Source organism: Xenopus tropicalis, chromosome 9 (assembly GCF_000004195.4).
Source record: "Xenopus tropicalis strain Nigerian chromosome 9, UCB_Xtro_10.0, whole genome shotgun sequence".
NCBI classification, from domain to species: Eukaryota; Metazoa; Chordata; class Amphibia; order Anura; family Pipidae; genus Xenopus; species Xenopus tropicalis.
In genome coordinates, this window is record NC_030685.2 from 54,642,849 (window position 1) to 54,764,744 (window position 121,896).

General features: G+C 38.6%; 1 protein-coding gene across 1 annotated transcript; it reads left to right on the top strand.

The window, feature by feature from the left end:
- Positions 1–43,714: 43,714 nt before the first annotated feature.
- c3orf70 (chromosome 3 open reading frame 70) lies at positions 43,715–120,622 on the top strand. Its single transcript, XM_002936534.5, has 3 exons — positions 43,715–45,134; positions 61,199–61,454; positions 118,626–120,622. The coding sequence occupies exons 2-3, from the start codon at positions 61,271–61,273 to the stop codon at positions 119,189–119,191; spliced, it is 750 nt and encodes a 249-aa protein (XP_002936580.1). The 5' UTR covers positions 43,715–45,134; positions 61,199–61,270; the 3' UTR covers positions 119,192–120,622.
- The last annotated feature ends 1,274 nt before the right edge of the window (positions 120,623–121,896 follow it).

Here is a 121,896-nt window from a genome sequence, read left to right on the forward strand (position 1 = left end):
ACCAGGTGCAGAACAAACTGTTACATGGCCCCAGAGATCATTGATGAGATGGCATACAGCAGGGCCGTTGACTGGTGGGCCCTTGGGGTTGTATTATATGTCATGCTCATATATGAAGTAAGTATAATGCCTAAAAATCAGCTGTCACTGCCATTATAATGGTAAATGGTATTTAAAAATACTTTAATGATATGTAACTAGAACACTGGTTTAATAAAGAAATAATATTTTCAGTTTTAGTTCCCATTCAATGCAGAAGATGATGTAGGGACCCATAGGATTAATATGCCCCTATGGCATATTATGGTATAATATGGCCCTATGGTTTAATATACCCTACCACTTCTTTATTTCTACTGTTACTAGGCAAAGACCCATGTATCTAGTTTATCCTTTGCACTTATGCCTATTGGTTTATTTGGTTGATCACACCCCTTGCAAACTCATATAGTGTTTAGCAGGAGGGTGTGGCTTCCTCTTTGGCTGCCTCTGTGTTTCAGGAACAGGTCACTGAGCCTGGGATCAGAATAGGCCCCAGTAAAGCCTTATTGCCCCAGAGATTAATACCTACTCTGGTAAAGTCGGGACAGGGACCCCGTGAACGAGGACCAGTTAGATAGTTACTCTTGTAAGAGCACTCTCTAGGAGAGTGAGATAGAGAGGGTAGGAAGCAAGAGCAGCTCATCTCCACCAAGGAAAGTAGAAAAGGAAGTACCCTTCCATACAGGCAATGTTGCCTCAGCATAGGGCCACGGTTTAAGACATAGGAAGCAGGCAGTATATTTACCCTTTTCCACAGTCGGCTGTAGGACTCTCAAGCTAGGGGTTATATACCTGAGGACTGAGGTATCTATCCTGACTGCTTCCAAAGGGTTGCCAAGCTGACCAGGTGCATTTACCCTGCCCAGACTCCCAATAGGGCAGATATATGACTGGGAAGGGTTTGTGGAGGGCAGGTCTATAAACGAATCAGAAGCCCCATTGACTTAAAGTTAATATGCCCCAAGTCTCAATTTCTGAAGGAACAATCTAATGGTGGCTCCAGAGTATCTGTATGTCAGCCCTGTAGAGCAGAGTCGAGTGTGCTGTAGACCATTGGAAGGGGCAAATATATGACTGAAACAGTGGGTTGAGTCACTCTTTACAAACAGCCCCCTGTGGTGTTTCTCCTACTCCCATGTAACTGGAGGAGTCGCAAGTCAGACTAGGATTTCTTACTATTGAGTGCTATTCTGATATCTACTGGGAGCTGCTATCTTTCTACATTCCCATTGTTCTGCTGATCGGCTGCTGGGAGGGGTTATATCAATCCAACTTGCAGCTCAGCTGTAAAGTGTGACTGAAGTTTATCAGAGCACAGGTCACATGACTGTTACTCTCTGGGAAATAAAGAATATGGCCCCATATGAAATTAAATATAAAAAATTGGATTGTAAACGGATTACAATACAGGATTCTGCTGGGGAAACTCTATTAACTGATGCATTTTAAAAAAAAAACATGTTTTCCCATGTCAGTATTCCATTAATGACCATTTAAATGTAATTCTTGTTGTTTGCTTCCAGGTATGAGATGGAGGGGGAAAGGACATCTCATTTAAATCCCTAGTGAGCACTTTTAGGAACCATTTCTGCCGAGCTCCACCAAGCATCTCATCTGTAAACCAATCCAGAAATGGAGAGAAATGAATGGATGTGCTGAAGAGCTAGGCCACCATGAGGGGTCTGCTATATCTGGGAGATGCTGCATTCAAAAGTTACTTCTGAAAATATGTAAACCCCCCCCCCCATCCTGATGGACCTGGGCAAATGGCCCTTTTGCCTCTTTAACTTTATGTATCATACAATAAGAACAATGTAAATGTGTGAAAATAAAAAATGTTATTTCTGAAGACTATGCGCTTTGTATTTACTTAAAATCTCAGGTGGCATAATAACGTGCCAACTTACCCTGCAGATAAACACAAAGAGATATCAATACATTTTTAGGGATGCACCGAATCCAGGATTCGATTCGGGATTTTCTCAGCAGGATCCGGATTCAGCTGAATCCATTGTCCTGACTGAACTGAATCCGAATCCTTAAAATCATGTGACTTCTTCACATAAACATGGTCCATTGGGGATTCCCCTGTTTTGAATCTTATTAAATATACCCCTAAATATTGTACCTCCATTAATAAAAGAATGGCATCCTCTAGTTCATCATCATTATCATCGTTACTCATGACACGGAAGAAGGATTTTGACAGTTTTGGCAGGAGACTGTTTTGTTACAAGGGCTTTGTTTGAGAAAACTAGAGATGGGAATACTGAAGGTTGGTGTGCCAGAGGAAAATATAACAAAATGTACCAAAGGATCAACAAAACAAATGAAATTAATGGTAAACTGGTTACATACAGAGCAGAAATGGTTGTCATTTAAAATGATATTAAATCATTACTGTTCTCAATTCATTCCATTAATAAGAAAAAGTAGAAGTGTTAAGAATCACCCCATGTGGCTTAACTCTGAGGTAAAGAAGTTAATAGGGAAAAAAAGGAAAGCTTTTAAGAAATATAAGTCAGAGGGGACAGTAGCTGCGTTTAATGAATATAAACACTATAACAAGTGTTGTAAAACAGCAATCCGGAAGGCAAAGATAGAAAATGAGGAGCGCATCGCGGCCGAGGCCAAGACTAACCCCAAAAAGTTTTTTAAGTATATTAATAGTAAAAAGATGCAGGTTGAGGGTGTGGCCCCATTGAGTTATAATAACAATATGGTTACAGCGGATACAGAAAAGGCAGATGTGCTTAACCAGTTCTTTTCTTCTGTGTATACAGTAGAGGAGCCAGTGGGCCAAGTCTCACCCAATAGCTGCACTGTTGCCTCAGCTCCAACTACACAGTGGTTGGCACAGGATATGGTGCTTAAAGGGTTACACACGATAAATGTAAACAAGGCACCTGGGCCAGATGGAATACACCCTCGGGTACTGAGAGAGCTAGGGGCAGAATTGCAGTGGCCCTTGTTTCTGATATTCTCAGACTCTCTTTCATCAGGTATGGTACCTAGGGATTGGAAGAAGGCGAATGTCACTCCCATATTTAAAAAGGGAATAAGATCTCAGCCTGGCAATTATAGGCCTGTAAGTTTGACATCCGTGGTGGGCAAGTTATTTGAAGGCTTGTTAAGGGATCACATTCAAAATTATGTAGTGGAGAATGGCATTATGAGCAGTAATCAGCATGGCTTTATGAAGGACAGGTCATGTCAGACCAATTTAATTGCTTTTTATGATGAGGTAAGTAAGAAGCTGGACAGTGGGGATGCAGTAGATATAATCTATTTGGATTTTGCCAAAGCATTTGATACCGTTCCCCACAAACGACTGCTTTCTAAGCTAAGGTATATTGGTCTTAGTGAAGTCGTTTGCACATGGATAGAAAACTGGCTACAGGATCGGGTACAGAGGGTGGTTGTTAATGGCACATTCTCTACTTGGAGTAAGGTTCTCAGTGGGGTCCCTCAGGGTTCTGTACTGGGTCCACTTTTGTTTAATTTGTTCATAAATGACTTAGGGGAGGGTATTATGAGTAATGTATCAGTGTTTGCAGATGACACAAAACTCTGCAGACCAGTCAATTCTATCCAGGATGTGACATCCCTGCAGCAGGATCTTGACCAACTGGCAATCTGGGCAGCTAAGTGGCAGATGAGATTTAATGTGGATAAATGTAAGGTCATGCACCTGGGATGTAAAAATATGCAAGCCCCGTATAACCTTAATGGGACTGCACTAGGCAAATCCATAATGGAGAAGGATCTTGGAGTCCTTGTAGATAATAAACTTGGCTGTAGCAAGCAATGCCAGGCAGCAGCTGCAAGGGCAAACAAGGTTCTGAGCTGTATTAAAAGGGGTATAGATTCACGGGAGGAGGGGGTTATTCTTCCCCTTTACAGAGCACTGGTAAGGCCCCATCTAGAATATGCTGTTCAGTTTTGGTCTCCAGTGCTCAAACGGGACATTATTGAGCTAGAGAGGGTCCAGAGAAGGGCAACTAAGCTGGTAAAGGGTATGGAAAGTCTCGGTTATGAAGAAAGACTGGCCAAGTTGGGTCTGTTTACACTGGAGAAGAGGCGCTTAAGAGGTGACATGATAACTATGTATAAATATATAAGGGGATCATATAATAACCTCTCTAATGTTTTATTTACCAGTAGGTCCTTCCAACGGACACGAGGGCACCCACTCCGTTTAGAAGAAGGGAGGTTCCATTTAAATATTCGGAAAGGATTTTTTACAGTGAGAGCTGTGAAGTTGTGGAATTCCCTCCCCGAATCAGTCGTACTGGCTGATACATTATATAGCTTTAAGAAGGGGCTGGATGGATTCTTAGCAAGTGAGGGAATACACGGTTATGGGAGATAGCTCTTAGTACAAGTTGATCCAGGGACTGGTCCGATTGCCATCTTGGAGTCAGGAAGGAATTTTTTCCCCTCTGAGGCAAATTAGAGAGGCTTCAGATGGGGTTTTTTGCCTTCCTCTGGATCAACTTGTAGTTAGGCAGGTTAGGTATAGGCATTATGGTTGAACTTGATGGACGTATGTCTTTTTTCAACCCAACTTACTATGTTACTATGTTACTATGTTACTATGTTACATGTGGAATTAAATAGTTTGTTATTGGGGTTACAAATGCATGGGCCTGATATTGCAAGGTAATGTGGCTGATGTTACTGCACCTCAGTGCTGCTTCATATTACTAAAGAAATCACAAAGGGCAATATTTACGGTACTATATTCCACTTTGGTAAGATTCTCTAATGGACCACTTAATATGTAATACACTATCTGTTGGGCAAGTATTAATAGGGAAATTTTATTGCCACAATCACCTATTCTGGCTGCAACCCCTTAGTAAAATAAAAATGCTTTCTGCTATTGTGTTGTCTGTTTCTGTTACTCTTTCTACCCATGGCAACTATAGAGAATGGAGATTTTATTAAAAGAAGGATTTTTCTAGTGTGCTCTCCTTCATGTTCATTTCTTCTCAATTAGCATTTATATTTCCTAATTTGTAGTCCTTATATCTTCATGAATTTAATAGTACTAAAACTTTACCAGGTCAGTGAACTGAAAAATAATTGAAAACTGATTTGAGAACAAAATTATATGACAAAATATTCTAGATATGTATCTCCGTTCCTTTTGAGTTTACAGAATGTGCCGTATGTTAGAGATAAAGTAGTCACTCCTGGGATTTTATGCACTAAATCAATTTGAGCCATTCTCATTAGGTTCTTCTTTGCTTAACTTTGGTCGAACCAAACGCCTTTAATTCAGTATACAAACATTAGTGAAAAGGGGAGGTGAATATAGCTTTCATGCTTACAGTTCTCTTAGTAGGGAAGAATGAGACTTGTTGTACAAATTGTTAATGATGTGAATTGCTCATTCTACACAAACTCATCGATCTTGACATTAAAGATCATCAAGCACTAGTTATATAACAATCCTGATTCCCATATGCTGTGACCAATTGCTAAACCTTATGCTGACTGATGGCTCATTTAACTTGGAGGAACTGTAGTCGTTTGCCAAGAGAAGCTACAGGACACAATTGATTGATGACCATTCAAATATTGCCGACAGGGTCTGACATCCTTTCCCTGCAGGAACACACCTACAACAGTGTAGTCTTTTCAATTTAATTCACACTACAGAAAAGGGAACAGATGGTGAGTGAGGATTGATAGGTCTGTGTTGCTGATTCCATTTTACTTGTGGCATGAGGGCCAGGGACCTTTTCTCTCTGGAGATACAAACAGTTGTGGTGCCACTGATTTCCAGCTGTGAAGTTCATAGCATCTTGTTGATATATCACTTACACTTACCCACCATGCATTTCATTTGTGTGAGAATCACAGACTTGATCATGAGTGTGCTGGAAACAAATCCCAAACCTTCCAGCTTCCCATTCCTTGCTCAGTTTTAAAGGCCTGTGGTTCGAGAATCACAGACTGTGATCTTGAGTGTGCTGGAAACAAATCCCAAACCTCCCCAGCTCCCCATCCCTTGCTCAGTTTTGATTTAATATGCTTACCTGTGAACTGCAGTGACTTAAATCCTAATCTCTATACATGAACAACATGACATATTTTCTCCTGTGCTCTTATTACAATGTGCTGGCAAACCAAAGCATCAATCCCTATGGCAAATTCATTTTTTCAATTGATTTAATTACTGATAAAAGGTAAGCCCAGCTCTTCTCCTCTAAAATGAGCGCTATTTATAGCATGCGTTAAAATTTTTATTGCTTCTTATTTTTTGCGACTTAACGCTCAATTCACTAAAAGGACATGCATCATAACGCGATGTTCTTTGCGTTATTTAACTTGCGATGAGCGTTTTTCTTGCGTTATTTTCTGACGCGTGCGTTATTTCCCGCTGCGTGCGATATATTAATGATATTATGCACGTAACCATTACTTTTGGAAAACTACTGTTCTGAAAATGACCATTTCCCTGCAAACTGGAGGCTGCATCACTCTAGGGCCAACACATACTTGAAAAAATCCCACTGCAAAGTCCATATTGTGTTGCCAAAAGCTCAGGAACCACAATATTCTTTAAGTACCACCTGCCCCAAGTAGGTGCTAATATTCACATCAACTAATGCGATATTTAGCGTGTTTAACGCTTCATATATGTTTGTGAATTATGCGTTAGTATTATTTCTATGCAAGAATTACCGCAATGAGAGGTAAATAACGCATTGCGATAGTGCGTTTTTTTGTGCATGCGATGACTTTGATGAATCGGGAATTAATTATCGCATGCTTTTTAACGCAAAAAAGCATGCGATAAGTGTTATCAACCTTTAGTGAATCAGCCCCTATATATTACATTTGGGATTAGAAAATCCCATAGCATACTGTAGCTTCCTAATGAAAGAGCAGCTTCCTGTAGTTGCGGTACTGGAGGCAGGACATGGGATAAGCAATGATGAGCACCTTAACAAGTAATACTAAGATTAGACTGCTTGTTTTTGATTCATGTCTGCGCAATTTTTTTGAAAATGCCTGTGGGGTCTGTAGTCTGTTCTCCAAAATGACTGTAATTGTATTCTAATGGCTGTGCTAAATCTCATGTTCAGACTGCTCTCAATGGTATGCAGATTTTTATAGAGCACACATTCTGCTTTATGGGTCAGGATACTGAAGCATAGTCTATATCCATAACAGCATATAAATATTAATGTTATACACAAATGATCTCCTCTCTGAAGTTGTGCTGCAAAATTTTTCCTGCGGAAATAAATGATTGAGATTATTACCTTCTTCACATTAATTACGCTCTCTCAATCAGTTCCCACACATTTTTACTCCTACAATCTTGTTGCATTCCTGAGAATTTTAAAAAGCATAACATGTAGCAGGATTAGGGATAATTAGATTCAGTGAAAAATAAAATAAAATGTACATTTTGTTGTCTTCGATTTATGTTTTGGTTTTGTGTTTTGAGAAAAAGAGACATTTAATTAGCATTATTTAGCAACAAGCCAGATATAAGAGTTAAATTGACAGGACTAAGGAAAACTTTATCCTCTGAAAAATTGTTTTGTCACTGGTCTTATACATGGCTATAATGAAAATGTGCCTTTCCTCTTACCTTATGTGCAGTCCCTATAAAATATGGGTATTGTAATACAAGGGGGTAGATTTACTAAAAAGGAAAAGTCGCTGCAAGAAAAGTCGTAAAAAACTTGACTTTTTCACAAATTTTGCAATAAGTTTATTAAGTTAAATGTTTACTTTTTCCCTGTTTCCCCTCCCACTACTTCACTACCCTCCCACTTTCTATATCTCTTTTACCTGGATCCCAACAGGTGGATTCCGAGGCGTTCCTTTTCCCTCTCTTCTTCCCTAAGAAAAAAAAAATACAAACAAGGTTTAAAGGAAAATTTAAAAGAAAAAATGTATAACAACAATGCAATGGTGAATTGTAACAATACATTAACAATGTTTATTTTTTCTGATATACCTGCATAATAAAAGAAATTGAAAAAAAAAAAAAAAAAAAACTTGACTTTTTCAAAGTGTCGTAACTAAAAAGTCTGGAATTTCGGACAAAACCAGTGAAATCTGTAAAGTTTTGATACAAAAGATAGAACTTCAAGGAAAGGGAAGGGACCTTTGCCATTGACTTCTACATGAACTTGGCAAGTTTAATTTGGCGAATTGTTGAATTTGGATTTTTAGCCATTTATACACATAATAAATATCGGAAAAGTCACAAGCGTTTTTTCTCTGTGACATTTTTGAGAAAAGTTTGAATTGAGTTTAAGATTTAAATCAGTGGTTAGTAAATGAGCCCCAAGGTGTTCCGGAAACATACATAACAGAGATAATTTTCAATAGTCAAGTGCGGAGGAGCTTATTTTTTAAAGATATTGTCAGGCGCAGCCACAGGTGGGTGGCTGGCAGGTAGGAGCTTATATGCCGTGTAATATGGGTACAGGGGGTACTGCGCTTGTGGATAGCCAGGAAACAAGTTATGTTGCTGAAACATGATTTATTAAAGAAAATGGAGTAATAAGAAATATGGAAGTCCTTACAACAGGCCAGTGGTCAGAGGCAGGCAGAAGACAAAACAAATCTGTAAAACAGGCAGAGGGTCAGGACTGGCAGCAAACAAGGAGGGTCCGGAATAACAGGCAGTGGTCAAAGGCAGGCTGAAGGCAGGGAGAGTCCAAATAATCAGGCCGAGGTCAAAACCGGGAGATCAAACAGAGGTCAGGAACAGGAGTCGTAGAACAGGGTAAGGTAACGGAATCAGGCAGGTATGCGGGCAGGAGTCGGGCAGGAACAGGGACTGGAACAAGCAGGTAAGGTCACTGGAACGTAAAGGGCTTAATGATCAAGCAACCAGGGGCTGCTTGTGACAGGCTTATAAAGCCCGTTAATTGACCGATTGGAACCACCTGGGCTAATTAAGGGAGGAGAAGGAGAACATAAACACAGAAGCAAAGAAGAGGGGTTAACAGAATGTTCAGGCTGGATGCCCAAAGTCTCCAGTGGCTCAGTGAGGTAATGCAGAACCTGCCTAACATAGAGTCCAGAGTTCTGGTACAGGCAGGTCCTGACAGATATTCAAAGACAGAATAGACCAGTGTTGGCAACAGGCAGCCCTTGGCCCCACCTTGTGTGGCCCCCTATCTGTCTGGCTGCTGTGACTACTTACCTTTGTGTAAGCTTTAAATTGTATGTATTAGTACTGAAATTAACTGGCCCCTGCATGGTTCACACCTCAGATTCAAGCTTTAAGCCCCTGCATTGTTCACACCTGAAAGCCCCTGTATTGTTCACATCTGAAACCCCTGTATTGTACACACCACTAAGGCCCTGCATTGTTCACACTTGTAAGACATTAGATTCAGGCTGTAGGTCAGACAGATTGTAGGAGCAGTGCTGGCATTGCACTGTATGCACTGTAGTACAAACTATTCATCTTGGAATGGTCATGATCAGTCACTTGCATAGTCATGATAGGTTTCCCTGTCTCCTTCCCTACTCTGCCTTACCTTTTCTACCCTGCATATGTGTGCCATACTCTGCCTGCCCTATGCTGCCGGTGTGTGCCATACTCTGCCTGCCCTATCCTGCCTGTGTGTGCCATATTCTGCCTGCCCTATGCTACCTGAGTGTGCCATACTCTTTGTGCCCTATGCTGCCTGTGTGTGCCATACTCTGCCTGCCCTATACTGACTGTGTGTGCCATACTCTGCTTGCCCTATGTTGCCTTTGTGTGCCATACTCTGCCTGCCCTATGCTGCCTGTGTGTGCCATACTCTGCTTGCCCTATGCTGCCTGTGGGAGGTGAACCTCTGAACTCTGCCTACCTTTGTGTGCCATACTCTGCCTGCCCTATGCTGCCTGTGTGTACCATACTCTGCCTGCCATATGCTGCCTGTGTGTGCCATGCTCTGCCTGCCCTATGCTGCCTGTGTGAGGTGAACCTGGCAGGAGGTTGTTAGCATTTGGAAATGGTTGTTAGGGTGACTCTGGGGTGTGCTGGGGGTTGATGTGCTATCCACAGGGGAGGAGGGGCCATATAGATTTAAGGGTATACGTATGACATAATATGACATAATACACTTTCACATATGAGTGAAGGGCGATATCTCTGCAGTAAGACATTAGACTCAGGCTGCAGAAAAAATCTAGCCCTCATACCACAGAAGTTGGACTTCACTGGTATAGACCGTTTGCCAGTAATAATAACATCAAAGTACCTCCTAGCAACTGGTTGTTATTGAGGCAAACATTTTATTAACCACATGCCTCATTGTAATTATGTTAGGATATGTGCAACTACAAGGTACAAATCCATATACTAAGCAGTTGTCCTGTCCTTTACAGTCACAGACAAATTTCCTTTGCTGATGCAGTTGCAGTAAGTGATGTGACATACCCATTATACCCCAGACATATAACAGGGATGTACCTAGCTGATGAAGGGACCGATTAGCTGGGAGAGAATATTGAGGAGCTCCTTTGAGGGATGATAACGCTCGATAACAAGCTCTGAACTGGCTAAAAAAGATAAAGAAAGATAAACTTTTTAAACAAATGCAAGGTATATGTGAAATCAAAATAGTTGCACTAAAGAACATGGAATACAGTGGACATTATTGTATACTCATTTTGGAAGGCTGCTTAGTTTGGGAGGACTAGGTTAAATAAATGTGGTCTCCTTTTATGTGGCACTATAAAGTTTTGGATCAAGATATGGTAGGCTTAGACATAAGAAGGGAATCCATTCCAATAAGAAGAAAGGAAGTTCCATCTTAATATTTGAAAATGAAAATTAGAGAGACTTCAGAAGGGTGTTTTTGCCTTCCTCTGAATCAACTAGCAGGTTTAATATATACATGAAAGGTGAACTTGATGGACATTTGTATTTTTTTCAACCTAAGTTACTATGTTATTATGTAGAATAGCTTAGTATATAGAGCTTAAATGTGGATGGAAATGTGTGAAGCATAATAATGGGACTATGTTATGAGTTACCTACATTTTTAAAAACCACAGAAAGCCGATTACCATGACAAACAGAACAGAAATGTTTCTGCTCTAAACAAGGTTATTATGGTAAATGATATTTAAAACACGCATTAAACAACAAAATCACATCATGTCCTAGTATTAGTGGAAGCAATTAGGTATGAAACCTGCTGGACCAAATTATTTCTAATGCAACTAAATAAACATTCAAGTGAGGGAGAGCATCTAGGCAACACCATGACCATTAGCAACCTATCATTTGACGTTGGCTTTCCGCAACAATGTTTACACCTTGATTTTCTGGAAGACAAAATTTTAGTTTATAATAAAAGCTTTTCTACCTGTTGGGCTTCAAACCAAAAAAGAAATTTCTTAAGGATGCAAGATCCAAACAATCTTTTTTGAAAGCACTTGTAACCCTTCCTTGGCACACTCACTTATTTTGGGCTGTATGTATGCTTAAAACAGGAAATCGGTCCCCTTTTTGCAGATAAAAGGTACTGGGAACTGGGGTTTTAGCGCAGTGCCTCCACCTAGTGGACACTGAGGAGCACACCTCAAGGGGTTTTTCATTAGGAAATAATCACACACAGTTTGCAGCAAATATCAACTTTATATAACTGGATGTAAATAAACTGCATTAATATGCAAACAGTAATAACCCTGCTTTGGAAACCTATGGCTCAGTCTCTCTGATGATACAGTCCCACACTCCACTTCTGGAGGAAATACCCTTTCCCAGTTCAGTCCTGGCAAAGTCCCTTCCCCAGAGCTCTTTAGTTTCCCCAGGTAGCGCTACCTGCCCCAAAGTACCTCTCCCTTTGGAATAGGCAGTTGCTCCCACGTAGCAGGCCACGAAAAACACCTGTCCTCACACAGGGGACACACACAGGAGACTTTCAATACCTTACCTCAGATGGATCACTTCTTGGAATCCGCAGGGTTAAGGCATCTGACCACAGTGTAGCAGATTTCTCTTTACAGGCTGGCACTCAGCAGAGCTTCCCATCAGCGTCACAGTTACTGCTTACTGGATCTCTCTGTCTCTGGCAAAACAACAGGGGCTCCCTTTAAAAACTGCTGGGCTGGTATTAAAGGTAGGTAGTGTTTTTCTGCAAGTTTCTCTACTATCTGCATTGTATTGTAATGTAACTCATTTACTAATTTCTGGAGGTATGGCCAGCCTGGAAAGGAATAATAGCAAATTTTAAAAATGATAATCTGAAGGGCAGAGCAATCAGTAAATGATTAAAAAATTAATAGGCAAATATGGCATGAATGTAAGTATATTTTGGGAGTTGAGTCAATGGACTACAATAAGATGAAGGATGCATTCTCCATTTCGTTTCTCCTATTTAGCTGGAAACATTTCATTTAATATGTAGAACCTTTAAATCATTTTTTGCCAGTATATTGATGATATCACAGACCAAGTCAAATTCCACTAATTTCTGTGAGGTCTGTGAGGGGATGAGAGAAAACTGTGTTTGACTGTGTGTTGATAATTTTGTTGAGGGGGTTGTTGCTACTGCTATTGAAGTGCAGTAGTGTTTTACTACTTTGTTGAAATTTGTATTTTCAGCTATTTAACCATTCCTTACCATACCATTACATTTTTGAAACTTTAGAAATAGTCCAATACTACAGGCATCAAATCCGTTATCAGGAAACCCATTATTCAGAAAGCTCCGAATTACAGAAAGCCTGTCTCCCATAGACTCCATTTTAATCAAATAATTCAGATTTTTTAAATCGATTTCCTTTTTTTCTGTCATAACAAAACAGTACCTTGTATTTGATTCCAGCTAAGATATAATTAATCCTTATTGGATGCAAAACAATCCTATTGGGTTTTTTAATGTTTTGCTGATTTTTTTCTGATTTTTTAAAGGGGTACACGTACCCCTTTTACTTTTTGCCTGCTAATAAAGGTTACATTTTGTTCTCCTGTACACAATAAAGGTTTAACTGGATTTGAAAGATTTCAGAAAATTGCAACCAAGCTTAACATAGGGTCAATATACACCTGTATTCAACCTGTGCATTCAGTGAAATTTTTTCCTACTTTTCATTTTGCCTTTTTGAACAGAGTTAGGAACACTTGATGTGGTTACTGTCTGACAGGATTTTCAAAATTGAACAATATTGATCATTCTAACAAAAACCTGGTGATTTTTGACAATTTATCATAATGCATAGAGAAGGAACTGTATGTTTAAATATAACCCTGCACTTCTTTAGGGTGAGGAGCAGGATTATGACCACTGGTCCGGTCACTGATCTTCACAGCTCATGGTTTCTCAGTCCCTCAGCTCCATTTCATCTTTATGTGACTTGTATTGTTTAAACAAGATCGGGAAGGGAAACGATTGTACAACCACATGTAATTAAGGTCTCCTCACAGTAATTTTTCTTGTATTTAATAATCAAACCACATGGGAGTGAAGTACAAGAAAAGGTCTTGCAAAAGCAGAGACATTCCTTCCCATAAGATTTCTGAGCATCGCTCTGAGCATCTGTTAATTAAAATACTGGTGCAGTGTGAATAAACATAGCTGCAAGGTATACGTTCTTAATGTTAAAACAAAAGTGTCAAATTTAATTCATTCTACTCTTTGTTTATTTAGTCCCAATAGACAGTCGTGTTATTAGTTCCAAAAACAAAAGAAGTTATGGGTAATTAAAAGACATCAGTTGTGGCTCTCAGTATGTAACTTACCAGACAGCAATTGTGGATGTTCCCCTCAGCAGGACAATGATTGATGGTTGTGCATTATTTCATTACGGAAGGCAAATTGTTATACTTATTAAAGTGTGTAGCCAGCATCTGGGTGACCACTCTACTAACTCCTAGTAATAAAGGCACCTTAGAGAATTAAAATGCTGCCTATAAAGTATATTAAGAGTATTAAGAGTAATTAATTTTGTTCTTATATAGAAATACGTAAACCTATGGGTAGGTCTTATTCTTTTATCTCCTAGTAACGATCATCCTGTCATGTTTTATAAATAAAATTCTTTATAACTCAGCATTTTGATCCCAGCAGACCTTTGTCCATTGTTGACTGGGAAAGGAAAACATGGCCAGATCAAATAAAAACCACAACAGCTTTACAAAAATGCTGTATTAAATCTGGATATATTTAGTAACAGAAAGCTGTCCCGCATTACTTATAATAAAATACAAACATTTAAAAAGAATGAAAATTCAGAGTATCCTCAAGAGAAAGGAGTCTCCCCTCAAAGGAAAGATGCATTCTTCTGCTATACCATATGCCTTGGCCAGTGTGTGTCCTCTGTACACCTATTTGGCAGTCTATCCCTTTAGAGCAGGGTTGTTCAACTGAAGGCCAGCTGACATAGTCTTTACTGACATCATAAAATTAATTTAATCCAACATGCTGTATGGCATATAATTGGCCCATTGCATGTAATAAATTGGACAGCACTGCTTTAGAAAGGGAAATGATTTACTGCATGCAGGGGTATATTTAGGTCTGGTGCCTACCTAGCACCGGACCTAAATATGCCCCTACATTGTGCGCCCTATGTCACACACACCAACGTAGCGGAAGTGACATCACACGCAGCACGAGCATGACATCACTCCCAAAGAACATCCTGACCCCCGAACCCCCCAAGCACTGTCACCAGATTGCCTATAGAAAAAAATAAAGAAATGATATACACCCAAGAGCCCCCCCAAGGCTGCCTCCCTAGGCACAGGCCTTCAGGGCCCCATTATGAATAGGGCCATGACTGCATGGCTGTAATATTGTAAGATTTAGTAATGTCAGGGTATGAAGGTTATAGTTATATTGCACATGCACAAAGTTTGGGGATGAAAACTAACCCAGTCCCAACAATTACTTGGACCTTGGTTGTGCAGGTAATGTGACCTACCAAAGCCATAGTTCAGTAGGAGAAAACAAACCTCAACCAATGCTAACAGCAAAGGTATAACCTTCCAGAGAAATACTGCTCATGAATTAAATATCCTGCAGGCCAGTAATAATCACCATTCCTGTATTTTATGTGTCCTGATTTAAAATGGGCATTTGGTTTTCCCTGTAAGGGTCATCATATTCCTTTGGTTTCATTTAATCTGCTATTTAGATTAGTAAAACGATAAACAAGGAATCTTAGCATCTGATTCTTTACTTATTTGGATTATGTGCTGTTAGATCTATTTTATGTTTTGGCTCCTCCTGATATTTTCTAGCTGTCATAAGCAAAAAGAGATCACTAAATGCCAAACAGACAAATTTGATTTAAGAAATTTCCACTGGGACGAACAAACATATTTGCTGATGCCCTACTTTGAGACATAAATAATCTTTGTTTTCTCAAGAGTGGAGCGTCTCTGGAATATTTCCATAGGTGAGACACTGTACAATTTACTGCTGACTATTAATGTGGCACAGAAGATTCTGTTTTGTGTTTAGTTATCCTTTAATGTCAGAATATACCAGGATTACTGATAAGCCCAGAACTTGTACAGCTTTTTGGCTAAAAAATGACCCATGAATGCAGCTTTTTCTTTTTCTGTTTCCATTATAGTTTGCTTAAAGTTGCTAGTTCTTCTTCAAAATAAATAAAGGCTTTTAAAGCATTTAAAATGGTTTTTATATGCATCATATTAATTTTGAAACTAATTTGCATTATTGTTCTGATATGAATGATGTCTGAAAATCAACACCTTTATCTGAGAGTTTCTATGGCAACAAGTCAGAAAGATGGTTGAAAAATACAGGTGTTTCTGTCACAGAAGCAGTAAAATGATTTTATATGTCAAGAAGACCAGTAGGAAAATCAGGAGCAAACACCATTACAGTAGCTTGTGTTAAGCAGCAATCTGCTAAGCCTGATGGTCAATCTTTTACAATATGTGAGGCACACTCCACTTCTACCTAGCCTGTGTCTGGTGAGATCTTTTTCTAAGGCTAATAAAGAGTTAATCTCTAGCTGCAGGCATACCTTCAGTTCTCTCAAAAGTGCCCTTAAGTCTCCCCATATTTCTCCCGTTCAGATGATCAGAAAATAACGCTGAGCTGTGTAAAGAAAGTTCCCATAATGCCTCACTCCTGCACCGAGACCAAGACTGGTGTACATGCTCAGTTTGTAAGACTATGGGGCACATTCATGAAAACACGAGTTTGAATCTTGAATAGGATAAATTCGGATTGGATACGATAATTTCTTAAGATCACAAATATCACGAGTATGCTTATGAAAAAATTGTATTAGTCACGATAATATCGTATTGGCGATCCGAAAGTCACAAAATTTTTGTACCGATCGTAAAATGCAGGAAAACCTTTCCAACTTTGATCCTTCTGTGCATGATTTTGGAAGCCTCCCACAGGAATCAATGGCACTCTGCAGCTCCAACCTGGCCCAAGGAAAGTCTCCCATAGGGCTCAATGGCACTCTGTAGCTCCAACCTGGCCCAAGGAAAGTCTCCCATAGGGCTCAATGGCACTCTGCAGCTCCAACCTGGCCCAAGGAACGTCTCCCATAGGGCTCAATGGCACTCTGCAGCTCCAACCCGGCCCAAGGAAAGTCTCCCACAGGAATCAATGGCACTCTGCAGCTCCAACCTGGCCCAAGGAAAGTCTCCCATGGGGCTCAATGGCACTCTGCAGCTCCAACCTGGCCCAAGGAAAGTCTCCCATAGGGCTCAATGGCACTCTGCAGCTCCAACCTGGCCCAAGGAAAGTCTCCCATAGGGCTCAATGGCACTCTGCAGCTCCAACCTGGCCCAAGGAAAGTCTCCCATAGGGCTCAATGGCACTCTGCAGCTCCAACCTGGCCCAAGGAAAGTCTCCCATAGGGCTCAATGGCACTCTGCAGCTCCAACCTGGCCCAAGGAAAGTCTCCCACAGGAATCAATGGCACTCTGCAGCTCCAACCTGGCCCAAGGAAAGTCTCCCACAGGAATCAATGGCACTCTGCAGCTCCAACCTGGCCCAAGGAAAGTCTCCCATAGGGCTCAATGGCACTCTGCAGCTCCAACCTGGCCCAAGGAAAGTCTCCCACAGGAATCAATGGCACTCTACAGCTCCAACCTGGCCCAAGGAAAGTCACGATAACGAAGCCTGAATGAATCTGAAACTTTCGTACTCGGGGCGACAATACGATTTTGTCGCACAAATTTTGTCGCAAAGTACGAAAAAGTTGCGAAAGCGATGAAAAAGTTACTTTTTACTTTGTTTTTGTGCTCACACATTATTGCTGCACTTTATTGTAGTGATATACTTTACTAGGTTTTGGGTGCACACACTTAGCCCTTTTTACTACAGATATTAGACCCATTATCCAGAATGCTCGGGACCTGGGGTTTTCCAGACAAGGGGTCTTTCCGTAATTCGAGTCTCCTACCATAAGTCTACTTAAAAAATTATTTAAACAGTAATTGAACCGAAAAGGATTATTTTGGCTCCAATACGGATTATTTATATGTTTGTTGGGATCAAGTACAAGGTACTGCTATAGTATTACAGGGAAAAAAGAAACCATTTTTAAAAATGTGAATTATGGGAGATGGCCATTCCGTAATTTGGAACTTTCTGGATAATGGGTTTCCGGATAAGGAGTCCAATACCTGTACCTTATAAACTTCCCCCTTTTGTCTTTCCTTTATTTATCCTTGAATATTTTCATATGGAGTTTTCTTTTCCGGTGCTTAATAAATCTGTGTGATAGCAGGGAGCAGTAAGTCCATTAAGAGGGATTATAAGCTTTATACAAAGGAAGGAAACCAACACATCCCACTTATGAAATACAAACCTATATTACAGTAATTATGGTCGTAATAAACCACAAAGATTATATTATATTTTATTATAGTTGAATTGTGTTTGAATTTCTTGTTTTCTCTTATTATCCTGTTAGTAGCAGCCAGACTTTAAAATGCAAACAAACAAACAAATGGGGAAAAAACTAGCCTTTGCTATCTAAAAGGATGTTTCCAATTTTAATTGGCTGGATTAAGGTACAGATGTGAAATCTGATGTCTGCAGTCATTTGATGAGAAAGCGCTCATTTTGTAGAGAATAAAAATATTAAATGCAGCAGTAATGAGAAAAATCCAAATGACTCTTTATTTCTTAATGTATTTTCAGAAGGGATTCGTGTTTGCAGGGCGCTTTTTATTTATTTATTTAGCTTGCCTTTTCCAGAATTTACAGAAAAGTACATTATTGCAAATGTTCCTGAGGATTTGAGTCCCTGGAGCTTTAATCAGTCTCCATTCAACCACTCTATTAATTGTGTTGCTTTGAAAATCTTTCCACGTTCGCAGCTGCAGAATAATTAGAAAGGAAACATTTCAGCAAGGCTGTGAATTAGAGCATCTCTCTATTTACACAACATTGTGAAGCTTTCTCTTTAGTCTGCGTGCATCAGGATTGTGGGGGACAGGGTGAGAGCAATCAGATCATTTTACAGGGTCTGAGGCTGAGCACATACCCTGCAATGAAAGGCAACACTTTCACTTTCCAAAGAAAAATGTATCACCCTTCAGTGCATGGTGCTCCAGTCCAAGAATTCTTTATTTAATCATTATTGGTGCTATACTGCGTGATGAACCTAACTTAGCAAATGTATTTTTTCTTTTGATTTTAATTTCTGCATCTCTCTCCACAATTACTAACACTTACCTGCCTACCTTATCAGCTTCATAAACAGCAAATTCCACATACATTCACCTCTTTCTCATAAACATCCTTATGGGTACAATTGCTATTAGCTCTTATCAACTGGCCATATCCAGTTTCATATCATCTCACATTTGATATCATATTTTCATTTCATATTTTATATCTAATTTCTATAATGGCTGCTTCTAGCCATTTGCATCTACTGATATCCTGTGGTCACACAATTGAACATATGCATCCTCTCTTTGAATATACAAACATCTAAACACAATGTTTCCTTAGGCCTTAAGGGGGACCTGTCACTGTAAGAAATAATTCCTAATTCTTTTCTATTTTGTTTGTCAAGCAAAATAGACTTCACTTACACTATATAATTAATATACAGTAAATTATGTCTCTTTCTGTTTTGGAATTACACAATCACAGCAAGTAGTCAGTTGCCATTTTGTGGGCACTGTTAATAAGGAAAGCTTTGTATCACCCCAGAATCTTGTTTATGTGCCAGAATAAGGAACCTGATACACATGCTCATGCACTGGCTACACAATTAGATTGTGAGGAGAGAGGGGAAAAGTGATGGCTAAATGTATAATGATAGTAATTGTCTGCCCTATCTCTATGCCATAGACAGGTTTTCTTTAAACTGGTGAAATTCAAATTCATATCCATGACCCATCGTTTACCAACGATAGATCACCCTAGGACTGGGTACCATTAAATCATGTGTAAAGCTGAGTATCCCCCCAAATGTAAGTAATTTTTCATTTATTTGCAGGCTAATGTAGATAGGTAACAGTTACTTAACAAGAAATAACATTGTGGACCTTTCCCTTATAGATTTAATTTTATACCAAGTATAACGTATAACACAGCAGCTTATAACAACAGGAACATCATACATAAACCCTGGAGGGTCCTGTCAGCTGACCCCATTCTTGGGGGTTATAAGAGATTGAAACCCCAAATACATTTTAGAAAATCTAAAACTTTGGGGAACTTTATAGCACCATCAAACGTTTGTAATAAAAGGAATTTACCAATTAATACTTTAGGGGTTCGAGGTACATATAAATGTGGTAAAAAGAGATGTAGTATGTGTGTTTTTGTATCTCCAGTAGAAGGAGTTTGTACAAAAAAACCTCTTCATTAATTGTTGATCTATATATGGTATATCTACTAATTTGTCCATGTGGGAAATTTTATGTGGGTAGGACCATTAGGGCAGAGGGCACAAGAATCAGTGAACATGTACAAAACATTAAAGTGGGCAAGAATAATCATGGGGTTTCACAACATTTTAAAGAGGTACATCTATGTGATCCCACTGGATTAGTATTTTTAGGTCTGGAACAAATTTCCCCAGGTATAAGGAGGGGGGATCGATTTACCAAGTTAAAGGAACAGTAACATCAAAAAATTAAAGTGTTTTAAAGTAATTAAAATATAATGTGCTGTTGCTCTGCAAAAAACTGGTGTTTTTGCTACAGAAAAGCTAATATATAAATAAGCTGCTATGTAGCCATGGGGGCAGCCATTCAAGCTGGAAAAAAGGAGAAAAGGCACAGGTTACATAGCAGATAACCAGTAGATAAGCCCCGTATAATGGGGGTTTATCTGTTATCTGCTAAGTAACCTGTGCCTTTTCTCCTTTGAATGGCTGCCCCCATGGCTACACAGCAGCTTACTTATATAAATGATAGTAGTCTTTCTGAGGCAAACACACCAGTTGTACCAGTGCAGGGCAACAGTACATTATATTGTAATTATTTTTATACACTTTGATTTTTTTGTGTTACTGTTCCTTTAAGACAGCGAGAGACTTTTTGGATCTTTAAGTTGAGCACTTTACAACCTAATGGTCTTAATGTAGATATTGTTTTGGCTGCTTTATAGTTTGTACAATAACACTTATATATCTCACCTACATTGGTTTCTTGTTAGCGTTTTTTATTATTTAATTGTTACTTAATTTATCTCTAATCTATATATTTAATTGTCATATGTATAGGTTAAATGTATTTCAATTAATTGTGTATGTTGGAACAACAACAAAGTTTTAGATCTTATATATTAATGTTTGTATGGTTTCCTTATACCATTTTTAGAAACACTATTTTAATCCTAAATTTTAAAGGACATGTTAACCCCACACACAAAAATGTAATCAGTGAACAGCCTCTTTGAAATCTTTCAATACCTGCCACTCTGGTTGTCCAGAGGTTAATAGTAAGGCTGCAACATCTCCTTAATCACTTACATTTCCTTCTCCTCCTGTAACCCACTCGGCCCCGCCTCGGTAATTTGCTTTGATTCTTGGCTTGTGGGTATGCTCAGTTGTTCTAAGCTCAAATTACACGCCCCCAATCTAGCAGCCAGTAAAGAGATGGCATTGCTGGTTCCCATAGAAACTCAGCTCTAGCTGTCTGCTTCCATTTTTTTTTTCCTGAGCTCAGCTTTACCTACAGTGCTCAAACAAAGCAGAACTTTATCAGAGACAGTTGTGCCTGTGTGAGCCTGTATTCTTGATGAAATGTATGCTGAATAAGGGTCTGTGTGTGTGTGTGCTGTTTGCAGATTTAAATGTAACTGATTATGTACCAGAGGAAAAATGGCCACCGGGTGAAAGCTGCTATTTGCTTTAGGCAAATGTGATGGTGCTGGCAAACGGAGGGGATATATGCAGTACAACTAATGCCATTTGGGTGGGGGAGACCTGCCAAACTGATATACATTGTAGGCAAATGTGTAATCTTGCATTCTTTGATATGTTATTGTATTACACTATATACATTTTCTTGCCTCTTTATCGTATAGTATAGAAGTATATTCACCCTTCACAGTTGGATCTTCTGTTGAGTTATCTTTTTGGAATAAGAATGATTAAGGTCTGGTGAGTGCGCATACTTACCTAACCATCCTGGTGGAGGTTTTACAGTTGCACCAAGCATTTTAAACTATTAAATTTATTACCTTATTAAAGTACGACAGGTATGAAATACAAAAAAATCATATTTGATCGTACTGTGCGTATTTTCTGTGACTTTTTTGTATAGTTGCGCAACTTTTTTGTACTTTGTGGCAAAATATATGCGACAAAATTGTATTGTCACGCCGAGTATGAAAGTTTTGGATTCATTCATGTTTTGGTATCGTTGCAGAGTGCCATTGAGTCCTATGGGAGGCTTTCAAAAACATGCACTAAAGGATCAAAGTCAGAAAGGTTTTCCTGCCGTTTACGATCGTTCGGATACGAAAATTTCGTGACTTTCGGATAACCAATACAATATTATCGTGACTAATATGATTTTTTTGCAAGCATTTTCGTGATATCATAAGAAATTATTGTATTTAATCCGAATTTTTCCCATTTAGGGATTCAAACTTTAATGAATAGACCCCTTAGGGTGTCATATTTTGCATTTAACATATTGCACTATTAGTTTATTTATTATTTTGTTTTATCTTTCATGCGCTTCCTATATATTTATGTTGGATTAGCCTGTATATAAACTGGCAAAGAGAAGAGTGAAAAAAGTTTCATAGTGGCAGTGACACTTTACATTCTGTAAATAGAAAAATTTCAGGATGAAATTACTTTATATAAATTGCACTGCATCCTTAACACCAGTTCTTTATGTCAAAATGAGTGTATTGTATTGTTCCAGCCCTTGATTCTAGGCAAGTGGTTAAGGCACACTAACAACTCACCACAACCTGTGGAGAGACATCATCTGATCAAAAGCAGTCAGTATAAGAAAGAAAACCCCTTCATACAAAGTACTCTTACAGTTCCTGGCTAGAGAGAACAAGAGGGAATGCTTGGATCAATATTTTACAGCTCTAGCATGCTTTGATTTGTTATTGACGTGATAGCAGAAGCTTTGTAATGTTTATGGACATTGTACTTGCGTTGTAGCTCTCAATCATGTCACCTCCTGCCCTAGAAGAATATCAGTCTATCACACGCCAAACCTGCTATTCTACTTACATTTTGCTCTTTTATTTTATAGTACTGTAGGCTTCCAGAACTGGGGAAATAGCAAGGCTGTTATTCCCCTTTGTTCTCCATTATTTATTTTATTTGTATCCATACAGAAATACTGCTCCACACAAAATCAAGGTTTTAATTTGCCTTTACTTATATACTGTATCATAGAGACATTTATGTAGCACTTTACAGAGTTTGTTCATAATTCACTTCCCGGAGTGGAGCTTACAATTTGATGCCCCTATCACATGCAACACCTTTATACCTTACACATAAGCTTTGTAGTATGGGGCCTTTTAGTGAGGAAACCGGAGTACCTGGCAGAAACAATGTGGACATGGCAAAATCATATCAACTTTAAGCAGATGTTCCCAGGCTGGAAATCAACTCGGGAATCCAGTACTACAAGGCAAGAGTGCTGACAACTTAGCTACTGGATTCAGTCAGGGTCTGGTTAAAGCTGCTTATCCAGTGGGGGCAACATTTCATCATTTGAGTTGAAAGGAAGATGCATAAATCAATTAAAAGGACTTCAGCTTGTCCATATCTTACCTGTAACTGAGTAAGAGACTTTCATACATTTCTGCAATAGTAATTGCTGATTTGTAGGCATTTTTAGACTTTAAATTGTATTTCATTTGTCACTTGTACTATGGGGGTGGGTCCTTTTGAAGTACATTTCCTCCATGGAGGAAATAAGTGATGTGTGTTGTATTTCCAGGAAGGCTTGGGAAAGGGCAAGATAGAGCCAAAGTTGCCTGTTCTTTTGACCTAATAAAACCCTTTTTTCACAATAAAAAAGTGCTGCAGCGTTTTGTTTGTTTGTTTGTTTGCAGACACTGGCACCTTAGCTTTTGGGGGCAAATTGAAAAATAAAACAGCCCTCAAGAGCTGGGTTAAATATCAGGTGGTAGGTCTTAGTTAAGTTCCTTGGTGCACAAAATTATCTGATATTCAGGTTTATTGACTCTTGCTCTGTTTCTGACTTTTCCAATTGCCGCCTCTCCTGCCCTGTGTCTGAACTTAAAGGAGAAGGAAAGGCAAAGTCACTTGGGGGTGCCAAAATGTTAGGCACCCCCAAGTGACTTAAATGGCCTACCTTGTACCCCAGGCTGGTGCCCCTGTTCAGAGAGAACAGCACCAGCCCGGGGTAGCTGCAGCGCTTCCTCCTTCCTGTCTTGCCGGGCGCGCGCATGCGCAGTAGAGTGAAAAGCCGAACTTTAACAGAGAAGTCGGCTTTTCATTCTACTGCACATGCACTGACCACTGGCATTTGCCGGAAAACAAAGCAGGAAGGAGGAAGCGCTCCCTCGCAGGTGCCGCGGGCTGGTGCTGTTCTCTCCATACAGGGGCACCAGCCCGGGGTACAAGGTAAGCGATTAAAGTCACTTGGGGGTGCCTAACATTTTGGCACCCCCAAGTGACTTAGCCTTTCCTTGTCCTTTAAAACTAAAACCTGCACCCCTCAGATCTGTAACATACTCCACAGAAATATACTAAAGGCTGTTTGTAGTTAAAGGAGAAGGAAAGGCTAATAAAGTGTTAATCTCAAGCTGCAGGCCAAAATCCATATACATGAGTAGTTTGTAAGACTATGAGAAAACTTCCTGCTGTAGGACTCACACATTCCTAAGTGGGGAGGGAGTTCTTAGCTTTCTTATGGGAGGGGGGAGCAGGAGAGGGGAGAGAGAAGAGAGCTGCCCAGACTCTGGCACAGGAAAAAAGGAAACAAGAAATCCTGTGTTTCTTTTGATAGAGGGCTCAGTGCAGCGTTTCTGTAACTGCTTGTGGCTGTACTTAGATAGACCTTTCTGATAAAGCTTACTTAGTTTTTACCTTCCCTTCTCCTTTAAATACACACTGTTTAAACACCCGAAAATGCTTTCACGACCTTCTGGTAGTATGCCTTTGACATAGTTACCATATTTACCATACAAGGGGACTCACAGTACTCTTTGTAGTGTTAAACACTTAAGCATTCCATTGTGACAATCTGGGTTTTTTTTTTCACAGGATGACGGTTGCTTAGCTGTGACAATGCAGGAATATGACAGCTGGGTGTTATACTTTGCGATAATGATGGAATGTGACAGTGTTATTAAACTGATAATCTTCAGCTTTTTTAGCCCGAACAGAATTATATTAAATCTTTTTGTTGACATCAAGGACATGATGTTCAGCCCTGGTTGTTCACCCCCTCTGTCAAATCCTTAGAGATATAATAAATCATTATAAAAAAAACATTTGAGTTTTATGTTTGGCAAAATATCCTGTATTTTCATGGTAATTAATTTTAAACCATGTTTATCATTTAGTTTTTTTTAACAAGGATGTTTAAACACAGATGAATACCTGCAGGAAGTTTCTCTGGGTGTTGCTGTCTCTTACTTTGGAAAAGCAATTACCAATTCTGCAATCTGAATCTAAATAATATAAGTATACATAAACCAAAACTGAAATTGCACTCCCATTCAGTGAAGTCAAAATTCTCAGTGCAGCTTGATCACATCCAATGCTTAAGCTCCCTTTAAGACCCTTAAGGCACTCAATGGGGATCAGACATTGGTTGCAATGAATTTTCACATTTAAAAAACAAAATTGCTGAATGCATGTAAATATCAAAACTGTTAGAAAGTACTCAGACCTGCTACCCAACCTAACCTGCAGCAGCTTTCTCTGCAACTTAATCTGCTACTTGCTGCCTGGAATAAAATCAATGATGACATCTGACGGTGGGGTACGTGGAAGGCCTCATGGCTGGTGACCAACAGATCTGCTGATATTTACCCCTACCTGCTTCTGTACCTACTACCAATGCAATCACTAGTGTAAGTATAAAGGAAGCAGACACCCTGGGACAACCTGGGAGAAAGAGGGGCCCGGACCATGGGGTCTTCTTCCTCTGTAGCTGCAGAAACATACTCCCTCCCCAGCTACTCTCCTACCTGAGAGCAAACGGGCAGGGAGAGGGGACACAAACAGGTGGGGGACCAGGTGTCCGTGGGGGTTGCAGTGTGTGCCTGGCCCTTCCGAAGTTTTTTTTTAGATATATAAAATATAGATACATCACTGCATGCAATACCAGAATTTGTTGTGTGTACTTATACTGCAGCCTCCATGCCATGATAATTGCTTTCTTTATTCCTTACATAATTTGTTAATATTAAAATATTAATTAAAGTTTTTTGAATTGAAGGTTTTTATGTAATGTGGAACACTACACACCTACAATTTACTAAATAACAGTAAACATTACATTAGTAAAATCCAATAGGTTTGTCTGGACAAAAACATTGATCTATGACAGATTAAAGTTCAATTTACTTTTTTTTTTTTACTGATATATTTTACAAAAAAGAGCAATTGTGTGTTTTAATGGGCAATGTTAGTGAAAGCATCACCATCTTTCATGCTTTCTGGATAACAGCTTCTCATATTATAGATCCCATACCATTATAGCAAGACTGGTTTACTTTGAGTGCTACCGAAAAACTGACAGCAAGTGACCTAAGGTGCCAAGTAGTCTCTTGCATTGATTTTTCTACTTTCTACTTATCGGAAATGTGATTGGAGAGGAGCTATACAGTATATTTACAGTAAAAAACATTTACCCTTTATCTAAGGTAATAGTTTCTGCAGTCTGCCGTTCCACTTTCCACACCAGCTTCCAGATCTCAAATACATTCAATTTATTATATAATATTGTTGTCTGCTATGTAGCCAAATACCTACTGTATATAGATTTGCTCTTTTGTGCCATTCTATCCATGTATCTGCTCTTGCCAGTAGTTCTTATGAGCCAGACAGACAGATGATGCTTGGACAACATCACAAAAGCATTATTAGGCTCTGCACTGATTTCCAAAACAGCTTGTTGCTCTGCGGCATATGCTAATAATAATAATAATAATAAGCTCTCTCTTCCCTGAATCCCTTGTGTTGCCACATAAAAAGGCAGTGTTATTTTCTATGAGCGAGCTCAGAAATAAGCTTCAAAGACTAGTTTGCTCAGTGAATTGGATTTCTATCATTTTCTCATTAGAGTTTAGAAACGGCCTCATTTACACTCCTGATGACCCTTCCTAAGTGCATTTCTAAGTCATGTTGCCTTGTTCTCTGTCTTCTTGGTTCACTTCTCTGTGGCATCAATTTCATTGTCAATTACCATCCACTAGTGACAGGCACATCATGAGATAAGGGAGGTTGATTGTAGCTGGCATATGTAATAAGGAAGTGCCAGGGGCCAATGCTTTCTTGGCTAACCCTTTGTCTGCTGTTACCATGGGAAAGATTCTGTTTTTCTGTGTACTACATTGGCATTCCTGTAAGAATCACATTTTACATTTTAGATTGGATAATTCAGATTAATAAATTAACTGTTTCATTGATAAAAATTAATTTAACAAAAACTTCCCCTTCAAACACTGTCCTGGAACAGCCTACAAAGAACTGGCATAATAGGAAGCATTTAATAATGCAAATACAAAATTAGGTCCAAAATGACATCCTTTTAAGTAAAGATATTTATTTATGGATGAAGCACACGAACTGCGCATGTTGGAAGCAGTTCGCCATATTGTTTCCCACAATGCAGAATTCTCCTCACAACGCCAAGGTAATGTTTGCACAGTTAACCAACAAACATGCAGTCTTGGAAATTTCAACTTTGTGAGTGACAATAAGAGGCAATATTGCACATAGATGCTAAATTCAAAATGTATTGTTTGGTTATGCAATATAGTACATGGGCCTTACAAGCCCTCTGCCCACGCCAAAACATACTTATTAGCAAAGCTGAGATGCCACAATAAGCTCTGGATGCCAGTTGAGAAAGATTACCTAAAAAAACAGGTGCTACTTGGTACATGAACCCTACAAACCTCCTGCCCCTCCTAATTACCAAATGGACAATAACATTCATGGACAAAATGTACAGGTTTAAGTAGCCTATTGCAGGACCAGGTAGCTATGTTTCTTCCATTCCACTACAGACTCATTGAAGACTTGCCAATATAGCATTTTATTGACCCACATGGTAGATATTATCTAGGCTTGTATGTAGAGAACATACAGTATCTCCTGGAAATTGTTGTACTCTGTGCACATATCCTCCTAAATATGCCCCTCAGTCACTAGAGCATATTCAGTGGCAATCAACTTCAGTAAGCAAGTGACCCATGAGTGCAAAGTAGTCAGTTACATTGATTATTTTACATAGAGCAGAACATAACTGGGTAGGAGTTATATATTGTATATTTACAGTATGTCTTACAGAAACCACCTGCTAATTAGCATTTATTAGTCTACTGTACATATATTTCCCAAAGTTTGCCTCCCCGTTTTTTTACGCCAGATTCCTGATCACAAATAAATAGTTACATTTATGATACCTTGCCTTTTAGCCAGATACCTATTCTATACAATTTTGTTCTTTTGTGCTATTTTTTCTTCGTTTTATCCATTTATCTCCTCTGGCCTGGAGTACTGATGAGCTAAACGTAAACATGTTGAATTAACTATACTGCCCTGATGCATATTATTTAATCTTTTCTCATAAAGAGCTTCATTCTGTTTTAACTGATGCCCACTCTAAGGGGCAGATTCATAAAAGTACGAGTTCGAATCCCGAAATGGGTAAAATTCGGATTAGATATGATAATTTCTGATGATCGTAAATGTCACGAAAATGCTTTAGAAAAAAATCGAAATAGTCACGATAATATCGTATTGGCGATCTGAAAGTCACAAAATTTTTGTATCCAAACGATCGTAAACGGCGGGACTTTGAACCTTCTGTGCATGTTTTTGGAAGCCTCCCATAGGACTCAATGGCACTCTGCAGCTCCAACCAGGCCCAAGGAAAGTCTCCCATAGGAATCAATGGCACTCTGCAGCTCCAACCTGGCCCAAGGAAAGTCTCCCATAGGGCTCAATGGCACTCTGCAGCTCCATCCCGGCCCAAGGAAAGTCATGATACCAAAGCTTGAATGAATCCGAAACTTTTGTTGAAATAAATACGAAAAGTTGCGCAAATTAACAAAAAAAAGGCAGAAAATATGCACAGTATAAACTAGAAAAAATAAAAAAATTTTGTATTTAGACTCAATCGTCTTTTAATAAATGTGCCCCTAAGTAAGTTATTTACTGATTATGATAAAAATCTATATAGATTCTCTGAGAATATCATGCAGAGATTATCAGCAGTTATCATGCATGTCCTTCTCCTTCCTTGTGCATTTGCATTGTATGAATACACATGTTTCCTAATTTACATATACATATTATATATATAAGGGTATTGCACGTTGGTGGGCATTAGCCATTTAATGTTAACTGAAGAAGTGAACAATATGGAAGCTCCCACATATAATAAAGAAATAAATCAGCAGACAAACATGCCTTAGTAGTCAGAATAAATGATGAAATAAGCAGAAGATTATAAATAGGGTAACTGTTCCTTTCCAAAAGAGTATTCCCTGTGCAGCACTTAGGAGACCTCTGATGTAATATAAGTGAACTAAGGCAGATCCATTTGTAAGGTAAGTGGGATAAGCGACAAGAGACAGGACTTGCAGGAAATGTAAAATAGATCAGCATTGCTTAAGTGCCAATCAGTAACACACAGAAACCTCTGTAATGATGAAAGCCTGTAATGTAATAGTACGTTAAGCAAAGATATGAGGGGTCATACCAAAATACCCCATGCAGAGTGCAAAGTGCAAAAAAAGGCTTAAATTGGCCATTTTTTTTACACTTTGGCCACTATGTGGGGCATTGTGCAAATATCTGCAGGCCTTTGCACTCCGAAACAGACTGCAGAATGCACTATGAATGAAACGCTACCTGCGTTGGGCACAGCTCCATTCAGTAGGGGTGGATGGGGTAGATGTGCTGCACGTCCTGACACTGCTCTCTGTACTGAGCTCCTTGCACTCCCTGGGCCCCTATGGTTTACTATCAGTTAAGCTAATGCTATCTTAATAAATTATTATGCACCCATTATCACTATAAAAGGGCAATGGCACATTGGAGATTGGATTAACTGTTTTCTTGTAGTACCCTAAAGACACACCTCCATATTTTCAAGTGAGAACTCTTACTTGTACTTTTAGTTTAATTCTCAACGACTACTACTCAGAAACCCCAAACTCTCCCTGGTTGTCAGATGTGGAAGCCTTTGGGACAGTGGTTGCCATAAAGGCAATCTGTGCAGTCACCCAGCACCTATGATTTCCAGGGGCCCCAGCAGCATAAAGAGAGGGGGCAGGTGAACCTGGGGTGGGCTGGGGCAGATTGGGGTGACAGCTGAGGAGGATTCCACGCCTGTCCTAGAAAGTGAAGGATGGTTGAAGCTAAGGTTAGTGTACACTAGAAATTGTGCAGCAGACAGTTCCATATAGTTGTACATAGGCATTGATGCAAGCACTGGTTTATGAAGCATAACCACTGGCAACTACATTTGTATAATTTAGTACCTGTGTTTGTAGGTTGGCCCCAGATGCCAAATGCGAAGGCTTCCAACTAATTCAAGAGAACTCGCACCTGATATCTGCTTATTTATGGGCAACTTTATAGCAAGTGGAATTTTGAGTGTAACTTCACTAAGGCCCTTTCATTAAATCGTTAAGTAAGTGTTAAGTAATAAACCACCAGAGATACAAAGGAAAATGTCCACTGGTATTTTTGGTGCTAACTGATTTATGTAATTACTATGAAAGAACATGTGTACGTGTGAATAAATATATAACCTTTACAAAAGTACAGTTTTTGTGATGGTTTTACAATCAAGTCCTGCCCATTTCTCCACAGTACAAATAACTGACTTTAATTGTGACATGTCACCTTTACCAGTTCTGTAGGCAAAATGACCTATTAAATGATGGGAATATGCAGTGTAAAAAGCATCTGCACCAAATTTTATTGCACAGATAAAGATATATATCAACATGTCAAATGGGTTTCAACTAATTATTTCTCCATTATTCAATACTTTTTCCCTTACAGTGAACATTGATCAGACTTTGGGTCCTGGCAGAAAATTATGTATAACAAAATGCATTCATTGTAACAAGACAAGGCTGATATTGCTGTAGTTAGAATTTTGCTTTCAAAGCAGCGGGCTGTTAACCCTATTTAGGATGGTCTCATAATTCTAGGTGTTTGCTTCCAATTACTCACACATTCATTTTCCCGGAGGGCATATTTCCCTATTCCTGTGTTTCTGCACTGCTGTGCACAGTTGCGTTTTTTAATAACCTTTACTGAAAATGGCATTGAGTCATTTATAGCTGGCCAGCGGTGCAATCTGCCATCACACTGTTCTGCTATTGCATGAATTTCTGGAATAGATATTGATCAGCAACAATGAAAAGCTCACTCTGGCATCAGGGGATGAGTGGGGGAATAAGTGCAAAGCACATATTTAAGCAATGTTTGCAGCAGCAGGAAAATGGCTTCTCTGCAGGGTGCATCTGAAAAAAGACCTGTTTTCTAATATTCTCTCTGCATGATTCTCCCCCTTTCTATCTCTTGCTCTCCCTCTCTCCCCATCCCCATCTCTTTTGTATTTTAAGAAAGAACAATGAGACAGTACAGTTGATTTAAAATAATGTTTAATGAACAACAGTTCGCAAATGACCATACTTTAATATACTGACAACAATTTACTGGAATGTGACTACACCAAAGAAACAAAGAAAATTATGTTCACTGCACAAAATCACAGTAAGAAATGAGACAATATTGAAACAAAAATGTTATAGTTGCTATAGGTAAATGCATTGTTGCAGTTTATCACTTATGTTTGTAAATCCACCCCAGCGAGCACTCTTCCAGCAGCATGCTTAGATTAAAATTTGGTAGGTTGGGAAAACAGTTACTTTAAATAACCCAAAGAGGCATATACATCATATTACCGGTATATAACGGAAACATCTCTTCAAGAAGCTTAGTTAAGGGGAACTTTACCTTTAAAATAACCTTTAAGTTATAGATGGATGGATCTGTTCTAAGCATTTTATTAACTAGCCTTCAATATTTGTTGTAAGGCTTACCATTCTGCAATTTTTACAGTTTGCAAATGAAAATGCTCTTTCTTTCTGGGGTTGCTGACCCCATGAACCAAAAACACCTTTTTAGTGTTAACATTCTATTCAGACCCTCTTCTATTCATCTTCCCATTCTGACTTCCAAAGTGCTGCCTGGTTTCTAAGGTAGTTCAACCCTGTTGATAGCATTCTAAATTCCAACCATAACTGTTGCACAACTTGAATTGGGGGAGCATCAGGGAATGGAAGCTGTGGGAGAGGGTTGGAACAAGTGAAAAGGCAGTGTTTAGCAACAAATTACAGAGTGGAGGAGAGGGTCGACAATTACAAATTTAAACTGTGGATCAATTTGTAATACCGCTTTGGCTCTAGCTGGTCTGATTTATCAGCAAGGCTGGACAAATGCTGGCTGGGTAGCAACCATATGCACAAAACAAACATAGTAAGAATTTAAAACAGAAGAAATTAAGACGAAGCAAATTTTCTCAAGATCTAGTTTTTATAAATGTACAGTGTTTAAAAACATATTTGCAGATTTGGAATAGCTCCTGTGAATTTTTAAGTATTTCATATGAATGATGTGCCATCCGTCACCAGGACAAACCAAGAGTTAAGGGTGTTTCAGTCAATATAAAATATCAATATTAGTTTGGAGAAGAATTTTGTTACTCGTTAACAAAGAAAAGTAATCAGTTAAATAAACAATTCTGACTATATGAAGAATTCAGTGGTGCAACTATAGAGGAAGCAGATACCACCACATCATGGAGGGCCTGGACCACAGGGTCCTTTCCACTATAATTGTCCCCTCTCCAGTCACTCTCTTACCTACCCAGGAACGAACGAGCAGAGAGCAGGAGATTCAAGGCTGCTGTTTGTGCTGGGCCCCTCATTTTTTTTTGTGGGGGGGCCTGGTGCCTTGTTGTTACGCCAACAGAAAGATTTACAGATGACTATATGTCATACTGGACCCTCACCCCAATATGCCTGATTCAGAGGACACTGGTCTTAAGCGGTGAATGGTTTTCCGCTAAAGAGAAGGTAGTGCTTGGAACATACAATTATATTTGTGCCTCAGAGAACCTTGTTTGCTGTTTTTGGGTAAGTTTTCCCTTAAAAGAACAGTAACGCCAAAAATGAAAGTGTATTAAAGTATTTAAAATATAATGTACTGTTACCCTGCACAGGTAAAGTTGTGTATTTGCTAAAGTAACGGTACTATAATTTATATAAATAAGCTGCTGTGTAGCCATGGGGGCAGCCATTCAACCTGGAAAAAAGGAGAAAAGGCACAGGTTACATAGCAGATAACAGATAAGCTCTGTAGAATATAATGGGGCTTTATCTGTTATCTGCTATGTGCCTGTGCCTTTTCTCCTTTGAATGGCTGTTTCACCTCAGTCCAACAAAAACCACAATATCACCGACCCTTGGGCCCAGAGTCCCTGGTCCCGCTCTATTGTCCACACTAATAGTTCTACCTTTGAATTAAGAAGATGTGGGTTTAAAATACTCTAAAAAACAAATAATGGATAAACAGGTATAGGATCTATTATTCAAAATATTTGGGACTTGGGGTTTTAGGTTTGAATCACCATACTATATGTCTACTAAAAATGTATTTAATCATTAAAAACACACAGTATGATTGCTTTGACTCCAATAAGGATTAATTATAACTTAGCTGGGATCGTATACAGCGTACTGTTTTATTTTTACAGAGAAAAAAATACATCATTTTTAAAAATTTTACTTATTTGCTTAAAATGGAGATGGGGAGATGGGAGATGACCTTCCTGCAATTTGGAGCTTTCTGGATAACAGGTTCATGGATAACAAATCCTATACTTGTATAGCGAATTAATACATTTACTGTAAATACTCGAGTATAAGCCTAGTTTTTCAGCACCCAAAATGTGCTGAAAAAGTCACCCTCGGCTTATACTCGAGTCGGGTGCCATGGGTACCTCTAGACTAGCACCCTCTCTCCTTTGTGTGCAAATTAGGCCACCCGCAACCAGACCCTCCAGTGCCCTGGCCTAGGCTCCCACTAGCAATACTTATTTCCCCTTACATCTCTTCCGGGACTGGGTCTGCTGCCAGTTTGCCAATGTGCAATGAGCGTGAGCTAGTTTACTGTTTTTCTTTGAAATAAATATTGAAAAACATATACCAAACTGATGCCTCAATTAATGTAATTTTATTGGTATTTATTTTGATTGATAAAACTTAGCAGCAGCTGCTGCATTTCCCACCCTAGGCTTATACTCGAGTCAATAAGTTTTTCCAGTTTTCTTAGGTAAAATTAGGTATCTCGGCTTATATTCGGATCGGCTTATACTCGAGTATATCAATACATTTATCCTTAAAAGCCCTATAATTAAAACCAGCTTCAATGGCTATTCACCAGATTCATTCAACATTTTGTGACTTACTGGGTTTTATTTTTGGTCCTACTATACCCAAAGAAAATCATGCCATCAGCTAACATCAGCAACAGCTAATTGCACTGGATATAGGTGTTGACATTATCCTGGAGTCTCTTCACAGGAGAAAGAAACCAAGAGAGAAAACACCACAAACTGTATCTAAATAAAAAATGATTATGACACATACATTTTTACCCTAACAACCAGGAACACAAATGTTTTGGTGTGACAATCATCTACATATCACAAAGAGGGTCAATATTATATACTTTTCTAACAACCTATTTCCTAGAATTTTATTATGGCTTTTTTTTGCCTTGGCAAAAGTCACAGCCAAAACACCATAAATATTCCATGTGCCATATGCTCCAGTTCAGCAGCCAAGGTCATAGCTGCCAACATGCGAAACTGGATTATGATGCATATTCAGACTTGCTGAATGCAAGGTGAGAAAGATATGGTAGGTACTTACACTGTGGAAAAAATATACCTAGTAAAGATAAACATCTGCTTTGAAAGCCTGCGTTAAATGGGGCGTTCAATCAAATTAAGACAGAGGCATGACGTTGCTTGCTGATGATAGAGGAATGCTTCCAATGAATGTAAAAATAATGAAAATAGAGTTGCTCAGGTGGATTCTGCGGATTCTGAAATTTGCTTCCAGCTTTTTCCAACTTTTTTCCAAGCAGAATTGTTTAAATATATTTTGATGGTATTTTTATTTTTACTTTACAATGACAATTGCTTTAATTTACTGACCAATGCAGTGAACTTAGTGTTTCTATAATGCAGCTTGCTCTCAACCTAACTTACTGAAGCAGGGCTGGAACTGGGGGTAGGTAGAAGAGGCAAGTGCCTAGGATGCAGTGGGTGGGGGGCACTAGGGCATGTACCTCTTCTATCTGTCTACCCCTAGTTCAGGGTTCTGGAAGATCTCTGATGCTGGCAGTTTTCGATTCTCTGCATTCTTGGTGGCCCGGCCCCATACCCATCTGCCTTTCCCAATACAAAATCATCCACTGCATTTTATCCAAATATTTACTAGTAACAACCGCAGCAGACATTACAATTGGCAATTTATTAAAGAAGAACAACACTAATGCAAACTAACATATTAAGAAATCTGAAACACAGGAAGATCCAGTCGTATAGTAAGGTCCCCGCACAAGGGGATCTTTGCTCATTTAGGCCAAGTAATTTCTCATCTGTCAGGATTTTTGGCAGCGGAGGGCATTCATTTTAGACTTCAGCACTGAGCTGTAATGGCCATATGAATTTTTAATCGCTGATGCAAATTGCATGGTTGGTCTACAGATTTGTAAAATTCATGCTGGAATGATTTGTTTTAACAATTTTTGTTTATGCGTTTTAAGCAACTAAAAAGTCAAAAAATGTCACATATTCTAGTACAGCAAACTAGAAAAATAATACAGGAGTTAAGTTATTGTTTTAATATTATCTTGTTATATAAAGATAAAATATAGATCATTGCTACAGGCTAGGAAAAATAACAAATAAATCACAGAACCTAGCGCAATATTATTAACAACAAACACCAGGGCGTTACAACACAATTTGGCAAAACGTGTCAAGTGTGACGTCACTTCCAGTCGCAACAATAGGTGGATGCACAGGTCTAACGCACAAGAGAGGGAGACGTCAGCAAAATCCATCTCCTTGTATTGGAAAGGTTGCCCTCTACAATCTGCATCATAACACTTGAGAAAGAAACTGATATGCGTTTAGAAGTCTGACATGTAAGCGCAATGAATTTTAAAACCTTTTAAAAACAAAGACGAATTACACTGTGGGCGATGTCCCTGCTGTTTAATGTCTTCACAGAAAAAAGAACCGCTCTGGAGTTAGTACTGATATGCTGTTTGATATCAGGAATCTGTTGCTAATCCCAACAGAACGTGGAAAATCCACATGCTGAGTTTTATTTTTTGAAGAAAGCTTCGTAGTACTTTGTTTTATATCATTTGATTTTTGGAGAAAGCACTACAGCACTTTGTAAAAATCACAGCAGCAATATAGAACACACGAAAAATCTGTGCATAGTTGTTATGAAATATTTCTACCTATAGGTATGCTCCGCACCCCCTAACAACTCACTAGCACAGAAAGAGAAAAAAAAGCAAAACTATATGTGAGAGACATGGACATGCTGACAACTCCAATAAGCAATACAAAAAAACAAGACCAAAGAAGAACTCACAGAGGAGTTAAAGTGTCACACAGTCCATACATATATACCTTGCTTACGCAATAATAGTGAAAATAATGAATACATCTGACTGAAAGAAAAACTGAATTGAAAACACTTCAGATGTCTGGAGATCCAAATATACTGCTAAGACTGCTTTAGGGGGCTATTCTGTTTACCAATACACACTTATATACAGGGAATTTGATTCAATCCCGTAATACAAAGCATTTACTCCAATTGGAATCATACATCAAACCTCTTACCCTCTTCAATAGTATACTACAGCATACACACAGGGAAAGCTGAAAATATGGAAAGGCGGTTCTGAGATTTTGAGCACTTAATATGTTATAAGGGTTAATGAGAGGATATATAGGCCTCTTTACTTACTTACTTTAACTTTGCAAAAGTTATTAGGCATGAAAAGGTAAGAGAAAAATGCGATGTATAACAACGTGAGAAAGCTTCTTACAATGTACTGTTTGCCCCAAAACAACCAAGGGTCTGTGTCTGTTGCTGATATCTCAGCCTATTGCTATCTCCTCTCAGAGGGACCTAAGGAATCAGTTAATGCCTATTGCTTTTCCTGCAATTAAGCACACATGAACACTTCTCACATTGGTTATTTTCAATTACTTATTTTCATAATCTGACAGCCTCTATTTATATAAAACTATAGCGCCTATGCCCCCAAATTCACCACCCTACCATCTCTATTTTTGCCTGTTTTTGCAAACTGCTCAGTCAAAATTAGAATAAGTTAACCACCTGAGCTTATTTTTTCCTAGCCTGTGGTGCTAATCTATATTTTATCTTTATTTGGTTAACCAGTGGAAGAACTTGGAGTGGAAACACTATTCTAAGGGTTAACTTTCCCTTTAAAGGGGTGGTTCACCTTTAAGATAACTTTTAATCTGTTATATCACGTAAATTCCTAGCAGCTTTGCATAGGTCTTTTTGTATTTATTTATTATAGTTTTTGTCTCTTCTACATCTTTTCAGCTTTAAATGAGAGTCACTGACCACGGCAGCCAAAAACTATTGATATGTAAGCTTACAATTTTGTTAATACTGTTACTTTTTATTACTTATCTTTCTTTTTTCCTATTCATAGTCCAGTCTCCAAACTACTGCCTGGTTGCTAAGGTAAACAAGAACCTAACAACTAAAGCTACTGAACAAAAAGCTGAACAACTGAAAAACCACAAATATAAAGAATGAAAGCCAACTACAAATTGTCTCAGAATATCATTGTCTAGGTCAGGGACCCCCAACCTATTATACCCGTGAGCCACATTTAAATGGAAAAAGTGTTGGGAAGCAACACAAGCATGAAAATGGTTCATGGAGGTAGCAATTAGAGCTATAACTGGATACTTAATAGCCCCTATGTAGACTGGCAGCCTACAGAAGTTTCTGTTTGGCATTATATGGAGAGCAACATCCAAGGGGTTGGTGAGCAACATGTTGCCCCTGAGCCACTGGTTGGGGAACACTGGTCTAAATAATAGTAAAACCTTATTTAGTTGTGAACAACCAATTTAATATGGCAATATTTTTTTTTTGCAGTTTTTTTTGTTCATCTTGTTATACACAAGGGAGGGGTTGCCCAGTTAGCAGCCAGCCATTCATCCTTGACTTCAAACTTCACAATTCAGCAACAGCTGTTAAACTGTGTGTACTATTGCCCCCACACAGGCCCTTTCCAAAGGCTAGTATTCTAAATACTAAAAATGGGCAGTAATCTGCAACGTCTCAAGGTACATTTGTGGCATATGATTGCAGTTTTCATCACACTTTGTACCTACAATTGCTGATTTTCTGGGGGAAGCCCTAAACAGCTCTATTTGATTTCCCAGAGCTCACGACTGCAAATCTGAAGATGGTGCCAATTAAGGTTCATTGCCTTAAACATATTCTTTTGAGCTTCAAAAGGATCATTATTGTTATTATTGCAGCTTTAAGAGAAAGAAGAAAATGAGCCAACACAGGTAATTCAATTCATAGCTATTACATATTTATATTCATGCATTCCAATACACACTGAGTATCTGGGCATATTAGTTGTGTTGCATATAAAGAGGATTTAAAGATGGAATAGTCAATAAAGAATAACCTTGAAAACATTGCTTTGCTGGGGAAAAGGACATAAACAAGTCCTTAATCAGGTGGCAATAGATGGAAAGCAGTAAAAGTCTTAAAAGGCAAAAGGGAGTTTAGGAGGTTTAAAGCCAGATTTACTGAAGATTTACTGAAGGTCTTGCTTTCTTAAATTTGAACAAAATTGCTGTTTTTTTTTTACTATATCATGGCTACAAAAGCAAATAAAAGAACTTGCATTAAAAAATTAAAATATAATTTTGCCTCTTTATAGTTGCCTATAGGTCAAATTTTTTGCTGATAGGTTTGCTTTTGTAAGTAATTGTTACCTGAATTTCCTATACCTGACTTTTGCCAACCTGTCCCTTCTCAGCCTGTAAGTTATAGCTTCCAATGCTAACGGACTCCTGCTGCACAAATATGGCTGCCCCCTCATAGAGGAACATGGGGGGATCAGAAAAGTAATGTAAATGCATTGGGCAAATACTTTTATGGCAAAATTATAAATGGCATGCAAAGACAATGTTATGATAGATGTAAAAAAAAAATTTAATTTCTGGTGACAGTATCCAGTTAAGAAGGATATTAGTGAGATGGAGAGAACGCAGAGGTGTGCAACTAAACTGGTAAATGGGATGAAAGATTTATAAGACTATCAAGTTAGGGTTGTTTTCTCTGGAGAATAAGCACTTGCGAGGGGACATAATTACTCTTTACAAGAACGTTAGAGGGCATAGCGGAACATAGAGGGACAGATAGCGGGGGAAGTTTTTGCCCATAGAAACGATCGACAAACCAGAGGCCCCTCCTTCAGACTTCTGGAACTGAATGTTTACTTGAAGCAGCACACTGTAGGTGGTTCTTGATGGCAGATTCTAATACATGCACTGGGGTTCATTTGGAAGGGCTGAACTTGATGGAATTTTGTTTTTTCGACCCAAATTAACTATGTAACTTTTGTAACAAAACTTTAGATCTATCTAACAATCTAACCAATGTAGCCACTATCAGTATTAAAGGAACAGTAACACCAAAAAATGAAAGTGTATAAAAGTAACTAAAATATAATGTGCTGCTGCCCTGCACTGGTAAAAGTTGTGTGTTTACTTCAGAAAGTCTACTATAATTTATATAAATAAGCTGCTATGTAGCCATGGAGGCAGCCATTCAAAGGAGAAAAGGCACAGGCACATAGCAGATAACAGATAAAACACTTTTGTATTCTACAGAACTTATCTGTTATCTGCTATGTAACCTGTGCCTTTTCTCCTTTTTTCCAGCTTGAATGGCTGCCCCCGTGGCTACACAGCAGCTTATTATATAAATTATAGTAGTGTTACTTTAGCAAACACACCAGTTTTACCAGTGCAGGGCAACAGTGCATTATATTTTTATTACTTTAAAGCTCTTTCATTTTTTGGTGTTACTGTTCCTTTAAGAACAGTTCTTTCGATCTATTTTTGAAATTAATCAGCAGGATGATTGCAAAATCAATTCTGAAGTAGCCTTGACATTAAAACTGGACTGAATCTTCTGTCACAACATTGTGACCATTAATACATTTGCTGTTCCTAAGAAGAGAATGATTTGTACCTCAACAGAACAAAAAAGGTTGGAGGAGAGGAAAGAGGGTACATGAGGAGTTGAACTCCTGGAAAATATTATTACTGATAAATGCACTTCCCAACCTTACTCAATTCAATAGTTTAATATCCACCAGCTGTCACCACACACAAAGGGCAGATTTCAGCCCAAAAAGGCATACTTCAGCATTTTCAAACCAAAATTTGAAAAAAAATTTCCACAGTGACAGGCAGTTTCCATTAAAGTCAATAGCAGCATGCACAGGCAGTATGTGGACATATTGAGCATTTTCCCTGCCATAGTATTCTCACCACTAATTATGCTGTCATGTGACTTATTTTGTTGATTTGCACAATTTTTGTGGTTTTATTGCATTTTTATCCCTATATTAGTGTTCCTGATCTAATTTTAGCATAGCTTTGCCATGTGTAACTTTGGTGTAGAAAAATAACTTTACTTATTTTGAATTCATCAGAATGTTTACTTTCCAAAAATATATGGTTTTCTGGGGGTCTCTGTATAGTTAGGGGGGTTACGGCACATAATACGCTGTTGGGGCTCTGTGTGCAAAAGCTGAGTTGGCAGGCGAGAAATCCATATGCGCTATTTTCATTTTGGGTTCAGTACACACCACAGACTTTGGTATATCTATGCATATTGGGCATCAAACTGTTTAGTAGACCTCTGGTGTTCCTATATGGGGTGATTTGCCCTTGTATGCAAGAAATTGTGAAATAAATGCGGCAAATTGCAACATTTTTATGCGATTTTCTGAAATGTCATAAAAACCACTAACTTTAGGAAAACTTTGCAGATTGGTACTTTGGTGTAGAAAGGACTCATGTTGGATTTGTCAGAATGCGTACTTTCCAAAAATATATGGTTTTCAGGGGTCACCCTACATTTCTGCAGCTTCTACCCCTCATAAAACTGGCGTGTGTTTATGAATTAGGTAAAGATAAGCCATGAAATTAGTGTGTACAAGGGATATTTTGGGGTCTCTATGTGCCATGTGCTTTGATAAACCTATGTACAGTGGGCATCAAACTGTTCAGTAGACCCCTGGGGTTCATATTTAGGGTGTTTTATCTTGGTACCTAATGACCTGTAGAAAATAAGATGCTGCATAGTGGAAGTTTTGAGGTGATTTTTGGAAATGCCATAAAAATTGTCAAACTTAGGAAAGCTTTGCGGCTTGGTACTTTGGAGTAGAAAGACATGGGTACCCATTTTAGATTCGGGGGAATGTGTACTTTCCAAAAATATATGACTTTCTGGGGTGAGTGTACTTTTTACTAGCTTTATCCCACATATAATGATGTAAATGTTGATTTTGCAGAAGCTGAAATGACAGAAATGATAGATCATATGGGGGTATGTTCCCATTGGGGCCCCTACATGCCACATACTTAGGTAAACCTATACATATTGGGCATCAAACTGTTCAATGGACCCCTGGTGTTCATATTTATGGTGTTTTATCTGGTTACTTTATGACCTTTAGGAGATAAGATACTATAGACTGGAAGATTTGAAGCGATTTTTAAAAAATTTCACAAATTTTAAAAAAAACCAAAGGAAAGCATTGCGACTTGGTAGTTTGGAGTAGACAGACAGTTGTGCCTATTCTGGATTCCCCAGAATCTGTTCTTTCTAAAAATGTATAATTTTCTGGAATAAGCCTTCTGTTAGTGGAATTTTTGGCCTTAAAATCTAAAGTATGCAGCTTTCTGGAGCAGAGCTTTGGAAATTTGGTAGTGTATTGCTGGGAGTTTTTGGCCTATACAAGTGAGAAATCTCCATAAAACTATATATATTTGGTATTGGCACGTTCAGGAGACATGGGAATTTCCAAATCAGTTGTATTTTCATGCATAAAATAATTTTTGTTTCTGGTGTATGTGTTTATATTATGGAAAATATTTTTTTTTACATTTTTTAGACATTTAGAAATTACATTTAGAATTACAGAAAAATTCTATCATATTTTAAAAGGTTGTCCTGAAAAAAACGATATATTGTTTTCCTGGGTAAACTAAAAGTCCCCCCGAGGAAAGGCCCCTAAAGTGAAACAGTGCAAAATGTTCAAAAACTGTCTGGCAGTAGAAATTCCGCTTTGTCCAAAACAGCTGGCAGTGAAAGGGTTAAAACCCCTGTATTATTGTTTCATTACTAAACAATAAACAGAAATGGATTTTCCTTTTTTGGAATTTGCGATGGCAGGCAGTATCAAGGGTAGCAAACCTATTCCACACAACTACCAAAATAAACATTGCAGTACACTGAGGCCTGTGTCTTTGCAATCAGACAATTTAAATATTTATATTTATAATTTATAAAATATTTATAATATTTTAGACTCTTAAAATAGACCCTGGAAAGAAGCAGCAGCTATGCCAATGAACATCACTGCACGCAGTTTCTCATTTCAAGGTCCAATCCCTGGTGTTGGCTCCTTGTCCCTGAAATATTTTATCCTTGGAAATATGCTTGGTTTATAACAATGGCCCCATGCAATGATCTTACAGCATGGGAAGCAATTGTTTCTGATTTTCTGCTCTCACTGTGTTTATAATGCAGTACAACTGTCACAAATCTTTCCATTATGGTTTAATAGTGGATGGTGCATGTGATTTTCACTTGTAAGGCAATTCTCTTAAAGGGGACCTGTCACCCTAAGAAATAATTACAAATTGTTTTCTATTGTGTTTGTCAAGCAAAATAAACTTCAATTACACTATATAAATTATTTTCAACTTATTTCATTCAGCCTTGGAATTCACAATTGCAGATAACAGGCAGGCTCCATTTTGTGGACACTGTTATTAAGGCAAGCTGTGCATCCTGCTAAAATCTTGTTTCTGTGCCAGTATGGGGGGACCTAATGCCCATGCCCATGCACTGGTTACACAATTAGATGGTGAAGAGGGAGGTGGAGTGTGAGGAGTGCAGTGACATCTAAGGAGTTCTGAGTTGAAAGTAAAAGTAACTGTCTGCCCCACCCCTATGCCTACGGCATAAAGTCGGGTCAGGCAATATATGATTGACAGCTGGGACTTTTAAATGCTTATATAATGGGTATGGATGTGTTAATAAAAATGACTTTGGGTTACATGTTTAATTTGAAAAGGGCTTTTATTATACAGCCTTTTATGTCTGGGTGACAGGTCCACTTTAAACAGTAGTACACAGGGCAGCTGATGTGTCTCTGCTGGAAAGCATGCATGTACCTGAAGCAAGAAGCAGGTCAGGCCGCAATATATTTGCAAGGGAGTTTTGCACCTGGGGTCCACACTCACAACATGTAAATGTAGATTATACTAAATGTCTGTCCTGGGTTAAGAAACACTGCTGCCTGGGAACACAGGGAGATCCTGCCATGAAGGTGTTGTGCTGAGGAGCCTGTAGGTAGACCTCAGTGGAAGTGCTTGGAAAGATTTGGATTAAGAGGTAGTTTACTTTATATGGTAGTTTATATAGCAGTCTGAGGTTCCAACAAGGAGCCTGAAGGGAAAGTATCCAAGGTGTCACCCATCATTACAGATATAGAAGATCCCTGGATTAATACACCACTGAGCATTGCCTAGCTCAGGGGTCTGTTTCACCTATCAGAGGTGTTGTGAATATTATGCCTGTAATTGTATGAATCCCACCTAGGAGATGTAAGTGTCTGAAGCATTTATCATTTTCTTTTAAGAACCACTGGCATCCAGGTTAGGGTTGCCACCTTTGCCAGGCTTTAAACAGGGACAAAGGGGTGTGCGTGATGACGCCATGCGATGACGTTCCGTGATGGCATTGCGTGTCCTTCTGACACAAATTGCATTGTATAAAAAGCATATTGTAGTTTTATAAATCGCTATACAGGTGTTCATTTAAAATCCTGGTTGAATCTCAATCTGCCGCCGCTCCTGAATGTATCCGACGCACACAAAATGCTGTTTTGGCGCAAAGGTTTGCGCTTTACAGACTATGAGGAGCAGTCACACCAGCGTTTTGATGGCTGTCTGTGGTCTCTGATGGAGGAGCGTCTGGGCTGTAGCTGTCGGATCCATTATCAGCGAAAAGCTCTATTTTGGAGGTTTCCTTACTTCTCATATGGCAACATTTACTTCTTAACACATTGCCTCATTTAGTGACTTTTCCGAAGCAGAAACAGACAGACTTTGTATTTGACGGATGGAGTGAATGTGTGACTCTGCCACTTGGTGTCCCTAGGTATCCGCGCTGTTAGCCAGCTTGTCACATTGTATGACTTGGTGCCCAGCTGCCTGTCACCCTGTGCCACTCCGAGCCCCTTCAGCCCACCCGAGCCCCTTCAGCCCACCCGAGCCCCTCAGCCCACCCGAGCCCCTCAGCCCACCCGAGCCCCTCTCACCCGATACAAAGGGATCTCTCGCATGCGCACTGCCGCCCCCCAACTTGTACACAGCGCCGGGTACAGAGAGAGGAGCGGCCGGAACTTCAGGAAACAGCGCCGGGCTGCAGTGAGAGAGCCGCTAGTGCCGAATGCTCGGAGCGGCCCCTTGTCGTTCCGCGGAACTCTGTGCTACATTCCTGCAGTAGGCGGGGGCCCGGGCTCTGAGCTCTCCGCTAACTGCTCCATCTATTGTATTGCTGCCCTACACAAAGGAGCGCTCCGGGGCAGTCTGTCAGTCGCTGTCACTTTGTGCCGCCAGACGCAGCAGCGCACAGAGTTTTATTGTCAGTATTTATTCTATAATAGTGTCCCTAGGCACAGAGCGGATTTGCACTTCTGGAAGCTGAACCTACAGAGCTAGCAACGTATTCTCCGAGCTGCTGCTTTGGTGCTTCCACTGGCCCCAAACCTACTGGGGAAGAGGGCTTGGGGCTCTCAGCCGGTTTGGCCTCTCTCTATTGCTCCAGCAATTCTGTGAAACCGTTAAAATACACTTTGTTAAAGGTAGTGACCTTCTGCTGATGCCTATTAAGTTGGGAAATTAAGCTTGGCTGACTTGCCAGATCCACTGGATTCAGGCTTTTTCTCTTGGATATGGATCTCCTGCCCTGTCCTGAGCCCGCAAACCCTTCCGGGTAGATGAGGTAATGTTCGGGTGCACAGAGAACTGTGGGGGGATTGCTATTCTGAATGGAGGGCTGGGGTGGGGAAAGAAGTGTTAGTGGCCTAAGGTCCCTGTGCTGGGCAGGGTTGTGTGTGACAGTACATGCCATTTGGTGATACAGGATAGTCAAGTGCCAGAGATGCCAGGATACTGTGTGCCACAGAGCTGGAACTGTAAGTATGGCACATGGAGTAGGGGCATTGTGCCTATGTACCAGGGAAAAATGCAGGATTTCCATAAAGCAATGTTATTTTTATTCTCTAAAACTGCCATGATGCTACCTTCATATCATAAGTTCTTACACTAACTTGAACAATGAACTGGCCTGCTGAGTGTACCAGGAGAAACAGACCCTCCTATTGGTAGAAAGTGGTTTGCCAGCTGATATATGCGACTCATTTTTTAACAGCTTTGGCATGGGTCTAGCACGGGTTCCTGTAATCTAAAGCTGGCCATACATGCACCGATATAATCGTATGAAACATAGTTTTGTACGATTTTCAGACCACATGTGGGTTCCGAATTTTCGTCCAGAGAATGTTTGTACCATGGCAATAGGTCATTTAGTCGATTAGACAGGTTAGAAAATTTTGGTCGGATAACAATAAAATTGTTGCATGTATTGTGTATCTGACAATATCCTTAGGACCTACAATGCATTTCCGGGACGTCACTTTCTTATGATTGTTGTCTGCCAGTTATTTTATGTTCAGAACTTCATTCAATTTGTTATTTTTAGGACTTTATCCAACAATTTCAATCTGAATGTTAGTTTTAGATTGTTGCATTTAAATGTATGATTGATTTCTAAACGTTCTTTGGAAGACTAAAATCTTAACGTGTATGGCCACCTTATCCCTGGACTTATCAAAGTACATTACATTGGTAAAAGCATTGCTATGGGACTAGTGGGAGAATTAAATTCTATAATTTTATTGAACCAGAATCTTGTTCTACAATATTTGCTTACTGCTGGCATGAAGTAAATTCAGAGTACTAGTACTGTTATGACTGAATAGGTTTGATATTATTTATTGGTTTAAATCATATAATATTTGTGTATAGGGTTGCCGTCTGGCCAGAAAGAAATATACTTAATGCCAAAAGGGGAAAAAGCTAAAAAGATAGGAAAGGTGAATTTTTTTCCAGAAGATGTGGCACCCTCTGTGTACATGTGTGTGTCTGTGTTTAGGCAGTATTAGTGCAGTGTTTCAAAGCTGAAAGTATTATAGATGAAGATTTTTAATTGCACCCTGATAGATGAAACAAGAACAGTTCTGGATTAGTACTGGAACAGTGCCACCACAGAACACAGTGCTTGGCCATAGACTGGACTAATGCTCAAGAACAGTGCCAGAATGTACTTTAAAACAGCCCTGTCTGCTTGATTAGGTACCACTGAATAGACTGGAATAATGGATCTAAAAAGAACAAGAACTATTCTGTCTTTGTTCTGGTATACCAATTGTGAAATCCCTTGTACTGGAAACCAAGAGCCTTCTAATTCTGTGCTCTGTTTTGAAGCTGGAATTCTATCATATGTTCATACCTGTATTATAGGGAATTTGATTTTCAGGGATTATTTTGAGTAAATCATTTTTTGTTGCCATAAATATAACCATAAAAGAAGTAAGCCCTGCGACTGCTTGGAGAAAGTATGGGTGATCAGCCCATTAGGCATTTATCTGTACAATCTGTCCAAACATGTGCAGGGTCAGTTTGTACAGTCCAGGCCCATGCAGATCAGGTTTGGATGATGATCCTTTACAACTGGCAAATCTGTCCACACATGCATGGATTTTAGATTCCAGTTAGTCAGATTTCCAGTAGAACACAATGACTGGCAGTGTGAGCTATTGCATCACAGTTTGGCTGACCAATGATTTTCTGTTTTCAAAAATCATCACTGATGCAGTCACTTGCACCGCCAGTCATAGATGGAAATGGAAATTGACTTAACTAAAAAAAATCCATACGTGGGTGAGTAGCTTAAGACCTGACAGGGCCACTGTAAGTTATTGTCAAGGTTGTTTCTCTTCTTGATGTCATCTTTACAATGTTTCCTTATCATTGAACTAAGTTATTTAGGCACAAATGCCTGGATAGAGAGTCTTGATTGCTTTATATAATAATATTTTTATTATTGACTCTGCAAAATCTACCATAGCTTAAATGTGATTAAGCTCCAAAGTGAATGATGTAAAATCTTTGTAAAGTGCTGAAGACTAGGTCAACACTTATAAATAAGGCAGAATAATAATAATAGTGTGTCTTATGGTTGTATTTGTTCTACATTTGTCCATTTAAAAAAAACTCTTGGTATATGAATGTATATGTATGCCATGTATTTCAACCAGTACTCTGATTTTAGGCATAGAAAAGGTGTGGAATCTGTTATACTGTTTAGGACTTTTTTTTTGTTTTGTCTAGGGATCTTGCTGTCATTTGGAACACCATTGGTGTAATTAAGAAAGACTCCGGACAGAAATGTAAGGATGTAAGGGATATACACTCTTAGTGCCCAGCCCATTGGTGTCTGTTGCCATTTGAATGACTTGCAAATTAGGGATGGGTACCTTCCCCTTTCCTGCCCTTCCTGAATTCAGCACTGCAAAATTCATGCAGTTCTGTATTTATTGGGAAGGCTGCAGTACTATGTGCTCTGAAATGGACCTGCTCCATTTCATATAGGGTGGAATGCAGGGTGCAGAATGCAAAAATACTTTGACCCCTACTGCCTTAACACTGCTGAACCGATTTTGTTTTGCCTCTAAAATGTATTTATGCATGTGTAAAAGCACAGGCAACACATTATTATAGGCAGTTAATAGGGAGGGAGAATGTTAATAGTGGAAGGAAAGTGTAAAATGGGAAATGAGTGCTGTGCCGGTGGCATGGAAGGCAATACATTATTGACAGATGAAACATATAACAAAAACTTTATAACAGGTACAGATGTTAAAAAATTAACAATTTGGTTTTCATGTTTAATTTGAAAAGGGCTTTTATTATACTGCTTTAAATGTCTGGGTAACAGGTCCCCCTTTAAGTATGTGTGGCAGGCTATACATTGATGAATTGTGTATGCTAGCTGTTCCTTTGCATGGCCAGTGGCACTCGGTATGGGTGTTCTTGCTATACCAGTTGTGCCTACAAGACCTGACCTGTAATTGTGTGATTATGCAGCCTGTGTGAGCTACACTTTCAGTTTTGGTGTGTTTACAGAGCTCATCTTTGAGTGACATTTGTTAATTGAGTCAGTTTGTGTTGTATGAGAGCTTGGATTAAAGTGTTTAATTCTCTTCATGTTTTCATTAGTACTGAGGCAGTGGATTTGGAATGGACTGCAGGCTGTCTCTGAGAAATACTTAGTAAACCTGTGCATATTAAAGGCACAGCTGCCTAGAAATATTGGTGTGCTTTAGACTTACCATCACATTATATGATATTTTTTATGGCACATTTTCATTGCCACATGTAGTTTTTCTTGATACTGCCACAGATCAAATTATGGTGCCATAAAGAAAATAAGTGGCACAAACTATATCCTTACTGACACTCTGATCTTGGTCCTTAACCACTTGGTGGAGCAGGGGTGGGCATACACATGTGCAGTTCCTTGTGTGTAGAACCATTTTAATTTAAATACCGATACAGGTACAGGTAGGTGTGTTGGACTGCATGTTTAGATGTTCACTGCAATTCTGAAAATGTACACTTGATAAAGGGCATTGGAGAGGCCCAAAACAAATTGTGTATGGTACTTAAAGTAAAGGAAAGTTAAAAACTAAGTAAGCTTTATCAGAAAGCTCTATGTAAATACAGCCATAAGCACTCACAGAAACGCTCTTTTTTCCTGTGCCAGAGACGCCCAGCTTTCTCCTCTCTCCTGCTTCCCCCTCCATCAAGGATGCTAAGAACTCACTCCCCCCCTTAGGAATGTGGATCTGAGCCATTCAGCAGGAAGCTTCCTCATAGTCTTACAAACTGAGCATGTACACCGGTCTTGGTGCAGGAGCAAGGCATTATGGGAACTTTCTTTACAGAGCTCAGTGTTTTTTCTTCCTATGAGGCTTATGATTATCTGAACGGGAGAAATATGGGGAGACTTAAGGGCACTATTGAGAGAACTGAAGGTATGCCTGCAGCTTGAGATTGGCTCATTATTAGCCTTTCCTTCTCCTTTAAATAAACCGTTTTTTTGTAATTAAAATTAAAAATTAAAATTGCTTCTTTTGTGCTTTATGAATCTATGTTTAGTATGCAGCTCTACTATTTGGGGGTTGATGCATAGAGCCTCTCAGGCTGTGCAATGAGAACCTATTCAATGAAGCTCTGGATCGTTGCTTGCCCCATATAAGGACAAATAATTATCAGTCGGTCTCTTTTTTTCATCTGATTGGCTAAAATGACTTTACACATCACATCACACACACCAGTAGTCATGCAGTTGAGTAGGAAATGGCCAAACTGAATTTCAGCCCTTGTGTGAGCATCTTAATATTGATTTCTCAGGGGCTACATTGGCCCCACAGTCTCATGTGGAAATCTGTCAGGTAGCAATTGTACTGAATTGTTGCTACCTCCATACCCACAAACTCCCTGCCTCTCTGCACATTGTTGCATTTACCATAGTTTTTAGTGTGGAAGCAAAGTCATCCAGAAAATGGAATATATAGGTGAATAGAGCTTGCAGAATTAGAATTGCCTGAAAGTCTGTGTTCTGTGCTAAGGACAATTTCCATTTTGCTAGAAGAGGGTCTCTATGCTGGATAGAGGGTCTTTGTTTAGTCAAAGAAGATTGATATGTGTGCTGGTTGAAATACACTGTGTTAGGGTGCTGCATAGAGAGCTGTACCTATCTGTTGCCTGAAGGGACTGTATTTTGTTGGATGGAGAGTTTGTTCTGCTGTTGGATGGAGAGCCTGTTTCTGTTTGTTTAATGGACTCTATTGGTCACTATGTGGAGGGTCTGTACCTGTTTGGTGCACAGACAGCCTGTACCTTAGTGAAGAAAATGTGTCATTTCCGGATATGACTAAAAATTGTTGTTGCCCTTTGTTGCATGAAGTCTGTCAGTGCTCAGTCATGTGTGTAAGGCTGAATATGTTGTTCTATTATAGACTGCTTCTCTGCATGTGAAGAGCTAATTCAAAACCACATGTGCAAAAATGTGCATTGATGAAGTTAAGTTTGAAATGCATTGATTATTACCACTTTGTAAAATGCTAATTTTTATTTATGTGAATTTTGATTCTGCTTCTTTTACGACTTACCACCCTTTTTTAATTTATCTAGTCGATATAAGAGGAATTCAAGGGGTTTTCATTCCAGAGGAAAAAAAACAGAATGTGGGTACTGTATATCTGTAGTTTAGAATGGGCTTGGAAGATACTAGGGAGCGCCTCAGTAGCAGGTACACACATTTCCCCACAGTCATGTCAGACATGTCAACCCAGAATCCCAAAAAATAATTTTTTGCCTAATAAAACTGTTTAGTGCTTAAAAAGCTATGCGTAAATGTAACTGTGATTGAAACAGCATTTGCTTAATTCCTGGTTATGACTTTTTAAACAATGTTGCAAAAGCCAGTCTCCTCCAGCAAGGCAGGTCTGTCGATATGCTGGCTTGTGAAACATTGTTTCAAAAGTCAGAACCACCAGGGCATAGAATAAAAAAAGACAGACAAACACTACTTTTAATGGCAATAATATGTACATATATCTTAAAAACCATTACAAATTCGTTATGAATGTATATTGCTTATAAATAGGTTTTCCTTTATTAGACAAAAAAATATTTTTTTCAATTGACGCGTCCTTTAAAAGTGCTTGCAACACTTGCTCCTTTCATTTTCCTAAAGTTGTGCTCGGCACTGATGCCTTTCTCTTGCCATTCTGTATTCTGTAAACCTTCAAATGAAATGAAGTTTTTGCCTTTCTTATGGCCCATGTGGTTAACAGCTAGTAACAATGTTACAATGTTTTTATAAACACATATGGAAGCTCATTTGATGCTATGTCACACAGACTCCTGGTAGCTGAACTACACCGTATCTCTCCTAGGCTATAAATAGTCATTTTATTATTGTTTCTTAAGGAATAAATGTCAACAAACCGTTTGGCATTTTACACCATAGGAAACCATGAAATGTATTAATAGCTGTAAGGAAGGCATTTACAAGGGCTCTAAGCAGTGATCAGTGCTGATGTTATGTACCAGTGTATTTGCCAATGGTTTGTATCACTGGGCTACCTATTTTTTACAGTAACTCCCATTTGTGTGTCTAGCAGTAGAGTAGACTGAACAGATACTATTAAAGGCAAGTATTTGCTTTTATTTTATAAACGGTCACACTGTAATAAAAGAGAAAAGTACTGAAATTCTTCTTAAATTCTAGGCTGAGTTAATACCAAGCAGGATTATTTTACAATGGAAATAACATGATTATACTGTCGCTTCTTAGCCTCTCTCTTTCTCATGTCTTTAGGATAGATGCCATGATAAATAGTAGAGAATAACTGGAGCAGTTCTGGGTAGGATGCCAAGGATTCTCCTTATAAAAGTAGGATTATCCCTTCAGAATAGAAACAGTTGGACAGCTTGTGTCAGAAGCCTTGTGACTGTCATTGTGCATGTGTCTGGGAAATGTCAGCTGCCTGTTTGCATCTGACAGGGGAATCTAGGTTTTGCTGAAATAGGAAGTGTCTTGCCTTTTCTGCCCTTTTTATACTCGCTTCCTTGCTTTAATTTATCAAGCTATCAAGCACTGGCCAATTCTAGTGTTGCTTTATACCAAAAGCATAGAAAACTGAATTAAATAGGATTTATGTATGTTAGAATGTGAAAGATAGTGCAAGCTTATAATTCTTATTATTCTTTTATATAGTGCTTTATCAGCTTTGTGACATTTTATAGAGCACCATGAAGCAGCATATTATTCATCTGATCTGTAGGGTTGGCAGGAGCACAACCCTCATGGCATTGTAAGATCCTGGATTGAATCTAAGGCTTACGGCAGGGGTCCCCAACCGTTCTTACTTGTTAGCCACAGTCAAATATAAAAAGACTTGGAGAGCAACACAAGCATCATAAAAGTTCATGGAGGGGCCAAATAAGGGCTAAGATTGGCTATTAGGTAGCCTCTATGCACACTATCAGCTTACAGCGGGCTTTATTTGGTAGTAAATCTTGTTTTTATTGAACTACAACTTGCCACCAAGTCAGGAATTCAAAAATATCCACCTGGTTTAGGATCACTGAGAGCAACATCCAAGGGGTTGGTGAGCAACATGTTGCCCCTAAACCACTGGTTGGGGATCACTGGCCTACAGGGTACATACGTGCCTCATTTTTCAAGGCTGCCCTTAAACCAGTGATCCCCAACCAGTGACTCATCAGCAACTTGTTGTTCACCAGCCCTTTAGATGTTGCTCTCAGTGACCCCAAACCAGGTACTTTTATTTGAATTCCTGACTTTGTGGCAAGATTTGGTTGAATAAAAACAAGATTTACTACCAAATAAAGCTGACAGTGTGCATAGAGGCTGCCTAATAGCCAACCTTAGCCCTTATTTGGCACCTCCATGAACGTTTATGATGCCTGTGTTGCTCTCCAAGTCTTTTTACATTTGACTGTGGCTCACGAAGAAAGGTCGGGTATCCCTGCCTTAAACAATTGCTCTCTCTTGCTTTTTGCTTCCATAATAAATGACTACCGTTGTTAGTGTCGAAAAGTGACACTCAGAGTTTGTTTTAGCAGTTTGTTTTAACTACTTAAAGTTTTGCTTGTGCAAAAGCAGCCTCATAGCTATGATAGTTACTGATGGCTGAACTCTTCACTGCACATGACATTCCATTAAACAATTTATTTCTTAAAATTAAACTTGCACCCAGGCATAAAAAGCTGTAAAATAAAAGTCCTTTTCAAATTAAACATGAGACCAAACTAATTTTTTTTATTAGCACATCCACATACCCATTATAAAAGCATTTAAAAATCCCAGCTGTCAATCATATATTGCCTGCTTTTATGAAACAAAACAATTTTTCAGTGTGAATGAAATGTATAACCCACTCCAGTTAAGTATTTTTTTAATCATATATTGCCTGCCCCACCTCTATGCCTAAGGCATGGGGGGGGGGCAGACAGTTACTTTCAATTCAGAACTTCTTAGATGTTGTTGCTCTCCTGACATTCAATCTCCCTCCCCACCTTCTAATTTTGTAACCAGTGCATAGGCATGAGCATCAGGTCCTCCCATACTGGCACAGAAAAAAAGTTTTTTTTATAAATAGGGCACTATAACTGTTATTCTTGTTCTCCAGTTACCTTTTAGGTTTCCTATTTCAGAGATATCTCACTAGGCACATCCTTGCATCTTCATTTGTTCATTTATGCATAGCCTACTACTGTCTTGACCCACTCAAGCACTTATTGTACAGTATTTCCGCTCTCTGGACTGCTGTATGATTGAAATTTATCAGATTTCAGCGATAGAGTAGCCCACAGAGCCAAAATGCACTTAGGTCACAACAGCTTTCTAGAAGTGTTTAACACAAAGCCTGACAGAGCTTACAGGCAGGTTTAATATTGATCAGACTGACGAGGAAAAGTCAGGACAAGATCAATGTGCCAAGCTAGGATTTGAGGAAATCTTGCTGTAATGTCTCACTAGAGTAATTTATTTGACCTGTCTTTACAGGAAGAACCACAGTAATCTAACTCTAACAATGGGCACCTGTTAGGATGTATGGAAATTTCACTGCTTTTTGCAAACAGAAGAGATATTTACGAAAATGCATTTAAAAAAAAAAAAAAAATTGCATCTGATTCATTAACACAAATAAATGTATTAATTTTTGTTTTATTACTGGTTTGACTGCATTGAGTAATACAAACCATTTGAATCTTTTGGGGGTGTTAATTTCCTGAGCTGTTACTGCTGGATATAAATAATTCTCATTAGTAAATCTCCTACTAGTTTTTGTTTCTGTCTCATTAACTGACTTATATACTTAGAACTGAGTCTGGCATGCAGGGCTGACATTTGTGGGGAAAATATACCCCCTTTTTTGACATGTAGTGGCATTTAGTTATGTAGAATAGGTGCATAAAAATTGAGCTTCCAGAAATAATAATAATGTTTACACAGACATACCTGTATTCCACCTGTATTCTTTTTTAAACTGTTTCTTAACCCCATTAAGGCTCAAACTGTCTTGCTCGCAACCCCTTTTTCACCTTGTGAGCGATGTTGCATAAAAGTGAAGTTTCTTTGCTTTTCAAAGAATCTCTGCACCAATGACTGTGGAAAGCAGATTTGATTCCATCATTTCACAATGATAAAAGGTGAATGAGGGGTTGCATCATACCTCCCAACATTCGAAAAATGCAAAGAGGGACAAAAAGAAATGGCACAGTTAAAATGTTTTGACCACACCTATTTTTTGCAACCACACTCCCTAAATACCACTCCCATTTTACAAAATTTGGCAGGTTATTTAAAGTGTGAACACATTTCTGGGGGTTTTGGGGTCTTGCTTTATGTGTTATTACAGTTTTGCTAAAAAAAGGTCTTAGTTCCCCCAATTGTATCTAAGTGCTGGTGTAGCTTGTTAACTTTTCTGGGCTCTCTGCCAAAAGCCACTTATTTAATGAAGTTTGAGAAACATTGTATTTTTTTTAGTGCAGGAGATCAATGAGGGACTTTTCAGAAAGAATCTGGGACTGTGAGCTGAGCTGTCAAAATTGGCACAGTTGGGAGTTATGGTTGCATGACAGTGTGAGTCCAGGGGGGCTTGGGAAATGGTTCATAGGGGTACCATGGTTTCCTTTCAATCTGTGATATCAGGTATATATACATTTATATTATTTTTTGGAAGTTCAGATAGTACATGTGCACCTTTTCTACATAAGCCCAACTAAATGAGCTCATGTCAAAATGTGTATAAGGCAAATTTTTGAACATTTGAAAAATTCTTCTATATTTTCCTCTCCGCATTTTATTTTGTGAAACATTTCTCAAGTTTCAGATGTTATTATTTCTTGACTAAATTTGTCTCTTTAGAATTTGAGTGAATTTTGGAGTGATAGAAAGACTTCCATTCAGACAAATAAATTCAGCATTGCACTGACAAATTTTCAAAAAACAATGGTGTCAGGATGCCAATTTAAAAGAAAAAAAAATCTAAAATCTTGTTCTGTGGGAAAAAGTGCTTTTTTTTGGTTGAGATTTAAAGGGGTAGTTCACCTTTAAGTTAACTTTTAATATGTTATAGAATGGTCAATTCTAGTCAACTTTTCATTTTGGGGCACATTTATCAAAGTATGATTGAGTGTGAATACAAAAAAATAGTTTTTTTTCTAATTTATAGAACTGTGCGTATTTTCTGCAATTTTTTTCCTTAATTTGTGCGACTTTTTCGTACTTTGCGACAAAATTTACGTGACAAAATTGTATTTGTCAAAACGAGTACGAAAGTTTTGGATTAATTCAAGCTTCCGTATCATGACTTTCCTTGGGCCAGGTTGGAGCTGCAGAGTGCCATTGAGCCCTATGGGAGACTTTCCTTGGACCAGGTTGGAGCTGCAGAGTGCCATTGAGCCCCATGGGAGACTTTCCTTGGGCCAGGTTGGAGCTGCAGAGTGCCATTGAGCCCTATGGGAGACTTTCCTTGGGCCAGGTTGGAGCTGCAGAGTGCCATTGAGCCCCATGGGAGACTTTCCTTGGGCCAGGTTGGAGCTGCAGAGTGCCATTGAGCCCTATGGGAGACTTTCCTTGGGCCAGGTTGGAGCTGCAGAGTGCCATTGAGCCCTATGGGAGACTTTCCTTGGGCCAGGTTGGAGCTGCAGAGTGCCATTGAGCCCTATGGGAGACTTTCCTTGGGCCAGGTTGGAGCTGCAGAGTGCCATTGAGCCCTATGGGAGACTTTCCTTGGGCCAGTTTGGAGCTGCAGAGTGCCACTGAGCCCTAGGGGAGACTTTCCTTGGGCCAGGTTGGAGCTGCAGAGTGCCATTGAGCCCTATGGGAGACTTTCCTTGGGCCAGGTTGGAGCTGCAGAGTGCCATTGAGCCATATGGGAGGCTTCCAAAATCATGCACTGAAGGTTTAAAGTCAGAAAGCTTTTCCCGCCGTTTACGATCGTTCGGATACTAAAATTTTGTGACTTTCGGATCACCAATACGATATTATCAGGACTATTACGATTTTTTCGTAAGCATTTTCGTGACATTTCCGATCATCAGAAATTATTGTAGCTAATCCAAATTTTACACATTTCGGGATTTAAACTCATAGGGGCCGATTCATGAAAGTGCGATAACGCTTATCGCATGCTTTTTTTGCAAAGCACGCGATAAATAAGTACCGATTCAGTACCGAAGTCATTTCGCATGCGTTAAAACGCATATCGCATATCGTATGCGTTATTTACCTCGCATTGCGTTATTTACCACGCATTGCGTTAATTCTTGCATAGATATGATACTAATGCATGATTCACAAACACATATGAAGCGTTAAATGCACTAAATATCGCATTAGTCTGTGCGAAAATTAACACCTACTTGGGGCAGGTGGTACTTAAAGAAAATTGTAGTTTGTGAGCTTTTGGCAACACAACATGGACTTTGCAGTGGGACTTTTTCAAGTATGTGTTGGCCCTAGAGCATATGTGTCAAATTAAGGCCCGCGGGCCACATCCGGCCCGACGTGTAATTATATTTGGCTCGCGAGATGATTTTGTACATTATTGGTTATGATTAACATGCCAAGAAGAAGTGGTCTGAATAGGGATCCGTACAAGCAGGAAGCACTGCAGTAGTGACGCCGCCGAACAAACGGCGTGAGCTAGCGGCACGGAACCCGTGTTTCTTTCCACTTCTATTTCAAGTAAATTCCCGGCCGGGGCTTTAGTTTTATATTGTGTAGCTCCCCTGAGGGCTCTATTTGCACGAGCAAAGTAGCGACAGAGAGTGTTTTGCACTATTGCACTTGGAGGATCATACCTTCTTTCTAGTAGTCTCCTGTCACCCAGACCCTATTAATATACTTGAGTCTAATATCATTAAGGGATCTATATAACTATGGGCAGTGGTGTATACAGTGGAGGAAATAATTATTTGACCCCTCACTGATTTTGTAAGTTTGTCCAATGACAAAGAAATGAAAAGTCTCAGAACAGTATCATTTCAATGGTAGGTTTATTTTAACAGTGGCAGATAGCGCATCAAAAGGAAAATCGAAAAAATAACTTTAAATAAAAGATAGCAACTGATTTGCATTTCATTGAGTGAAATAAGTTTTTGAACCCTCTAACAAAAAAAGACTTAATACTTAGTGGAAAAACCCTTGTTTGCAAGCACAGAGGTCAAACGTTTCTTGTAATTGATGACCAAGTTTGCGCACATTTTAGGAGGAATGTTGGTCCACTCCTCTTTGCAGATCATCTCTAAATCCCTAAGGTTTCGAGGCTGTCTCTGTGCAACTCTGAGCTTGAGCTCCCTCCATAGGTTTTCTATTGGATTAAGGTCCGGAGACTGACTAGGCCACTCCATGACCTTAATGTGCTTCTTCTTGAGCCACTCCTTTGTTGCCTTTGCTGTATGTTTTGGGTCATTGTCTTGCTGGAACACCCATCCACGACCCATTTTCAGTTTCCTGGCAGAGGGAAGGAGGTTGTCGTTCAGGATTTCACGATACATGGCTCCGTCCATTTTCCCGTTAATGCGAATAAGTTGTCCTGTGCCCTTAGCAGAAAAACACCCCCAAAGCAAAATGTTTCCACCCCCATGCTTGACGGTGGGGACGGTGTTTTGGGGGTCATAGGCAGCATTTTTCTTCCTCCAAACACAGCGAGTTGAGTTAATGCCAAAGAGCTCTATTTTGGTCTCATCAGACCACAGCACCTTCTCCCAGTCACTCACAGAATCATTCAGGTGTTCATTGGCAAACTTCAGACGGGCCTGCACATGTGCCTTCTTGAGCAGGGGGACCTTGCGAGCCCTGCAGGATTTTAATCCATTGCGGTGTAATGTGTTTCCAATGGTTTTCTTGGTGACTGTGGTCCCTGCTAATTTGAGGTCATTAACTAACTCCTCCCGTGTAGTTCTAGGATGCTTTTTCACCTTTCTCAGAATCACTGACACCCCACGAGGTGAGATCTTGCGTGGAGCCCCAGAGCGAGGTCGATTGATGGTCATTTTGTGCTCCTTCCATTTTCGAACAATCGCACCAACAGTTGTCACCTTCTCTCCCAGCTTCTTGCTAATGGTTTTGTAGCCCATTCCAGCCTTGTGCAGGTCTACAATTTTGTCTCTGACATCCTTGGACAGCTCTTTGGTCTTTCCCATGTTGGAGAGTTTGGAGTCTGCTTGATTGATTGATTCTGTGGACAGGTGTCTTTTATACAGGTGACTAGTTAAGACAGGTGTCCTTAATGAGGTTGACTAATTGAGTAGAAGTGTCAAACCACTCTGTGGGAGCCAGAACTCTTAATGGTTGGTAGGGGTTCCAAAACTTATTTCACTAAATGAAATGCAAATCAGTTGCTATCTTTTATTTAAAGTTATTTTTTCGATTTTCCTTTTGATGCGCTATCTGCCACTGTTAAAATAAACCTACCATTGAAATGATACTGTTCTGAGACTTTTCATTTCTTTGTCATTGGACAAACTTACAAAATCAGTGAGGGGTCAAATAATTATTTCCTCCACTGTATATATATTACATATTATTGCATAGTATTGGGTTGTGTATTAAGTCCGCTATTATATACCTTATACACATATGATTGTGTTCCTACACACTCTGGAAATAAAATCATTAAGTTTGCGGATGATACTACGGTGATCGGACTTATCTCTGGAAAAGAGAGTGAGATGGACTACAGGGATGAAGTGGAACGGCTGTCAGAGTGGTGTAAAGACAATAACCTGCTCCTGAACATTGAAAAAACCAAGGAACTGGTCATTGATTTTAGGAAAAAAAAGACCAACGTTGAACCACTCATCATTGATAAAATGCAGGTGGAGAGGGTTTCAGTGTTTAAATTCCTAGGAATGGAGTTGGAGGATGATCTGACATGGAGTGTAAACACTAAGGGGCTGTTAAAGAAAGCGCAGCAAAGACTGTACTTTCTGAGAGTTCTGAGGAAAAACCATCTACCTAAAAATCTTCTTCTTGCCTTTTATCACTGTTCCATCGAGAGCATACTTACGTATGGACTATGTGTGTGGTTCGGTGCCTGCACCTCCAAAGAGGTTAAGGCACTTCAGAGGGTTGTTAGATCTGCAGAGAAGATAATTGATTGTCCGCTCCCAACCCTGGGACACATTTACATCTCCCGTTGCCAGAAAAAAGCTCTGGGCATTGCACACGACCCGACTCACCCTGGCCACTGTCTCTTCCAGCTCTTGCCATCAGGGAAGAGATATAGAGCATTTAAAGCCAGAACTAATCGTCTGAGAGACAGCTTTTATCCAAGAGCAATTATGGCTTTAAATATGTAACAGTAGACTGATATTATCTTTTACTATGCCACTGCTTTGAGTAGTTGCTTGCTTCTTTTAAATCTCGTTGTTTACTATGTGACAATGACAATAAAGATATATTCTATTCTATTCTATTGCTGAAAAGCGCAAAGTTTTAAAAGTTTAGTTTTTGTGTGTTCAATAAATGTTTATCCTGTTCGGCCTGCGACCTAAAGTGTGTTTTGGATTTTGGCCCCCTGTGCAATTGAGTTTGACACCCCTGCCCTAGAGTGACGCATCCTCCAGTTTTCAGGGAAATGGTATTTTTCAGAAAAGTAGTTTTCTGAAAGTAATGGTTACGTGCGTTAAATCATGCGGTAATATAGCATGCGGCGAAATATATTGCACGCAGCTGAAAATAACGCACGCGGCATAAAATAACGAAAGAAAACGCTCATCGCGAGTTAAATAACGCAAAGAACATCGCGTTTAAATTATGACGCCTGTCCTTTTAGTGAATCATGCATTAAGTCACAAAAAATAAGAAGGGTTAAAACTTTTAACGCATGCTATAAATAGCACAAGTTTTAACGCACTTTAGTGGATAGGCCCCATACTTTGATGAATCTGTCCCTTAGTCTTCATTTTTTATCTTTTATGGTTTTTAAATTATTTGCCTTCTTCTTCTGCCTCTTTCCAGCTTTCAAATGAGGGTCACTGACCCTGGCAGCCAAAAAATGATTACTCTGTGAGCCTACAGTTTTATTGTCACTGGTACTTTTTATTACATATCTTTCTTTTCTGCCCCTCTCCTATTCATATATCAGTTACTCTCTCAAACCACTGCCTGGTTACTAAGGTAAATTGAATACTAGCAATCAGATAGGAAATTCCAAACTAGAGAGCTTCAGAGCAAACATTAAGATAATTAAAAAACTACTAGTAATAGAAAATGAAGGCCAATAACAAATTGTCAGAGAATAGCACTTTCTATATCATAATAAAAATTTACTTACCCCTTTAACAAAAATGGTGTTTCAAAAATCTGCCTCTTGCTATCAGTTCTTATTTGCTGTCCTAGATATTTAGTGATGCCCAGCCATACTGTCAGCTAAGATTAGATTTAAAGTGAAGGCTCATAAAGGTTAAGGGCACATTGGCCAAGTGGTAGACTACAAAGAGGAGTCTGCAAACCTTAGGGCAGTGCTTACCAGTTAAAGACCTGGGAAAAAGGATTCAGTCCTCTAGTGCTTTAGTGCATATGTACAAACACAAGAGATCCCTGGGAAAAGCACTTAGGATTACAGTGTGGGGCTGAGAGTAAATGTGCTGTGAGTTTATATGTACATCAGTTGGTATGACCTATACAGGTATTATGCTTATACCAAAGAGATTTCTTGGCAAATAAATATTGTTATGCTTTATTTCTGAGCAATTACTCTGGTAGTTTTGGAGTACTAGAAAGTCCACACAATAGAACTGATGTTAGAAATTGTCTTTCTGAAGGTTTCTGCTGTTTTGTGGCTGTGACACTTCACAATTACATCTTGTAATCACAGTATATCTCTTCAGTTCCAGGAAGCCTTTTATCATCAAGCCGACTGCACATCTTTCACTGCCTACAGATCAGCCCACCTGGGAGAGATGACAGCCACAGCTGCCCAAAAGTGCCTGAAGAATGATAAGGTTGATGAGGCCCAGGCTTTGGCACGAAGCTGTGCTGGGAGACCAGATTTTAAGCCCTGTGATGGTCTTTCCATCTGTGCTACCCACAGCCATGGGAAGTGCTTCAGACTCCATTGGTGCTGTCATCTGGGCTGGTGTCACTGTAAGTTTCTTTCAAATGAAATAAAAGTTATATAAATGTAATCAGTTCTGCCTAGACTGCAAAACAAATATTTTGGGATTTAATTTAAAGGTGCATTAGCAGTGTGGTTTATATGCCATTCATTGATACAACCAGCTAGAGGATGACCGACTAAGTCCTAGCTGACACGTGCTGTTTGCTCAGTAGAAACTTACAACATAGAGTCAACTTGTGGAAATAATAGTAATAGACAATAAAACATTTTTTTTGCCAGATAGGTTTTGCTCTTATAGTGTATATCGGTATATATCATTTTCATTTTTAGTTCACAATGACATGTTTGCATGTGTAATTGTGTATATTACTTATTTTCCGGGGTCATTATTTTTCAGATAAATATTTAATAAAGTGTGTAAATATTTTATGCACATTTTAAATGCCAGTTACAGAACAGACAGATGATCTTGTGTCAGTTGCATTAATGTCTTTTCACAGTTTTCTGGGAGCTTTTCTCAGCATTCCTCTCTTTATACAGAATGTGTATGTGCCACAGAGTATTATGCTATAAGTGCTTCCAGCTATGTTGTTGGAATAGCCAAGGAGTCATTGTAGGAGCACTTAGTGATGGCAAATGGGCCAGCTGCTTGATATATATCCCTTGTGAAAGGTGAAATGTATCTATTTCAGCAAAACAAGGATGTTGTGTTTTCTCTGGATCGTAACTTTAGATATACAATCAGTGTGTAGAGACAGTGTGCTAATGAGGTATCTAAAACATCTCTATATTCATAAATATACATTTTAACCAGATCAGTGATAGAGGTTATGCACATGTGACCCCTGAGTGCTCAAAAGGGTTATGCCCTTAAGTAATGGTGTCTACCTTGTATGCATAATGGTGGGTTGTCGAGGCAGTTACTATAAAGGGCTCATTGAGTGTGGTACTGCGATTTTTTTCCTTATGTGAAAGCATAAAACTATTTCTAAGCAGAACACACCAACACCTGGGCCAGTTGTTGAGCTGTACTGCTACAGAATATCTAGGAAGCTGCTTGTCTCAATAATGCTTTAATGAAAATCAGCTATAGAGTATAAAAAAGGTACATTGCATAGAATCTATGTTCTTTCTGTGTATTGCACGTGTCAAGATATGCAAACTGTACCCTATTTATTTGTTATGTTTAAGCAACCTTGTCATACTGTCTTAATTGCCTTGCCCAGCTTGGCATTGCCAGGACAAGAGACAGACTAAATGCTGTGGTGCCAAGATTGTAATTTAGTGATTTCTGGCCTAAAGTCCCATACTTGTTGAACTGAGGACATCTTACAATTATTATATGGTGTAAAATTAAATAAGATTTTACCATGCCCTGGCATATTAGGCTGAAGGCTTTGGGTAAAACATATCTGTCATGCTCTGAAACTGTTTCTAATGGAGGGTGCTTCAGCAAGACTGAAATAAGTTTTACCAGTGATTGTAAACATTTCTGGTGAATGGGACCTGCAGTACAGGAGGTGGCATTTTTCAGCAATCCAACATGCGCTATGCTAAAAAGCATCAGTGTGCCATCAGCCCTTCTGCACTTGTAGAAATGTAGAATTAAGAGAGTAAAAATGATAAGGGGCATAGCTGGGGAAATATCAGTAGACACATTGAACTTTTCAGCTACTTAAATATATCAAGTCCGAAGCTCTAATGTGACAGAAAATAACAGGATACTATTCAAGCATTTGAAAGAAAATGAAATGACATAATAAAATCTGATAGCAATAGGACCAATATTCAAAGTGGCTATTTTGGCATGTTGACCAAAGAAATTGATCTTTTCTAATGCTAACAACCCAAGTGGATGGTTCTGAACTGTGTTCAAACAAAGGATACAGATACACAAAACAAGGGAATGTGCAAACTATTTCACTAGAAAAGCACATGTAAAATATATATATATATATAGCAATTATTGCACGTGTATTTGTTCAATAGTGATTTGGGCTGTAATATAATTGTTATCCTTTATTCGCTGTTGTTGCTTAAACAGTTACTTTATGAATGTATGCTCAATGTTGCCTCTAAGTTGTGTGTTTTTGCATACTGTATGTACATACATTTTTAGGCCAGCACACAACAAATTGTGGCACGCACAGAGGATTTTGTGTGAAAGCACCACATTTTTTATTTATTTTGACATGAGTATACAGTTTTGAAACAATGCGCAGATGGGTTGAAAATGTGCATACAAAATGGGTAGGCTGACTAGAGCATTTGTCCACAGACTTAGAATCACCCTGGTGTGTCCATTGCAAATTAAACAAACCCATTAGATATTTTTGCAGTTTTGCAAGTGGTAAAAATGTTCATGACACTATGCTAGAAAACACAAAATGTTGTATTTATTCTGACCTGAGCACACAGGTTTAAAGTGTGTAAACAAGATATTTTTTTTTGCGCACATAGCCAAAAAGGAATTAGAGGGAACATTGATGTAATGCCACACTTTTGGGCACCTGCTCCCATTATAACACCTCTGTAGTATAGTTTGAATTAACTATATTAATAATATATATATTATGCCGACTGATCTTCCATTGGTTGTATCTGCAATACCACACATTCCTATGCACATTTGATGATATTCAGGGGTTATTTTTATATTTTTATATTACCCACAATGTTAAAAGGTAGCTCCAAGTTGGCTAAATGTTAGGAATCATTTAGGATACCTATGTAAAGGGTTAATGAGTAGTAACTGCACTGACTAAATGCAGAACCCTCTGGAAACTGTTTGGCCAAATATTTATTATACTTGTCTTAAACAATCAAAACTCATCTGTGATCATCGGAATTTCAGGTACGTACTACAAGTTTTAATAAGAAGATACAAAGTGTATAAGCATTGTAACAAATAACACCTATTTGAATAACTTATGAAAATGTTCTTCGGTTTTGCATCCACAGCACCCATAATCTCACATATTTGTTGCTTCAGGTGTGTGGAAGTAGACATGCTGTACTGTAATATGTGCATTTAGTCTCAGTAACGTTTTCTTTTAACTCTGAATTACTATTTATTGTCTGTAAAGAATGCTGAGAGAGAGAAAACAACCTTCATCTGATCAGGAAAGTGTAGCTGAATATGTGACACTGCGCTGGTGCATATGAAAATGTACATGACTTGAACCAGGTCACATAAGCTAAGCGAATATAGGCTTTTTGTAAAAGGTTGCCAAAATGTAATAAATCTTGAGGAAAAATACTATTAGAATGGAATAACACCATTGCCCTTGCTTGGCTTTTGTGTGCTTAGTGAAATGAGTGAGTATTAGTTCTCCTTAAAGGGATTTCTATTGTATACTTTTTATTTCTAAATTACACTGTTTACATAGCAAATAATTCACTAACATTTAAAATTTTATTCTTGAACCAACTAATGTATTTTTTTAATTGTAATATTGGTGTGTAGGCAGCCATCTCTGTGGACTTTGCCTGATTCAGGAACCAGCATTACACATTAGAACTGCTTCCAGATAACCTATTGTTTTCCTTACTCCCATACCATTGTTTTGCAGTGGTATTGGCTACTGGGGGGGAAAGGGAGGTGGGTGATATCACTCCAACTTGCAGTGCAGCAGTAAAGTGTAACTGAAGTTTATCAGGAAACAAGTCATATGGCTGTGGTACCCTGGGAAATGTAGAACATTGCTATCTCCATGTGAAATTTAAAAATTAAACATAAAGAAAATCTGTTTGCTTTTTGGAATCAATGCAGGATTCTGCTGGAGAAGCTCTATTAACTGATGCGTTTTGGAACAAACATTTTTTCTCAGGACAGTATTCCTTTAAAATTAACCTTTAGTATGATGTAGATGGTGGTATTCTAAGACAACTTGCAATTTGTCTTCATTTTTAATTATTTATGTACTTTTCTTGTACTTGTAATTGTAACAGCTGTCTGCTAAGCCCTTCCATGCAGCAAGTTAGGATGTAATAGATATACAGTAGAGGGCCTGAATACTAATAAAATCAGTTAAAAAAAATAAGAACAATTATAAATATGAAGACTCACAATCTGTCTGTTAATTTTTTTTTGTTGCTGGGGTCAGTGGCTCCCCAGACTGCAAAAGTCAAAGAGACAGAATAGGAAGGGTAATAATTTAAAATACATTAAAAAAGACGACTAATTAAAAACCTTAAAACAGGTTCCCATTTGACATAAAACAGTTTATCTTGAGGTGAATTTCCATTCCAGTAGTGTACAGAGGAAAGGCTGAGGTAAAATCTGACTGGTTGTGAGGGTATATCAGAGCTGAAAGTTCAAACTTCTCTGCCTGCACTGAAGAATGCTTTGTTTCCAGGGGTTGCTCTTAGAGTGATACAGTGAATTTTATGTGTAGGATTTCTGAATTCACAATCATGGCATCAGTGTTGGGGTCACAATATGCAAACAGAATAAAAAGTTAGAGCAAGCAGCTAGAATACAGAACAGAAATAAATGAGGAGTAAACATGGCCTCTGCCATATTTCTTGTTTTTTAATATTAATATGTTGGCTTGTTGTTACTTTCTTCTTATGTGTAAGAAGTAAATAATGAAAGAAAATATTAAAATATTAACAGTCTATACAGTTGTATTATACATGTTAATTACACATTTTTATTTTGAATAGAGTCCATTTCCCACAATGCCTTGCATATTTTTGTTATTTTTCTTGTTAACCGTTCTGTCAACATAATTACCATACCATTGTTTGCTGGAGTTCTCCCTTTAAGCATAAAGTGAAATACCATTATCTTTATCTCAACAGCTTTAAAACACATTTTCCCATGCACAACTGGGGTTACAATCAAAACAAGTCTGACAGGAAATTCCAATGCTGACATAAAATCCTTTCTGACAAATGTTTTCTATTACTTTAGCTATTTGCTGCCCCTGAATCTTGCTGCTTTTCGGAATCTCTAATTCTTCTAATGGCAACAGTTACATTAGAAATAGCATTTTTACCTGAATTTCACTGTATGACAGAGGCTCGTAACCTCCTGGCCCCCATGCAGTTGGGTCACTGCTATCCATTGATATAATAATAATGATGTATAATAATCAGGGCCGGCCACCTCGCCCCTGCACCTTCCTCATTCGCCCCCCTTTGGCGCGCATGCGCAGTTGAACGCGGGGGGGGGGCGGGGTTCGCGTTGCGATTCATCATTGCCCCCACCGCATAAGGACAAGCAGCGGGGGCAATGACTAAAGAACGCGGACTAGGGGTAGGCAGGAGAGGCTGCCTGGCGCCCCCCAATCGTTGCGCCCTAGGCAGCTGCCTCTTCTGCCTACCCCTAGTTCCGGCCCTGATAATAATAATGATTATGATGTGGTTTGAAACTAACAATAAAGGTGGCCAAGGAACCCCCATATATGGGGCCCTCGTTACAACCTGCCTGACTGAAAAGTGCCTGTTGGGCAGGCTAGTCATCTATTAGTTGCTTTCCTCTCCCAGCGTATCATCAGAACAATATACCCTAGTGCACGGGTGGCCAAATCACAAAAAGTTCATTTGTAGACTCTGCATGACAAGTTTAATGCTTCTCACATACTACGTGCCTCACTAAAGCAATATTTCTTTTTTATTTATTACATTCAACACAATCCCCCACACATAATGCAAATTTCTACAATAAAAAAAGCTGTTAAAAGAGCATAATTGGTTGTAAGCCAATTTTTGGTATATTCTGCACATGGTATATTATATTTATTCAAGGCTTTTACTCTGTTTAGTTTTTAGTTACAGTTTCTGTCTGTAGATTTCCTATATGAATTTAATTTTTCAGTCATTTTAACTTGTATTTATTATGGTATATTATAGTATATATTTAGTCCAAAAATAAAATTTACCCAGTTTTAGAAGAAGTTCAACAACACCAGTTGGCATTGCTAAAAATAAGTGTTTTTTAAAGGTCTAACAGCTAGAGATCTACTTTTCTCTGTATAAAATGTTCACACTAGTGTGTTTTATAGCAGAACTCCAAATGACCCATTGTATTTCTGTGTAACCTATATTTAAATGATCAACATTAAAATGTAATTCACACAGTGAACGAAAGACATTTTTAGCATTCTCTCATTGGTTTAACTCCGGGACTGCTAGAGGACATTGTAGTGCAATGAAGAGCTGTGTTCTGACAGAGGGAGGAAAAGATACACCCAAATGAAGGGAAATGTTAGACTCTAAAGTACATGGGGGTGCAGTGATTTGTGTGTGTCATTGTTTTCAGTTTTCAGGATTATGTCATGTAGGGTGTGGCAGGCGCTTTTTCATACTGACAAGTAGAGGAATTTTAATGAAAAAACAGTTTTCAGCTTTATGTTTTGTTTGGGCTCAGAAAATTCCCAAAGAATTATCGCAACCATTTAATTTAACACCAAAGGATTCTATATATGACATATGCCCCAGTACCTTTGTGTGAAACAAAACAAGGTCAGCAACAACTCAAAGTGTAATGGCGCGGCCAACATCATACTCCACAAACAGGCCATTGGCCTGGTGCCTTTCTGTGCTCCAGTGAACACCTAAGCTGGCCATACACATCCGGATTTTAGTCTTCTTCTAAATAATGTTCGGATATCAGTTGTACGTTTGAGTGCAATTCTAAAGCTACTCAAAACTCAAACTAGTCAAGTTTGTGTTTTGTAGCAGAAAAAGCATATTGTTCCATTCATTGTTAAAGGGGTGAAGAATCTTATATGTTTAAATAATCTGGGAATATGAATACATATAGTTGATAGAGACCATTTTCATTAATTTCTATATAAAGTTGCTATCTTTAGATTTCTGTAACTCTTCACTTTTTTTTTTTTCTTAATAAATCTCGACTATTTCAGGTTTAAAAAAATACATGAGCATATTAGCATTTGTGTTTTTTGACATGTGTAAAACGCAAACCCGTTAACAAATAACTGCTCTAGTCATAGACCTACAACTAAGCATGTGCAAATGTATAGAATACATCAGGCCATGGTGGTCTACCTATGGGGCCTTTAAAATAATAAACTGTGTAATCCCAAGGGATTTTCTTCAGTTAAATACTTTTTTGCATGTTATTAACACTTTCCCAACAGCCAGGAAAATGTCATTTTGACTCTCAGAACCACCTGCTGTAAATCAATAATATTTTTGATTTGATAGGGTTGTTTCCCAGGTTAGTTAATGTATCATAGGCCACTGGTTCTAGGAGTATAAATAGATCCATCCTGCCACAAAGTTTAAAACAGTATTTTTGTATTGTGTTACATCTGAGAGACTAAAATAATATGAAAATGCTGCAACCTGTTCATTGGCACAGGAATACTTTAGCTCTTTATGGTAATGGCACATGGGGCACTATAAGTTCTGCCCTCTTCAGCATCCTTGTTTTCTGGCTGCTGAAAAATGCATCACTTAGGAGCAGATTTATCAAAATGCAGCGCCGGATTTCAAATCCGGGTGCCCCGAGGTCGCCCCCTATTCCCCCCTGCGCATGCACGAACAAACCACCTCCCCCCATGCCGACACAAGCACGCATGCGTGGGCATTTAAACTCCCATACGGAGCAGTGGGGAGAAATTCTTGTGCGGCGGGGCGGCATGCCGCCCCTAAATTTCTGCGACGCTTTTCCCGGGCCTTTGTGGCCTCGCCACAAATCCGGGCCTGTCAAAATGCGTGTTTAGAGCTTAATACATAAAAACCCACCCGCGTTCTATTGATTCCTGTGAGATTTTTGTATTCTGATAAATATGCCCCTTAAAGTGCCCCATGTGCCATTACCCTCAGAGGGGTGGTTTAATTAACTTTTAGTATTTAGAATGGCGTATTCTTAGAAACTTTTCAGTTGGAATTCATTTTTTGTTCTTTTAAAATTTTTGGATTATTTGTCTTCCTCTACTGCCTTTGAGGGTTTACTGACCCCAGCAGCAAAATAGCTACTACTCTGTGAGGCTACAGTTTCACTGTTATTAATACTTTATATTACTTATCTTTCTATCCAGACCCTCTCCTATTTTTTTTCAAGTTTTACATTTTACCCTAACAACCAGATAGCTGCTAAAATGTGGAGAGCTGCTGAACAAAAAGTTAATTCAAAAACCACAAAAAATACAATTGCAACTTGTTTCATAATATCACTGTCTACATCATACCAAATGTTAGTTAAAAATCGATCTACTCCTTTAAAGAACTCTACATCCATCCATGCATTAGTGAGAAAACCAAATATTTTATTATTCGTTTGTGAAATGTGTAAGTGACAGTATTGATAGCAGTATTGTTGGCTCTTGCTTTTAGTAGGGTTGCCACCTTTTCTGGAAATGAATTCCGGCCTTCCTATATTTTTGCCATTTTTTCCTATTAACAATATTGGCACCAAGCATCATTTTTACCGACCAGGCCAGTAAAATACCAGCTAGGTGACAACCCTAGCTATTAGATAATGTCTGCTATAGTGCTGACTGTCCACATGATATTTTTATATAGCAGTTGTTAAATTAGAAAATACTGTTGCCTGGGTCTGTAATTGATGTCCCGGCATTTATAAATTCTCTTCTTATTCTTTTAGTAAAGTGAATGTTAAAACATTCAGTAAGTTTAGAATAAGCAAGGGTTGCTTATGAATAGACTACAAAGACCAATTCCAGAGCAGTAATGTCAGAGCACTCAGTGTTATGCACCCCCTCCAGTATATCTTACTGTACAAAAGCTCCTTGTTTAAAGAAAATAGAAATGGTATTTATGTGCATTTGCTCTCACTGTCAGCTAATCAGATGGAAACGTCGCCTGAAAGTGACACAGTGGTTTGTGCTGCATTTATTAGCAGTGTTTTTCTAGCTTCTTGAAAAGCCTTTTCACAATGGGTTCTGCTTTACCCAAAAGTGTGAAGGCAATTATCTCTGAAAAGTTTTATTTATATAGCGCTACTCTACATTCAAACAATACATCACTACATTAATAAAACTGATGGGGTACAATACAATTATAGAATGTAAATGACTATATACAAGATATACTGCTGCATTTAAAGTGTCAGGCATTTCCCCATATAGTTTACAATCCTTGGGATACTGTAATAACATACCATCAACCAGTCAGTAGGTAGTATTTAATGGTCATCTGTTTAAAAACAAACATCTCATTGGTTGCTATGGGTTAGTAGATGTGGGCAAACTTAGTAGATAAAAATGTAATATGAGCTCTTAGAAACACAGAAACTATCTAAATATAATCAGTTAAAAATTATTTATTGTTTCTGAAATTATCAAGTTACTCTTCACTATCCTCCTTGAGGGGGCTTCCTTTGCCTAGAAGAGGTATATAATAGCCAACTCCGGCACAAATCCTGCATATAGTTAGACTGTGCCGGTGCCAGCACTATGCCATATAAAAGTAATTTGGGACTGTCTCTCTTATAGTCTGCTTATTGACTGTCTCATAGGTTATGTTCAGAATGTAGCTGCAGCTACAACAGTTCTTTTTGTGTGACATCTACAGAGCAGCCTGGGGATGTCAGCTAATTTAAAATTGGCAGTAAAACATGGGTGGTTTTTAAAATTGTATTTCGACTATGACTGGGGTAATATTCAAGTGTTCATAATTGCGACTAATACAACAAATATACTGCATATACAACATATTCTTTGTTGGCAGTCTTATATGTTGTTTTAATAAACACAATTGGACTTATTTTAAGATGTATATTACATATTGTGAGGGCAACTGGGTTTTAGCACAAAAGAGAAACAACCAGGCAAACAACTGGGAACCAGTAGATTAAAATAAAGGTGAAAATAAATTACACACACAGAAATATCCATGCACAGTAAGATGTGCTGGGTTAGATGCATGCTGGGTGAAATTCTGGAATCTTTCCATTGCCTTGTAAATATATTTACTCAGTGAAGCTAAGTTGTTCATATTTGGTAAGAAAGGAAGTACTGTCTGAAAGTGCTTGGACACCAGACTTATCCGTGTTGGTGTGCAGTAGTACTTGGAATATTGTGACAGTGTCTGGTACTGTGTGGCTCTGAAAGCAGCTGCAAGCCTGACCCATGGATTTTTCCATCACAAGGGATAGTCATCCTTGCCAATGATGAGCAGTAAACTTCTGTAGGTGGAAAAATCCACTTCTGAAATGTCTGAGTGAAAAAGTAAGTTGTTTTTTTGCAATTCTTGAAATTAACAGAAATAAGGCTCCTCCATATTTGGTCACAATAAAGGGGTGTTGGTCAGGCAGATCTACATATCTACAGCTTACAGACAGTATGCAGGAACTACATAAACCACGATGCATTGCTCAGTGATATTACTTTTCGTACTGTGAAGGGAATTGTGGGATTTGGAGGATGCAGGCTAAGGACACTGTTATGTTTTTTAGGCTTAAAGTAGTCAGCCAGATCAGCAGGAGAACAGGGGGCTACAGGGGTCTTTTTATTTTATTTTGGGTACCTGGAGTCGGAGTCGGCAAAAAATGAACCGACTCCGACTCCTACTAAATTTAAATGGGAATAAAAAAAAAAAAAAAAAAAAAAGTAAGTTTAAATGTCCCAATTCACAAACAGTCATAATTAATTACTTCTCTGCTATAAGAATAAAGCCCAATGCACACACGTTGAGTGACCATGAAGCATGCTTTTCATTGACTGTATGAATGTATAAAATACATTAGCATATTAAAAACAGAGGAGTTGGAGTCGGAAGTATCAGAAACTGAGGAGTCGGAGTCGGAGAATTTATCTACCGACTCCACAGCCCTGAAAAAAACACAGAGGCCTGGCAATGAAAACCTGGCATTTCAGCCCCTGCTGCTTTCCTGAGGTGGCTCTTCAACCCTCCACTGTAATAGAAAAGCCAAAAGTCTGATTTTAATATTGGAATTTCAAGGAGAAAAAAGGCATTTTGGCATTTTACTGCAAATAGATTAGCCACATTAGTACCACTTAGAACGCTATATTTATTCAGCAGAAAGCTTTACCATACCTAAACAGTAAACAGTCCTAGAAGCTCCGTCCGTTTGTTTAATATAGTAGCTGCCATTTTAGCCTCTCAGTAGTGCTCTGTAGCTCTAGCAGTTACATAGTTACATAGTTACATAGTTACATAGGGTTGAAAAAAGACCTGTGTCCATCAAGTTCAACCCATCCAAGTAAACCCAGCACACCTAACCCACACCTACCAATCTATACTCACATACATAAACTATAAATACAACCACTAGTACTAACTGTAGATATTAGTATCACAATAGCCTTGGATATTCTGATTGATCAAGAACTCATCCAGGCCCCTCTTAAAGGCATTAACAGAATCTGCCATTACCACATCACTAGGAAGGGCATTCCATAACCTCACTGCCCTCACCGTGAAAAACCACCTACGCTGCTTCAAATGGAAGCTCCGTTCCTCTAATCTAAAGGGGTGACCTCTGGTGCGTTGATTGTTTTTACGGGAAAAAAGAACATCCCCCAACTGCCTATAATCCCCTCTAATGTACTTGTACAGAGTAATCATGTCCCCTCGCAAGCGCCTCTTTTCCAGAGAAAACAACCCCAACCTCGACAGTCTAACCTCATAGTTTAAATCTTCCATCCCCTTAACCAGTTTAGTTGCACGTCTCTGCACTCTCTCCAGCTCATTAATATCCTTCTTAAGGACTGGAGCCCAAAACTGCACTGCATACTCAAGGTGAGGCCTTACCAGGGACCTATAAAGGGGCAAAATTATGTTCTCATCCCTTGAGTCAATGCCCTTTTTTATACAAGACAGCACTTTATTTGCTTTAGTAGCCACAGAATGACACTGCCTGGAATTAGACAACTTGTTATCAACAAAAACCCCTAGATCCTTCTCCATTAAGGAAACCCCCAACACACTACCATTCAGTAGATAGTTTGCGTTTATATTATTTCTACCAAAGTGCATAACTTTGCACTTATCAACATTGAACCTCATTTTCCAGTTTGCTGCCCAGTTATCTAATTTTGTCAAATCGCTCTGCAAAGCGGCAGCATCCTGCATGGAACTTATAGTTTTGCACAATTTAGTGTCATCAGCAAAAATAGAAACAATACTGTCTATGCCCACCTCCAGGTCATTAATAAACAAGTTAAACAGCAAAGGCCCAAGGACTGACCCCTGCGGTACTCCACTAACCACACTGGTCCAATTAGAAAATGTTCCATTTACAACCACTCTTTGTACTCTATCCTTCAGCCAGTTCTCTATCCAATTACAAATATTATGTTCTAGGCCAATATTCCTTAATTTGATCATTAACCTTCTGTGAGGTACTGTATCAAACGCTTTAGCAAAGTCCAAGTAGATGACATCAACTGCCATTCCAGCATCAAGGTTCCTACTCACCTCCTCATAAAAGGCAACTAAATTAGTCTGGCAAGATCTGTTACGCATAAAACCATGCTGGCACAAACTAATAGTATTGTGAACTGCAATGTATTCAAGTACCCTATCCCTTATTACCCCTTCCAAAAGTTTTCCTACTACTGATGTCAGACTAACAGGCCTATAGTTTTCAGGCTGAGAACGGGATCCCTTTTTAAATAACGGCACCACATTAGCAATCCGCCAGTCTCTTGGCACCATGCCAGACCTCAATGAATCCTGAAAAATTAAGTGAAGAGGTTTGGCAATCACAGCGCTCAGCTCATTTAATACCCTGGGATGAATCCCATCCGGCCCTGGACCTTTGTTTACCTTTACATGTTCAAGTCTCTTTTGAATTTCCTCCCGAGTGACCCATGCGTCAGTAGCTAAATTACTAGAACTGGGCATATTACAAGGGAAGCCTTCATTATCTGGCTCCTCAGATGTATAGACAGATGAAAAATAAGAGTTCAAAATTTCAGCTTTTTCCCCGTTTTCATCAACCAACGTACCCCCCCGTGATAATAAAGTTCCCACCCCTTCTTGCTTCATTTTTTTACTATTCACATAATTAAAAAATAATTTTGGATTCTTTTTACTCCTAGCAGCAATATCCCTTTCCATCTCTATTTTAGCTTGCCTGATAGCTTTTTTGCATGCTTTATTTGCTTCCTTGTACCTGATGAAAGTTTCTGCTGTCCCAGCTAACTTGAATGCCCTAAAAGCACGTTTTTTCTTACCAACCTCGACAATAACACTTTTATTCAGCCATAAAGGTTTTGCTTTGCGATGCCTCTCCTTGCTTAATAGGGGGATATACTGTTGCGTATACCTACAAAGCAATGTTTTAAAGATGTTCCATTTTCCTTCTGTGTCTAACCCCATGAAAAGCCTTTCCCAGTTGACACATTGCAGAGATGCCCTTATACTGGCAAAGTCTGCACGTCTAAAATTGAGTGTTTTAGTTACTCCCTTATAGCGCTGTCTCTGCAGCATTATCTCAAAGGAGACCATGTTGTGATCACTGTTCCCCAAATGCTCACCCACACAAATGTTAGAGATAAGTTCATTATTATTAGAAATCACCAGGTCCAAAATAGCGTCATTCCTAGTGGGTTCTTGAACTGCCTGAAATAAAAAGTTGTCATTTAGCATATTTACAAACCTACTAGCTTTTTCTGACTTAGCCACCCCATTACTCCAGTCAATGTCCGGATAATTAAAGTCCCCCATAACAACAACTTGACCCAGTTTTGAAGCCTCCTCCATTTGCAACAATAGCTGGGCCTCATCCCCCTCATCTATACGGGGTGGTTTATAACATACACCAATGATCATTTTCTTTGTGACCTTCAGCCCTACTGAAATTTCTACCCAAAGAGATTCGACGTTTTCATTGGTAATGTCTTTATTACATGGCTTTAAGTCTGACTTTACGTAAAGACAAACCCCTCCACCCTTTTTAATCTCTCTGTCCCTCCTAAAAAGTGTATACCCATTTAAATTCACAGCCCAGTCGCATTTATCATCCCACCAGGTCTCAGTGATACCTATTAAATCATAATTTTCAATACATGCAATAGCTTGCAGCTCCCCTAATTTACCCGACAAGCTACGCGCATTAGCCAGCATGCAGCGGAGATTATTACTTCTCCCTCTGATGTTTACATTAGCTAAGGGAGAATTAGAGCTAAGGCAATTATGAGACTGCTTTCCTTGTAACGGAAGCTCCTTATCTGATAAACTATATGCCCCCCTCACTCCTCCCCCACAACCCTTTGCTAGTCCCCCTACCCCGTCTACACTAATTTTCCCATGGAATTCTAGCTCACCCACCCCCCCCTTGTCTAGTTTAAACACTCCTCCAACCTCTTAACCATTCTCTCCCCTAGCACAGCAGACCCCCTTCCATTGAGGTGCAATCCGTCAGGGCTGTATAGATTGTACCCCAAGGAAAAGTCAGCCCAGTGCTCTAGGAACCCAAACCCTTCCTTCCTACACCAAGACTTTAGCCACGCATTTAGCTCCCTAAGCTCCCGCTGTCTCCCTAAACTTGCACGCGGCACCGGCAAAATTTCCGAAAAAATGACATTGGAGGACCTTTGCCTAATCTTAGAGCCTAGATCCCTGAACTCACTCTTTAAAGTCCCCCACCTACCGTTCATTTTGTCGTTAGTACCGATATGTACCAAGACAGCCGGGTCTTGCCCAGCCCCTCCCAATAATGTGTCAACCCGATCAACCACATGCCGAACCCTGGCACCAGGAAGACAGCAAACTGTCCGGTTGAAGCGATCCGCTTGACAGATTACCCTGTCCACTTTCCTAATGATCGAATCCCCTATAACCACCATCTGTTTAGGCCTAGCTCTGCTCTCCTCCCCACCACTACTAGTGAAACTGGTCTCCCGGCTGTTAGAGAGATAAGCCTCACCTAGAACCGCCAATCCAGAGTTCACACTCCCATCTTCTTCACACAATCTGGCAAATCTGTTGGGATGCGCAAACCCTGGAGCAGCCTCCCTTTTCCTTTTCCCCACACTAGATTTTCTAACTGTCACCCAGCTTACTGCCCTATCATCCTTTTGCTGCTCCCCTCCCCCCCTACTATCTGACCCCACTAGTTCTTGTTCAGTTAACAAGAGACCCCTCTCAAGATTGTTGATTGAACGCAGTGTTGCGACGTGTTCCTCTAGGACTCTAACGCGAGCCTCTAAAGTGGCAATTCGCTCACATCCACAACAGAGGTATGCACTTTGGAACTGTTGTTCCACAACTGCATACATGTGGCAGGCTGTGCACTGTGTCAGACCTTCAATGTTGCTACCACTCATTCTCCCAGTTACAAGAACAGTTAAACAAAAATAGGTGTAAGGACTTGTAGTAAATACCTTGTTTTACCTTATTTTTAACTCCCTTAGTGTTTAACTCCTGAGTTTATAACTCCACTTACAGAGTCCCACTTAAAGAGCAATCACTTACAGAGCACCTACCACCAGAGCAAGCTCCACTGGAGTGCCTGTGGTTCTATTTATGCAGTCTGTAAAGGTGAACTAATCAAACCCCACCCTCCTCAAGCTGAGGGTAATTACAAGGGAATGTAACCTGCTGTAAGCCTATGGATCCCACAAACTTTGTAAATTAGCTCCAAAAACAACAATTACTTATGAAAAAAAATAAATAAAACCCAACAGTAAAAAAACACAATGGTTTTGATAAAGTTAGTAAAGAATACTTATCCCTTTTTAGTTGAAATGAAAGCAAGTTGATTCAACCAGCCACCAGCCTGTGATAGCTTAGATCATACATTCTTATGGGAGGGGGAGTGAATTCTTATGTGAGAGGTAGAGAGGAGAGAGCTGTGCATACTTGTGCCCCAAACCTGAAGGAGTCCTAAAGGAAAGGAAGTCTGATAATGAAGAACATGTGTGCACAAAAGAAGAAAGTAAATCCTGTGTTTCTTTTGATAGAGGGCTCAGTGCAGTGTTTCTGTGAGTGCTTATGGCTGGTAAAAAGGAAGCTTTCTTAGTTTTAACCTTTACTTCTCCTTTAAAGTTATCAGGGGCAGCTTTTTGCCACCTTGGGTAACCTCAAGGTGCTGCTGCCTGAAGCAAGTTTCTCTACTTGCCTCATGGCCGGAGTGCCACTGACCCTATGCATTCTAACTAAGACACAGAAAAAATGAATTCATTATCAGGTTATACTTGATCACACTGAAAAAGCTGTTGGATTATATCTTTACAAAGAAAAAATATATAAAAACAATATTCAGACTGCAGTGTTTCCTCTAATTTCTCATTGGTTATGTGTACAAAAAGTATTATTCATGTTAGTGAAAGCTGCCACATCTATACTGCTTTATTCACCTTGTGTGGGAGTTGGTATGCAAGTTTCACCTTGCTTATAGAGTCGATTATCTGTATGACCTGTGAGAGTGTCAGCCTTTTGCTTGAACTGCTACTTGACTGTAATAAAAACTTGCTTTGATCATAAACTTGCATACCAGTTAGCTATTCCTATGAACTGTTTTACCTTGCATGAGCTTGACTTTGCTCAAAGAAGAGTCATTGACTTTGTCGCTTTATTTTCCTCACAGCCCAATCAGATCAATAAGTTAATGAGGTGAAACCTTTTTAATTTAGTGACTGTTCTGGGAAGTTAATTAATGTTATTAACCTAAAATGTGTTTTCTAAAGCTCTGTTAAGGGTGTGGAGATTTACAAGGAGAAATACTTAGATCCAACATATACTTATGGGTGTTGCTAGCTGCTTTCTAACACTTATGGAAGGAATGAAATCCATAAGATTATTTTTAAGTTAAAAAGAATTGGATAATTATATGTTAATGCTCTTTATTACACTGTGCCTGTTTATAGAATCCATGTATTGTTGTACTGGGCTACTGTACTGACAGTCTGGCTACTGTCCTAGTTCCCTCAGCTAATATGGTTTGACAATGTATTTGTTTTACTGCAACAAGTCTGTTTGGTCTGAGTCACAAGAACACAACAATACTTGTGCACTCTGCAGTAATAGTCTGGCTAGTGAAGATGGAGCTTTGAGTCTTGTCTGTTTGGTGTTTTCCTTGTCTAAAGAGACAGTCAACATTATAAACAGTGAGATGGCTTGGCATCCCATTCTGTCCTTTGAACTTTGTGGAATAGTCAAGCACTACTACCACGCATTTCCTGTCTAATTACTCGTTAGTATCTGTTCTCTATGACCTCTCTGCTCATTATTCATTTTCCGTCTGCTTTTTTTATTTTCTATTTATTTAGCAGACCTTTCCAGTTTGATGTCTAGTTCCTGCTAGCGCTGGCACCATTATTGTAGCCCCATATTAAAGCCATTTCTTGTCTTTTGTCAAGTGTAAGATAAAATTTGAACAAAATAATTTGTTTGTTATTCTAAACGGATGATTGGAGTTTTTAAGTGCATTACTATATATAATGGTTTTTGTAACCCCTTCCCCCCGTAATTTAAGATATTGGAAGCCACCAAGGAGTTCTCTGACCATATAAAAGCACAAGGCTGCCAAAAAATTCAGAGGTTACTTCTTAGTTGATATTCATGCAACAGGAGTTGCATTTTTTTAGTATAATACACAATTTCAGTGACACATGTGATGGCTCTCTACCAGCAGCATAACAGGCCCCCTCAAATTTTTGTGTGCAAATTTTCTGGCACTAGAGTGGCTTTAGAGGAAGCAGACCTGCAGTCCGAGGCCCCCGTCCCCCATGACTTTGTGGTCTGCCTCCTCTATAGTTATGCTACTGCTCTATGCAGTGTAAGAGCAGAGGTTGGGGTAAGAGTGATGGCATTTGTTGTGAAGTGATGTGGGTGAACGGACAGGGGATTTGCATGCAGGAAGGAGTCCGAGTGGAGGAGCGGGCTGTCAGAGGGCCAGGTCAAACAGTTTTTCTCTGGGTGGCAATACTACCTGGCCCAGCTCTGGTCCAAAATCCATGCTGGGTTTAAAGGAGCATTACATCTGTACTATCAAGATTAAGGGGCCTGTTTATTAAAAAATACCAAAAATTCGTATTTGATCATACTATGTGTATTTTCTGCAACTTTTTCATATAGTCGTGCAACGTTTTCGTATTTAGCGACAAAATTTGTGCGACAAAATGGTATTGTCACGCTGAATACAAAAGTTTTGGATTCATTCAAGCTTTGGTATCGTGACTTTTCTTGGGCCAGGTTGGAGCTGCAGAGTGCCATTGAGCCCTATGGGAGACTTTCCTTGGGCCAGGTTGGAGCTGCAGAGTGCCATTGAGCCCTATGGGAGACTTTCCTTGGGCCAGGTTGGAGCTGCAGAGTGCCATTGATTCCTATGGGAGGCTTCCAAAATCATGCACAGAAGTATCAAAGTCAGAAAGGTTTTCCCGCTGTTTACGATCGTTCGGATATGAACATTTTATGACTTTCGGATCGCCAATACGATATTATCGTGACTAATTGGATTTTTTCGTAAGCATTTTCGTGGTATTTGCGATCATCAGAAATTATAGTATTTAACTCTAATTTTTCCCGTTTCGGGATTCGAACTCTTACTTTGATGAATCTGCCCCTTAGTTTTCCTTTTACCCTGTATTATGCTTAACCCTATTTCAGAACCCATGTAACTGGATCTTGTAATCTCCCCCCATCACTGTATGCATAGAGCAAAGCGTGCATGTAGTAAGTGGATGCCTCACACACTCACATGCTCTCACTTTATAAAGCAGAATAGCATACAAGAAATGAATACAAAACAATGCAATGGTTTCTTTCTTCTTTATTTTCACAGATTCCAGACTGCTTTTGTGTAAATTTTTTCACACAAAAACAGTTCATTTGACTGTATTGTTTTCACAGTTTAAGAGAAACAGAGAAAACACAACCACCTTCCACCTCCATATCACAGCTCCATTTTCTGTACTGTTACCTCCTGAATTATTCATTATCCACAGCAGTTTTTTCCTTCGGAAAAAGTGCATTTTATTGTCCTATTTGCTAGGTCAGAAAAAAACGAATGGTGTTGATCATCTTTGGGTGCTCAGAGACTTGGAGCAGAGGTAGGTAAAGGGAGGCACGAAAGCATTTGAGCCTATAGATGGTGGTAAGGACAGGTCTGAGTTGCATTTACAGAAATGTTCTCTGCAACTAGCACTGGATTTACAGTTTGCTACAAGATGCAGAGCATAGCCAGGCCTCAGGCACAAGTGCTTTTAGATAAAGCACATAGGGGCACACTTTTGTTTTCTATTTTTTCAGTCACTTATATTAGTGTTTATTATTGTATATTGTTATATTTTTAATTCTTTTTCTATTTAACCCTTTATAAATCTTCATTCATACAGTGTATGTTGCTGACACTTGATATATACACTCATCTAATTAACCTTTAACATTTAGAGACTTGCTTTATTTTGTGTGTTAGTTCTAGTTCCTTACTCTAGTTCCATATTTAATCTTCAAAGTCTACTAGTTTCTGTTCCTACAAAAAGGACATGGATTTTTAAATAACCTCTAAAATACCTAAAGAATTCCACATATCGTAAGCAAGATTTGGTTCCCTTTTAGTTAACCACTGCAGCTGCATTTCCAAAAGACACTAATCAGAGAAGGAACTGTAAAATTGGTGTCCCTCAAAAGAAGGAAACACTGCTTTTTCTCATCTTCCACCCACTGGGAGTTTAGCAGATGGTGCCTCTGTTTGCCCTGCAGCTGAGCACTATATAATGTTAGCTTGAAGCCAACAATCCTTGGGGTGCTACCAGCTACATATTACAGAGATCAAGCCTGTATTTTATATTTAGGATTCTTTTATTGTAGAGCTTTGTTTCCAAAGAGAAACATATGCATTTATTTTTTTCTGTAGCATCTCACTTTTATGTAAGGGGTTTTGTAAACATTTTAAGATGATAGATACCGTTCGGCTGGTTTTGTATTAGATGAGAGTTTCCTTTTGCATAGGTTTGTAAACCACTGTGTGTGTGTGCATACATGTGATTTTAGTTTACCTGTCACCATCAGTTTTGACCTTAGAAGGGTTAAGGTGTTTTGGGATTTCTTCCCCTTTAATTTTGGAAGAGGAAAGTATTGATCAGCTACAGCAGGATCAGCAAGTAAAAATAATACATTTTAAATGTTAATGCACAGTTATTTTATTTAACAAATGTAAAAACATAGGAAAAAAGTAATTGTGGCATGTTCAAATGTTTGTAACACCCTTTCACTAGTCCATTGATAAACATAGTGTGACGGGTGCCCCTGTGTCAGTAGCCAGGGACTGATTATGTATATTGTTTTACTTTGGCTGTACAGGCACACACAAGGGAAGCCAAGCTTGTTGATTTTTATGGTATACTTTTTATTTCTAAATTACACTGTTACACTGTTTACATAGCAAATAATTCACTCTGCCATTTAAAATTTTATTCTTGAACCAACAAATTTATTTTTTTTAAGTTGTAATATTGGTGTGTAGGCGCCAGAAAGAGCCAGCGCTACACATTAGAACTGCTTTCAGGTAACCTATTGTTTCTCCTACTCCCATGTAACTGGAGGAGCCCCAAGCCAGCCTTGTGTTGGGGTGATATCACTCCAACTTGCAGCTCAGCTGTAAAGTGTGACTGAAGTTTATCAGAGCACAGGTCACATGACTGTGGCACCCTGGGAAATGAAGAATATGGCTAGCCCCATTTGAAATTTCAAAATTAAATATTTGTGTTTTTTAAAAAACCCATTTCAATGCAGGATTCTGCTGGAGAAGATCTGTTAACTGATGTGTTTTGAAAAAAAACATGTTTTCCCATGACAGTATTCCTTTAATTAATTCTATATATACTATAATATATTCTATATACCTATATTCTATATACCTCTGGCTCATTTATGCCAGTCTTGCAAATACGAGCAAAGGGTAAATAATAGAAGGGTAGCTATAACAGTGTAAAACTGACCCTGTGTGACCCTTGGTAGCAAAGTACAGGTAATGACTGGAAATAACAGCCCTACACACAGTACAGATTATTTGCTTAGCTTTAATGTATGATTTTACTGATCTCATTACAATTTATAGTGCCTCTTTAAGAATGAGTGACATGTTTACATCATTTCCTTTTGGAAAGAAGTATCTGTATGGATGGATTAATGGGATTAATAGGCAGCTGCCTCATTTTCTAAACATGGATTTGGAGGATAAGTATTCTTTACTTTTAAGTGTGCTGTTCATTTATTAGTAATAACAGAGCAATTACATGTTTGGAGAGCTCTTATAGATGTTAAACCACAGCTACATTTCTGTCTGGGACTGTGATGCATCAGGCTTATCTTTTGAGTGTTTACCCTGCATAAAAATGAAAGGATTAGTACAGTTTAGTATGAACTTACCTGTATATTTCTGTGTTTACCATTGAGCTTTTCCTCAGCCATACATTGTAATGCACATTCTGTTTATTGCCACTGATGTTTAATATGTTTTGGATTTGATATGTTCCTAAGAATAACATACTAAGGATTAACTCAAAGGTGAGCTATCCCTTTAAAAATTATTGGTGCTTGCAGTGCTTTAATGTATCAACACAATTGGTCCTGGGGGCTCTAACACTTAGGGGCTTATTTATTAATTTGCAAATTTGTGAATTCAAGTTGGTTTTCCAAAAAAAAACAAAAAAAAAACTCACATATTGAATGGTCCCTTATTTACTAATGAGGAAACCCCATTTGAATAAAAACGAGCTTTAAAAACTTTAAAAACTCCAAACATTTGAGTTTGAGAATATGGCTTGACTTTGCCTATGCCAACTCCCATTGACTTCTATAGAAACTTGCAAGCTTTTAGATGGCCAATTTTTACAATAGAGTTTTTGGACTTAATAGTTACCAGACATTCCAGTTTTCGAACCATAACAATAGTTTCGAGTTTTTTAAGTGCAAAAAAATGAAAGAAAAAAAAAAAATCAAACTTTGATAACATTGATAAATCACCTCTAATGTTTGCAAAAGAAAAGAGCATTTATAAATAATCCTATCTGCCTTTTGACTAGCGTTTGATTCTCTATATAGGCTTTAAAGGGGAAGGAAAGGAAAAGTCACTCGGGGGTGCCAAAATGTTTAGCACCCCCAAGTGACTTAAATGTTTGCTTGCGCGCGCATGCGCAGTGGAGTGAAAAAGCTGAACTTTAACAGAGAAGTCGGCTTTTCACTCTACTGCGCAAGCGCCTGTCGTGGGGTCCCGGGAAAACGAAGCCGGAAGGAGGAAGCGCTCACTCGCAGGTACCCCCGTAAAAAGTAAGCGATTAAAGTCACTTGGGGATGCCTAACATTTTGGTCAAAAAGGCAGATAGGATTATTTATAAATGCTCTTTTCTTTTGCAAACATTAGAGGTGATTTTTTTTTTCTTTCATTTTTTTGCACTTTAAAAAACTCGAATTTAAGTTTTAAATCTTGAGTTGTGCTGCATGGAGCATAAACACTGCTTTGATAAGTTGCATTGAGCATTAAACATTATTATAAAACACAGTGGCATGTTATATTTGTATTGTGATTAATAAGGCAATGTTCCTTAATGTGTAAATGTTTTCCTTAAACATTTTATTTCACTGTGTGTTGTAAGTGTTACTTAAATTATTCTATTTAAATTATAAATATCTTTTTGATCTATACATTCAGATGTTTAGATGGGGAAGTCCCTTAAAAACACTCTGCAAGGCCTTTTGCACTATGTGACATTTGCTTGAAAATCTTGGGTTACAAAACATACTTGCAGAATTCTTTCTTACGCATTTACCCATAATTGCCACATTTAAAGAGTTTTACATGTGGTGATTCTAATGGATGTGAGTGGCAAGGTAATTTCAGGAAATTGAGGAAATTCCACCTGGAGAGCACACAAGGTAATTTATGATTTTACAAGAGTTTTCTGTGCTATACCCCCATATGGTTCATGGCCGCTGCTATACTCTTGCTCAATTCTCAAATTACTCTGTTGCTCAAATTCTGGGAATCATGGGATGCACTCCTTATTATATCTCTATACATCGTTTCCATCCCTTTCTTTTTCTTCTAAGTTTAGCTGTTTAGCTGTACAGGAACACACCAGGTGGAATTTTGGGAAGCTGAACATGTTGGACATTTTACTTCATTAATTTTACCTAAATAGCTATTTTCGTATTTGCAAGATTGACATAATAAATAACAGAAGAGTAAATAACTAAAGGGTAGCTATTGCAGTATAGAACAGACCCTGTGTGACCCTTGGTAAGGACTGGAAATAACAGCCCTACACATCTAGCACAGATTATTTGCTTAACCCTCATTTATGATTTTACTGGTCTCATTACTATTTATAGTGCCAAAAAAAAGATGTATTTTCCTCTTGGTAAGAAGTATCTGTATGGATGGATTAATGGGATTAATAGGCAGCTGCCTCATTTTCTAAACATGGATTTGGAGGATAAGTATTCTGTACTTTTAAGTGTGCTGTTCATTTGTTAGTAATAACAGAGCAATTACATTTTTGGAGAGCTCTTATAGATGTTAAACCACAGTTACATTTCTGTTTGGGACTTTGATCCATCAGGCTTATCTTTTGAGTATTTACCCTGCATAAAAATTACAGTTTACTATGAACTCACCTGTATATTTCTATGTATATCATTGTGGGAGCTTTTGCTCGGCCATACATTGTAATGTGCCTTCTCTCTCTTGCCTCTGCAAGGCCTGTTCCACTATGTGACATCTGCTTTGAAATCTTATATCCTATGTTCAAGATATGCTTAGAATCCTTTGAAACTGTCCTGCCTCTCTAGTGTTTGTTTTAAGTGTCCGTGCCTTTCTGTGATCAAGTCATTGCTTATATTCTACTAACATTCAATAACAGAAGCATCAGTACTAATCTGTTGACTATCTGGCAAACTGTGTAAGATGAAATGGTGCCAGGTTGGTATCATTAAAGCTGGCCATACAATATATGTACAGATAAAAGTAAAAAACAAATGTTACGGGTAAGATGTCCTTTGCAAGATGTAACCATTGATAACACTGTTACATTATAATATGCAATTTATATGTATGTTGAAAAATATTTTAAAAATAAAAATGTTAAAAAAAGCTGGCCATACAAGTAGCGATAAAATTGTGTGAAACTTTCGTACCATGCCGATCGTCATTTATTTAAGTGGCCAGGTTAGAACATTTCAGATGCGTAACGATAAAATCTGCAAAGCAGCTTAATTTAAAGAAGAAACATGTTAGTTTATTATATCCATACACAAGATGCCAAGAAAAACCTTATGCCTTATGATTAAGTACCCCTTTTGGTACAAAACGTGTCAACCCAGCCACAAAAATGATTAAACAAAGAATCAGTGCAGTTTATTATGGTTGTGTGTTTATACTTTCAAATATACTTATGCTTTATTCATGATATACAGTGGATATAAAAAGTCTACACACCCCTGATAAAATGTCAGGTTCCTGTGCTGTACAAAAACGAGACACAGATAAATCGTTTTAACACCTTTAAGGTGACCTATAAACTGTACCACTCAATTGAAAAACAAACTGAAATCTTTTAGGTGGAGGGAAGAAAACCAAAAAAACTAAAATAATGTGGTTGCATAAGTGTGCACACCCTTAAACTAATACTTTGTTGAAGCACCTTTTGATTTTATTAGAGCACTCAGTCTTTTTGGGTATGAGTCTATCAGCTTGGCACATTTTGACTTTGCAAGATTTGCCCACTCTTCTTTGCAGAAACACTCCAAAACTGTCAGATTGCGAGGGCATCTCCTGTGCACAGCCCTCTTCAGATTTTCAATCGGATTCAGGTCTGGGCTCTGGCTGGGCCATTCCAAAACTTAAATCTTCTTCCGGTGAAGCCATTCCTTTGTTGATTTGGATGTATGCTTTGGGTCGTTGTCATGCTGAAAGATGAAGTTCCTCCTCATGTTCAGCTTTCTAGCAGAAGCCTGAAGGTTTTGTGCCGATATTGACTGGTATTTGGAACTGTTCATAATTCCCTCTATCTTAACTAAGGCCCCAGTTCCAGCTGAAGAAAAACAGCCCCAAAGCATGATGCTGCCACCAACCTGCTTCACTTTGGGTATGGTGTTCTTTTGGTGATGTGCAGTAATGTTTTTGCGCCAAACATATTTTTTTGAATTATGGCCAAAAAGTTCAACCTTGGTTTCATCAGACCATCAGACCTTTTCCCACATGCTTTTGGGAGACTTCAGATGTGTTTTTGCAAAATGTAGCCTTGCTTGGATGTTTTTCTTCATAAGAAAAGGCTTTTGTCTTGCCACTCTACCCCATAGCTCAGACATATGAAGAATACGGGAGATTGTTGTCACATGTACCACACAGCCAGTACTTGCCAGATATTCCTGCAGCTCCTTTAATGTTGCTGTAGATCTCTTGGTAGCCTCCCTGACCAATTTTGGTCTCATCTTTTCATTAATTTTGGAGGGACATCCAGTTCTTGGTAATGTCAGTGTTGTGCCATATTTTCTCCACTTGATGATGACTGTCTTCACTGTGTTCCATGGTATATCTAATGCCTTGGAAATTCTTTTGTACCCTTCTCCTGACTGATATCTTTTAACAATGAGATCCCTCTGATGCTTTGGAAGCTCTCTGTGGACCATGGCTTTTGCTGTTGGATGCAACTAAACAAACGTCAGGAAAGACCAACTAGAGCAGCTGAACTTTATATGGGGTTAATCAGAGGCACTTTAAATGATGGCAGGTGTATGCTGACTCCTATTTAACATGAATTTGAATGTGATTGCTTAATTTTGAACACAGCTACATCCCCAGTTAGAAGAGGGTGTGCACACTTATGCAACCACATTATTTTAGTTTTTTTTTGTTTTCTTCCCTCCACCTAAAAGATTTCAGTTTGTTTTTCAATTGAGTGGTACAGTTTATAGGTCACATTAAAGGTGGAAAAAGTTCTGAAATTATTTATCTTTTTCTCATTTTTGTACAGCACAGGAACCTGCCATTTTACCAGGGGTGTGTAGACTTTTTATATCCACTGTAGTATCTATATGGATGTGCCCTCTAATGAGAATTGTAAATTACTTTAACAATTAGAAAATTAGTAATTAGTAATTTACTCCTTTAATGCGAAGACATAAATATCTGCCAGTGCTGAAGTTTTCAATTGGATAACTGTTTGCCATATCAAATTCCCAAGGCAATCACAGAATTATGATGTCATACAACGAAGGGTTAGGATCCATAGGAATGTTACCCCTACAAATTCACACAAAGCCATCATTTAGATAGCCCTAACATAAATCATTTACTGCCACATATCATGTACAGTATTATACAACTTATCCCAAACTGTGAGGCTCTCTTTTATATTAGGTGGGGCTCGTGCTGACTCCTTTCTATGCACAGCAGTAGTTACTGTCTTTCAAGTGCCTTCCTATTGTTGTAGTTATTGCTTTGTCGGTGGGTTCTGTATAAAGAAATAAGAAATGTCTATACACTGGATGTACTCATTCTTTCAGCTCTCTTAAGCATTTGTTGCCTTTAGTTGCCTTTAGTTATCTTCTTATATAGATTCTAAATTACTTTAATCTTAAAGTTTACATAAAAGATTGCTTATAACTTATATTTTTGGGAATATGTGATTTAATTTTCATGATTGCTTGACATAGCATGAAGTGCCAGAAACATTGCTCTTTTGTCTTGTTATGCCATAGAATAGAGGATGCTCAAACTACCAAGCATGGGCTGGGGCAGTTGTACAGACTCCAGAGCCATTGTCAGTGTAAAGCAAATGCTAATTGGCTCTGCAGGAGAGAGAGAGAGAGTCTATCTGAAGTTACATTTTCTTTGGCAATCCAAGAGGTTAATTAGTGGGAAGGAGAAGAAAGACTTGAGAGACTTAATAGTGAAAATGTAAAATGTCACTGAAATATTGTTTTTTCTGAAAAAAAAATCAGTTCATTAATATTGCATTTATGTACAGTATTTATGCAATTGATTAAATATCCTAGATCAGTTGGCTGATGATAACATTGGCCATAGTAGATGTGATTGCAGTAGGGACTGATGTGACTGTTGTAATTTCTCTGTAAAGCAATCTATATATATATATATAATAGTGATAACTGGTACATTTCATCCTCAAATTGTACATTTTACCTATTTTCAGAAACCAACATTTAACCCTTTTCTCCTACTATCCAATTACTCTCTTTTCTTCTGCCTCAAAATTACTTGAAAGAATTTTCTACAATCACATTTTACAACATTTTCCACTAATTTCATACCTAAATCCTTGAAATATGACTTCTGACCAAAACATTTATCTTTGATCATATTAAACACACCATTTGCCTGCTCTAAGCTAAATGTTTCCCCTACTAATTCTTTTAGCACTCTAAGCATTTGACACATTCTGCTCATCAACGTCTTCATGATATTGTGAATTACACCAGACTTTTTTTCACTGCTCATTTCTGATTTTAATCTTGTTATTCTTTTATCACTCTTTTTACTTTACATTTTTCCCTGGGTGACTTCATCTTCGGAAAGGTTACACCGCAAAACACTGTATTTCAGATCACAACAATGGGCATATGTAGTCTTAAGTTTTTAAATCATTTAAAAATGAATCAAACCCAATAGGATTGTTTTGCCTCCAATAAGGATTAAAGACACCTTAGCTGGGATCAAGTACAAGGTACTGTTTTATTATTACAGAAAAAAGCAAATCCTTTTAAAAAATTAGAATGATTTGCTTATAATGGAGTCTACAGATCTTACAGATCCCATACCTGTATTTAATCTGCAAGGGATTGATAGTGCTTTTATATTGTTTTTATAGTGTGGTCATTTATAGCATACAGTACTGGAATTGGTCAGCCTTATTTTGGCTCCCTGTCATGCATATTTTATTTTACAAATGCTAATAACCAGGAGAAGCTGTTGGCACTAACATTGTGTTTTATGGTAGCAAGCTTTGGGTGACAAATGTTCTCTTGGACTGACTAAATCAAATTTGTATCTGCCTTGTCCATGTTTTTATGTTAGCCCTGAGGTCAGAAAGCATAGTACCATATACATGGCCATGGGAATGATTTGTTGACATGGATTCCCTTAAAGCAAAGAAATATTCTGTTTTAATAAAAAATGTGTTTTTGCTTTATCCCAGCACTGTTTTGTTTTGTTTAGCAACAAACAGCCCTGAGCGCAACTGAAATTATTAGTCTTACAGTGACTCCTATTCCATTGCATTGCAACTGCTCCCAATTCCAGCTTCAAACACATCAAGAGCAAACTACTAAACCTATTATCAGTGTCATCTGCTGCTACAGCTTAACAAAAATTTTCATATTGTGTAACATGAACCCTGTAAATGTATTGTAATCAGAAGGCTATGTAGAAAAACTATTACCTCCATAGGAAATTGGTAGAATGCTGGATAACTCCGTGAAATAAAATATATACAGTAGCATATTCTCAGATTCTCACAAAATGATAGATTTCTTTGTTAAAATTATAGAGCACCCTTCAGTCCACTTTGGGAGTCAAAATCCATGCACAAACTATTAAAAAAACAGCATTTATTATGCTTCCTATGGGGGAGATGCAGGTTTGTTTGGAGATGACAGATGGTTTTAGCTGAGCTGTCACTTTGTCACTGCTGTCGAGGTGGCAGGTTTTATATTATTCCTAATCAGTCATTTGCATACAGTGTTCGAGGCTTCTAGAATAGGAAATCAACAGCTCGTTCGATGAAATCAAAAAAGTTTAGTTCTGATGGTTGCCACTGGGGAAATGCTCTGGATGTGACAAGTCTGCTTTGTCAGAACCCCCTTTGCAGAGGACCATAACACAAATAAGGTTTACATATTAACAGTACAATACAGGTTATGCATATTTTACTATAAAGTCCCTTAAAGGGAAACTAAAATATTTTTGACACGTGTATGCAAAAGTTTATTCGCGGTGTCTTGCAGAAGAAAAACTAAAATTATATATGGTGTTTTCTAGGGAAACCAGTGTTTTGAGTTTTGTAAACATTCTTGTGTAAGGGCAGAGCTATAATTGCCCTCTTATAAAGGTCTCATTTTTCAAAGGTAATGCTTATTTTAAGCCCACATTTAAATTAGATGCCATATATTATTTATAGCTGCCTGTGAGGGTGAGGGGGATTTTTTAAAAATGGTATATGCCATCTTTACAAATATTATTTGATACATGGTTGAGGCAGACAATGCATATGGTCTACAGTCAAATTCAACCCTCTTTCTGCTGCTTCATGAACCTCAGAATATTGGACGAAGAAGCTTCCTCCATTCTGACGCACATACATGTTGTTATCTTTAAAGAAGGGTTTGAAGAGGTTTCTCTTTTGAGTTTAGGGCAGTGGCACACAGGGAGATCAGTAGCCCACGATAAATCATCACTATTGCGGGCGACTAATCTCCCCGTCATGCCATCCCACCAGCAAGAATGTTATAATCACCAGTGGGATGACATAGGCACCAGCCCGGGGTACCTGGAGCGATGCGGTTCCTCCTTCCGGCTTCGTTTTGCTGCGACTAACACAATAGGCGCATGCACAGTAGAGTGAAAATCCGACTTCTCTGTTAAAGTTCGGCTTTTCACTCTACTGCACATGCGCGCGCAGGGAACAAGGAAGAAGGAAGCGCTGCAGCTACCCCGGGCTGGTGCTGTTCTCTCTGAACAGGGGCATCAGCCCGGGGGAAAAGGTAAGCGATTCAAGTCACTTGGGGGTGCTTAACATTTTGGCACCCCCAAGTGACTTTGCCTTTCCTTCTCCTTTAAGGTGCAAACCTTGATTGTTTAGGCTATAAGAGAAAATACTGTCATTACAGAGTTCCATTATTTCCTTATTTCCATTTCAGTTGTAGAGGATTCTGTAATATTAGAGATAAATATATCATACAATATATTGTAGCCCTGTGGTCTGTGTCTAGCTCTGTGGTTTAGTTCTGTTTGGCTCTGTTTCAGCAAACTGCTTTTATTTCTTACCATCTGGTAGTTTGTAGCAGATGGGGAGTGAATCTAAGTTGCTTATTCTCAAGGAAGAGAAAACAAGAATGTTGCAAACTGGGACTGTCAGACACATCTCTTAGGATACTGTCCGCTCCCTAGTAGTGCAGGAAGCTGCTATGTGGCACTATGTCAGCACCTCTTCCAGTCTAGTGGTGTCACATAGTAGCCAGTTTTAGACTGTGGAATCAGTGCTTCTTCAGGTCTTTATTTCACTCTGTGGTGATGGTGCCTTAGCAGACTTGTGTCTTCTGAACAAACAATAACATTTTGCCTGTGGTTTACTCCATTGATATAACATTTCAAGGTAGTCTTTTATTTGTTCCTAGCCTAGTACTGTCTGTACAACAACCACTTCCCTGGCAATCCAGTTCTATCTGAAGATTGTGTTGCATTTGGACTACACTTTGGAAGGGCAAGTACAGCAGCACTGATGAAAACATAAAAATAAATAATTCTCATTAAAGTGATACTGACACAAAAAAACTACTTTTTAAAATATAAATCTACATAAAACGTTCACTATAGGTCACGTTGATCATTTTCACTGATTGGGCTGCTTTTGTAAGTAATTGTTACTTCATGTAAGTTCATGCAAAGACAATGTTATGAAAGATGTAAAAAAGGTATAATTTCTGGTGTCAGTATCACTTTAAGGTTTCAGCAGCTTTTGCATTAAAGGAGAAAGAAAGGTAAAAACAAATTCTTTAATAGCCGTTCCTTCTCCTTTAAGTTTAATAATATAATTGCACTTCACATATTTGCTGCTGCTCATGCTGCTGGAATTGATAGACAGACAAGTAATTCACAAAAATTGTTTGGGAAACAAAACATTACAACTTGTTTATAAAAGCTGGATTATGATCGAACTTTAAAGGCAAGTGGTGTTTATCTGTGGTTACTAATGTTCCAATATTCCATTTAAAATATGTGTTTCTCTCTTGTATTTCATCTTGTTTTGCTGTCATAATGTGTCATGTTGTGCATGTGCATCACTCAGATTTGTGCAATTTATTTCTATGTCAGAAATGCAATTCTAATCTAATAGCCACAATTAGTTTACATTTATTGACCATGAGTAAATGACTCAAATCTTTACTGGCAGCTGCTAAATCCATATGTCATTTATTTGCAGCTTTGCTAAATGTGTCAACAACCTTCTTTGAGAGTAAAGAAGCATTTTAATTGGGAAATGAAATCATTTCAGCAGCTCTGTGCTATATTAAGAGCAGAAAGCATATAAACTGACATAAACAATTAGCCCATAAAAAAAACTTCTACAGTTTCCCTCTACATCACCCTCCTAGCAAGATTATTAATTGACATTTACTGCCCCCCATGATTTACAGGCCTTCAACACCACTTGACCATGTTATTTACATTACCCGCACCCACACAATTTGCCTACTCCTTTCTTACATCCCTGTCTCCCGTGGCCCAATTTTAAATGAAGCATATAGTGCAGTTATTTCATGCCAAGCAGTGACTTGAATTTGCTTTCCTTTCAGTAGATGCATTAGCTACAATATCTAATTCTATGTCAGATGCAGAGGCATGATGTGACTCTGGGTATGTAGAAAAGGTGTTCCTTGAGTAAATAGCATTCCCTCTGTCCTTATGACTGGAAATTATTACCTCTTTCAACCAAATGGTGATCAACCTCTGTGTCCTGCAGGCAAGTTAAAGGGGTTTGTTCACGTTCAAGTTAAATTTTAGTATGATATAGACATTGATATTCTACGATAATTTGCAAATGGTCTCCATTTTGTATGGTTTTACAGTTATTTAGCTTTTTGTTCAGCAGCTCTCCAGTTTGGTATTTCAGCACATATCTGTTTACTAGGGTCTTGTTTACCCTAGCAACCAGGCAGTTGTTTGAACGACAGATGGGAATATAAATAGAGAAGGACCTGCACAGAAAGATGAATAATAAAAAGTAACAATAGCGATTAAAATTGTAGCCTGACAGAACAATCATTTTGGCTGCCAGGGTCAGTGACCCCCATTTGAGAGTTGGAAAGAGTCAAAAGAGGAAGGCAAATTAAAAAAACTATAAAAATAAGTAATGAAAACCAATTGAAAAGGCTAGAAATAGGCCATTCTCTGATATATCTGTACTTAAAAGTTAACTTAAACCACCCCTTTAATAATTTGTGCCCAGTGACAAACAAAATTTGTTAGTTAAGCAGCACTAAGTCTTTGATAAATACTTCAGCATGTTTTGCTTTATAATTATGTTGGTTTGAAAAACCCAACCTACTGTTCTTCCACTTCAGCTCGTTCTGTTGCTTCTTCTTATTCTTAGCGCCCCCCATTTTCTAAATGCAACTCCTCCTACAGTTTTAGAGGTACAATACCCAAACTCTCCACACTCTCCACACTGCCCTATAGCGGAGCAGGTTGCTTGTGCTTTTCTAAGCGATCCCGCCCCAATCTTTTTGTGGCACCGCTCCGAACACCCCAATTTTCCCATTGACAGGGAAGATTTTTAAATTGCTGCCACTCTTACAGCTTTGAAGCCAGGGCTGGATTTCAAATCCACCCGCCCCGAGGCCACCCCCCCCATTCGTGCTCCCCCCTCTCCCCAGCGTGCATGCGCGAACAAACCTTACCGCCGCGCAAACGCAAGTGCGCGTGCACGGCCATTTAAAATATTGTTAAAATATTGTTGTGGCAGGGTGGCATGCCGCCCCTAAAATTGTGCCGCCCAAGGCCCAGGCCTATTTAAAGCTACACTCCCCACAAAGGGGGCATACCCACAAATCACAATTTACCTATTGACTTTTATTGGTTTAAATTTAAACTGCTGCCATTTTTTAATTATTAATCCTAGGGTCCCTAAACTTTACAGTAAGTCACTGGGTAACTGCTGTTTCGGGTAAGAAAAAGTGGGCGGAGCCACCAACTGCCTTTCAGTGGAGAACTTTAAATTTCTGCCACTATTAAAACCAGGGTCCCCAAATTTGCACGGTGGTTTCTAATATATAACTATGGTCCAAGGTTAGAAAAACTGGGCAGAGCCAACAACAGCCAATCAGATTTCATTCAGTGACTTCACGTTTTTCAAACCAACATAAAGTTTGTTCTCAAACTTCCCTTTCTAGTTTTTTTTTATTTTTAGGTAAGACAGTATTTAGGATTGAAGTCTAAAGACAGACATAGTGTTTAGAATGCTCAGTACATTTAGGCCCTATATGAGCACATACTGACACATATTAATTAAAACTAAGATAAGGCAACATGGCATAGACCTCAGCATAACTTCCATCTTTAGAGGGGATATGCAGGTAGCATAGTTTAAGGGCTTTGGTCATCACTCTTGTCTCTCTCTTATTATTTGAATTAAACAGTTGTTTGTTGATTTCCCCGCTAGCTGAGTATGCCAAAATGCATGGCTTATATTGAGTAATTAACTTTATTTATGGCTTATCTTCTGATTATGCAGATAGATGTTTTTAGCATGTGGTTTGCCTGCAGTATATTAAAGGTCCCCTGAAGCTGTATTACCCATATCTTCAAAGCCATGCGCTTCCGGTTTTATTTTTATCTTTTCTTCGTGTAATTGCCCAAGGTCTGAAATTTGTTTGCTAAAAATTCTGTTGAATCTTTGAATGTCACCTTACTTGTACCCTGCAGAGAGGCAGTCTATGACCCCCAGATATGTTTTAACTAGCTCAGTTTCTCATTGACAGGTGAAGACTTTTAGGGTGCTGGAGGTGAAGTCCAATAAAATCCAAATCAGTGCAAGCTGTATAATTATAAATGTATGTTTCTTACTAATTTCTAAAGAAAAAAAGGCAATTGGCTTCTTGTAGTATTGGAATTTACGTAATGAGGGCTAGGGACCATGTCCCAGTGCCTGCCATTACATTTAATAAACTCTGTGGAAAAGTTCTAAATACAGTGTGACATTTTGTTATATTTCATTCTAAAATGCAATATATAATCTGCCACGCTCACAGTTTTCACATGGCACTAATATATTAACTGCCTTTCAGAGCTGACTTAATGTATTAATTTGTTTTTCAAGGGATGGCATATTTTAAGCAGAAGGATTATACTTCCCGTAAGTAGAAAAATATATTTGGGCAGAGCAGTCTATTTGTCATACAGTCAACAAATCCGTAGAACTCTGGGTTAGATGGGGGGTTTCCTATAATCTGGATTTCAGCAGTGTTGTTATTATTCTGTTATATCTGTTTTACTTAATATTTTGCTTGGTGAGAGGGTTGTCTGATAGAAAATTCAGACTTTAAAACAAACAACTTGATTGCACATAAACTTTTTTTTTTAGCTTGTGGCTTTTTAGTTTTTTATTAATTGTCTATGACCCCAACCAGTAGGTTTAAAGAACACATATTTTCTTTGACCCATTCATATATTGTATTGTGTGTGCATTTTCTAGAAATAATTCTGGATACATTCAGACCCATATTATCTGTTGCTTAAGTTGTTTCTGACCCATATGGCAGCTTATTTATATGGGTCCAAAATGATGGCTTCCTCTAAGGGTTGCCACCTGTCTGGTTTTGAACTGGACAGTCTAGTTGTTACGCTGGCTATCCAGTTCATAACAGCCCGTCACAAGGGGGTTGAAACCTGGACAAACCTCAGCATAATTTACTTAAAATTAACCTTTTTAGTGCCACAGGACGTAGAATCTACGTCCTGGGTACTAAAGGACCAAAGTGCCACAGAACGTAGATTCTACGTCCTGGGGCACTTCCGGGTTTGGGAGCGGAGAAGCGGCTTTTCAAGCCGCTTCTTCGCTCCCCGCTCGTTCCCCAGCCTCCAGACACAAGTCAGAGGTGGGGAACGAGTGGCCCCTGGGGCGCGATCGCCCAGGGGCCCCATAGGAAATGTCAGGACACGCTGTCTATGCGTGCCTGACATTTCCTGCTCTCCCTTCCCTCCCCCCTGGCCCCCCTTCTCATACTCACAGATCGGCGTCGCAGGAAGAAGCTGCAGCGTCTCCTGGGTCCTTCCTCCCACCTTCACACGATGTCTGTGCCTGCTTGTCCCAGGTAAGTGTAAAAAAACACACATACACACACATAATACACTAATACACACTTATACTCACACTTACACACAAACACATACATTTTGGGTAGTTGTTGGGTTTCACACATTCAGAACAGTTACACTTACACATACTTACTTGCACACTCACTTGCACACTCACACACATGCACAAAAAACACATTTTACCATGTGTACACACTCACTTACACACTTATGTAATTTTGTATTTTTTTTTTTTTTCTATCGCATCGTTTTTATTCTTGCCTGAAAAAAATGTTTTATTGCCTTTGCGGATAGCGTATTCGCTAACCGCACTGCGCAATACCTTTTGTGTATTATTTTGGTGTTTCTACTACATGTTCTGTGATTTTGGTGCATTTTTGGGTTTTTTACTGCATGTTTAGCCATTTTATAGCATTTTCAGTTATGCATAGTTGTTGTTCGCTTGACTTTGTCTGTAAAACTTATTTGCCCAAGCCAAAATACTCAAACTGTTATTCTGCCTGCAGATATTATTAGGCAAAAAAAAAAATGATTTTAGTGATTTCTTTTTTATTTTTATCAATTTTAGGGCTTTTTACATTGTTCTTTGTTACTTGTCTTTGCACATGGACATTTTGTCTGCTGTATTTCAATTTGGCATCCTCTGTACCCCACATAGTTTGGTAAATCTATTCATATTGGGCATCAAACTGTTCAGTAGACCCCTGGCGTTCATAGTTAGAATGTTTTATGTTGATACGTTACTAAATGTGGGGGTACATAATGGGGTAAAATGCAAGCTTTGTGACAATTTTCAGAAATGTCATAAAAACCGTTCTGTTTAGCATAGCTTTGTAGTTTGGTAGTTTGCAGTAGAAAGATGTATTTACCCATTTTTGTTTTGTCAGAATGTGTACTTTCGGAAAATATATGGTTTTCTAGGGTCTCTGTACTGTTAGGGGATCTTATGCCGCATAATACACATACCGGGTGCAAAAACTGCATGAGCCGGAGCGTCTTATGTGAAAATTCATATTCACTATTTTTACTTGGGTGCCTCGGTACCCCACATAGTTTGGTAAATCTATGCATATAGGGCATCAAACTGTTCAGTAGGCCCCTGGCGTTCATATTTAGAATGTTTTATGTTGATACGGTACAAAATGTGGGGGTACATAATGGGGTAAAATGCAGGCTTTGTGACAATTTTCAGAAATGTCATAAAAACCGTTCTGTTTAGCATAGCTTTGTAATTTGGTAGTTTGCAGTAGAAAGATGTATTTACCCATTTTTGTTTTGTCAGAATGTGTACTTTCGGAAAATATATGGTTTTCTAGGGTCTCTGTACTGTTAGGGGATCTTATGCCGCATAATACACATACCGGGTGCAAAAACTGCATGAGCCGGAGCGTCTTATGTGAAAATTCATATGCACTATTTTTACTTGGGTGCCCCTGTACCCCACATAGTTTGGTAAATCTATGCATATAGGGCATCAAACTGTTCAGTAGGCCCCTGGCGTTCATATTTAGAAGGTTTTATGTTGATACGGTACAAAATGTGGGGGTACATAATGGGGTAAAATGCAAGCTTTGTGACAATTTTCAGAAATGTCATAAAAACCGTTCTGTTTAGCATAGCTTTGAAGTTTGGTAGTTTGCAGTAGAAAGATGTATTTACCCATTTTTGTTTTGTCAGAATGTGTACTTTCGGAAAATATATGGTTTTCTAGGGTCTCTGTACTGTTAGGGGATCTTATGCCGCATAATACACATACCTGGTGCAAAAACTGCATGAGCCGGAGCGTCTTATGTGAAAATTCATATGCACTATTTTTACTTGGGTGCCCCTGTACCCCACATAGTTTGGTAAATCTATGCATATAGGGCATCAAACTGTTCAGTAGGCCCCTGGCATTCATATTTAGAATGTTTTATGTTGATACGGTACAAAATGTGGGGGTACATAATGGGGTAAAATGCAAGCTTTGTGACAATTTTCAGAAATGTCATAAAAACCGTTCTGTTTAGCATAGCTTTGTAGTTTGGTAGTTTGCAGTAGAAAGATGTATTTACCCATTTTTGTTTTGTCAGAATGTGTACTTTCGGAAAATATATGGTTTTCTAGGGTCTCTGTACTGTTAGGGGATCTTATGCCGCATAATACACATACCTGGTGCAAAAACTGCATGAGCCGGAGCGTCTTATGTGAAAATTCATATGCACTATTTTTACTTGGGTGCCCCTGTACCCCACATAGTTTGGTAAATCTATGCATATAGGGCATCAAACTGTTCAGTAGGCCCCTGGCATTCATATTTAGAATGTTTTATGTTGATACGGTACAAAATGTGGGGGTACATAATGGGGTAAAATGCAAGCTTTGTGACAATTTTCAGAAATGTCATAAAAACCGTTCTGTTTAGCATAGCTTTGAAGTTTGGTAGTTTGCAGTAGAAAGATGTATTTACCCATTTTTGTTTTGTCAGAATGTGTACTTTCGGAAAATATATGGTTTTCTAGGGTCTCTGTACTGTTAGGGGATCTTATGCTGCATAATACACATACCTGGTGCAAAAACTGCATGAGCCGGAGCGTCTTATGTGAAAATTCATATGCACTATTTTTGCTTGGGTGCCCCTGTACACCACATAGTTTGGTAAATCTATGCATATAGGGCATCAAACTGTTCAGTAGACCCATGGCGTTCATATTTAGAATGTTTTATGTTGATACGGTACAAAATGTGGGGATACATAATGGGGTAAAATGCAAGCTTTGTGACAATTTTCAGAAATGTCATAAAAACCGTTCTGTTTAGCATAGCTTTGTAGTTTGGTAGTTTGCAGTAGAAAGATGTATTTACCCATTTTTGTTTTGTCAGAATGTGTACTTTCGGAAAATATATGGTTTTCTAGAGTCTCCTAACTGTTAGGGGGTCTTATGCCGCATAATGCACATGCCGGTAGCTTATATTGCAGTATATACACTTTGTATGCACTAACTTCCTTTTGGGGTCTCTAAATGCCAGATACATCAGTGATCCTATGCACAATGGGCATCAAACTGTTCAGTGGACCCTTGGCTTTCACATTTAGGGTGTGTTTTCTTGGTACCTAATGTTATGTGGGAGATAAGGTGCTTGAAAGTGGAAGATTTGATGTGATTTTCAGGTATTTCACCAAAACTAGCAATTTTGGGAAAGCACTGCGACTCTGTAGTTTGGAGTAGAAAGACATGGGTACCAATTTTGAATTCGCCCGAATGTGTTCTTTCCAAAAATATATGGTTTTGGGGGGTCAATGTATTTTTTTGTGTTTTTACCCCACAGAAAATGCAGTAAATGTGTTGAATTTTCAGTAGCTAAAGAGACCTCTGGGGCAATCTCTATGCACTAACTTCCTTATGGGGTCTCTAAATGCCAGATACAATGCTGATCCTATGCACAATGGGCATCAAACTGTTCAGCGGACCCTTGGCTTTCATATTTAGGGTGTGTTTTCTTGGTACCTAATGTTATGTGGGAGATAAGGTGCTTGAAAGTGGAAGATTTGATGTGACTTTCAGGTATTTCACCAAAACTAGCAATTTTGGGAAAGCACTGCGACTCTGTAGTTTGGAGTAGAAAGACATGGGTACCAATATTGAATTCGCCCGAATGTGTACTTTCCAAAAATATATGGTTTTGGGGGGTCAATGTATTTTTTTGTGTTTTTACCCCACAGAAAATGCAGTAAATGTGTTGAATTTTCAGTAGCTAAAGAGACCTCTGTGGCAATCTCTATGCACTAACTTCCTTATGGGGTCTCTAAATGCCAGATACAGTGGTGATCCTATGCACAATGGGCATCAAACTGTTCAGCGGACCCTTGGCTTTCATATTTAGGGTGTGTTTTCTTGGTACCTAATGTTATGTGGGAGATAAGGTGCTTGAAAGTGGAAGATTTGATGTGATTTTCAGGTATTTCACCAAAACTAGCAATTTTGGGAAAGCACTGCGACTCTGTAGTTTGGAGTAGAAAGACATGGGTACCAATTTTGAATTCGCCCGAATGTGTACTTTCCAAAAATATATGGTTTTGGGGGGTCAATGTATTTTTTTGTGTTTTTACCCCACAGAAAATGCAGTAAACGTGTTGAATTTTCAGTAGCTAAAGAGACCTCTGGGGCAATCTCTATGCACTGACGTACTTATGGGGTCTCTAAATGCCAGATACAGTGCTGATCCTATGCACAATGGGCATTAAACTGTTCAGCGGACCCTTGGCTTTCATATTTAGGGTGTGTTTTCTTGGTACCTAATGTTATGTGGGAGATAAGGTGCTTGAAAGTGGAAGATTTGATGTGATTTTCAGGTATTTCACCAAAACTAGCAATTTTGGGAAAGCACTGCGACTCTGTAGTTTGGAGTAGAAAGACATGGGTACCAATTTTGAATTCGCCTGAATGTGTACTTTCCAAAAATATATGGTTTTGGGGGGTCAATGTATTTTTTTGTGTTTTTACCCCACAGAAAATGCAGTACGTGTGTTGAATTTTCAGTAGCTAAAGAGATCTCCTGGGCAATTTGTATGCACTAACTTCCTTATGGGGTCTCTAAATGCCAGATACATTGGTGATCCTATGCACAATGGGCATCAAACCGTTCAGTGGACCCCTGGCTTTCATATTTAGGGTGTGTTTTCTTGGTACCTAATGTTATGTGGGAGATAAGGTGCTTGAAAGTGGAAGATTTGAGGTGATTTTTTAGAATTTTCATAATTTTTTATAGAAAATGCTAAATTCAGTAAAGCATTGCTGTTTGGTACTTAGGAGTTGGAAGACATAGTTACCCATTTCGGATTCGTCAGAATGTGTAGTTTTCAAAAATGTATGGTTTCCTGGGGTAAACCTAATGTTCCAGGATTTTTGGCTTTGGAATGTAAAGTATGCCGTATTCTGCTGTAATGCTTTGAAAATTTAGTAATTTACTCAGAAATCTCAATAAAACTATACATATCAGGTATTGGCACGTTCGGGAGACATGAGGCTTTCCAAATCAGTTGAATTTTTGTCCATAAAATAAAATATGTTTCTTGTAGAAATCCTTATATCATGAAAAATAGCATTTTTTCTTTTTTTTTTTGTATTTCAAGCTCTAAATCTTGTTCCAGAAGTGGAAATACACAAAAACTCAGGTAGATTTGGAAAGCTCAGGTTCTCCTGAAAAAAACAATATATAGTTTGCCTACCTAAACTTAACCCTGCCCCCAGTAAAAGCCCCTACATTGAGAGAGCACAGAATGTTTACAAAACGTCTGGCACTGGGGGGAACTGAAATGACGAATTCGGCTGGCACTTAAAGGGTTAAGCCAGTCCCTGCCTGACGCACCATAGCCCTGTCCACAAATGCCATCAGTTCACCCCAAACAACATTGTTCCACCATATGTCATCAGCTCCATCCCTCATGTAAGTGCCCTCCCTCCTGTCCATATCCTTGTCTGGAAACAAAGCTGTCAATCCTACCTCATCTAATGGGCAGATATGGTTTGGGCTTGCTGAAGAATCCTGTATTGTGAACTATGGGCCTTGGGATCCTGTCCCCCCTGAGTGACTAAACTCGCCAAAGTTGTAACCTTGTATGATTAGGTTTTAAAAAGGGAGGGAATATCCCTGCTAATTTAAAAACAAAAATATTTGATATCTTTTATTTTTTCATAAATTCCTGCACTAGGTTAATATAAAGCAATTAATGTATTATAGAATGTGGCTATATTTACTCTTACTAGCCCTATTAAGGAAAATCTATTGTGTAACTCTTTTAGAGATATCAACTGTCTCCAAAAACAAATAAACAAAATAAATAAAAATATATATATATCAGGCTTGGGCAGAATGAGGGTGCAATGTGACATAGTTACTCAAAATCCCATTGAAGTCTCTATACTTGATACATGCCTCATGGAGTATTTTTGTACTGGACATCAGAACATTCTACTGACTCTTTTTGATTTTTGTAGTATTTTATGTTCTGTTACCAGAACCAGCATAGGAAAACAGCTATGGGAATCCACACTATTTATAGACTGCTGGGAAATTACCCATTTATTTTTAAGATAGCAACCCCTATAGGAATTGTAGCATTTTAGATGGAGGATACATGTATTATTCATTGTAAAGCTTGATATGATCATTCCCTGTTGAATAGGTCAGTGGCAGCTATTTCAGCTGTACATTTGCATATTTGCTTAAAATTTTGTTAGAGCTGGATAATATTAGCAATGCTCATCAGGCAGGATAGGAACTAATAAGAAAGAATATATTCCATTAATCTGCTAGAGGCTACTAGCTTTTCTTTTAGGTATAATATTAGAAGTATACTAAATATGAATGTGTCTCATTGAATGTTATTCAAAGTCTAGGGTGAGTTAATGGTGTAATTTAAGACAGCAGTTTAATATAAAGCCAAAATACATATCTTAGTAGCCTTTGTGTCAGCATTGTCAATGGTTAGTTACTGCAGCCTATCACAGCTTTATTTAACTGGTTAATGTGTGTAGATTCCCTGTCTCTCTCTTCCTGTAGTGTCAGCTTGCTCAGTACTGGATATTGTAGGATAGGCAGTGTCTTTTATGTCTGCTCCCCTTTTGGTGTGTTCCTGTATGCTCCTATGTGTTGAATAGAGTCCCCTCTTCATTTGGCGCTGCTTTTATTTTAATTCCTGTATGTTTTTTAGACTTGACCTATGTATGGACCAAAAATAATCCCCTTCCTGATTGATATTATTAATTATTATTCTTTTAAATAGCTATATAGCTATCTGCTTTAGATAGATTATAGCTCATTTGATGAGGCTTTTTTCAGATAATAACCATGCCAGGCAGAGAATCCTATTGTCATATTGACTGACAGCACTGCCGTGACCCTATCTGATCAGTTCTTTTTAAGGATGACCAATCAGATCAGCCAAATATCACTCCACATATCACTCTGATTTTCTTGATGAAAGCTATGAGACGTAAGGGTTTAAATACAAGCTTTTTTGTTCTAAAAGTTTTCTTGCTGACAGATGGATATTGCCAGTTTTGTTTTCTGCCTTTAATCTGTCACATCATTTTGCATGTGATAACAGTTTTGCTATAGTTACTATGGTTACTTGGTTACCTGAGACAAACTCCAGTGGGTGAAGTCCATCTGGAAATTTCTTAAAATATTCTTTAATTTGGTTGTCATAATAAGTCCCATGTGTTGTTTTAATTTTGTAGATTATGCTTCATTTTATTTTAGCTTTGTTTACTTAATTCTCTTAAAACTCTTATTGTAATGATTAAATCCTTTGATTTGCTGATATAGATCACTAATGAGAAAGTAGTCTGGGGTTACAAGTGTGTAATCTCTTCCGAAACATTTTCTTTCCTTTTCCATGTTTTTAAAACAAAACAAAAAAAAAAACAATAAAGAGGATGTTTTTTTTTAATTGATGCCCCCTTTATTGACTTTTTAGGATGTTCATTTGCACTAAACCGTTGCTTTTCAATTGCATGGAAGGACATAGAATATATCAGTGAGCAGTGCAATTGCTCAGCAGCCTGGCAATAGCAGAAGCCTGGATGTTTTCCTAAATTCACTTTTGCTTAAGAGAAGCAGTCGCCGTGCTTCTGATTTATAATATATTAGTGTCTATCTGCACATCAGCGAGCTGGTACGTACATTGCAGCACTGCTTTTGGTCACATTTGCTCTTGCTTTGCCCTTTAGATGTGCAGTCCCCCTGAGCTGGCTTGTCCCTTTCTATTACTTCTGTAAATGACAATGTGCTGCTCTCAGGCTTGTCGCCTCTGCTCGTTTCCACTTGCTCTGAGGTGCAACATATACTTAGTGCCACTGTCTTATAAATGGAACACTGGCCTAATGTAAGGCTGGGGGGTGTGCAAGGCGTTTGGGGATCTGGCAGCAAAACTACTTTAGCGGTACATTATCACTATGGTAATACTATACCCTGCACATCCGACTATCACTATAGTAATACTATACCCTGCACATCTGACTATAAGAACTGTTTGTATCTCATAGTGCGTCCTTCTCATCTTATTATAAACTTTAGCTGGCAAAGCTAGGAATACTGTGCAGCTACCGCATATATACAATAAACAGCCCTGGTAATCACTTGAAGATCAATTAAAAGCAACAGTATCTTCAGAATTCACATTCTGTATGATGTAGTGGTATGATAAAATAATTGGCTGTTGCCATATACTGCACATTTTCTGTTCATAGCTTCCCCTTAAAGTCAGATGCTTTACATGCATGGGAGTGTCCAGATATCGCTGTCCTGTCATAAGCAGAACCAATGCTGGGGGGTATACATTGTTTTGGGGGGTATACATTGTTTCGGAGGGACAGGGGCAATAGGAAAGGAGGAGGAGTGTGTCTGTTCATTAAGCACGACTTAAAAGCAAATATTAAGGAGGAAGTGATGGGGGTAACAGAGGGAGCTGAATCCTTATGGGTTGAGCTTCTCACAGATAGTAAAGAATCTACCAAGCTAATTGTAGGGGTATGCTATAGACCCCCTAATGTAAGCGAAGAGGAGGAGGCCCAGCTCCTGTTGCAAATAGAAAAGGCTGCTAGTTTGGGGCAAGTGATAATAATGGGGGATTTTAATTACCCTGATATTGACTGGGGCAATAGTACTGCCAGGACAGTAAATGGGAACAAGTTTATAAACTTGCTGCACGACAACTTTATGTCACAGGTTGTTGAGGAGCCAACCAGGAACAATGCTATACTAGATCTAGTGATCTCTAATGACCCAGAACGTATAGCAAATGTGCAAGTGGTTGAACCCCTGGGTAATAGTGACCATAATGTTATTTCATTTGATGTTTGGTGCAGGAAACAAATTTACACGGGGGCAACAAAGACACTGAATTTTAGGAAGGCAAATTTTAGCTCCTTAAGGGCAGCGCTTCAGGGCATAGATTGGGGCATTATGTTTTCTGATAAAAATACAGAGCAGAAATGGTTGTCATTTAAAATGATATTAAATCATTACTGTTCTCAATTCATTCCATTAATAAGAAAAAGTAGAAGTGTTAAGAATCACCCTATGTGGCTTAACTCTGAGGTAAAGAAGTTAATAGGGAAAAAAAGGAAAGCTTTTAAGAAATATAAGTCAGAGGGGACAGTAGCTGCGTTTAATGAATATAAACACTATAACAAGTGTTGTAAAACAGCAATCCGGAAGGCAAAGATAGAAAATGAGGAGCGCATCGCGGCCGAGGCCAAGACTAACCCCAAAAAGTTTTTTAAGTATATTAATAGTAAAAAGATGCAGGTTGAGGGTGTGGCCCCATTGAGTTATAATAACAATATGGTTACAGCGGATACAGAAAAGGCAGATGTGCTTAACCAGTTCTTTTCTTCTGTGTATACAGTAGAGGAGCCAGTGGGCCAAGTCTCACCCAATAGCTTCACTGTTGCCTCAGCTCCAACTACACAGTGGTTGGCACAGGATATGGTGCTTAAAGGGTTACACACGATAAATGTAAACAAGGCACCTGGGCCAGATGGAATACACCCTCGGGTACTGAGAGAGCTAGGGGCAGAATTGCAGTGGCCCTTGTTTCTGATATTCTCAGACTCTCTTTCATCAGGTATGGTACCTAGTGATTGGAAGAAGGCGAATGTCACTCCCATATTTAAAAAGGGAATAAGATCTCAGCCTGGCAATTATAGGCCTGTAAGTTTGACATCCGTGGTGGGCAAGTTATTTGAAGGCTTGTTAAGGGATCACATTCAAAATTATGTAGTGGAGAATGGCATTATGAGCAGTAATCAGCATGGCTTTATGAAGGACAGGTCATGTCAGACCAATTTAATTGCTTTTTATGATGAGGTAAGTAAGAAGCTGGACAGTGGGGATGCAGTAGATATAATCTATTTGGATTTTGCCAAAGCATTTGATACCGTTCCCCACAAACGACTGCTTTCTAAGCTAAGGTCTATTGGTCTTAGTGAAGTCGTTTGCACATGGATAGAAAACTGGCTACAGGATCGGGTACAGAGGGTGGTTGTTAATGGCACATTCTCTACTTGGAGTAAGGTTCTCAGTGGGGTCCCTCAGGGTTCTGTACTGGGTCCACTTTTGTTTAATTTGTTCATAAATGACTTAGGGGAGGGTATTATGAGTAATGTATCAGTGTTTGCAGATGACACAAAACTCTGCAGACCAGTCAATTCTATCCAGGATGTGACATCCCTGCAGCAGGATCTTGACCAACTGGCAATCTGGGCAGCTAAGTGGCAGATGAGATTTAATGTGGATAAATGTAAGGTCATGCACCTGGGATGTAAAAATATGCAAGCCCCGTATAACCTTAATGGGACTGCACTAGGCAAATCCATAATGGAGAAGGATCTTGGAGTCCTTGTAGATAATAAACTTGGCTGTAGCAAGCAATGCCAGGCAGCAGCTGCAAGGGCAAACAAGGTTCTGAGCTGTATTAAAAGGGGTATAGATTCACGGGAGGAGGGGGTTATTCTTCCCCTTTACAGAGCACTGGTAAGGCCCCATCTAGAATATGCTGTTCAGTTTTGGTCTCCAGTGCTCAAACGGGACATTATTGAGCTAGAGAGGGTCCAGAGAAGGGCAACTAAGCTGGTAAAGGGTATGGAAAGTCTCGGTTATGAAGAAAGACTGGCCAAGTTGGGTCTGTTTACACTGGAGAAGAGGCGCTTAAGAGGTGACATGATAACTATGTATAAATATATAAGGGGATCATATAATAACCTCTCTAATGTTTTATTTACCAGTAGGTCCTTCCAACGGACACGAGGGCACCCACTCCGTTTAGAAGAAGGGAGGTTCCATTTAAATATTCGGAAAGGATTTTTTACAGTGAGAGCTGTGAAGTTGTGGAATTCCCTCCCCGAATCAGTCGTACTGGCTGATACATTATATAGCTTTAAGAAGGGGCTGGATGGATTCTTAGCAAGTGAGGGAATACACGGTTATGGGAGATAGCTCTTAGTACAAGTTGATACAGGGACTGGTCCGATTGCCATCTTGGAGTCAGGAAGGAATTTTTTCCCCTCTGAGGCAAATTAGAGAGGCTTCAGATGGGGTTTTTTGCCTTCCTCTGGATCAACTTGTAGTTAGGCAGGTTAGGTATAGGCATTATGGTTGAACTTGATGGACGTATGTCTTTTTTCAACCCAACTTACTATGTTACTATGTTACTATGTAATGCGGATGCATCTATCACTGGAGCCAGTGGGTGTCCATTTATCATTTTTTTTCACAAGCACTACAAATCCATACTTTTTAACAATTCATGATTAATAATTTGACTGTATCTTTAAACCTCATATGGGCAGCATTGGGGATTACCAATTCTGTTAGCGGCAAATAAAACTGAACATGCACAACTGCTCAAAGCACGAAAAACATATTTAACAAACTGACATATTTATCAGCTTTGATCAATGCGTTACCCCATTAACATATTCCTGACAGTTAGGAAAGTGTTGATAAATGTGAAAAATATCGAAACTGCTGGGATTCCCCAATTCGATCTTTAAAAAATCTGTCTGTAAGATTAAAACCTGTTTACTCATGACCTTAGGGAATATCCCCCTACACAGAATATAGGATTGTTAATTAGAATATTGATTTAATTCTACTCAGCTTGTATACATACGCAAACAGATATATTCAGAGTATGCATTCCAAATAATTTCACCAGGATAAATTGTGCCTAAATGAGAAATGAATAATTTACCAAGTGGAAAGAAGTGTAGCTATGGGAATATATGTCACATTCACTAAGAATTCAGTTTTCCAAGTGAGTACCATGCTGTGTTCAATAATTTAATACTTTACACTTTTTTTCTGTTGACCATTTCACATATTTATGTACGAATTATATGCAGATTAGTAGAAAACTATGCCTTTTTACTATTATCTCCCCTGTATTGTTACTACTAATCATGTCATTGCTTTTAACATAGATGTTAACATAAATTCTCTTGAGTCTGATTGGTACTAACTGACAGTGTCGGACTGGCCCACCAGGATACCAGGAAAACTCCCAGTGGGCCCAGGTGTCAGTGGGCCCTCTTGCTTCTAACTATTTAGCCTATTTCATGGTCATTCCCTATTTCTGTATGGGAACAAGGAAGCTTGATGGATAGAAGAATACAATATAGTATGTAGAGTAAACAGACTAAGAGAATAGAGAGTTTGATGAAGGAGAGGAGCAATTACATTTTTGAGAGCGCGCCCATTGTCCAGGATTTTATGGTGGGCCCCTGCAATCTCTCTCCGACACTGCTAACTGAACTGGCATAGGGGATATATATATACTGAATATACTGATATATATATATAGAGAGATATTGTGCTCTGAAATCCTTTGTTTACCCACACAGACAACTGACTTGTACCTAATGAGTTGCATTCTAATTCTGGAAAACAATGCAGGTTGCACCATATTGACATTGTGCTCTTGTTCTTGGATAGTTGGCTAGGCTTCACTGAAGTTGTTACATGTCTGTGGCTTACTAAAATTGGCAAGAAACCTTAACTTGTCTTTACATGGCCACCTTTGATCTGGCCAGTTTCAACCATGCTACCAAACCATTTAAGCATATTCCACATCCAGAGGGTGTTTTAAACCATCAGATATGCTTTAAATTTCATCTGTGGTTGACCTTGTCTCCAACTGCCGCTGAGCCTTTGTTTTTGCTGTATCCAAGAAATGGAAAATACAAAACTACTCATAAAGAAATTTTTAACAAGAATTCCTAATGGCTTTCCCCTTATTCTTCTTACTCTCACGTGTGCAAGTGGAAGTATGGAGTTAACAACACAGATATGTTAGAAGCTGTTGGTACTTTGATAAGAGTGCACTTTACTGACTCTGCCCTTAATATAATATTTATATTCTGTGAAAGGGAATATATTTTTATAACATATTCCCACGCTCCCTGCAAGAAGATGCACTTCTGAAAGCATTACTGTCAGCTCGCAGGGATGTTTTCCATCAGATCCTGACATACGCTAATTAAACTTGTATCAGGCAGCGGGGGATAATTGTTAAGTATAAGCATGGTAGCTAAATTTACACTATTTCTGCGTGATGCCCTGGTGGAAGAACAATAGTGGGATTAAAGGGGTACTTCACCTTAAAATCAACTTTTAATATGGTGTTCTCAGAAGTATTCAAAGACAATTTGCATTTATACTTTCTATGTTTTATATGTAGTTTTGAATTTTTTTGATAAGCAATTCTCAACAAAGGGAGTTTGAATTGCTATTGGAATGATAGTGTTTAATTACCCTAGCAACCAGACAGTAGTTTGGAAGCCTGCAAGCTAGGGGAACCTTACAAGTAGCATTTCCTAACAGCAGATGTTAAACGGCAAGGTAGGTCTGATACACTGGGTATTCCAGTATGTTATGGGTTGTCTGCCAGTGAAACTAATGGGTACGTTTTTCAGGCTTAATTCCAAGCCTTGTGTCTTTACCTGCTGTATCCTTGCACCTTGCATACAGTTGGGCACAGTTTTTTCATGCAGGATAAACTGGAACATTGGTCCTATGCAAAATTACCTTTGTAAATCATAATTACATGTGTGATGTGCCTTGCATTCGGAAACGTAAGCATCTGCTTGTCACCATACATTTAAAAAAAAAAAAAAATGATTCCTTTTTCTAGATTACAAGCACTCGGAGGCAAAGTACTTAGAGGGAAACTTTAGGTTCATGTTTAGGTCCTCATGGAAAACTTGTGTTGCTTCCCATTTACTGAGTTCCTGCCAAATGAGGAAGCTGCTCTATGATAGGCCCAATTTCTCATCTATTTATATTAACAAACACCTTATTAACAGACATGGGTGCATCCTTCGCTTTGGTAATTACATGTTCAGAACCTGGGATGACAGCGTCCAGGTTTTTTCTTGACATTTTGCATTTTATATATAAAGAAAACTTGACAATAAGATGGAGTACAATACAATACTGATTTGTTGCTTGCCATCAATAAAGTAAATAATGTGCCTCTATATCAATTATAGGATATTAGTCACCTGGGTATTTCTGTTACAATATAAAGGATTGAATCATGGAACTTAAAGGAGAAGGAAAGGTAAAAACTTTATCAGAAAGGTCTATGTAAATACAGCCATAAGCACTCACAGAAACGCTGCACTGAGTTCTCTATCAAAATAAATACAGGATTTCTTGTCTCCTTTTTTGTAAACATATTCTTTAGTATCAGACTACCTCTCTTTTAGGGCTCCTTCAGGTTTGGGGCACGAATCCTTATATATTCTATATATAATAAATAATAGCCCTTTTTTGTGTGTAAATAACTTATTAACTTATAATAACACAGGATGTGCCATGCTTACATACCTAAAAGAGGTGATTTTCCACACTAATTTTTGCATGTGATAAGGATGAAGTAATATTTTGGAAGTCTTTTTTCAATTCAATTTCCAGCATGATTGTGAAGTAAGTCTTGTATCACACCAACATGATGATTAATTCAGAGCTGTGTAAGTCACTTGCAGATAGCAAAATGAATGTGAAGTGGCTCAAACCTCTGAAAGTGTTTTACAACAATTTGCATAATCAACACTTGAATGAATGAATATTATGTACATTTAAAGCTGCTCCTTGGTACAGTAATATAGGCAGAGCAAGAAGGAACTGAACTCATGCACTGATATCATTGGGGAATTGGTCTGAGTAAAGCAAGTCTTTAGTGTTGTGGGATGCTTACTGCTTATGAGTGCCAGTTTTCTAGTAAATTAACCTGCAAACTGAGTGCTATGTGACCAATAAACTGCTAGTACTTGAGCCATCGTTGGCAAAGAAGGAAGCCAAAGAGACAAAGAGGCAATAAAGAAGTAGATGCCTGTTGTTGATGGAAAAGTCATAGCTAAATTGTGCCCAAATTGTACCCAAAAGAAACAGAGGTGTGCAAAACAAAATAGAACAATTGGCCTGTGCATTTTGCACAGAAAAGTAGATATATTAAAATATACCTGACAGTTTAGACCCATGGCACCTAACCCCAAAGTGACCCTTTGCACCAGGAGCTGTTGGTTTGGAAATTAAGCCAACTCTTGTACTTAAGTCTGAGAGTAACAGTACAGCCTCGACCCTTCATGGCAAAATTATAACCAGTCTTTATAAAGAAACTATTCTGAGGTGCCATGGGAATGAGAAAACATGAATACAGGCATTGGTGGCAAATTGCTGCTGCAATGAAATGAAACCCAGGTATGTAGCAATGTAACAGCTGTGTAATTTATAGACACATGTCACATAGGAAGATTATTATGGCGCTGCGCCACCAAGTAACGTCAAAGTGCTCCACCTGCTGTGATAATGAGGCCTAGGTACAGTCTAAATGCTTTTTATATAAGAAGCATACTGGATTGTAAGCTCTTCTCTGCTACATATTCTGATCTGGAAACTCAATTCTTTTCAAAGGCTACAGTATTTATATTGGATTTAAGGCAGATCATCTACAAAGAAAATAGGCAAAATGTTTCCTGCACTTGCACCTAACCTTTTATAAATGAAGCCCAAGGATCTGTAATCCTTGTGACAGAATGTTGTGTTTCAGCGATAGATAAATCTGTCATTAGTAATGACTGGATAGTTTGTGTATGTATGTTTTTATTTATTCAGTGCTACACATTTATTTATGCATGAATAGGACAGATGGGGATCAATACAGTAATAAAGTATAAATAAATACAAAAATACAATAACATTCAAGTTAATGTGCTATATTTTACTAGATAAGAAAGAAACATAGAAGGATAAATGCTGCAATTTACAGTGGTTGAGGCATTGTTCTAAGATTGAGTCAGATGTTCAGTTCTGATTTCATTTTTTCATGATATTTTTACATTTAAGGGGACTTTTTTTTTATTAAAAAAAAATGATGCTGTTTGGTAAAAAAAAAAAAAAAAAATCACCTTTACCACGTTGTCCCTTTAAAAGCATGTAACATTTCTTTGTTGTTCTTTGTCAGTGATCCCCAACCAGAGACTCGTGGGCAACATGTTGCTCTCCAACCCGTTGGATGTTGCTCCCAGTGGCCTCAAAGCAGGTTCTTATTTTTGAACTCCTGGTTGAGAAGTTTTAGTTGCAAAAAACCACGTGCGCTGCCAAACAGAACCTCCTGTATGCTGCCAGTCCTTATAGGGGCTACCAAATAGCCAATCACAGCCCTTATTTGGCACCTCAGGAATGTACAGGTATCGGACCCCTTATCTGGAAACCCATTATCCAGAAAGCTCCGACTTACGGAAAGCCTGTCTCCCATAGACTCCATTTTAATCAAATAATTCAGAATTTTAAAACTGATTTCCTTTTTCTCTGTAATAATAAAACAGCACCTTGTAATTGATCCCAACTTAGATATAATTAATCCTTATTGGATGCAATACAATCCTATTGGGGTTAATTAATATTTTATTGATTTTTTAGCAGACTTAAGGTATGGAGATCCAAATTACAGAAAGACCCCTTATCCGGAATACCCTTGGTCCCGAGCATTCTGGATAACGGGTCCTATACCTGTATTTTATGCTTGTGTTGCTTCCCAACTCTTTTTACATTTGAATGTGGCTCACAGGTAAAACAAGTTGGGGATCCCTGTTCTTTGTTGACTTTATCCTAAAAGACCTTGGAAATTATTTAAAAAAAAATTACAATTATTTTCTTATAATGGAGTCTATGGGACATGGCATTTCCATAATTTGGAATTTTCTGGATAATGGGTTTCCGGATAACTGATCCCATAACTGTACTTCTTAAACGCCATTTGTAATACATACATGTTTATAAGTCTGGTACCTCACAGTGAACATTAACACACGTATATGGGGCACAGAAGGCTTTATAAAACTTTATAAAAACAGGTTTTTAACTCTCTCCAGAAGGGAGCAGACTTAATGTGTTTTCTGAAAATCTGTCTCATTTGTGTCCACGGTAGACTTGTTTCTCTTGAAAGTTTTCCTTAATTGAAGCGACAAAATTAAATGCATAATGGGAAAAGAACAAACATAATATGGTAATTGAAAATATAATGTGGCACAGAGGAACCATGGGAAAGCAATAAGGAAAGGACTCTACTCTACATTTGGTTTCTGCTGAGCAGTCAGCATTTAAAATCCAAATGCCAGCACAATACAATGGCACTGTCCAGTAAAAATCCCTGGGTGACTTTCAGGCATATTTGATTCTTGCTGCATTTGGGTCTGGATGCCTGAGAAATAGATAATTGGGTCAGTATGAGCCTGAATAACTGGATGTGAGACTAGAAGTGGGTTTAAACTAAGAAACTAAGAAATTATTAGCATTGATTATTTTTACTATTTTTGTTAAATACTAATTATTATTGGGTCCCTTATCTTACACAGTTTGCATAACTTGTGCAAAACGTACATTACTTTCAAACAAATTTACTTAACTTACATATAAACCCCACTGACCCCCCCCCCCCCAATTAAAATAATTGTTACTATTTTTATACTAATTAGTTATTTGGCCCCATAGTAACATCATCGGGCCCCTAAACATACACAGTTTATGTAACTTATGTAAAACCTATGTAACTTCCATATCAAGCAATGACAGCACAGAGCAAAGGCAGGTTGATGGGAAATGGTTAAACTTAGGGCAAACTCCATTGACCCCTTCTTATAAATAAAGTTGACCACACATTACTGGTTTATTTACGAATGTTTATTAGGAACTGGTTTAATTAGGAATGAGTGCTAAATCTTATATGATATAATCAGCTATTTGAGCTGCAGTGTAAAAAATCTCCTGGAAAGTAACTTTGTGCATTGGGGAGTGCTTCTATTTGAAGCACCTACAAAGCTTTTGTTCCCCATTAAACCTATTGGGTGATAATGGATCCTGACAAGCACACTGTGAGGCATGGCAATGCCTATAGGCTCTTCTAGGGCACTTACAGTGCATTTGCTAGCGTTGGCAGAAAGGGCATAATATCTGCCTGTAATTTGTCAAATGACATTAGAGACAAACATCTTTGCTGCCATTTAGACATGGGGTTGTTGAGTGCTGGTTAGCATATCCCACACATAAAGTGAGGCCTCATGGTATTAATTAATCTTTTGTGCAGTCCCAAAATATATAATTTTTCCTTTGGGCGCATATTTATGACTGCCTACATAAAACACTTTCTAAAGCATCCCTTTTCTATCATTTCTTTCATTCCTTCCTCCCTATTCATTACTCTAATGCTTAATCCTGCATCACCATAATAACGCATCATTACAACTACATTAATCTGACTAAACAATGTTTATTCATGAGTTTTCCATTTTCCACCCTCCTGTGTTCTGTATCTTAACTTTCCGCATTCTGAACTATGAACAGATTGCTGGTGCTATTATGCCATTATATTTAATATTTGCACATATGGAGAAAAGATTTGAGGATTATATGGGCGGAATGAATGGAAAATGCAAGCAATGGAGTGTTTCTGTGAAAAGACAACTTTATCAGCTACGGGGAAGCACTGCCAAGTCTGGCCTTCCAGCAAAAACAGAAGTTAGTAATATATTGATTCCAAATATGCTTGTAACACTCATTCTCTAAAGAATAGTGGAAACAAAATCAGTTGATTTATTAACTAAGGTAAAAGAGCTGACACTGCTAATACATTCTATATCCATTTCTATCATCACTGAAAAAGAAGATTAATGATATAGCCTTGCTAACATTCAACACAATATCCCAAATTATCCTGGCAAAGGGTATCCATGGCCCAAAGAACTTTTACTCTGACAACAATCGAGGAACAGTGCTCACAGAGTTAAAACCATTTGTCTCCTCTTGTTTTAATGGCAGTTACTGTGTAGCACATAACTACGGTAATTTTGTCATATGACAAACATGGCAGAAGCATGAAGTCTAAATGGTGTCTAAAATGTTCAGAACATTATTCTCTTCTTTAAGCAAGTAGCAGATACCTTTATCCTATATCCTTATTGAAGCATGGTAAGCATTGCAGGAAGGATTGGGTCCCAGTCTGGCAACATAATTTGTTCTATGGTGTCCAAACTAGTCTTGGGCAAATTTTAACTTAATTTCTAGAAAGTGTTCATTCTCCTTTCACTCACTTGGGGTTTAGGGTTTAATGTTTACATTATATTGTATGCAATATGACTGGCTTAGCCCTGTGAACATCCACAAATCTTTCCCACACATCAGCACATAAAGTGTCAGATAGCAAAGCTGTAATTACTGTAATTATGTGTGAATGTCATGCATTCCATTTCAGATCGCTCATGTTTATTTATAAAGAAATTCATGTGAATGCAAAATGTTTGTACATTTCCGGTAGAAATCGAAGATGCACAAAATTTGGTCTTGTTAATTGCTAATACTTCTAAATTCTAAATCATGGTCCTGACAGGATGGATAAAATATACATATCTGATAAACATAAGTGCTACATTATACCAGTGTGGTTACTAGCACAAATGTATGTATGTATGTATATGTATCTATAACAAAACGGAAAACAAAAAATACTATAAATCTAAATTAAATCCAATCAAAAGAGCGAATGTTCAATTAAAGGGCTTTGATTATAAATAACAGTTCATACCAAATCAGTCATTCAGGTCTGGGTGTATAAACGCCGAACCTAACGCCAGTGCAACATGCAAGCAGAAACCCAGGAAAATCAATCAAAATCAATTGAAATCATCTCACCAAGGTCCCAATGTGGTCCGAGTGCTCAGGGCCCCGAACCCGTAGCTGAAGGGGAAGAATCTGCACACAAACGAAGAGAGCTCCAAACACTCCGGACTCTTAAAAGCAGGTCTTTATTGTTCCATTAAAAACAATCGCCAACAATAAAGACCTGCTTTTAGCAAGTCCGGAGTGTTTGGAGCTCTCTTCGTTTGTATGTATGTATCTATGTATAACTTTATTTATAAAGCACCACAAGGGTACGCAGGGCTGTACAATCTTACAATATACAAAATTACACACAGGGAGGACAAGTGTTATAATAAATACAATAAATAAATACACAGGGAGTAAGTGCCATGTGGTATGAGACACAGTAGGAAGGAGGTCCCTGCCCCTTAGAGCTACAGTGTAAGTGGTTGGGTAACATACAGGCACAAATTGGAAAGTAAGAGTGTACTAGGTATGGGCATTTGGGCAAAATAATGTTTTAGTGCTCCAGAAGGTAGCATCTGAGTTTTATATTAAAGAGAGTGGGTGTTCCCTACGGAGGGATCAGGGATAGAGCTTTAGAGGTAAGGAGCAGCGAGATCGAAAGGTTTAAGATGAGAGAGCATAGTGTGTGTGGATGGTGTTAAAAGATGGAGGCTCTGAGAGGAGCGGAGGAGACGACCAGGAACATGCAGGGAGACCAGTGAAGAAATGTAGTGAGGAGCAGAGGAGTGAAGGGCTTTGAATGTCAGCAGAAGGATTTTGTAAGCTATCCTTTGCTTAACAGGCAGCCATGCTAGTGAGCTTAAGTGAGGCTGAGCAGGTTCCCTCTTAGGAGAGAGCAGGAGGATCCTGGCAGCAGAGTTTAAGATTGATTGCAGGGGAAGAGAGGTGGGAGTCTAGGAGGCCGGTTAGTAGGTGATTGCAGTAATCTAAGCGGGAATGGATAAGGGCATGGATTAGTGTTATAGCTGTTACTTGTGATAGAAAGGGGCGTATCTTGGCAATATTGCGGAGGAAAAAGTGACAGGTTTTGGCAGTGTTAATAATATGGTTAGAGAAGGAGAGGGACTGGTCAAAGACGACCCCAAGGCAGCGTGCTGATTTAACAGGGTTGATGGTCATGCCGTCAACAGTAATGGTGAAAGGAGGAGAAGGGCCAGGTTTGGGCGGGAAGACCATGATCTCTGTTTTAGCTAGGTTAAGTTTGAGGTGGCGTGGTGTATCCAGGAAGAGATAGCCAGGAGTTAGCAATCTGGGTTTGAACATCAGAGGTTAGTGCAGGGGTGTCTAAATATATCTGGATGTCATCTGCATATAAGTGATATTTAAGACCAAAAGAAGAAATAAGGTCTCCTAGAGAGAGTGTGTACAGGGAGAACAGCAAAGGACCAAGTACAGAGCCCTGAGGCAATCAACAATTAGGCAAATCAAGGCAAAGTTCTGACTGGTTGCTTGGAACAACTCCACTTCTCTAGTTTATAAATCAAGCCCTTCAATAGATAAATAGGGATGAAACCACTAGAAGAGAATGTATGATTTGCAATTTATTAAAGAGGAAAGTCTACAAGGGTCATTTAGATTCCCTTTGTTTTTCAATAAGTGTTCAGTAAACCATTGGCAAAGGGTACTTGTGCTAGAAATGGGATGAACCTTTTTACTGTCAGTGGTGGAAAATAATTACCCATAGAAACCAGTCAAATAATTGCAAAGAATTTTAGCAATAACTATATGTAAGCCAACTTTAATTTTATACAGCCAAACATCCCGCAGACCCAGCAGTAAGATATTGTCCGATTTAGCCACCTGCACGAAAGTGCAGATAACATTGATCACTGCTCTCTGACTTCTGGATTGGCTGGTTTTCAGTTTGGGCAAAACAGCTGTGATATAGTGGGGCAGTAAGTCCAAACTCCCTGTGCGCTAACTTGAATTAATCATGTAGATGCTTATTAGTAAATGCCCGACTGTGTTGTTGTATTTATCTTACAGCACTTTTCACAATCAAGCTAATTTGGGTTTTTTGCAGTAGTGTATCTATTTTATTTGAACCTTTCTCACAAACTTTGTACAGAATATTTAATAAGTGCAGAACATCTTTGCCTTTTAATAGTTCAGTTTTTATTGCTGTGTATTTAAAAGTGCTGTTTTGGGGGTTTCATTACCCATATCCATATTTAACATGCAGATGCAAAATACTTGGCTAGATTTTCCTAGCTGTAAAGGCAACCTTTGATATTAGGGATTTATATTACTAAAAGAAGATTAATATGGTTACACATTGGTGCATTGGCTTTATTCATGTATTTGATGAAGCTGTGCATAGCATAACCATATATATTTAATGAATAATGTACGCCCCTACTAAAATGTACTGGATATAAAAGTCACCATTATCACTGTGAAAACACACAGCATTGTTATTATTATCAAAATGTTGTTTTTATTATCTTGTATATCATTCATATATAACATATTTATTTACATTTGATATTTGCTTATTTATTTCTCTGTTATTTAATTTCAGGTAAATATGTGTACCAGCCCATGACTCCTGTGGAGCAGCTTCCAAGCACAGAAATTCCAGCTGAGCCCCAGGACCAGACAAACACCATCCAAATCTCTGTCTCGCTGGCCGAGCACTTTCTTAAAGTAGCCCCTTCTTTTCAACCCCCATACATTCCAGAATCTCCTCGATATTGCACCATCTCTGACCTATTTCTGGATAATTATCAGGTAAAATGCATCAATGGGAAAATGTGCTATGTCCAGCGCCAACCGCTACCACCACCTCCTTCTCATGGGGCTAGGCCTGTGAGAGAGCACCAACAAGAGGCCTACCAACCCAATGAAGCACAGGGTCCTAAATTAGATCATTGCTCTTCCCCATCAAACTCAGAGGACTCTGGAATCAATGCAGTGGGAGTTCCCTTTTTAGAATCATGTGATGATGATACAGAAGAAGGTGCGGAACTCAGTTCAGAGGAGGATTGCAGTCCGGACAGTTGCTGGGGGCAGGAAAATTGTCCACTAGTGGTATCTCCATCCAAAACAGACTTGGAAGTTATAGAGACTATAGAAACCACAGTTTAAATAACAGGCTGCTGGTGGAAAGAGGTCAAAGTCATATGTGTGCACACCTGAGCAGGGTGCAGAGCAATACAATCAACAAAATATTGCACAACTGATTACCTGTATCCTTACACTATTATGTATGGGCTACATATAGGAACATCAACTCGTCAAGAACAGTCCCCAAGATAAATAGAAGTATCATAAGTATTTTTGCTTATTAAAGGCTTATAGTAATTACAAGCAAACTATACACAAATTGTTAGGTTGTAATAAATACTATCCAAAGTCCAAATTTTGTGATGTGTGCCTTTGCAATCATACTTTTGTTTTTTTTAGAAAAGGAAATAGAATGGTTTAGTATGTCATAGTAAAAACTTATTTATCACAATTTATTATAGAGATTTCTATCATTTTTTAAAAATTATCCCTGCCCTAATTAGGAAATAATAACATCTCCTGGCTGGTATTTGTCTCCATGTTGTGGCCATTGCTACTATAAATCCTGTAGTGAGTAAGGGCATTATAGGAAACTGTTAGGAAAGAAGTATTCTTTGAGAAGAGCTGTTAGGGCATCACTTATATTCTATAATTAATTTAAATGATATATTTGTTCATAGCCCAAAAAGCAGGGTGCACATACTGTAACCCTAACACTGATGTGCGTCACAGAAAAACGAATGAGGACTAGGTTCATTAGTGAGCGCATTACTGACCCTGAGGTGGAACTGGTTATGTTAGGAGCACTTAACCATTGATCTGCCCTTCCTAGAAAGATGTTCTGGGAGCAATTCCAATTGTTATCCATTGCTATAGATTGCAATATTTAAAGGGGAAGCATTTCTATTATATATAAGAAAAAAAAATTGTTGTGGATTTCTATTACATACATTTTTTTCTTATAGTTATTTAAATTGACAATGTATTAGTGAGTTTCTCAATGTAACTTTTTTTTTGCTGAAAATACTCACGCTATAAGTCACTGGCAGATTCTAATTGGCTGATTCCAGCACAAGCCAGCTGTTTGCAATGTGCCACTAATATGCCACAGCATGGAATGTTAGGTTGAGGAAGCGCACTAATGTGAAAAATAATAATGTTCACTACAAATCGGGTGCATGTTTATATTAATATTTTCCTTTAAACAACGGAGAGATGGCCAAAGATACACTTTACATAGTTTTGAATTCATTTTTGGCTTACAGCATAATTATAATTATACCTTTAAGGTGTAGTACCTATATTTCATTATTTTATTATCTAGCTATAGAGATATTGTGTGATAATTTGACTGTTTCTGTGCCTTGAATACAAAATGCGTACTCATTCCAATATCAAGGAAACAGTCTTAAAACTGTAATGTGGTCAGTGGAATACAGGGGTACAATGAGATAACAAGAAAGGTGAATGTAACCTGAATGTTTGAAAATGAATATAAAATGCTTTATATCACTGTTCTGTGAAGTACTTACCGGGCCCATACAATTTGCTGTGTTCTTCTAAGCCTCTGGGAATAGGATGGATTTGCCCTGTACCAGATATTTACTGTCCACATACACTGTAAGTTACTCCAAGCCCATAAAGCAGCCATATGATAGTGTCTAGTAGGGGCTAAAATATGTCAAATTCTTCTTTTTCTTCTTTTTCTCCACATAGATATTAGCCATTCCTATTCAGTGTGATCAGCTGCAACGATCAAATTGTTTCAGAAGAATCTCCTGATTATACTGGAACTTCATTTGCTAAACATAACCTTTCTTAAGTGCCACGGTGCTGGTAATTGCTTCTGTGCACTAATTATGTGTGCTTTATTGATCACATTAATATAATTATAGGGACAAACAGGCAGTGGGTCTTATCTCTTGTTTAATTATACTCCAGTCTGAGCAGTCTTCCAGTATGATGAGAAAGGTTAAAATGTTGGGAATTCAGTTGGGAAACATAAGAGTTGTATGCACTGCATTTATATAGAGGCTCTCCATACCATCCTTTGTTCTACAGTTATTCAAAGGTTCATTTATTCATACAGGGATAGTGAACAACTGATGGCTCTGCAGTCTCCTTTAAATCCCCATGATAACGTACAAATGCAAATGCAGTCCAATTAAGTGAAATGTTTATGAGTTTAAAATTACTTTTGCTTTTTTTTAAAAATATATAAAAACATGGAACACAGAACATATATTTGCTTGTAAGCACAAATAACTTTTAGAATTTATTTTAGAATTGCAGATGCTTTGCAGATGCTGTTTTAGATGGGCTGATGAGGGGTTTTGCATCTTTTTCTCTCTCTGCCCAAGGTTCTTCCATTGCATAGTGGCCTGCAGGCTCATGACCAGTGAGATATTGATCCTGTGCTGGTTTTGTGAGGCTATTTTTTTCCATTTTGAAGAAAGTCTTTAAGATAGAATCTCCCCTGTGACGAGGGTGTAGGGACTGATTGAAAGAGCCAGTGGTGAGACTCACTTGTGTACCTAGCTACCTGGTTCTTCCTAGCCACTGGCTCTATTCATTGGGCAGGTACAGCTAGGTCAGTCACATTATGGAATGTTTGCCCATTAGTAACACTGCCACACAGAGTAATTTCATATTTATTAGCAGGCAAACACAATACATCTCCTGTATATCAGCAGTAATGTTGTGGGCTTTCATCAGCAGCCTTGTCTTAGGCTTCCTTTTACAAGTAGGGAATGGATATTTTCCATTTCATCTCACCACCACCTTGT

Coding starts and splice junctions, on each gene's coding strand:
- c3orf70 (XM_002936534.5), top strand. CDS start 61,271: ATGACAGCCACAGCTGCCCAAAAGTGCCTGAAGAATGATAAGGTTGAT. Junction 61,455..118,625: donor TCATCTGGGCTGGTGTCACT/GTAAGTTTCTTT, acceptor ATTTAATTTCAG/GTAAATATGTGTACCAGCCC.